The sequence below is a fragment of the Odocoileus virginianus genome, chromosome 26, assembly GCF_023699985.2.
Source record: "Odocoileus virginianus isolate 20LAN1187 ecotype Illinois chromosome 26, Ovbor_1.2, whole genome shotgun sequence".
Lineage (NCBI taxonomy): Eukaryota > Metazoa > Chordata > Mammalia > Artiodactyla > Cervidae > Odocoileus > Odocoileus virginianus.
Window position 1 is genome coordinate 25,834,653 of NC_069699.1, and position 123,997 is coordinate 25,958,649.

The window sequence follows — 123,997 nt, forward strand, 5'->3', positions numbered from 1 at the left end:
TATTAAGAATGTAAACCCGATATTAACTCATGCCCAACTTGGTAGCCTAACTTGGAGCTCCAAACATGTTACTTTATTTTTATAACCTTCCAAGGTTTAATTCCATCATATATCTTAACTGAAAAAAAACCTCCTCATCTGATCCAGAGGGTTTTTTCTCCCAAGTTTTCCTCTTATGAGTCAAGATTTGTCCATGTAAAATTCCTTTTATGTTGGTATTTTAATTGAACACTAAAAAATAATAGTTCATGGAATACAAGATTTAGTATAGCACATAAAAAAAATAAAATGACAATAATAAAAAAAAAATCCATCTCACTCACATAAATTAACACAAAGCCCTAAAAATTCAACCTATGAATATCATGTATTCTGCCGTTGATTTTCCATTTTCACCCCCAAAATGCCATAAATCACAAAGTATTAGCATGCAGCCGTGCAACCTGATACCGATTAGACACATAATTCTCCCCTAAAACATCTCAGCAATTTCTTATCCTATCTGCCTTTCCAAACCTTTATTAACTCCACCAAAACAGCTTATTGAAAGCCCACCTTCATTCTGACCTCCGGGGTTTCAGCCAGTAAAAACAAAACAAATTAGAACTCTGATATTCACATACATACAGGGGGAAATCAATAGTTTTAATTTTCACATTGGAGGCCCACAATTTTCAACTGACGGCCTCAGCAGGTTTTAATGGACACAAACAATTTACTTTTACTGTTTTAATTGTTTTTAGTCAATCACTTTTTATTGCTCCTCTACATCTGACTAAACAAATTAATCGAGCTATATTCATAAATGATGACTGGGTAAAACGGCCGGTTATGTATATTTTACTATTTGCGTCTCAATTACAGGCACCATTAGGAAATAGCTGGCCCCAAAGGTAGCCTCGTCATTAAAGCACAAGAGGGGACAGGTCAGGGGGAAATGACACAACGGGGCCCTCAGCTGGCTTAGGGCATCCGAGGGCAGCTGCTGGCAGGCCCCGTTCTCTGATCTTAGTGCAAAGCCGCCACCCAGTTGTTCCCCTGGGAGAAGGGGCCAAGTTTCAGGTTACTGGGATGGCAAAGGCCTTGAAAGCCTGAGGCAGGTGAGGGTTGCTTGTGTCAGTTAATTAGGAGACTCCGCTACACTACAGCGCAGGCAAGCCTGAGGTCAGATATGCAGATGACTGTGCACCCCACCCACTTTCTTCAGAAGCAAACCCTCTCCTCTCCCCCAAAACCTGTGATATCCTGGAGCTCCAATTTCTTTCCTCTGAACAGTTCATTTGGGGAAGCTCTATGCCTCTACAGGAGAGCATGAGAGAAACTCCCCTGCTCTCTGAAAAAGCTTCAACACAACTCAAATTTTCCTGTTTAAAAAATAACATGCCTGAAAGTTATCTGTAAGAACCTTATCAAAGACAAAAGTCTTTGCCACGAAGTATGTTGTTACATTTTAACTCCCATGTCTGCTTTGATCACATGGTCCAGCCCTGGGTTTGACTGGAATCATTAGTGAAAGTTAATCAATTCCAGCTGTCATCATGGCTTATAGGATGGAATTTTCCAGAACTGTCACTAAATTGCTTTCTAACTTTGAAGAGTCACAGCTTCTTGATATCTCACCAGGGCACGGCTATATGCTAGTGGGTTTGGCATTTGCAAATTCAATTACATGCGGTGGCCGAAAGAAAAAGGAAAGATAAAAAAAAAAGAGGGAGGGGTGGAAAGGGAAATAATTGAAATAGTGCAAATGACTTGGCCCTCCATCCACTTGATGAGCATATGCCCCAGAGAGAACATGAGACTGGAAATAGGACTCAGCTGTCCCCACAGTCACTCTAAGCCTGAGCCAACTCTTAATCACATCTGGTCTCAGCTGAAGAAACCACAGCGAGCTCCAGTTCAGAGAGAAGTTCACTGTTTTGGGACTATGAGATGGAACCGTGGTTTCCAAAATGGAGCCTTCCTACAGGATTTTCAAGGATAACATGGGCTGCTCTCCACGTGCTTCAGACACACTGCCTTTAGAGCCTTCCCTGGTGCAGGAATCAACTCCGACGAGCATCCATGGGCAACGAGACTGGAAGATTCTGCAGTGCCTGACAAATCTGGGAGACTTCTACTGCAGCCTGATTTATTTACATGTTACAGCAGTCACACCTTCGGAATCTCTGACTTGACCCAAAGGGCAAATAATTATTCCTTTTAATTGTGATAAATCACCCTGGAGTAGGCAAATATTTGATTCTCAATTAATTTCCAAAGCACTCGTGAGGGTGACAGCATCGTCACTCGGTCGCTCCTTCCCTTTCCCGTTAGGACTCAGTGCGGGTCAGAGCGAAGGACAGGAGGCTGACAGTGACTTATAGGGGACGGGCTATGCTCTGGGAGTGAGTGATAAAAACCAAAATTACGAGATTAACATGCAGCTTAGAATTGGCATTTGGATTTATCAGATAAATCAGAGGCCATCCTGATACTGCAAAACTACTAGAGAAGAAAAAGTGCTGATTGTGGGATCAGCATTTTGTACTTCCAGGGCCAAAAGAAGTGACCATTTCTCTGAGAATTTGGTTGCCTGTCTTCCTCCTCTCCAAAGACTGGGGTTATACAGAGGAGCAGGGGGTCAGGAGAGCATTTTTCCGGCTCCACTCCTCACTAAGAGACAGTATAAAAATTACATCGATTCCCTATGAATGAGTTTCTTCATCTGTAAAATGGGAAGTCAATGCCTACTTCTTAGGGTGGTTATTAGGACCTGATAAGTTTTTGTAAATATTTGTTGCATAAATGAATAAATAAATGTTAGTAATACTGTATAGGAGGTGGTGATCAAAACCATCCCCAAGAAGAAGAAATGCAAAAAGGCAAAATGGTTGTCTGAGGAGGCCTTACAAATAGCCAAGAAGAGAAGCAAAAGGCAAAGGAGAAAAGAAAAGATATATCCATTTGAATGCAGAGTTCCAAAGAATAGTAAGGAGAGATAAGAAAGTCTTCCTAAGGGATCAATATAAAAAAAAAAAAAATAGAGGAGAACAACAGAATGGGAAAGACTGGAGATGTCTTCAAGAAAATTAGAAATACCAAGGGAACATTTTATGCAAAAATGGGCACAATAAAGGACAGAAACAGTATGGACCTAACAGAAGAAGAAGATATTAAGAAGAGGTGGCAAGAATACACAGAAGAACTGTACAAAAAAGATCTTCATGAGCCAGATAACCACAATGGTGTAATCACTCACCTAGAGCCAGACATCCTGGAATACAAGTCAAGTGGGCCTTAGGAAGCATCACTATGAATGAAGCTAGTGGAGGTGATGGAATTCCAGTTGAGCTATTTCAAATTCTAAAAGATGATGCTGTGAAAGTGTTGCACTCAATACGCCAGCTAATTTGAAAAACTCAGCAGTGGCCAGAGGACTGGAAAAAGTCAATTTTCATCCCAATCCCAAAGAAAGGCAATGCCAAAGAATGTTCAAACTACCGCACAGTTGCACTCATCTCACATGCTAGTAAAGTAATGCTCAAAATTCTCCAAGCTAGGCTTCAACAGTACATGAACCAAAAACTTCCAGATGTTCTTTAAAAAACAATATCTTTAAACACCTTTAAAACACCTTTAAAGAACACCTTTAAAAAAGACAGAGGAACCAGAGATCAAATTGACAATATCTGCTGGGTCAGAGAAAAAGCAACAAAATTCCAGAAAAACATCTACCTCTGCTTCACTGAATATGCTAAGCCTTTGACTGTGTGGATCACAACAAAATTTTGAAAATTCTTCAAGAGAATGGAATACCATACCACCTTATCTGCCTCCTGAGAAACCTGTATGCAGGTCAAGAAGCAACAGTTAGAACTGGACAGGGAACAAGAGACTGGCTCTAAATTGGGAAAGGAGTACATCAAAGTTGTATACTGTCACCTTGATTATTTAACTTATATGCAGAGTACATCATGTGAAATGTCAGGTTGGATGAAGCACAAGCTGGAATCAAGACTGTCAGGAGAAATGTCAATAACCTCAGATATGCAGATGACATCACCCTAACTAGAAAATGAAGAGGAACTAAAGAGCCTCCTGATGAGAGTGAAAAAGGAGAGTGAAAAAGCAGGCTTAAAACTCAACATACAAAAAAAAAGAAAAACCCAACATACAGGAAACTAAGATCATGGCATTCCCATCACTTCATGGAAAATAGATGGGGAAACAATGGGAACAGTGACAGGCTTTATTTTCCTGGGCTCCCAAATCACTGCAGATGGTGACTGCAGCCGTTAAATTAAAAGATGCTGGCTCCTTGGGAGAAAAGCTATGATCAACCTAGACAGCATATTAAAAAGCAGAGACATTACTTTATTGACAAAGGTCCATATAATCAAAGCTATGGTTTTTCCAGGAGTTATGTATGGATGTGAGAGTTGGACTATAAAGAAAGCTGAGCACTGAAGAACTGGTGCTTTTGAACTGTGGTACTGGAGAAGACTCTCGAGAAACCCTTGGACTGCAAGGAGATCAAACCAGTCAATCATAAAGGAAATCTGTCCTAAATATTCATTGAAAGGACTGACGCTGAAGCAGAAGCTCCTATACTCTGGCCACCTGATGTGAAGAAATGACTCACTGGAAAAGACCCTGATGCTGGGAAAGACTGAAGGTGGGAGGAGAAGGGGAAGACAGAGGATGAGATGGTTGGATGGCATCAACAACTCAATGGACATGAGTTTGAGCAAGCTTCAGGAGTTGGTGATGGAGAGGGAAGCCTGGTGTGCTACAATCCATGAGGTCGCAAAGGGTTGGACACAACTGAGCAACTGAACTGACTGAACTGTTTATTATCACTCACAGCCTGTGTCACCTTCACTAATGTGGCAGTTTTAAAGGCAGAGAATAAAGAGTAACCAAAGGAGCTAATACAAAAGTGCTTCTGCGTGCTTTGCTTGGCATCATGGCAAAATTCCCTCCAAGCATATACCCTTTCTGCAGGCACAACCCCTTTCGGAAGGGTCAGTATGTTGGGAGGTTGGGACACAGCTCTTTCTTCTGTCTTCTTTCTACGCAGTTGCCTGGAGAGCTGTGAAATCCAAGTTTAGGGTAGTGGGGAGATCAAATAGAGTCTCATTATCTTCTTTGGTCTGGGTCCACATGACCTAAGGGGGACAGGAAACTCTACATGTGATTACTAGACTTCTCAGCTCTGAGATCTGGGGTCTGTGGTAGCCATTTTCACAGAAAGTTCAAGGGCAACACACTCAACCATATTACATAGTAGAGATGCACATATAAATCTAGATCAGTATTACTGCCTGGACTCTGAAATATGACTGCACAGGATACCTAGGTCCAAGTTTGGGCTTGGAGACCTACAGGGAAAAAGAACAAAGCAGCATCACGTTGACTATGCATCCTGAGAGAGCTGAGACATGCCACACCCCAGTGCTGTCCAATTCAACATATTTTGCTCAACTGACTTGTCCAGACACAGAGGATATAGAAACTGACTTGAGGATATGGTCCCGAGACTTCTGAGGCTTCACAATCCACAGTTGCATCAAGTTTTTACCTAAGGATGGGATACAAAATTGCATCATCTATATTCTTGGCTTCTAAGCAAGACTGACTTCAATCAAAAGAAAAGTGGAGTTAATCAGAAGGACAAATGTGACAGGCTGCAAAAATGGCCCTAATTTCTCACCCTTCCCAATCTCCATGCACTTTGCATGTAATCTTGCAGTATCCAGTCACCATTGCTGGGATGACCTGCTCCTCCCTCAGACAGTAAGTGCAACTGTGATTTGCTTTGGCCAAAGTTGCTGTTCTTCAGTTGCTAAGTCATGTCCGACTCTCTGCAACTTCCCTGTCCTTCACTATCTCCTGGAGTTTGCTCAAACTCACTTTCATTGAGTCCGTGATACCATCCAACCCGTTCTGTCGCCCCCTTCTCCTCCTGCCTTCAATCTTTCCTAGCATCAGGGTCTTTTCCAATGAGTCGGCTCTTCACATCAGGTGGCCAAAGTACTGAAGCTTCAACTTCAGCATCAGTCCTAGCCAGGGTTGATTAAAGTGTTGTTACCACATGTGACAAAGGCTAAAAATGGACTCAGGGGTAACAAGATAGTGTCTTTTCTCACACCTTCCCTCTAAGTATAACCAAATACCACAGCAGTAATTGAACAGATGACCATAAAAGGTGGAGAGGGGAAGGTGGGTCAGCTAGGGCCCTCAGGACTCAAGGAACAAAACCAGAGTAAGTTCCCTGGGTTTTCTTTTTATCTTCCACATATTCCAGACTGGGTACCAGACAATGCATAACACAAAACCATGAAAGGCATTCAAAAGTCTTAGTCACTCAGTCGTGTCCAACTCTCTGCGAACCCATTGACTACAGCCCACCAGGCTCTTCTATCCATGGGATTCTCCAGTCAAGGAAACTGCAGTGGGTGGCCATTACCTCCTCCGGGGGATCTTCCCAACCCAAGGATAAAACCTGGGTCTCCTGCACTACAGACAGATTTTTTACTGTCTGAGGCACCAGGGAAGCCCATTAAAAAAGGCATTTTAAAAAATAATAATAAAATAAAATCCATAAGAAAGTCTGCTGTCTTCTAGACAAAGTCCTCATCAGAGGATTACAAATGACACCCATGACCAGTAACAATGACAGCCTGATCTACCTACAACATGAGCAGCTGCAGAACTCCTGGGAATAGCCATTTTAATCTGCCCACAGCATCAGCACGAGAGAAACCTGGGCAAGTGGACCATCCCACATCCCACACTACTTACACCAGCAGTACCAGCATCTCTGGCACTCCACACAAAAAGCAACTCAGGCCTGGCCTTTGCAGCCCTTCACTCAGCAGCAGCAGGTGAGCCACGCCCAGAGCCTCCCACCCAGGGGCAGAGAATGATGAGGTTGTGTGACTCCAGGCCTTTCACCAAGCTACTGGAGGCCAAGGATGCACCAGCGGAGAGAGAGGGAGATGCCTACTGCACCAGGCAGCCAAACAACAGATCAGGACAAACACTCCAGAAGAAACCTTCAAGTCCCACCTAACAACACCTGGTGGCACAGGCAAGTGCCCACCCTCCAGTCCCCCAACCCTGGGCAGTATCAGCAGAGGCCAGCAGGTGGGATCAGCAAGGAGCCAGAGAACAAAGCAGAGCAGAATTAAATCCTCACTGAAAGTACAGCTCACAAAAGCAAAGTAGAATCGACACACTAAATCAAACTAAGTGACTTTCTGCTAAAATTACGAAGATTTAAGTAGGATTAAAAACCAAGAAAACCTCAACCTGAATGAGGAAAGACAGTCAACTGACAGAAGGACTGAGATGAACAAGACACTGGAATGATATGATGCAGATTTTCATCAGTTCTAAAATTGCTTCAACGAGTTAGTTAATTCTCTTAACCAACTTTAAAATATCTTGTAAAAAACTTTTATTTGGTTTTGCTGGGTCTCTGTTGCTGCAGATGGGCTTTCTCTAGTTGCAGCGAGCAGGGGCTACACTGCTTTGGAGCACAGACTCCAGAACACAAGGACTCAGCAGATGTCCCACGGTATGTGGAATCTTTCCAGATCAGGTATCGAATACACGTCCCCTATATTGGCAGGTGAATATTTAGCCACTGGACCACCAGGAAAGTCCTAAAATAGTCTTTAAAAAAAAAAAACTTAGTCTTTTATTTGCCCAAGGCCAGCTATCGCAGGCACTGAGGCCCCAAGACTTCCAGAAGGGATGGAGGGAGGAGTGGTGAGCCATCCTGCCTCCCAGATGCTGCCTGACCCATCTTGCGTCCTGCAGGAAGAGGGAGAGCAGATAAAGTGTACACTTGCGCCATCAAGTATCTCACTTTTTGTGTCAGTAGCTCAGTTATGTCCAACTCTGCGATCCCAGGGACTCATCTGTCCAAGGGATTCTCCAGGCAAGAGTACTATAGTGGGTTCCCATTTACTTCTCCCTCAGACAGTCTTAAAACTTCAGCAAAAAAACCTTTTTAATGTAAATTATAGAACTGGGAAATATAGTAACTGAAATTAAAAATTCAATGCATGAGCTCTAGAGTACTATGGAATAACAAAACATAGATTAACTTGAGGACAGATAAATAGAATGTGTTCAACCTGAGAAAAAGAGAAAAATAGGGGAAAAAATGAACAGCACCTCAAGGACCTACTTGATACTAACAGACATTCTTATCTTTGGAATCCTTAAAGGATAAGAAAACATATGACATGAAAAAAATGTTCAAAGAAATAATGGCTGATTGCTTCTGAATAACCAACAGATCACGGAAGAGATCAAAAAGGAAATCAAAACATGCATAGAAACAAATGAAAACACGACAACACAAAACCCATGGGATTCAGTAAAAGCAGTGCTAAGAGGGAGAGTCACAGCAATACAAGCCTACCTCAAGAAACAAGAGAAACATCAAATAAATTACCTAACTTTACACCAGAAACAACTAGAAAACAAAGAAAAGAAGAACCCCAAAGTTAGTAGAAGGAAATAAATTATAAAAATCAGAGCAGAAATAAATCAAAAATAAACAAAGGAGACGATAGCAAAAATCAACAAAACTAAAAGCTGGTTCTTTGAGAAGATAAATAAAATAGACAAACATTAGCCAGACTCATCAAGAAAAAAAGAGAAGAATCAAATCAGTAAAATTAGAAACGAAAATGGGGAAATCACAACAGACAACACAGAAATACAAAGGATTATAAGAGACTACTATCAGCAACTATATGCCAACAAAATGGGACAACTTGGAAGAAATGGATAAATTCTTAGAGAAGTATATATAACCTTTCAAAACTGAACCAGGAAGAAATAGAAAATCTTAAGAAACCCATCACAAGCATGGAAATCAAAACTATAATAAAAAAAAATCTTCCAACAAATAAAAGCTCAGGACCAGATGACTTCACAGGTGAATTCTACCAAAACTTTAGAGAGAGCTAACACCTATCACTTGGCTATCAAAGGTGGCTATCAAAACTCTGGTCACCTGATGTGAAGAACTGACTCACTGGAAAGTCCAATCTCTCACAGTGGACAGTGAGTCCAATCTTTCCCAGATTGGAAGCTGGGAAAGATTGAAGGCAGGAGGAGAAGAGGACAACAGAAGATGAGATGGTTGGATGGCATCACCGATTCGATGGACATGAGTTTGAGCAAACTCCAGGAGTTGGTGATGGACAGGGAAGCCTGGCGTGCTGCAATCCATGGGGCTGCAAAGAGTTGGACGTGACTGAGCGACTGAACTGAACTAAACTGAACACCTATTTTACTCAAACTTTTCCAGGAAACTGCAGAGGAAGGTAAACTCCCAAACTCATTCTATGAGGCCACCATCACTCTAATACCAAAACCAGAAAAAGATACCACACAAAAAAAGAAAACTACAGGCCAATATCACTGATTAACACAGATGCAAAATTCCTCAACAAAATTCTACCAAACAGAATCCAACAACATATTAAAAAGATCATACAAAAAAAAAATCATACATCATGACTAAGTGGGCTTTATTCTAGGGATGCAAGAATTCTTCAATATTCACAAATGAATCAATGTGATACACTAAATTAACAAATTGAAAGATAAAAATCATATGATTATCTCAATAAATGCAGAGAAAGCCTTTGACAAAATTCAACATCCATTTATGATAAAAAAAAAAAAACTCTCCAGAAATCAGGCATAGAAGGAACATACCTCAACATAATAAAAGCCATATACAACAAACCCACAGCAAACATTATTCTCAACGGTGAAAAAGTGAAAGCATTTCCTTTAAAATCATGAGCAAGACAAGGGTGCCCACTCTCACCACTACTATTCAACATAGTTTTGGAAGTCCCAACCACAGCAATCAAAGAAGAAAAAGAAATAAAAGGAAACTAGATTGGAAAAGACGAAGGAAAACTCTGTTTGCAGACGACATGATCCTCTACATAGAAAAACCCTAAAGATACCACCAGAAAATTACTAGAGCTAATCATTGAATATAGTAAAGTTGCAGGATATAAAATTAATACACATAAATCCCTTGCATTCCTATATACTAACAATGAAAAAAACAGAAAGAGAAGTTAAAGAAACAATATTCACCACTGCAATGAAAAGAGTAAAATACTTAGGAATAAATTTACCTAAAGAAACAAAAGACCTATATATAGAAAAGTATAAAACACTAATGAAAGAAATAAAAAATGACACAAATATAAGAGAAATATACCAAGTTTCTGGGTTGGAAGAATCAATATAGTGAAAATGAGTATACTATCCAAAGTAATCTATAGATTCAACACAATCCCTACCAAACTACCAACAGTATTTTTCACAGAACTAGAACAAATAATTTCAAAATTTGTATGGAAACACAAAATACCTCAAATAGCCAAAGCAATCTTGAGAAAGAACAATGCAACTGGAGGAATCAACCTTCCTAACTTCAGACTATACTACAAAGCTACAGTCATCAAGACAGTATGGTACTGGCACAAAGAAATATAGATCAATGGAACAAAAGAGAAAGCCCAAAGATAAATCCACACACCTATGGACATATCTTTGACAAAGGAGGCAAGAATATACAATGGAGAAAAGACAATCTCTTTAACAAGTGGTGCTGGCAAAACTGGTCAATCGCCTGCAAAAGAATGAAACTAGAACACTTTGTAATACCATACACAAAAATAAATTCAAAATGGATTAAAGATCTAAACTTAAGACCAGAAACTATAAAAATCTTAGAGGAAAACATAAGCAGAGCACTGTCTGACATAAATCACAGCAAGATCCTCTATGACCCACCACCCAGAGTAATGGAAATAAAAGCAAAAACAAACAAATGGGAGGGACCTAATTAAACTTTAAAGCTTCTGCACAATGAAGGAAACTATAAGCAAGGTGAAAAGACAGCCTTTTCAGAATGGTAGAAAATAACAGCAAATGAAACAAATGAGACAAAGAATTGATTTCCAAAATATACAAGCAGCTCATGGAGCTCAATACCAGAAAAACAAACAACCCAATCAAAAAATGGGAAAAAGACCTAAACAGACATTTCTCCAAAGAAGACATACACATGGCTAACAAACACATGAAAAGATGCTCAACATCACTCATTATCAGAGAAATGCAAATCAAAACCACAATGAGGTACCATCTCATGCCCATCGCATATGGCTGCCATCAAAAAGTCTACGAAAAATAAATGCTGGAGAGGGTGTGGAGAAAAGGGAAACCTCTTACACTGTTGGTGGGAATGCAAACTAGTACAGCCGCTATGGAGAACAGTGTGGAGATTCCTTTAAAAAATGGAGATAGAACTGTCATATGATCCACCAATTCCACTGCTGGGCATACACACCAAGGAAACAAGAATTAAGAGAGACACATGTACCCCAATATTCACTGCAGCATTGTTTACAATAGCTAGGGCATGGAAGCAACCTAGATGTTCCCTGGCAGACAAATGGATAAGAAAGCTGTGGTACATATACACAATGGAATATTACTCAGCTATAAAAAAAGAACACATTTGAGTCAATTCCAAAGAGGTGGATGAAATTTGAGCCTATTATACAAAGTGAAGTCAGGAAGAGAAATACCCATACAGTATATTAACACATATATATGGAATTTAGAAAGATGGTAATGATGACCCTGTATGCAAGGCAGCAAAAGAAACACACATATAAAGAACAGACTTTGGGCTATGTGAGAGAAGGTGAGGGTGGTATGATTTGAGAGAATAGCATTGAAACATGTATATTATCATATGTAAAATAGATAACCAGTGCAAGTTCGATGCATGAAGCAGGGCACTCAAAGTTGGTGATCTGGGACAACCCAGAGGGATGGGGTGGTGAGGGAGGGGGAGGGAGGCTCAGGATGGGAGGACACATGTACATCCTTGGCAGATTTCGTTTCAATGCATGGCCAAAACCACCGCAATACTGCAAAGTAATCAGCCTCCAATTAAAATAATGCTTAAAAAAAGACAGTGACTGAAAGCTTTCCAAATTTGATAAAAAATGTAAACCTATGGATTCAAGAAGTTGTGTAAACTACAAATATGATAAACCCAAACTAATCAACACAAAGACACTTGAAAATTAAAAACAAAGAAAAATCCTAAAAGCAACCAGAGAGAAACTGGTTACTTAACACTACTTATAAGGGAATGCCAATGTAAACAATTTATTTCTCATCTGAAACCACAGAAGCCAGAAGAAGAGTAACATTTTTCAACCTATAGAGGAAAACAGCTGTCAACCAGGAGTTCTAGACCTGGAGAAACTGCTATTCAAGAAGAGGGGTGAGGTGAGAGGAGACATTTCCAAAGGAAAAAAGAAGGAGACTTCGTTGCTAGCAGACCTACCCTTAAAAAACAGCTGAAGGAAGCTCTCAGGCCAGAATGAGAATTATTAAAGGAGGAGGATAAGAACTTCATAAAAAGGGGAAAAATAAGTAAAAGTGGTTTAAATGAGGGTGAGGGTTAAAAAAACAGACTATCCTCAATCTTCTGAATTTTTTAAATCATATTTTTATGGTTGAAGCAAATATGACAATATCATCTGCTATGATGCTTAAGTATGTACAGGAAATCCTTGAAACAACTTATATTTAGAAAGAAGGAAAGGTACAGAGATGTAAACAGAACTACAGTTTCAATACTTCATTCAAGGTGACAGGGCATCAATATCAGTAATAGTTATGGGCTGAGATGAACTCCATACATACACTGTACAACCTAGGGCAACCATTAAAATACATATATAAAGTGCAATAAAAAAAGATAATACAAACATAGTAAAAACCAACATAAGTAAAAGAATTCTTCAAAACATTTAAGTAATCAAAGGAAGGCAAGAAAAGAGGAGCAGAGAAATGAGAAGCAGAGGAAACAAACAAGAAAATGATAAAATGGCACAGTTAAGCTCTAATATATCAATGGTTATTATCAATGTTAAGTAGTCTAAATACACCAATTAAAAGACAGGGATTCACAGAATGGATGAAGACACATGACCTACCAATATACTGTCTACAAGAAACTCACTTCAAATACCATGACACAGTTTGAAAGTGAAAGAATGGAAAAGGATGTATCATGCTAACACAAGTAATAATCTTAAAAAACAGAAGGGGCTTTACTAATTTCAAGTAAAGTGGACTTTAGAGCAAACGAAATTACATGTGACAAAAAGGACATTACATAATGACAGAACAATCAGTTCATCAAGAAATCATAGTGATCCTAAATGTGGACACATTAAAAAACAGAGCTTCAAAGCCCATGAAGCAAAAATTAAAGAGAAATCGGTAAGTTTACAACTATCACTTGGGATGTCAACACCCTACTCTCAGTAACTGATATATCTAGAAAATTGGCAAAAATATCGAATGACTGAACAGTACCATCAACCAATAGGATCTGATTCACATTTATACAACATTCAGCATAGCAGGAGCTTCCGTAGTCCCTCTGACGGTAAAGAATCCACCTGCAATGCAGGAGACCCAGGTTCGATCCGTGGGTTGGGAAGATCCCCTGGAGAAGGGAATGGCTGCCCACTCCTTGCCTGGAGTATTTTTGCTTGGAGGATACCATAGACAGAGGAGCTGGCAAGTTACAGCCCATGGGGTCACATAAGAGCCAGACAATGAGTGACTAACACATAACAGCAGCAGAATAAATTTTTCAAGTACCCATGGAACATTGACCAAGACAAACCATATCCGGAAACATAATTTAAAAGAATTCAAATCATACAGTTTGTTTTTTATTAAAATGGAATCAAAGTATAAATCAATAACAGAATAACAAAAGAAAAATCTTCAAACACTTGGAGATTAAATAACATGTTTTCAAATAATTCATGGGTCAAAGGGAAAGCCTCAAAGGAAATATTTTAATGTACACAAGTACTGAATGAAACTTACAATGTAACACTTTAAAATATCTGAGGTGCAGTTAAAGCAATGCTGAGACAAAAATTTGTAACATCAACTGCTTATATTAGAAAAGAGAAAAAGTCTCAAAGTAATAATCTAGGTTACTACACCAAAAGATAAGGATAAGAAAAAAAACAAACCCAAGGTAAACAGAAAGAAGGAAATAATAATGAGACCAGAAATCAATGAAGCCAAAAATGAAGAAAACAGAGAAAGCCAATGAAACTGAAACGGGTGATCTGGAGGGGGAAAAAAAAAACAGCAAAATTAATATACCTCTAGCAAGATGGATTAAAAAAAGACACAAATCACCAATATCAGCAATGAAACAGGCAAGTCAGCACAGATCCCGAACCCATAAAAACAAAGATAATAAGGACACAATAAAACAATTTTACACATAAATCCAACAACTTAGAAAAAACAGATCAATTTCTTTCAAGTCGCAAACTATTAAAATTAACCAAGATAGATAACTTGAATACTCCTGTAATCATTAAAGAAACTGAATATATCATTTAAAAGCTGCCTGTAAAAGAAATGCTCTGGACTAGATAGCTTCACTAAAGAATATAACGAAGAATTAACACCAACTTCACACAATCACTTATTCAGGAAAAAAAAAAAAAAAAAAAAGGAAAAGGAAATGCTTCTCAACTCATTTCACGAAGCCAGTATTACCTTGACACCAAAACCAGAAAAAAAGAACTGAAAAAGGGAAATTACAGACTATCTCTCATGCTATATAGAAGCAAAACATTTTAATGATACATTACAGACAGAATCCAGTGATGTATAAAAAGAATTATACAATATAACCAAGTGGGAGTTATTCCAAGTATGCAAGGCTAGTTCAACATTTGAAAATCGATAAGTATAATCCACCACACAAAAAGGTTAAAGGAGAAAAAGTCATATGATCACATCAATGGATAAGGCTGAAGCATTTGACAAAATCCAACAATTATTTATGAAAAAAATTCTCAGCAAGCTGGAACTAGAGTGGAATGACCATTGATAAAATACATCTTAAAAAACCCTACAGCTAATTTCATACTTCATGATGAAAGGGTGACTGCATCCCCCAAATACTGGAAACAAAGTAAGATGTCCTCTGTCACAATTCCTTTTTAATACAGTACTGAAATTTCTAGCCACTACAATAAAGCAAGAAAAAAAAAAAAAAATAAAGGACAAGTTGATTGTAAAAAAGAAATAAAAGGGTCCCTATTTGCAGATGCTGTAACTGCCTACATAGAAAACCTCGAGGCATCTACCAAAAGAAAAAAGAAAACCTTCTACAACTAATAGGTGAGGTCAGCAAGGTATCAGGAAACAGAATAAACCAACACGCAAAAATAAATCACAATTTTACATTAAAAATGAACATGTGATAAATACTAAAAACATAATTTCTGGTGTATTTACAATTGCACCGAAGAAAATTAAATGCTTAAATATAAATACAGCAAAATAGACATAGGATCTATAAGCTGAAAGTCACAAAATTCTGATTAGAGAAACAAAGAAGATCTAAATAAATGGAAAGTTATACCACATTCAAGGGCTGTCAGGTTCAACACATTAATGATGTCTATCTTTTCCAAACTGATCTACAGGGTTTCATGTCATTTCTATCAAAATCATAACAAGACTTTTTATAGACACAAGCTTATTATAACATATACACAGAAAGGTGTTAAGGTCTTAGCTAAAGTAGCTAAAATAACCTTGAAAAAGTAGGAAGTGGGAGGATTCACTGTACCTGATATGAAAGTTTACTAAATGGCTACTACAATCATCAAGACAATGTGGTACTGGCTTAGAGAGAAACACTGGTAAAACAGAATAAAGAATCCAGAAACAGACAAATATGTTCAACTTAACTTTTCACAAAGGTGTAAAAGCATTTTAATGAAAGACGGACTCTTCAGTCATTGGTGCTGGAGCAAACGAACATCCAGAGGTAAAAAGGAACAATGAGTTAAACCTTACACGTTATGCAAAAAATCAACAGAAAATGAATCATGAACATAAATGTAAAACTATAAAACATTTAAAACAAATATAGGAGAAAATGCTTGAAACCCAGGGCTAGGCAAAGAGTACTCAGACATAAACAACACCAAAACCACCGTTCACACAAGGAAAAACTGATATATTGGATGGTATCAAAAGTAAACCTGTTCTTCAGAAGACCCCATTAAAATTATGGAAAGACAGCTACAGACTTGGAGACAATAAATCCATCAAGAGATATATAACATATATAGAGAACTGCTTGAAAAAAAAACCCAACAGTAAAAAAAAACCCAGCAATCCAATTTAAATAGGCAAAAGATATGAACATACATTATACTGAAGATAATATACAGTCACAAATAAAGACATCAAGAGATTTTCAAGTTTATTAACCATTAAGAAAATGCATATTAGTACTCCAGTGAGATATCGCTGCACATTTATCAAAATTGTGAAAAGAAAATACTTATTATTTTAAGTGAATAAGTATTTTTAAAACTAAAAAAAAGAAAAAAATACAGCAACAACCAAACACTGGCAAGGATGACAAAAAAATTAGGTCATTCATAAATTCCTAATGAGAATGGTAAGTAGTAAATCCACAGTGAGTTTGGCGTTTCTTATATAGTTGATCCTTGAACAATATGGCTTTGAATTACTTGAGTCCACTTATACATGGATTTTTTTTTTAATAGTAACTGTACCACCTGTGATTTGGAATCAGTAGATTCCAAAAACCACAGATATGGAAGGCTGACTGTAAGTTACAGGGAGATTTTTAACTTTAGGGAGGGTCGCGCTCCTAACCCCCAAGTTGTTTAAGGGTCAACTGTACAACTAAACATGCATCTACCACATACTCCCAGCACTTGCACTTTGGGGCATTTATGCAAAGAAATGGCAATTTATAATCACACAAAAACCTGGACACAACAAAAAGCAACTGGTAATTAGCAGCTTTGTTTGTAACAGCCAAAAACTGGAAACAAACCAGGTATTTTTCAGTCAGTAACTGGTTTTAAACTATGCCAACACTGTAAAATACTACACAGAAATAAAAAGGAACTAACTGGTGATATCTCAGCAGTCTGGATGAAAGTCCAAAGAATTATGCTGCAAAAAAAGTCAATCCCAAAAGATCATATACTGTGTGATTCCATTTAAATAACACTCCTGAAATGACAAAATTACAGAAATGGAAAAGAGTGGTTTCTAGGGGTTAAGGACCTGGGGTGGGGTGAATGGGAATATAGGAAAATGGTTATGGTTATAAAGAGATTTTTGTGGTGTTCAAACTATACTGTATCTTGACCATAACGGTAGCTATGAAAATCTTGCGATAAAATTGCAAAGAACTAAATATATACACACACTCATGAGTGCAAGTAAACTGGGAAAATCTGAACTTGATCAGCGGGTTACATCAATGTCAATCTCCTACAGTTGTGATACTATAGTTTTGTAAGACATCATCGAGGAAAACTGGGTAAAAGCTACATGGGATCTTGCTATATTTCTTAGCAACTTCATGTGACTCTATAATCATCTGTAAGGGAAAAAATGAAAAATTTTTTTAATGGACTGGTGTATTAGGACTTTCTCTCTCATGCCTCTACCATCACCATGAAAACAGTCCAGGAAAGCCTGCCAGAGGATGAAAGACATGACATTTATAGTCAGTCACCTTAGTGGCCCCAGCCAAGACCACTGCCAACAGTCAGCCATTCCCCAGTCACGTGAGTTACCCAGGCAAATCAGCAGAGGGAAATGCCAGCAGCCCCAGACACACACACAACTAAGGCTTACTGTTGAACGCCACTGAAGGGTTTGTAGCTGTTTGTCACGCAGTGACATTATTGCAATGGATAACTGATACCAACAGCCAGGTCTCAGAAAAGACAAACTCAGGGGTGGGGACAGACCAACTCCATCAAAGCTCCCCACACAGAGACACAGCTACTCCCACCAGTTTTTGTATTTAGGTCCTTCTGGCTCAATTACAAAAGATTCAAATTCCAAGGGGGCGGGGGGGGGGGGGGGGGGCTGTGCCTGTCCGCCTTAACCCGAATCCTATGTTCATTGTTTTGCAGAAAACAGAAGGACACCACATTCATGGACAGTGTGGGACCCCAAAGGAAAAGTGGGATATAGGAAAAAGAAAGAATGCTAGCTAACCAGACAAAAACGAGCGGAGTCCTCTGCCAGGACAGACAGGCTGTATTTATAGGCACTAGGATGATGATCAGCTTCTAAAAACAGATTCAGAATTCACAATTCTCTTTTTTGTCATTTTACGGGAAAACAGCCTTGAGAAACTAGGTCACTTTAAAAACAGTGTGACAGAACAGTTTAATAAATATTTGGACCCTGGAAACAGATTGTGTGGGTCTGATTTCAGCTCTTCTGCAAAATCACAAATGTCCTGACCTTGGGCCACCGACTGATTTGAAAAATGCCATATTCTATACCCAGATAATAGAGATTTATAGTGCTTATTACATTAAACGTTTGGAAAATCTTGAAGTACAGAAACCTCTTTATGAGGGATTAAGCCAGAACTTCACTCACTCAGTATAGCAGTGAAAAAAAGGTTACGTTTATATCCTGGCTCCATCACCCACAATCTGCGTGACCTTGGGTAATTCACTTAACCTCTCTGTACCCCAGTGTCTTCATCCATAAAAAGGGGTAATAACAGCACCTATCTCCTCAGATTGTTGTTCAGACTTAGTGACTGTATCTGTAAAACAGTCAGAATGGTGCCTAGTTCAAATTAGAGTGTTACTTGAAACATAATAAACTCTTTCAATCTTTGTTTGAATAGAGAAGCCCCTTGCTTTATCATTCCTCCTGGTGTGAGAAGACAATTTATAACATTTGATGTGTGCGTTTTAACAACAGGAAAGGCCATATGTCACATCTCATCCCTCTGCAATTGGGGGAAATAACAACAGAACCATCATAAATCCCTAAATCTTTATTTTAACGGCTACAGTGACTGATCCTTTGATACCCAACATCCCATTTCACTATTGTAAATGTCTCATTCCTTTCAAGGTTTCAAAAGGATGCTTTATGGCCCTTTCTTCATTGATCACATGGCTTATTGACAGGGCACAGCTGAGCCAACTGAGTCTTTTCAGCAGCACAGACCAGCTTTCTCTCCATTTGTGGGAATTTTGATAGATAGTCAATCGCCACAAGGGCTGTGTGGCCAGGACGCATCAGGCCCCAGTGGAATTAGATTAAGAGGCGGCTTCTGAGGAAGTGAGTTAAAGACCGTAATTTTTCATCTCTAGAGACCTGAGTTCAAACCTCACTGATGCCACAAGAGGAAACAGATTTTTCAGTCCATCCCACAATTTGTTAACATCTGGCAGGAGCAAAATCCTTCCTGAAAGCCATTAATCAAAGGAAATGGAGTCATCAGAGCTTAGGACTGATAGGATGTGAGGAAGCTAAGACACTACATGTAACAGTCACCCTAGATAGAAAGGAGTTCTAGGACACAAGCTCAAAGGTGAACAAAGGTACAGATGGGAACACTTTCACTTCCCCCTCCTCCAGCCTCTGGCAACCAGCCATCTACATTGGATCTCTAGAGATCTGCCCGTTCTGGAAACTTGACATAAATGGAATCACACAATGCACAGCCTTTTGGATCCAGCTTCTTGCACTGAGTGTGAAGTTGTTACAATGCATCCATGTACCCTTACCATATTCCTTTTTATAGCTGAGTGATAGTCCCTTGCGTGTGTATATTCCTTGTATGTGTATATGCTGGTCATGTTTTGTTTACCTGTTACTCTGACCTGGAGAATTCCATGGACTGTATAGACCATGGGGTCACAGAGAGTCAGACACGACTGAGCGACTTTGACTTCACTTACACCAACTGATGGCTGTTTGCACCTACAGGCAAGATGGAGAGTAGCCCCTTTAAACAGGGCTTCTCTGCCAAGCTGCATGCCCTTGGCACGCTCTCCTCACCCTTTCTGGACCTTGGTTTCCCTATCTGTAAATGGAGGTGACGGTAGTTGTGAGAATTAAATCACACAATCCATGTAAACTGCTGGGCACTGAACCTTTATCTTTACAATAAATCCTCTCTTTATGGTAAACTGAGTATATTGCTTATAGCTTACACACTGCAAATAAAACTCATGGGGGACTATTTTCTCTTGGTCAGTAGATCCTTAAAAAGAATATAACCCAAAGCGAAAGTGAAAGTCGCTCAGTCGTGTCCAACTCCTTGCAACCCCTGGACTATACAGTCCATGGAATTCTCCAGATCAGAATACTGAAGTAGGTAGCCTTTCCCTTCTCCAAGGGATGTTCCCAAACCAGGGATCAAACCCAGGTCTTCCACACTGAAGGCAGATTCTTTCCCAGCTGAGTCACAAGGGAAGCCCAAGAATACTGGGGTGGGTAGCCTATTCTTCTCCAGGGGATCTTCCCAACCCAGGAATCAAACCGGGGTCTCCTGCATTGCAGGCAGATTCTTTACCAGCTGAGCTATCAAGGAAGCCCGAATATAACCCAAGAAGAGAGAAAACCTCTGAGGTCCGAGGCCTATTCTTCCTTACTCGGGCACCTTCTGGAAGGGCTGTGTCTCCATTCTTTTCTGCCCTGCACTGGTGCACATGTGGCTTTCGGAAGGAGGCAGAAGCCACACCAGGGGCAGTGGGGTCAGGACTAAAGCCCTGTTCAGCCCTGCCTCAACAGCTATGCTCAACCCGGGAGCTGTATTTTTAAAAACAAGAGCCTGGCACCTTGGCCATTCTATCAGGCAGCACTTTCTTGGTTACGAATGACAGAAACCTTGACTCCCAACAGTTCAGGCTGTTTGGCCCCTGTTCCCCAAACACAGGGCCAGAGAATGGATACTGTGACTGGCCCACGTGGGTCAGGACCCACCCTTCAACTAGTGGCTCTGGTCGGGGCACCAGAGTTCTGTCCTTCAGACAAAATGGCTGCAAAGGGGTAGAGGGAAGAAAGCAGCCTAAATAACCTAATTTCTAAGAAATAATAAAAACTAGAGGATGATAAAGAAGTAAGAAAATAATGTTCATCTAACATTTACATTGTTTCAAATACTCAGTTCTGAATGGCTCTTGTGGTCTTGGGGGTTACTTTCTCTTGACATATGAGGAAATTAAACTATAGATAAATTAGTTAAATTCCCAAATTAACAAGTGGTTTTTCTTCCTCTAGGTAACTCCAGAGTTCCTGCTTGTCTTGCTCTTCCATCCTGAGCTTTCTGTTGTTGTTCTCTTGTTGGGGTGACAAAGGTCTGGAAACAGCAGGTGAACCCATCAAGGGTGATGCTAAGCCCCACTGCCCAGACACCTCGCTCCTCACGAGACAGGATCCCTACAGGCATGGGTTGCCAAAGAGATTCCATCTTGCTGGCCAACTCTGATGGACACAGGCAGGTCAGAAACAATACAGAGAACTTTTGAAGCTGCCTTAGGTTAAAAGGGAGAAGCATGCTGTCATCAACTGGCAATGTCCGCATGAGCAAAGGGCATAGAAGTTACCAAGGAGGTGCTAGCGCTCGTTAACTTGACCCCACAATTCAGAGGGAAAGGCGCACCAACACTAATTCTTTAGACTTCCAGCCTACTTTTGATTTTTTATCTTTATTTAACTTGCCTTTCAAACTACTTTGGAATAACCCAGCATTCTTTCCTAGCATCCACCTTCCTACATCCCCCAAAGTTCCTGGGACGTTGCCTTTATTGAAACATGATTTATTAACTTCTCGTTACTATGCAATGGTCTTTAGCATGTGGGTCTTGTGGCCACTCTGCCTCTCTTTTCCAAGCAGGGGTCTGACATTATGCTTTGCAGATCCAGCACTCGCATAGCTCAAAGCACAAATCTGCAGCCTAGAGTCTCTTTCTTATTTATCAAGGCTTTCGAGGAAGAACAGGATCTTCATCTTCACCAGCACAACTTTTTCATGGTCCATGCAATATACATACCCACATATAAGTAATTCATACACGAACAGATTCCATCGTCTCTGAACTCACACACAGGTATAAAGATGTTGCATGGATGTGTAAACATGCATGCACACACATCAACCTTGTTTCTCTCATCCTTCACCCTACAGAGACAAGCTATAAACTCCAACTGTCTATCTGTGTGTACGTGTAGAGACTGAGAGAGTTTCCAAATTTATACATTCTGCTCCAGTCCACTGGTGAGGAACAGATGAAAAAACAGTGATCTATCCATACAACGGTACACCATGCGGCCACAGACATTAAACAAAGACAGCAGTGAAGCCGTGCTTCAGTGAGTCCCAATACACAAAAATCTCCATGAGAGATTATTAAGCAAGAAAAGCAGATCAGCGTGTGAAAACTGTCAAAACGTCACGAGGGTGTCCAAAGATGGGGGCAGCCACATATACAAAGAACCACCAACAGTGAGGAAAGTGAAGACGAATGAATGGTGCCATGTCTGTTAAAACAATCAGACAGGTTCATTCTAACATCAAAAATAAACGCGGAATGATATACACCAAACCGTGCTAAGTCATTATCCTCAGGGAATAGGATCACGAGAGGCGTTTATTTTTGAGGTTAAGTATTTCTATAATGACTGCATTTTAATTACCTGGGTGTATTAAGGTTTTTTTTAATCTACTCCACAACGTTTGAGCTGTCATTTAGGTTTAAGAGCTCTACTGAAGACTTCTCTTAGAAAGTAAAGGAGAAAAGAGGAGAAAGAGGATGAGGGAGACGGAGAGAAACTCAGCTCCCCCTTTAAAGCATGATCTGAACCACTCTGATCCCTAGAAGGTTATTTTTCCACTGCTGCATAAACAGAACAATCAAAGGCTAACATTTTCAAGTTGGAAATGAAACATGGCAATGTCCCCAAAGATAAACAGCCCTGAAACCAGACACAGTCTCTTGCTCTAGAGGCCTGGGGGAATCGTGTTCCTGGATCAGCTTCTGACATCTACTCCGTGCGGACGGTCAAGCTCACCCACAGGCCGTCACAACCCTCTCTGCGGCACTGGAGCTCAGCCGTGCCCAGAGCAGAGCAGAGACTCCCTTCGACACGTTCACTTTCTGGAGAACGACAGCAAACTCTCTCCCGAGGACCCTGGCACTTCAACTGCTCCATGCTAAATGACACTATCTGGCCCCAACCCTGTTGCTCACATGGAAATGTGCTTCTTGACATCTTTTTTTTTTTCTCCAAACTGTTTCTCCTTTAACTGTTCTGTGCACCAGTGGATGCCATGCCCGTGGTGACACCCGGGCGTCATCCTGAACTTCCACAGGGGACTTCCCCAGCCATCTTCCTGTGGCCTGGCCAATGGTTGTATGTCCAGGCAGGGCAGCAAGTTATGGCTCCACCATGGACCATTCATTCCCTTCACAAATGAACTCCCCGCTCCTTTCATGCAGGTTCCCGCTGCGTTACTGCTGTGACACGCTCCCATCCTTCTGGTGTGAGGTGGCCTTTCATAGTTTTCTTTGAAACCTTGGTTTGCTACAATTTATGCCTTGATTAAAAATGTGCTGTCGGGTGAAACGCATCATTCAGGGGAGGGTTCTTTGTTAATTAGTAAAACAAATCAGGTCAAATGTTTCTCATAAAGATTTCTGCATGTCTGCAATTCCGAAATGGCTTAAATTTGGCTTCCTGTGCAATTTTGTTCCATGGAGAAGTGAGGCAGGAGGAAACCTACATTTTGGGGGGTGAGGGGGCAAGTGCTAGAAGCAATGGCAAGAGACATTATTTTTTTCTGTATTAACATCGTCACTCTCAGGGCTTCACTGGCAGTGCAGTGGTTAAGAATCCATGATTCCACTGCAGGGGCTGCGGGTTCTATCTGGGGACAGGGGGGACAAAGATTCCACATTCCACATGGCATGGCCAAATATATACATAAAATCACTCTGCAATAACATCATGAAAATAATTATATTTGAATCCTGACAGGTTTGAACCTCCATCCGTAGTTCATCAGGCACTCTATCAGATCTAGTCCCTTAAATCTATTTCTCACTTACACTGTATAATGGTAAGGGATTTGATTTAGGTCATACCTGAATGGTCTAGTGGTTTTTCCCTACTTTCTGCAATTTAAGTCTGAATTTGGCAATAAGGAGTTCATGATTTGAGCCACAGTCAGCTCCCGGTCTTGTTTTTGCTGACTGTATAGAGCTTCTCCACCTTTGCCTATAAAGAATATAATCAATCTGATTTCAGTGTTGACCATCTGGTGATGTCCATGTGTAGTATCTTTTCTTGGGTTGTTGGAAGAGGGTGTTTGCTATGACCAGTGTATAGTCTTGGCAAAACTCTATTAGCCTTTGCCCTGTGCTTCATTCTGTACTCCAAGGTGAAATTTGCCTGTTACTCCAGGTGTTTCTTGACTTCCTACTTTGGCATTCCAGTCCCCTATAATGAAAAGGACAACTTCTGGGGGTGTTAGTTCTAGAAGGTCTTTTAGGTCTTCATAGGACTGTTCAGCTTCTTTAGCATTACTGGTCAGGGCAAAGACTTGGATCACAGCAATACTGAATGGTTTGCCTTGGAAATGAACAGAGATCATTCCGTCATTTTTGAGATTGCAACCAAGCATTACATTTCATACTCTTTTGTTGACTATGAGGGTTATTCCATTTCTTCTAAGGGATTCTTGCCCACATTAGTAGATATAACGGTGATCTGAGTTAAATTCACCCATCCTAGTCCATTTTAGTTCACTGATTCCTAAAATGTCAACATTCACTCTTGCCATCTTCTGTTTGACCACTTCCAATTTGCCTTGATTCATGGACCTAACATTCCAGGTTCCTATGCAATATTGCTCTTTACAGCATTGGACCTTGCTTCTATCACCAGTCACATCCACAGCTGGGTGTTGTTTTTGCTTTGGCTCCATCTCTTCATTCTTTCTGGAGTTATTTCTCCACTGATCTCCAGTAGCATACTGGGCACCTACCGACCTGGGGAGTTCATCTTTCAGTGTCCTATCCTTTTGCATTTTCATACTGTTCACGGTTTTAGAAAAGGCAGAGGAACCAGAGATCAAATTGACAACATCTGCTGGATCATCAAAAAAGCAAGAGAGTTCCAGAAAAACATCTATTTCTGCTTTATTGACTATGCCAAAGCCTTTGACTGTGTGGATCACAATAAACTGTGAAAAATTCTGAAAGAGATGGGAATACCAGACCACCTGACCTGCCTCTTGAGAAACCTGTATGCAGGTCAGGAAGCAACAGTTAGAACTGGACACAGAACAACATAATGGTTCCAAATTGGAAAAGGAGTATGTCAAGGCTGTATATTGTCACCCTGCTTATTTAACTTACATGCATCATGAGAAATGCTGGGCTGGAGGAAGCACAAGCTGGAATCAAGATTGCCAGGAGAAATATCAATAACCTCTGATAAGCAGATGACACCACCCTTACGGCAGAAAGTGAAGAAGAACTAAAGAGCCTCTTGAAAGTGAAAGAGGAGAGTGAAAAAGTTGGTTTAAAGCTCAACATTCAGAAAATCATGGCATCTGGTCCCATCACTTCATGGCAAATAGATGGGGAACCAGTGGAAACAGTGACTGACTTTATTTTTCTGGGCTCCAAAATCACTGCAGAGGGTGACTGCAGCCATGAAATTAAAAGACGCTTACTTCTTAGAAAACAAGTTATGACCAATCTAGGCAGCAAATTAAAAAGCAGAGACATTACTTTGCCAACAAAGGTCTGTCTAGTCAAGGCTATGGTTTTTCCAGTAGGATATTGTCATGTACGGATATGAGAGTTGGACTATAAAGAAAGCTGAGCACTGAAGAATCGATGCTTCTGAACTGTGGTGTTGGAGAAGACTCTCGAGAGTCCGTCAGACTGCAAGATCAAACCAGGCCATCCTAAAGGAGATCAGTCCTGAATATTCATTGGAAGGAGTGATGTTGAAGCTGAAACTCTAATACTTTGGCCACCTGATGCAAAGAACTGACTCATCTGAAAAGACCCTCATGCTGGGAAAGATTGAAGGCAGGAGGAAAAGGTGATGACAGAGGGATGAGATGGTTGGATGGCATCACCGACTCAATGGACATGAGTTTGAGTAAATTCCAAGGTTGGCGATGAACAGGGAGACCTGGTGAGCTGTAGTTCAAGAAGTCACAGAGAGTCGGACACAAATCAGTGACTGAATTGAACTGAACTGACAAGTTCGATGCCACCTTTTGGAGTTTGAATATAAAAGCAGCAGCTATCAGTATAAGAGTGGTCATCTGACCTTGTGAATGCCTTACAACTGCTACATCATTTCATTCTCCCAACAAGCCTTTAGGGAGAGTTTTTATTCCCGTTTTACAATGACATGAGGCTCTGAGAAGGTAGAGAGTTCACCCTGGTTTTAACATGCTCAGCTAGGATGGAGCAGAGCAAGGATGCTAGTCCAATGGAATGAGGAAAACTAGATAAGACAGGGCAGTGGATGGCTCCACGCTAAGGACCAGAAGGACAGAACTGTGAATAAGAGCAACAGGGAGGGACAGCTACTGCGGAAACAAAACTCCTGCAGATACAAGGGCCAAAGATAGAAACAACTCCATCTGGCTCGCTAAATGGGAAAGTGTGGGGATGTGAACATGGTTACATCCCAGTGGCTCAAACGACATCAGGAAGGCGTGTCTCTAAGTGTAGACTCTGCTGATCCTGGGTGCACGGCCACGTGGGCCTCTGCACAGACGGTGCACAGACGTCATCTGCTCCAGGCAGACGTCCATAGGCTGACTAGCCCAGCCGAAAGACAGGGCACTGTTCCCAGGTGGAGGGGCCAGTGATGCCCTGAGCCCTCCACGTGTCCCTAAATCCACCTCTGCGTGTCAGCAGACGTCAACTCTGACCACAGTGTTTATCTGCTCCCCCAGCATGACACAGCAAAAATATCAAAACTCAACATAAAATTAGATTGCTAATAATAACTATCGTACAAGTTAAAGAGTGAAAGTAAGTCATTTAAAGTAGCACAAATGTAAATATTACATTAATACATCAATAAATTCTTTAAAAAACCAACAGGGCAGCACTACAGCTGGGAGGCCATGGGATGCAGACCAGAAAGGGCAAGTCCCCTGCAGCATCTCTCCTAGTCCATGTCACCAGGCGGGGAGCATGAATGAGTTCCCCCAAGTGCAGCAGAACCCCTCACAACTCACTCCGAAAAGCTGCTACTTCGTTCATCAAGACTGTTCAAGGGAGGCTATCATAGAACAGTAAATAGTGCATACATAGCATTTTAAGTGAATTTTTTATTTTAGAATGATTTAGATTTACAGGGGAAAATGTTTCAACAATACAACAAAGAATCCCATACAGCACTCATCCAACTTCCCCATAACAAACATCTTCTATTATCATGAGATATCTGTCAAAACTAAGTTGACAGGGATCCATTACCAGTAACTCAACTCCAGACTTGACTCGGATTTCACCTGTCCTCTTCATTAATGTTCTCTTTCTGTTCCAGAATCTTCTCTTGGCTCCACAATGCATTTTAGTTGTCATGCCTCCCATGTCATGTCTGTGAGAGTCCCCTAGTCTTTACTTACTTTCAAGACTGTAACAGTCTCGATGAGTTCTAGTCAGGGGTCCTGTAGAATGTTCCCCCTTGTGGGCTGGACCAATGTTTTCCTCTAGACTGAGGTTACATACATAATATTTTAACTTAAAATGTATATATGTATCACCATTAGCCAATGTTTTGATGAATGCTCAACACTTCTGAGGATACATTTCTTGCCTAGAGATGTGTACCAACTTTCTTGCAGAACCATACCCATAAAGTAAGCTTTGATTTCAAGTTCTTTGAAGAAGCTGCATCAGTTTTAGAAACACTTTGATTTGCAACTAACAATGGCTTAAGTATGCAGATAATTAATTAATATATCAAAAAGACTGAAAGTGGGCATTTTGGCATTGATGCTGTGGTTCCATACTTCTCTTTCCATTCTGCTACCTTTAGGTGTTGACTTATATAGCCTCATTATCACAAAATGGCTGCTGCACTTCCACATATCACATCTACATTCAAGGTGGGAAGAAGATGAAAAAATAGACCCTAACACATTTATTCCTTATATCAGAAAAGCCTAACTTCTCAGAATCACCCCCACCTCAGGACACTTTCACCTATTCTTGAGTCACAAGTGAATCACAGACATATCCAGTTTCAAAGAAAGCTTGGAATTTATGTTCTCAGTTTTCCTACATCTATGAAATAGGCAGACCAGGAAGAAAGAAGGTGGAAACAGACGTTGAGTTATCCAGTCAACAGTGTCGGCCAAAAGGGAGAACACCTACAGGCATTTCAAAGTCATCTGAATGCAAATTACTCCCACAATTTAATAAACTTTCTCAATATTTTAGTTTTCTTGTCCATATCTAATTCAATAGCATTCTTCCTGAAGATTATTTTTCCAAAGTATTCATCTTGGTTGTCATAGAAATGACAATTTTTGCACTTTTATCTACTTGGATTATAAAAAATTCAATTTAACTCATTTATTTATTAGTGAATCCATTAAATTAATTTATTCCAAATAACAATATAATCAACATAAACAGGTTTGGGAGCAACCTCAGACAGACAGGGGGTGAGGGGTGGAGGGACTCAGTCACTGAGATTCAGCTCAGTCATCTGAGAAATGCCCAGTAGGCAAGCCAAGGCCCTCACTAAGAACACTTTCCTGAGGCATGAACACCATCAGCTGACTGGATGTTAAGTCAGGTCACTTGTGAGACTTTCTACTGAGCAAGCTGTGTACTAGGCTCTATGAGAAATCCAGACAGAAGTGCAGTTGACATCTTCTAACAGCACAGTCTGTCTGTCTCCTCAGGGAGTGAGCCAACCTAAAAGGGCTTGAATAATACGAAAGGTGCAGAGAGAAGTACCAAGTGCTGGCATAGAAACAGAACTTTCCAGGTAGAAGAGGAAAAAAGGATGCTGCCTGTACCAGCCCACACCCTCTTGGCCCCTTCAGCACACAGAGGTCAACGCCTCCAATGACCAGTGCCTGCATCTCTACCTGGTGCTTTCTCTGAGCACCACAAATTTCTCTGGCCCAAGATGCTAGAGAATTCCCAGATGGCCCTCAGGAGCCGGTGCATAAATATCCCCGCCTCCTTGCCCCTTGGTAGGATCGTGCTGGGGAGCGTGTTCTGCACCACTTCTCAGAAATTCCAGCAGGATTAAACTCCAGGTGCCTGCAGTCGTTGCTGGTTTGGTGAGACAACTAGACAGACTCTTCCCCTGCCCTGTCTCTCTTCTCAACTCCCCGGAAGCTGTTTCCTGGGATAAGGTTCCAAATTAGCTAGTAGCTCCCGAATTCCTGTCACAGGATGAGAAGTAACAAATTCAGACAACAATATTGGTAACAGCTTCCCTTCATTGAGACTTTATGGGCCTAAGATTGTGCCAGGCAACTGATGTGAGTTCTCTCTCACTCATCTTCACAACAATTCAACAAAGTAGGAACTACCCTAACTGTGACCGGATAAAAAAGCTGAGGCTCAGATAGGTTAAGCAACTTGTTCAACAACACACAACTCGAAAATGGCAGACATCACAAATGGTGGTATATCCACACAATGGAACATTATTCAGCCATAAAAAGGAATGAAGTACCAATATATGCTACAACATGAGTGAACCTCAAAAACATCATGCTAAGTGAAAGAAGCCAGACAGAAAAGACCACATGTAGTACAGTTCCATTTCTATGAAATACTCAGAAGAAATGAACCCACAAAGACAGAACTCAAATACGTAGCTGCCTGGGGCTGCAGGGAGGAAGGAAATAGGGGGAAATTTCTTAATCAGTACAAGATTTACTTTGGAATGCTGGAAATGTGTTGAAACCAGATAGAGACAGTGATTGTAAACTAGTGTAAATATACTAAGTAAGTAAGTGTAGTCGCTCAGTCATGTCCGGCTCTTTGGACCCTGTGGACTGTAACCCACCAGACTCCTCTGTCCAGGGGATTCTCTAGGCAAGAACACTGGAGTGTGTTGCCGTACTAAATGCCACTGAATTTTAAATATCTTCATTTTATGACAACTGAGTTTCCTCCCAATATTTTGTTTAATGGCAGAGCTGGGAGTTTAAACCAGGGACTCAAATAAAAGGAAAAAATAAATTTAATGAAGCTAAGTAAAATAAAAATAAACCCAGGGCTTTGGCCAAGAGACTCTTCTTAATGGTGATTCTCCAAGTGTGGTCTCTGGGCTGACAGCAGCGGCAGCACCTGGCAGCCTGTTAAAAATGCACATTCCGAGGCCCCATTCCAGGCCTCCTAAATCAGCACCTCTGGGCCCGGCCCAGCAATCTGGGTGTTCACAAGCCCCACAATGGATTCAGATGTAACACAGATTGAGGACCACTGCTGTTTGCCCAGGAATCAAAACAGTTTGATCCTCAGCAGCACTCAGCCAACATCTACCCAAACACTTCACATGCAAATCAACTATTTGCTGGACTTACTGAAATTCGGGGGCTTCCCAGGTGGCAGAGTGGTAAAGAATCTGCCTATTAATACAGGAGAGGAACAGGAGGCCAGTCCAATCGCTCCCTGTGTCGTGAAGATCCCCTGGAGGAAATGGCAACCCACTCCAGTATTCTTGCCTGGAGAAGCCCATGGACAGCCTGGCTAGCTACAGTCCATGGAGTCACTGAGAGTCGGACACGAATAAGCCCACTGAAATTAGGACTTCAAGGGCTGGTTTGGGTGTGGCAACCCTCTCCAGTATTCCTGCCTGGAGAATCCCATGGACAGAGGAGCCTGGTAGGCTACAGTCCACGGGGTCGCAGAGAGTCGGACATGACTAAGTGACTTCACTTCACTTCACTTTAAGTCATCATGTGCATCCCTTACCAGCCAGGCGGGGGTCAGGGTGCACTACTTTCAAGGTATGTGGACTCTCCCCAAAGCACAGGCCGGAGCTGGGCATCGCTGCTCTGGCAGGGGGCGGCCTTGGCAGGCCTGGCACCTCCATCTTCATCTTATGGTCAAGAGGCCCAGGTAGGCTGGGGCGTGTGCTCACCAGACCAGCTGAGACCCAATCACAACTTGTTTCCTGAAAACAAAACAGGAGGAGATTCAAGGGTGGTGCCAGCACTGATGCTTGTAAATACCCCCGAGGCACCAATGAGTTCCAGCCCCTGTTCAAGACCCGGAAAGCAAACCCAGTGAATTTACTAAACAAAAGGAATTAGGTATCAAGTCAAAGTTATGTTCACCTTTATAGTAACGTTTGAGTTTCAGTTCAATTCCAGGGACAAACCACTTGAAGGCAGTAGTTTATTCTAAAAGCAAATACCTACTGAAACACTCAAAATGCCCCAATCTAACTCATAGGCCTCCCTGTGCAGTGCTGTTACCACGTGAGTTCCTGAAGATGTTAACAGGAATGTCAGACACAAAGTGTATGGCCAAGTGAATCTGAGAAACTGTGCTTTCTCCTCCCACTTACATCAGCATATTAAAGGCTCTGGGAAGCTGTACAGGATGAAATCCTGTTGCGTGACCCAGGCTGTCACAAAGCCCAGCTTACTGAAGAGGCAGCAGCGCAGAGTGGTTTAGTGCAAGCTCCAGAATCTGTCTGGGGACACATCCTGACTCGGCCCCCGGCTGCATGACCTCAGGGAAGTTAGTCACCCTCTCGTTGTTTCTTCACTGAGGAAAACTGATCGAGTTCCTAGAGGTGTTATGGGGATGAGCTGAGTTAATGAAGACAAAGCAAATACAACAGTGCCTTATGTCACTAAGGACAGACTCAACAAATGTTCACTGTGTATATACACACATTTTTTTACCTGTTGTTGTTGAGTAACCAAGTCGTGTCTGACTCTTCAAGACCCCACAGACTGCAGCACGCCAGGTTTCCCTGTTCCTCACCATCTCTCAGAGTTGGCCCAAGTTCATGACCATAGATGAGATGATTAGGTGGCATCACCAATGCAATGGACATATTTTTAATTACTTAATAATTTAATACAGCATACTGCAGAACCCAAGCTCCCCTGGGCACAAAGCAGAAAATTTAAGAGCTACGACTTTATCTTTGCCTAGAAAGCAAAGAAGAGGATTGAACTTTTCTGCATGAATAGGACAAACTTAGAACCAGTTGTGACATTAAGAGACAAATGGAGGACTTCCCTGGCAGCCCAGTGTCTAAGACTCAAGCTTTCTACAATACTGTAAAGTAATTAGCCTCCAACTAATAAAATTAAATGGAAAAAAATAAAATTAAAAAAAAATAAAAAGAACCATCAAACAAACAACAACAAAAAAAAGACTCACGCTTCCAATGCAGGAGGCACGGGTTCAAGCCCTGGTTGTTGGGGAACTAAGATCCCATACGCCTTGTGGTGTGGCCAAAAATTATAAATAAAAAAGTCAAACAGGATGCTGGCCACTGAGTGTATATTCAACATTCTGGTTGGAGCCCTTTACCTATGTGCCCATTCTTCCCATTTACCACTGAACATTCCTCTGTATACAGATTCCTTCTGGAACGACCTCTACATGCTCAAAGAGAAGCAAAAGAGAGGAAAGTAAGGAGGAAAACTTAAAGACTTTGAATCTAACTCATCAGAATGAGAGGATGAGGCAAGGAACGTCTTGGAGGTTTGCCAGAAGCCAGTGTGATCGGATTAACTTCCAGAGAGCTGGCCATGATGTGGATGCAAAGGTCTGTCCCTTGGCCTCGAACAACTGGGAAACAGCCCTCAGGAACACCAAACATCCGACAAATGAGACACGAGCTCAAGGGACCACAAGGAATGATATCTGAGGCCACCGATCTGGGGCTGTTTGCAAGTTACCACTGACCTCAAGTCCCAATGTTCACCTTCCACTTTTACTGTCTTTGACCTCTAAAAACTGCTACGTCCAAAATAAGCTCAGAAAAAGCAGCAATAGTCCTATTTACCACCTCTGCAGCCTAAGAAAACTGAGTAATGCTGACTAGCGGCTCATGAACTTATTTATTCAAGAAATATTTATTTCTTGATTGATAATATGAGGATAATAATAACAAATATAATATGTGTCAGGTTCCATCCTAGAACTGGGATTTTGGCAGAGAGCAAAACAGACCACATTCCTGTTTTTCTGGAGCTTCCAAAAACAGTCAACTCTGGGCTCTGCGTTAGCCAAGGAGAGACGGGTGGGTGTCCGGGGGGACATTCACTGCTGAATTTCCATACTAAGCACTTTACATCCATTATCTTATTTCATTTTCACAACATCCCTAGGCAGCCATGTCTACTTTCCCACTTTAACAGCTGTGAACTAAGACTCAGAGAGGTATAGCCACTTGTCCAAATGCACACAGCTTGTCAAGACTGGTACTGGACCGGTACTGATTTTAGGTAGTAAGATCCCAGAGGCCACATTCCACCCTACCATACCTTTCAAGAAAGAAAGATACGGAAAAGTCTTACCTTCACATCTTTCCTTTTTCCCCCAAATGAGAACTGTTTTAGTGATCAGATTCCCAAACTGATACAAGAGAGGTCATTTAACGTTCTCTGAAGTATTTTATACTTGCGATGATTATGAAATGTCAGAAAAAATTTTCATTTGTTATTTTTTCCCAAATGAAGCTGCACGGGGCACACTGCAGACAGGAGTGCGGCGGACACCCTGTCCGCCTCCCTGGAATTGATGCCCTGGCAGAAGAGAAGGGCAACAGGTACTTCACGGGGGACAGAGAGGCAGCCTGGCCTGGGGGCATCAGTGCGGGGCAGGGTCTCTACCAGAGGGAAGGGGAACCTGCTGAAGGCAGCAAGCGGGTGGGGTGCACCGTCACAAGGAAAGATCCCCACCAAACAGAGAGTCTGTGCAAAGGTCCTGAGACAGGCAGGGACAAAGCCTGTTGGAGGAAGGGAGCCGGGCATCACAAGGCTTTGTGAACAGGTCGGGTGAGAACTGGAAAGCTTCAACCTAAGAAGTGTGAGCACCACTGAAGAGTTTTATCAAGAGAATGCAAGTATAAAACCACCTGAATCCCACCATCCAGACTGACAACTGTTAACATTTTGCTGTGGAACCTTCGGAAAAAATTTTTGAGGCCCCTAAGGTGCTCACAAACACAGACCTCTAACCTGTTCAAATGTGGAATGAGACAACACAGTCTCTCTTCTAATCTGCTTTTCCCTCTCGACAATATGTGATGGTCACCATTTTAGGGTCAGTGAATATGGATCTGTGGCATTATGTCAATGGCAGCTTGGTAAACCACTTTATTAAGAGACCACAATTTAGCTGACAGTTTCTGCTGACAGCCAGCTAAGTTGTTTCCATTTTCCTCCTTTTGTGGACAAACCACAGTGACCACCCTGGCACTGCAGATTTTTCCTTCCAACTTAACAATGCTGAATTTTCCTTTCTTCACGTCTCTGGTTGTCCCAAAGGCCTGGCTTGCCCTTGATCTGAAGGTTTGCTGTCTGCATGCTAGTTAGGTTAAAAAAGACGTAGACCTTGTTTTGGCAGAGTCGAACATGGCAGTTTCCACCCTGATCCACAGCAGATGGTGGGGTCCAGGGAGATATTAGAAAAAAGAGGGAACTGGCATCTGGGTCTTCCTTTGGGAATTGGCAGGGCGGGTGGGAGCGGGGTGTGGTAAGGATGAATTAAATGTTAAACCCAAAAAAAAACCAGTGACATGAGCTGGAATCCAGCCACAAGCTCATCTTGCATCTGACAGCAGCACATATGTCCAGGAGCTGGACGCTAAGGGGGAGACTTTCGGGGGCACCACAGTGTCGTGGGGACACACAGCACAGCCTGCCCACCCTGACCCCCAAGTCTGTCCCCCCTGGCCCCCGTTCTACAGCCTCCCTGGCCTCCCAACTCTGACCTCACCCCGCCAAGTCCGCCCACGTCCAAGAGCTCTGCGCTGGCTGGCCCCCCTTCTAGAACGCTCCTCCCTGCACCTGCCCCAAGACGGCACCTCCCAGCCCCCAGATTTCATTCTACCACCCCCTCTCCACAAAGCCTCCACCGAACATCCTTAAAGTGGTCCTTCTGCCCTACACCACCCCCGTGACTGTCTATTCAATCTTCCTCCTTTTCTGGGCCCCCATTAAAGGCATCTTGTTTTTCAGCTGTACAGTCTACCATTCTTTACCAGAATATAAACTCTGTGAGGACAGAGATCTCATCTTCCTTATTCCTTTGAGAGACGGACTATTTCCTGCCATATCAGTAAACAAGAACATCACAGTCGTCAGCATTACAGCCCTCCAATGTGAGCTGGAAGGCCTGGGGAGTCTCAGGAAGGAAAGAATACCTGCCATCCAGCGGCCATCAGACTGCAGACATTCCCTATGGTGACCCCTGAGGAAACTCAGGATGTGAAAATCCAAGATACTGGCTCGAGATGGGTGAGGTGTATATCAGATGAATGATTTCAGTGAGCCCAGGCTCCTGTATCTTCCCATACATAGAAAAATGCTAAATTCCTTAACTCGAAGCAACAATCTTTTAACATTCAGTCTATCTGCCCCTTTGTTGAAAACTTCTATATAACCTGGCCTCCCCACTTCACCTCCTTGAAGCAGTTTCTCAGAGCTGCCCGAAATACTATCTCCCAGGCTGCAGGTCTCATTTGGGCTCAAATAAAACTTGACTCAAAACTCTCATATTGGGCACTTTTTTCCCCAACACCTTCTTGCATCCCTATCAGTTGGCATACTGCCTAGAACAAAGGGCACATGCTACATGTCTGATGAATAAGCAGAATCACACAGCCCTGGGTTCAAATCCTAAATCTACCATAACATAACCAGGGATAAATACACCAGTCAATCCTAAAGGAAACCAACCCTGAATATTCATTGGAAGGATTGATGCTGAAGCTCCAGCACTTTGGCCACCTGATACGAAGAGCTGACTCATTAGAAAAGACCCTGATGCTGGGGAAGACTTAAGACAGGAGGAGAAGGGGACGAAAGAGGGTGAGATGGTTGGACGGCATGGCCAACTCAATGGACACGAGCTGGAGCGAGCTCCAGGAGACGGTGAACGACAGGGAAGCCTGGCGTGCTGCAATCCAGGAGTCGCAGAGTCAGACATGCTGACTGAACTACAAAAAGCCAGTTTCTTATTTTTTTCCCCATGAGTATGATGAAAAGCTCCCACCCTGCCAGCGTCATGAAGATTAAGGGACACAAGACACTGCCCATGAAGCAGAGTCCAGTCCAGACACAGCAAGTGTCTAAGGGAAGGTAAGTGGAGAACAAAAGTCTTTCTAGAGCAAACCTAGGGACCTCACGTTCTTTTACTACCTTCACTTCTTTCCTGGGCTCCCAAGTCCATAACTTTACCCACAACGGGCACAGCACAGGCTTCTTTACGGCTGCCACAGACAGCTGGAAATAATTATCAAATGGGTTCTGGGGACCACAGTATTACTGTCACTTGTTTACAACTCTGCTCAAAGATCAATTTCTAAAAATTAACAGGGCCTCTGAGGCAGGTTCTGGCTTAACTAATTAAGGCAGGAAACAAGCTTCTATCCACCATTTACTCAGAGCTGTAAATGCCACTTGATTAAGCCAACCTGGTCCACACCTGAGATGCCCAGTAGTATGAATTATTTACAAAGCGTAATATTTGCATTACTGAATGTGTCTGTCCCTCCTTGAATTCTCCAACTCCCAGCAAGAAACCTCTCGCCTTATCTCATTAGCTGCTCCATGTGTGGAAAGGAGATGACAACTCCTCTCTTAAACACTGTTGGTAACCAATAAACCTCCCTCTTTACAGAATGTAAAGGAGGAACCGTGTAGTTTTCAAGGCACAGTGCTCCCTCTGGTGGTCATTATTCAAACTGCAACACCAGCATCCACACCACCTTCATCTCCCAGTGCCTAGGGGAATTGGCCAAACAATGCGAATTGGCTTTGGGGACATCAGTTCAGTTAAGTCGCTGTTGTGTCTGACTCTTTGCAACCCCATGGACTACAGCACGCCAGGCCTTCCTGTCCATCACCAACTCCCGCAGTTTACTCAAACTCATGTCCATTGAGTCCGTGATTCTATCCAACCATTTCACCCTCTGTCGTCCCCTTCTCCCACCTTCAATCTTTCCCAGCATCAGGGTCCTTTCAAATGAGTCAGTTCTTCGCATCAGGTGGCCAAAGCATTGGAGTTTCAGCTTCAGCATCAGTCCTTCCAATGAATATTCAGGACTGATTTCCTTTACGATGGACTGGTTGGATCTCCTTGCAGGCCCAGGGACTCTCGAGTCTTCTCCAACACCACAGTTCAAAAGCATCAATTCTTCGGCGCTCAGCTTTCTTTATAGTCCAACTCTCACATCCATACATGACTACTGGAAAAACAAAAGCCTTGACTAGACAGACCTTTGTTGGCAAAGTAATGTCTCTGCTTTTTGATATACTGTCTAGGTTGAGCATAACTTTGCTTCCAAGGACTAAGAGTCTTTTAATTTCATGGCTGCAATCACCATCTGCAGTGATTTTGGAGCCCAGAAAAATTAAGTCAGCCACTGTTTCCTCATCTATTTGCCATGAAGTGATGGAACCAGATGCCATGATCTTAGTTTTCTGAATGTTGAGCTTTAAGCCAACTCTTTCACTTTCAGCAAGAGGCTCTTTAGTTCTTCACTTTCTGCCATAAGGGTGGTGTCATCTGCTTATCTGAGGTTATTGATATTTCTCCTGGCAATCTTGATTCCAGCTTGTGCTTCATCCAGCCTGGCATTTCACATGATATACTCTGCATATAAGTTAAATAAGCAGGGTGACAATATACAGTCTTGACATACTCCTTTCCCGATTTGGAACCAGACTATTGTTCCATGTCCAGTACTAACTGTTGCTTCCTGACCTGCATACAGGTTTCTCAAGAGGCAAGTCAGGTGGTCTGGTATTCCCATCTCTTTCAAATTTTCCACAGTTTATTGTGATCCACACAGTCAAAGGCTTTGGCATAGTCAGTAAAGCAGAACTAGATGTTTTTCTGGAACTCTCTTGCTTTTTCAATGATCCAGCGGATGTTGGCAATTTGATCTCTAGTTCCTCTCCCTTTTCTAAAACCAACTTGAACATCTGGAAGTTCACAGTTCACATATTGTTGAAGTCTGGCTTGGAGAATTTTGAGAATTACTTTACTAGCATGTGAGCTGAGTCTAATTGTGCGGTAGCTTGAGCATTCTTTGGCATTGCCTTTCTTTGGGATTGGAATGAAAACTGACCTTTTCCAGTCCTGTGGCCACTGCTGAGTTTTCCAAATGTGCTGGCATATTGAGTACAGCACTTTCACAGCATCATCTTTCAGGATTTGAAATAGCTCAACTGGAATTCCATCACCTCCACTAGCTTTGTTCATAGTGATGCTTCCTAAGGCCCACTTGACTTCACATTCCAGGATGTCTGGCTCTAGGTGAGTGATCACACCATCGTGGTTATCTGGGTCATGAAGATCTTTTTCGTATAGTTCTTCTGTGTATTCTTGCCACCTCTTCTTCATATCTTCTGCTTCTCTTAGGCCCATACCATTTCTGTCCTTTATTGTGCCCATCTTTGCATGAAATGTTCCCTTGGTATCTCTAATTTTCTTGAAGAGATCTCTAGTCTTTCCCATTCTACTGCTCTCCTTTATTTCCTTGCACTGGTCACTGAGGAAGGCTTTCTTACGTCTCCTTGCTATTCTTTGGAACTCTGCATTCAAATGGGTATATCTTTCCTTTTCTCCTTTGCTTCTCACTTCTCTTCTTTTCACAGCTATTTGTAACGCGTCCTCAGACAGCCATTTTGCTTTTTTCCATTTCTTTTTCTTGGGGATGGTCTTGATTCCTGTCTCCTGTACAATGTCACAAACCTCCGTCCACAGTTCATCAGGCACTGTGTCTATCAGATCTAGTCCCTTAAATCTATTTCTCACTTTCTACTGTATAATTGTTAGGGATTTGATTTAGGTCATACCTGAATGGTCTAGTGGTTTTTCCCTACTTTCTTCAATTTAAGTCTGAATTTGGCAATAAGGAGTTCATGATCTGAGTCACAGTCAGCTCCCGGTCTTGTTTTTGCTGACTATATAGAGATGACTTTTTACTCCAGCTAACTGAAGGATAATCTTCTCTCACCTGTGGCTTTAAGTTAGATGTAAGTGGGTACAGACTCCTAAGGTAATGGAAATTAACAAGACTGATGCCAAAATGAGGCCATGCCTCCAATCAAATGTTTTGTTGTTAATTTCAAAGCAAACTTGAACCCTGAAGGGAAGGAGTGGTGGGGGGAATGTTTGGCTTTGTTTATGCTGAGCCAAAAAAAGGTTCCCTGTTACTAAAAAGACCAGATCTGAAGTGTTCAGAGCCTCCTTCAGCCGCCAACATTTCTTATGCAATTCCCTTTGATGACTGGTACAAATTTATGAAAATACATGGAGGTGATTTCCCTGGAAATCCACCCGGGCAGAGAATGAAGGGAAATCGAGGCTCAGGGCAGAAAGCTGGGGCTGGATCCTGCCAAGTCAGAGACAGAGGGCAGCTGTGTGCCGGCTGCCTCCAGCATCCACACAAACGCAGGTCCCAGATCATCCGAATCTGAGAATGGGGGGCAGTCGGGACCAGCCCTGCTGGAAATCAGATCGCTAGAAAAAGTCCCATCCAGTTCACTCCTCTCAACAATTTTGTAAGTGTGTAGGTATTTCCCAACTGGAAATCACTGTCTTCTACTTCTTTCTTGAGAACTACTTTCTTCTGGCAAAAGTTAGAAAATGCCCCATTTTCTTACCCTGTTCTGAACAAGAGTAAGCCGGACTCCTTTCAACTCCCCATCACACTTTTGAGAAATGGAGCATTTCTTGCCATGTCAGTAAACAAATAATGTCACAGTCGTTGGCAACTGCAGCCACCATCGATGGCGAGCCCTAAAGAATACCTGCCATCTAGAAGCCACTTCCTCTGGTGAGCCCTGAGGAAGCTCAGGAGGTGAAAAAAACAGGATACTGTCCCAGACAGCTAAGATGCATATCAAAAGAATTACTTCAGTGAATCCAGATTCTTGTATCTTTCCACATATAGAAAAGCACTAAATTTCTTAACCTGGGAGTATCTGGTTTTCTTTAATTAACAATCATCTCTTGACATTCAGACCACCTGTCCTCTGTTGCAAAACTTCTATATAACCTGGTTCCCAATTCCCAACCCGGAGTAGTTCTCTCAGGGTCACTTGCGATGCTGCCTCCTGGGCTCGAAGTGCTAAAAACCCCCACCAAATAAAATGTAACTCTCAACTTTTAGGTTGTGAACACTGTTTAAGTCCACACCTACCTACAGAAACACTGCCTTGTTCATCCTAAAACTAAACCAAAAACTAAACAGCAGGCTGAAAGCCATCAGTGAGAGAACACTTGAGTCAAGCAGGTATCCACACTCTGGAGAACTCTGCACTAGGAGGAGAAATGAGTATAAACTCTGTCCACTGACCCGAGGATAGCCGTGTTTATTGCTCAGAAGGAAGACTGTGGAGGTGTGTGCAGGACACCCAGAAGTAGCATCTATCTTCGTACAGTAATGTACTTGCAAGAACAAGAGCAGGAGACACACAGCTGACATGAAGCAGCTGCAGGGGGCTGCAGGAAGCATTTTCCTTCTACCCCAGATATCACTAGTTAAGATAACCCAGCCTCTTCCACGGACACTGTTCCCATGTCAGATGAATCCCACAGGCCCCTTCGCAAAGACTCCCCATGTATGGCACTATTCTCCTTCCTACTTCTATCTCCCCCATGTAGATGCCGTCAATTTTCTTCCGCTTACTTTAGCACTCCTATACAGGTCTCATTTACCCCGAGATTTTAAGCATTTGAGTCCCTCTATCTAGGCCAGGCCAGTATGCCATGGGTGATCAGTAAACGCTTTCCAAAGCTCAGGAATGGGAATCACCACTGAATCAGTCATTTGGAAATAAATTCCTAACAACTAGGGGAAAGGACTAGTCGAGAAAGGCACATAAACTAAACACCAGGCAAATTAAACAACTCGGTTTAAAGAAAGATATTCCGTCCCTCGCAGTGGTAACCGAACTCCAGGGGCATCAGCGCCACCTGGAGGGTTTGTTATAAGATGGGCTCTCAGGCTCCACCGCAGACCAGCAGGGCTGCAGCAAGACCTGAGTGTCTGCATTTTAAACAACTTCCCAGGTGATGCTGATGCTGCTCATTCAGGGACTGCAAAGCTCCACATCGAGAACAGCTGCTCTATCTTAGGGTAAGTTACTCCCTTGCAAGCAAAAGAAAAATACGACAAATAGTAAAGTTAGACTGGACCTAGGATTACCCATCAGAATTTCACCTCTGCCTTGAGCTTTTTGAAATACAGAGCCCAAGGCCTGTTATGGGCTTCCCTGGTGGTTCAGATAGTAAAGAATCTGTCTGCAATGCTGGAGACCCGGTTTCCATCTCTGAATCGGGAAGATCCTCTGGAGAAGGGAACAGCAACCCACACCAGTATTCTTGCCTGAAGAATCCCATAGTCAGAGGAGCCTGGCAGGCTACAGTCCATAGTCCAATTCGCAAAGAGTCAGACGCCACACACACACACACACACACACAGACACACACACACACACACCCCGCTACTACCCACTCGAGAGCCTGCATTTTTGGAAACAAATTCCTCCAGGAGAGCCTCAAGCAGAGCCAGATTTGGGAACTGCTGGATTTATCTGGACACAATTTAAAACCTTACCAGGATGAAAAACACTAAAATATAAAAGAAAAACAAAAGCAGAAAGGTAGGATTTCCATGGAACATGGTAGAAGAGTAAGTGACTCTGCTTATAAAAAGCTTGCTCAAATGTTTAAGAAAAATTTAGACATCCCAGTAGTTAAACAGAGAAAGACCTGAAAAAAAGGATTCAATTCATAGCCACCAAAGCAACCGCTCATTAGCCCTCTCTGAAACTCTGCAGGTGAGAGCTCTCATCAAGTTTCCCCATGCTTCCTCCTATGGACCCACAAGTGCTCAGAGAAAAGGTTTGAGAGCAAACGGACTTTCAGTAGCTTCCTCCCTTCCACCCCTCGGTCTGCCTCCAGAACCCTGCAGGGCTCCCGGGGCCACCCCAGCAGAGGTGACGGTGACCACAGAGGTCCTAAGAGCATCAGTCACAGCAAATTCCTGCTCTGAGTCAGGACAGCACCAGAAGCCTGGGGACGTTCTCACTGAATCCCTGGGAGGACGCAGTCTTTCCATTCATGAGCAAACTCAGGCCCCGAAAGGTTTAGGTCACACCAGCAGCAAAATCAAAAGGAAATCTAGGGCTCTCAAAATCATCCTAAGCATCTCCGCCATTCATTAAAAACGACATTTTCTAGCTTTTGTGAAATCCAACGTAAGTGCGGCCTCAAGACCCAACCCGCAGCAAGTCCCTGAAGACCGTCCAAGTCAGCAAGTAAATAAAACCAAAACACACGTCATTTCCCGGGGCCCCAAGACTGGGCCCCTCACTTAACTTCACAAGGAATCCATGAAATCGTGCAGTTATTCCCGTTTTACAAACAAGCAAACCAAAATCAGAAAAGTCAGGCGATTTACCTGGGGGCCAGGGGATGGGTTTTCGTTTGAAGCGTGCCAGCGGTGTTTTCTTTTGCTGGTTTTCCAAAATGAAAGGTGTGGCTTGAGGCCAGGTGAACACACTTGCAGATCTCAAGTGTCTCCTGCCCCACCAGGAGGACGCGAAGTCCCGAACTGTCCCCACAGTCTGGGCCCCGAATCGGCGGCGGCATCTCGCGGGAGTAGCAGCGAGAACACGCGGGCCCACGGGGCTGGACCGGAGTTGGGTGGGCGGTGCCGCACCGGCATGGAGCACGTGGGGCGGCCGGCTGCGCAGACTCCTGGGAGGACGAGATCCCTCCGCGGCCCACCTGTGCGTCCTGGGAGTCATGAAACGAGGCGAGGCGGTGGGGAAGCGGGAGGAAGGAAGGCCTGGAGGGTAAAGCCATCGATTCACAGACTGGGGGCTGCCTTGGGCAGAGAGGGCTCAGGCCCAGCCCTTCCTGCAGCACCCTGCTGGGGTTAAAACTCTGCACTACGCGCATCCTGCCCGACTCTCTGCGGGTACCCCACGGACTGTACCCGCCAGGCTCCCCGGTCCGTGGGATTCTCGGGTCAAGAATCCTGGAGTGGGTTGCCATTTCCTACTCCAGGGGATCTTCCCGACCCATGGATGGAACCCAGGTCTCCTGAGCCACCAGGAAACCATAAGTAGATTCCAAGTAACACATGAGACATGCTAAACTGTTCTGTGGCTCAAACTCAACTTGAATTGGCCTACTTTTCACGCGACAGCCCTATTTGCCCGCCTCCCCAGGCCTCCAGAGGGTAGAGCTCCGCTTTTATGTGGCCGGCTAAGGGCCCCTGTTCAGTTCAGTGCAGTCCCTCAGTCGTGTCCGACTCTTTGAGACCCCATGGACTGCAGCACGCCAGGCCTCCCTGTCCATCACCAACTCCTGGAGTTTGCTCAAACTCATGTCCATCGAGTCGGTGATGCCATCCAACCATCTCATCCTCTGTCGTCCCCTTCTCTTCCTGCCTTCGATCTTTCCCAGCCAGGGTCTTTTCAGATGAGTCAGTTCTTCGCATCAGGTGGCCAAAGTAGTGTAGTTTCAGCTTCAGCATCAGTCCTTCCAATAAATATTCAGGACTGATTTCCTTTAGACTGGCTGGATCTCCTTGCAGTCCAAGGGACAGAGGCCCCTGTAACAGCCCCAAACGTGGATCCCTAGTCAGTTTCTAAACAGATGACCTCGGGTCATGCCAAGCATGTAAATTTTGTGCTGAGCACTGAAATTATCATCATTTTTCTTCATTGATCGTTAAGTTACTTAGAAATAGTTTTCCCCCTCCAAGCATGTAAGGGCATTTTTTCGGTTTGTTCTCCTATTTATTAATGTCTAAGTGCGCAAGGCCCAGGGACCAGTTCCCTCCACTCCAGCCCCTCAGGAAGGGTTATTGTATTTGCTCTCCAGGTGGAAGTGATGGACTCGGGTCTGGGACAGGCCAAACGCATCCGCCTTTCTCCTCTCTCGCTTCTTCCCGCCTCCTCCCACATCTTGCCGGAGCAGAAACAAAACTCCTCCTCCCCATCCGGCAGGAACACGCCAAGTCCAGAGAGGTCACCTGACCAAGTGCCTTCTGGAGTGGTTTGCATTCATTTCCTAGAGCTGCCTCAGCTGCTGGGTAGGGGAGGTGGAGGGACTCTGGAGGCATCCTGATCCACTGTTTCTCTGGCTGTTTTGAGCATCTGAACCCCTCAGACCTTATTTTAAACTCTGATTCCCAGGAGACCCCACAGGCACCTCAGAACCCCCAGGGTTGGGCCCGGACTCTCTCAGTGAATCTGATGCTCAACCCAGGGTAAGAAAAACTGCTTTGATCCAGCCCATGTATCAGACCGCTGGGAATCCAATACCAGGGGACCAAGTCACCCTGCAGGTTAGTGACAGGGTTATGGCAGGAACTTAATGGTGGGACCCCCGAAACCCAGAAGCCCCCACCCCAGTAATTCCTTAAAGCAACTTTCTCTCCTTCATCATCATGTTCTCTGAGATAGCCAGTTTTCAGGCTGAGTGGTTTGAAATAAATAAACGGCAACAACACACTTCCAGGCTGCAATATTAAAGGTCACCAGAGCTTGGGGCAGGCAAGGCTGTTACAATAATATGCCTTGCCTCTTTTAATCCTCACAATGGGGCCAAGAGACAAAACTATGGCTGGGCCCATTTCTCAGATTGGGAAACAGGGACCTTGAGCAGACAGCTGAGCTCAGGGGAAACTCAGGCACGACATCGCTGCTGCCTTCAGGTCCTTAATACCGAAGCCACTTGTGAGATGCTAGGTTTAGCCCTTTGCAGAGAGTGAAGCCCGTAAGCATCAGGTCAACCCTGGGAGGCAGGAACTGTTGTTACTCACATTTAACTGATGCTGCTGCTGCTAAGTCGCTTCAGTCATGTCCAACTCTTCAAGACTCCGTGGACTGCAGCCTACCAGGCTCCTCCGTCCATGGGATTTTCCAGGCAAGAGTACTGGAGTGGGTTGCCATTGCCTTCTCCGATTTAACTGATGACTCATTGACAATAATGTGTATTGAGACTTACTATGTAGCAGTTGCCTTGCCAGCTGATTTTTTTCACACCTCTTGTAATTTAATCCTTTCAACAATAGGTTCTGTTTCTATACCCATCTTAGAGAATGGGAAACTGAGGCCTGGAGACCTGAGGAACGTCCCCAAGTGCACACAGCTGCTGATAGCACAGTAGCCTCCACTTTGATGCTCTTCAGCTTGAAAACATAGTCTCCCTGAGGGCAGGGCTCTGGCTTTGCACCCTATTTTCCCTCAGAACCACGCACGCCAGGAGGTACATAACACATCTTTAATTAATCCAATTCAATACAATTAAAAATGCAACTCCAGGCACTTGCCTGGTGGCCTAGTGATTAGGAATCTGCCTGCCACTGCAGGGGACGTGGGTTCAATGCCTGGCCCAGGAACTATGATCCCACGTTCCACGGGATGAACAGAGCCCGCATTCTAGAGCCCGCAAGCCACAACAAGAGAGGCCACCAAAACAAGAAGCCCATGCACCACAACAAAAAACAGGGCAACAAAGAATAGTCCCTTCTTGCTTCAGTTAGAGAAACCCATGTACCGCAACACAGAAACAGCATAGCCAAAAATAAATCAATCCAACTCGATACAACAGACTGAACTGTTAAGCCTCTCTTGAAATCCAATAGGACCTGCCATGCACACCTCGCCTCCCCAGGGCCCAGCATAGGGCGGCACTCAGAAGGTCTCCTGTGAACAAGTTCCAGGAGGAGGCGCTCTTCCCCGCTGTGTGTCCAAGCTGAAGTTCTGCAGAAAGGTCTCTGTGCCAGCTGCACCCCACCCCCAGCAGGCACGTGGCCCCTTGGAGAAGGCAGAACAAACTGCAGGAGCCTTGTTCTCGAACAGCACGGGTGGGGCCAGGCCTCCCCCCAGGTAACCCTCCCCCCTCCCCCATCACCCCTATTCCCCCCACACACAGTGCTCAGTACCCTGGGGACCACTCTCAGCCCCTCCTGCCAAGGCCTCCTGCCAAGCTCAGTCCCCTGAAGGGACTCACTCTAAACCTATGTGATGTTTCCTGGATGGTTAATGGGTTATTCTCTGTCACCTCCGCCCCTGGAGACCGGGCCCCTCTAGCCTTCACTGCACCAGGAAGAATTTACCTGTGTGCGTGTTTCCTTTATCTCATGCAGGGTGGACAGGTCAGCGAAAGGACAGGGAAGCCCAGGTAATCCTTGTATCTTGGCAGTGGCCAATCTACTTATGACCAAGCACCCTTTTCGTGGAAGATAGTTTCCCCACGGATTGGGGTAGGGTACAATTTGGGGATTCTTCAACATTACATTTCTGTACACTATATTTATTGCTATTACACTGTGATATATAATGGAATAATTACACACCTAACCACAATGCAGAATCAGGGGGCTCCCTGAGCTTGTTTTCTTGCCAATAGACAGTCTCATCTGGGCTTTAAAGGCCACCTGGACTCAAAGGACAGCCTGCAACCCAAGGTTCACTGTAGCAGTTTTATCATAACTAGAACTCCAGGAAGCAGCCAAAAGTACACAGACTGATGAATGGTGAGAGAAGACATGATATAGAGCTACAATAGGATATAACTCAGCCATAAAAAAAGATTGAAATCAGGCCATTACCAGCAACACCCATGACGGGGGATGATCATACGAACAGAGGGAAGTTACGCAGGGAATGACAGATAGCCTATGACACCACTTATGCGTGACATCTAAAAACTGATACACACTAACTCAATTCCTAAAGAGAAGAATTACAGAGTTAGAAGACACACAAGCCCCAAAGGCAAAGAGTTGGCGTGTACCGGAAAGGGAGGAATTAGAAGGTTGGGGTTAGCATACACACAGTGAAAGAGATGAAACACATAATCAAGAAGGACCTATTCCAGAGTCTAGGAAACACTCTTCAAAGCTCTGTAATAACATATTGGGGAAAAGAATAGAAAAAGGAACACATACATGCATCTGCACCAGTGAGTCAGGTGGTGGTACTGCCCAAAGGAACACAACATTCTAAATCAATATTTATTCATGTAAAATAGGAACTAACTCTCCAAAGAAAAGAAGGGACAAAGATACTTCTTTCCCTTAGCCTCGGCACCTGGACTGCTGTCACACCCTTGGAGCCTGAGAAGCCTTGGATCCAGAAGTCTCCCTGCTTTGGAAAGGAAAAAGCAGCGCAGGACACGCCTGCAAAACCGACCCGCTTTTATCTGATGCCCGCAACTCGGGGAACAAGACTGCAATATCCAGATCCAGGCGGGTCTCCCTATACCTGAACCAAGCCGCGTCTACTGAGAAAGCGCTAAACTTTCTGCCCGGAAAAGTTCAGAAATGGAGTCACCTGGGTCTCTACGTCTCCTGGAGCAGCCCCCTTCTTCAGAGCAGCGCCACTTTTCCAAAGACAGCAACGTCGGGCAATGATGGGGATTTGCCTGAGAGGGTGAATTCTTAGGGAAAAGAGTGGCTGAGAGAAATGCCCTGGGGTGTTTGTTCTGGCATATTCCACTGGAATCGGTAGGCGAGGAACACAGGTTCTCAGGGGTCTAGTTGCCAAGCAACCCAGAGAGGTCAGGGAGAAGTATCTGTCCTATGGATATTCTTTGAAAGTGCAACTTCCAATCTAGTGCTCAGGAGCCATTCACATTCTAATGGATTTGTTGTTGACCAGTCCCTCAGTCTTCCTCTAAACTTTGCAACCCCATGGACTAGAGCACAGCAGGCTTCCCTGTCCTACACTATCTCCGAGAGTTTGCTCAAACTCATGTCCATTGCGTCGGTGATGCCATCCAACCATCTCATCCTCTGTCATCCCCTCCTCCTCCTGCCTTTAATCTTTCCCAGGATCAGGGTCTTTCCCAAGAGTCGATTCTTCCCATCAGGAGGCCAAAGTATTGGAGCTTCACCATCAGCACCAGTTCTTCCAATGAATAATCAGGGTTGATTTCCTTTCGGATTGACTGGTTTGACCTCCTTGTTGTCCAAGGGACTCTCAAGAGTCTTCTCCAGCACCACAGTTCAAAAGCATCAACTTTTTGGTGCTCGGCCTTCTTTATGGTCAAACTCTCACATCCATACCTGATTACTGGACAAACCATAGCTTTGACTAGATGGACTTTTGTCTGGAAAATGATGTCTCTCCTTTTAAATATACTGTTTGTGTTTGTCATAGCTTTTGCTCCAAGGAGCAAGCATTTTTTTAATTTCAAGGCTGCAGTGATCATGTGCAGTTATTTTGAAACCCTAGAAAATTAAATCTGACAATGTTTCCACTTTTCGCCATCTGTTTGCTGCAAAGTGATGGGACCAGATGCCATAATCTTAGTTTATTTAAAGGTTGAGTTTTGTTGAGCCTCTATTTTTTTTTTTTTTTTTGGTGGGGGGATGGGGATGGGCAAGAATACCATTCCCTTCTCCAGGAGATCTTCCTGAGCCAGGGATCGAATCCAGATCTCCCACACTGTAGGTGGAAAGCTTTACTGCCTGAGCTACCAGAGAAGTCCCCAAGGTTGAGTTTTAAACCAGATTTTTCACTCTCCTCTTTCACCTTCATCAAGAAGCTCTTTAGTTCCTCTTCACCTCTGCCATTAAAGTGGAATCATCTGCATATCTCAGGTTGTTGATATTTCTCCCAGCAATCTTGATTTCAGCTTGGGAGTCATCCAGCCCCGTATTTCCTCTAATGTACTCTGCATAAGAGTTAAATAAGTGGGGTGAAATACACAGCCTTGATGTACTCCTTTCCCAGTTTTGAACCAGTCTATTGTTCCATATCCAGTTCTAACTGTTGCTTCCTGATCTGCATACAGGTTTCTCAGGAGGCAGGTAAGGTGGTCTGGTATTCCCATCCCTTTAAGAATATTCCACAGCTTGTTGTGATCCACATAGTCAAAGGCTTTAGTTTAGTCAATGAAGCAGAAGTAGATGTTTTTTGGAATTCCTTTGCTTTTTCTATGATCCAACAGATGTTGGTAATTTTTGCTTCTGGTTCCTCTGCCTTTTCTAAATCCAACTTTACATCTGGAAGTTCACAGTTCATGTATGGTTGAAGCCTAGCTTGAAGGATTTTGAGCATAATCTTGCTAGCATGTGAAATGAGCAAAATTGTGTGGTAATTTGAACATTCATTGACATTGCCTGTCTTTGGGATTAAAATGAAAACTGACCTTTTCCAGTCCTGTAGCCACTGCTGAGTTTTCCAAATTTGATGACATATTGAGTGCAGCACTTTCACAGTGTCATCTTTTAGGACTTGAAAAAGCTCAACTGGAATTCCATCACCTTCACTAACTTTGTTAGTAGGGATGCTTCCTAAGGCCCACTTGACTTCACAGTCCGGGATGTCTGGCTCTAGGTGACTGATCACATCGTAGTTATCGGGGCCATTAAGATCTTTCTCGTACAGTTCTGTGTATTCTTGCCACCTCTTCTTAATATCTTCCGCTTCTGTTAGGTCCACACTGTTTCTGTCCTTTATTGTGCCTACCTTTGCATGAAATGTTCCCTTTTATCTCCAGTTTTCTTAAGGAGATTGCTATTATGTCCCATTCTAAGATTTTCCTCTATTTTTTTGCATTGTTCACATAAGAAGGCTTTCTTATCTCTCCTTGCTATTCTCTGAAACTCTGTAATCAGGACAGTGACAAACATGCCTGCAAAACCAGCCCGTTTATACCTGATGTCCCACACGAAATTCAGATCCAGGCGGGTCACCCTACACCTCAGCCAAACCGTGGGTGCCCCAAAACCACTAAACTTTCATCCCACAAAAGCTCAGAAATGTCACCTGGTCTCCAAGTCTCCTGGGACAGCTGCCTTGTTCGCAGAGGCACCACTTTTTCCAAGGACAGCAACACCTGCACAGCAGTTATTGGCAGCGATGGGGATCTGCCTCAGGGGGTGAATTCGTAGAGAAAAGAGGAGCTGAGAGAAACACCCTGTGGTCTTTCTTCTGGCATAGTCTTCTGGAATCAATATGCAAGGAACACAAGGTTCTCAGGGGTCTGCTTGCCAAGCAACCCGGGAGGTCAAGGAGCAGTGTCTCCGCCTTGTGGGCAATTGTGGTAACTACAACTTCCCTGCCTGCGCTCAGGGGCCCTTTCTATTCAAAAGGCAAGCAGAGCCATAAATGACACCTGCCTTGCAGAAACTGCCTGGCGGCAGGCACTCGAGAAATAACTCTAAACGAGGAGGACCTCGAGCAAATCAACTTCAAAAGATACACATAACGCACACATTATCCTTTGACTTTTTTTTTTAAGAGCAAATGATTTAATAATTCGAGGGCTGCAAATGACAACAGCAACCAAGCATTGCCTCGGCACAGGAGAAGGGCCACCGGCACATGTTTGAACCTGTGAAAGGGCCAGAGTTCGCATGAAACCAAAGGAACGCCCCTTGGCCTCCTTGGGGAAGATTACGAGTTACCAGCCACAACGGCCAACACTGTGGGAGTCCCTAATAAAACTGACATGGAGCAAGCACATGATCCACATTCCCACTCAGGGGCCTGGTGCAATGAAAACCACCAATTTGAAAAGACACTGGTACCCCCAGCTTCACAACAGCCCTATTATAATAGCCAGACGGCAGGAAACAAACATCCAAGGACCAAAAGTGGTACAAGAAGATGTTGCGCAGAGCTGAGTAAAGGACTCACCCTAGAAAAGAATGAAATCAAGTCAGTGTCGCAATAACCAGTCATCTGGCGATGATCATTCTAAGCACGGGAAGTGAAACAGGGAACAGCAATTAGCCAATGATATCAGTTTGGTGACATCTAAAAATCAGTGCAGATTGACTTAATTCTTAAACTGAAAAAGGCTCGCAGTGTTAAAAGTATACTTACGGCCCACAGTTCCACCCCTTTTCTGCTTTGGGAAGATCAGTTGTTACCAGCCATGATGAAAGCAGTATGGGTATTCCTGAGAAAACTGAATTAGAGCAACAGCCTGATCTGCAAGCATTTTCTGGTCTCTATCTGAGATAACCACCAATTAGAAAAGGCAGTTGCATGCCTTCATACACTGCAGCTCCCTTTTAATAGGCAGGAGTCCAGGAGGCAACTAAAGGTCTATAAAACTGTGTATAGAGTTACAACAGAATATGATATAGTCATAGAAAATAATGATATCAGGCCATTTCTGAAAATGCGTGGACTTAGGGATGATCATACCAATTATGGAAGTCACACTGGAAAAAACATATAGCCTGTGATATCAGTTATGGGTGACATCTGAAAATTGATACACATTCACTCATTTGCCAAAGCGTGAAAGATTCAGAGTTAGAACACACAATTGTGGCTCCACAAAGGCCAACAGTTTGAGGGTAGGGGAAAGCAAGAATTAGGAGATTAGGATTGGCAGGCACACATACTCTGAGCAAAAGATATGATCACCAAGGATGTATGTGTAGCCAAAGAAACTTTCTTCAATGCTCTGGAATAACCTACCTGGGCAAAGAATCTGTAAATTAACAGCTATGTGTACCTGTGTAAGTGAATCCACGGCCCAGAGTTTGGGTGTCACTGCCATACCCCACACTCTGCTCCAGCGCTCAGGGAAATCTCACCGTCTTCCAGGCCTGACTTCCCAGGAGGCCCCTCCTGGACTCCCCTCATTCAGTGGATGGCAGTTGCTTAAGTCAAGTCGAAAATCTAGACATCACCCTGGCTCACTTTTCTTTGAGCCCCAGAATTCAACCATTTGTTTTATTTATTCCACCATTTGTTTTACTGTGTTTTGTTTTTCCCCTATCACACCCCCACAGTTTGTGAGATCTTAGTTGATCTTAGTCTCCCAACCAGAGACCTAACTCATGCTTCCTGCCATGCAAGCATGGAATCTTAACCACTGGATTGCCAGGGAATTCCCTCTTTAATACCTTTTCTGTCCTCTCTCTTCCCTATTTCTTTTCATCACTCTCCATTTCTGTTTCCATCTGACCATGTGGTTTTATTTCCTCCAAAGGACTTGCTTTCTGAAATCATCTTGTTGTTTTTACTTCCTTATGTGTTCATTTTGTGTCCCTCCCTCCCAAAAATGTAAGCTTCATGAAGCCAGGGGCACTGTCTTGTTCGTGCCTTGATAGTTGAATCAATAAAGGAAGCAGAGAACTTATATTCTTAAAAACTAGGCAGCAAGCTCGGCTTGTAGCACAGAAAACTGGAAACGGAAACTCTGGTTTGCTTTTCCCCTGATGCTCTCCCTCTGTGTCTCAGCGAGTGTTCTTTTGGGTCCCTGTCCTAGCTCTCACACACCTGAGTGCGCCTTACCTCACTCCCCTTTCGGATCTGACACGTCGTCCTTCAAAATTGTTTTGGCACATTTTGCTGCAAGACGCAGTCGCCAAGTCTCCATATGTGTCTGCATGTCTTCTGTTGTGGTTACTTTGAAGTTTGTTGAATTGTTTTGTTTTGACAGGACTGTCACATCTCAAAACTTATTGCTGACTAAAAACATATGCACGACCTTTTTTTTTTTTCTCTTTTTTTTTTTCAATTTTTAAGAATTACCATTACCTCTTACAACTAAGCATGTGACCACAAGAGGGCAGCCTGAGGCTGTGCTTTGCTCCGTGTTAAACAATGGAAAATTGAAGAGATGGTAGGGACGGGGCTAAACACCCGGGCTCTCTCTTCATTCCAAGATCCGCATGTCTCAGTGGTTAATACACCGTCTGGGGAGCAGGCTTGGGAAGCAACTCTAATAATAATAAAAATGACATTAAATAACAAACTTCAGAACTTCATCCAGTTAATAGGAACTTAATTTAAAAAGTACCATATTTACTCAAATATTCTTCTAAATTCTTTTACCAGGGTTGAGTGAAAAACTATAAAGCAACAACTATAAGCAAAAATCAAAAAAATCTGATACTCTTGTAAATTACAGCCTTCTGGAAAATTTCTTCCGTAAGAGAATATCCACACAAGACTGATAGAGTAGTTGAAAAGAAGAAAGGGAACTTGGCCACTCTTGTCACAAGACGGCTATTCCTACTCCATTAACTTCTGAGATAATAACACCCTCAGTGGTAAATCTGACCTTCAATAATATTGTAAAGGGGTTGGTTTGGTGGATTTGGAAGAAGTGAAGAGAGAGGGGATAGGAAAAGGTTTTAAACTTTCAAGTAGATGTTATCAGTTGCTCTGACCTAAGGCTGAGGAAAAGGGAAAACTGACCTCCCTCCAAGAACCCCTTTTGATATTTAACTGTGTGTCTTACAGAGATTAATTAACCTCTCTGAGTCAACGTTTTTAAAAAATTCTGCACTGGGATGATAAGAGTACCTACTTCCAGGTTGGGAGGGTCAGGAAAAGCAAATCATCTAAATGAAAAATAAAAAATCTAAATCATCCAATGCATAATGGATGCTTTGAAAGGGCTATGCTAAATTATCATTTATTTCACATTCTAAGTCTGGAAAGGGAAAATGACTTGAAAAATGCCCTCTATGTCTCCTTTTTTAATTCCACAAGAGATGCTAGGAAAGATTCAGTTTAAAATTCAAATAAATTCATGAAAATTATCACCCTTTGATAAATGCCATTTGCTTCAGACCTTCCTACGAAGGCAGATAGAGCAATATTTAAGGACCTACTTTTAGATCTTTTTGACATCAACATCTGGTCAATGGCTGAAATAAAAACATCTTCAAAATACTTCAGAAAGCATCTGAATGACACGGGTTTCACAGAACATCCAGAGCCTGCTTTGTTCAAAATTTGGAGAGTGGAGGGGAGGAGCGGGGGCCTCAGAAAGTCATGCCCTGCTGTCAAAAAAAAGTCTCCATAAAAATGTTGGGCGTTTCAGTAACAGATACCCCAAGAATTCACTCGAAGATCACATCAGCAAAGTGTAATTTCAGGTGTCTACTTGCCTGGAAAATCCCATGGACGGAGGAGCCTGGTAGGCTGCAGTCCATGGTGTCGCTAAGAGTCGGACACGACTGAGCGACTTCACTTTCTCTTTTTACTTTCATGCATTGGAGAAGGAAATGGCAACCCACTCCAGTGTTCTTGCCTGGAGAAGCCCAGGGACGGCGGAGCCTGGTGGGCTGCCGTCTATGGGGTCGCACAGAGTCGGACACGACTAAGCGACTTAGCAGCAGCCCAGCAGTGATCACACAAGTTTGTAAGCAAGGCTTGTGAGATGCTACTTGGCAGATTCATCGCTTACTACACCACGATGTTTTTCCCAAACTCTGGGGCTTTATTAACTAGGACACTTGATTCCTGCTCAGCCAAGCCTCATGTGTTATTTTTCACCTTCATGCTGGCCTCCTCAAAGGAGACGATGGCTGTTCCCTTCAAGACCTAGGTCTGAATTGCACTGTAGGAGCAGGAGCTCAGGAGAGGGAAGAGAAAAGGGCAGAAGGCAAAGGAAACAGAGGCAAAGAACAAAGCCCTTTTTCCTAGCGAGGAAACCCTCCCTGTGAGCTTCTGCCTTCGCGTCACTGGTCAGAGGTACACGATGCGCCTGCTTCTGGGAGCTGGGGGCCAGTTCACCTTTGCAGCTCTACGGGGAAGGCAGGGAAAGGGAAAGCGGGTGACCATGGCTTTGAGGGTGTCTGGTAATACTGTGCCACGGGCCCCGAGGCTTTTCATTGTTTTATTTTACCAGCGAAAGACACTAACAGAGCACCAACTTCCCCTGCTATCCCCATCATTTAATAAAAGAGAGATTTTAATGATTCAAAAGGAGCAAAGGCAATCTCAGAACCATGACTGGTTCTATCTATTGCCGCCATGTAGTCATGTGAGAAGTTCTCCACACAGTCCTTAGTTTCTGCATTTCTTCAAAACCCAGTGAAATGTTCAGCCCAGGATAGCACCCATCCTGGAAACGGTGTGAGGAAGGGCTACCCCTCTTGTCTGCAGGGTGACCTGGAAGCCACGGCACTGAGGAGTCTATGGTTTCTGAGTCACTACACAGAAAAAAAATTTTTTTCCCCCCCAGATTTGTTCATCCTTCATGGCCATGAAACAAATCCTAGAGGAATTAAGTCTGGTTACAAAGTTTTATGAGCTGTTGTAAATGAAGATGTAGGGCTTCCCTGGTGGTTCAGTGGTAAAGAATCCATCTGCCATGCAGGAGATGTGGGTTTGATCCCTGGGTCGGGAAGATCCCCTGGAGGAGGACATGGCAACCCACTGCAGTATTCTTCCCTGGAGGATCCCATGGACAGAGGAGCCTGGCAGGCTATAGTCCATGGGGTAGCAAAAGAGTCAGACATGACTTAGCGACTAAACAATAGCAACAAAGGGAAGTGTACATTATTGGGCCAAACTAACTCATCTGTTTCTGTTCCCGTGATGAATATGCTTTTATTAGAGATCAGCGGCTTCCCCACTGACTCAGTGGTAAAGAACCTGCCTGCCAATACAGGAGACACAGAATTCCATCCCTGGTCCAGAAAGATCCCACATGCTGTGGAGCAACTAAGCCGATGCACCACAACTATTGAGCCTGTGCTCTCAAGACGGGGAGTTGTAACTACTGATCCCACATCCTGCAACTACTGAAGCTCTCATGTCCTGGAGCCTGGACTCTGAAATAAGAGAGGCCCCTGCAATGAGAAACCTTCATACCACAACCAGAGACTTGACCCTGCTCTCCACAAGGAGAGAAAAGCCCTCACAGCAACAAAGACCCAGCACAGCCAAAAATAAATAAAACTTTTAAAAATATATTAAATATGAATTTCTTACCAGTTCAGTCCAGTCACTCAGTTGTATCCCAATCTGCAACTCCACGGACCGCGGCACGCCAGGCTTCCCTGTCCATCACCAACTCCTGGAGCTTGCTGAAACTCATGTCCATCAAGTCAGTGATGCCATCCAACCATCTCGTCCTCTGTCATCCCCTTCTCCTTCTGCCTTCAGTCTTTCCCAGCATCAGGCTCTTTTTCAATAAGTCAGTTCTTTGCATCAGGTGGCCAAAGTATTGGAGTTTCAGCTTCAGCATCAGTCTTTCCAATGAATATTCAGGACTGATCTCCTTGAGAATTGTCTGATTTGATCTCCTGGCAGTCTAAGGGACTCTCAAGAGTCTTCTCCAACATCACAGTTCAAAAGCATCAATTTTTCAGTGCTCAGCTTTCTTTCTAGTCCAACTCTCACATCCATACATGACTACTGGAAAAACCACAGCTTTGACTAGACAGATCTTTGTCGGCAAAGTAATGTCTCTGCTTTTTAATATGCTGTCTAGCTTGGTAATAGCTTTTCTTCCAAGAAGCAAGCGTCTTTTAATTTCATGGCTTCAGTCACCATCTGCAGTGATTTTGGAGCCCCCCCCCCCCAAAAGTCTCTCACTGTTTTTCTTTGTTTCCCCATCTATTTGCCATGAACTGATAAGACCAAATGCCATGATCTTCGTTTTCTGAATATTGAGTTTTAAGCCAACTTTTCACTCTCCTCTTTCACTTTCATCAAAACGTTCTTTAGTTCTTCTTCACTTTCTGCCATAAGGGTGGTGTCATCTGCATATCTGAGGTTATTGATATTTCTCCTGGCAATCGTGCTTCATCCAGCCCAGCATTTCTCATGATGTACTCTGCATATAAGTTAAATAAGTAGGGTGACAATATATAGCCTTGAGGTACTCCTTTGCCAGTTTGAACCAGCCTGTTGTTCCATGTCCAGTTCTAAGTGTTGCTTCCTTGACCTGCATACAGATTTCTCAAGGGGCAGGTCAGGTGGTCTGGTATTCCCATCTCTGTCAGAATTTTCCACAATTTGTTGTGATCCACACAATCAAAGGCTTTGGCATAATCAATAAAGCAGAAGGAAATGTTTTTCTGAAACTCTCCTGCTTTTTCGTTGATCCAATGGATATTGGCAATTTGATCTCTGGTTCCTCTGCCTTTTCTAAATCCAGCTTGAATATCTGGAAGTTCATGGTTCACACATTGTTGAAGTCTGGCTTGGAGAATTTTGAGAATTACTTCACTAGCATGTGAGATGAATGCAATTGTGTGGTAGTTTGAACATTCTTCAGCATTGCCTTTCTTTGGGATCGGAATGAAAACTGACCTTTTCCAGTCCTGTGACCACTGCTGAGTTTTCCAAATGTGCTGGCATATTAAGTGCAGCACTTTCACAGCATCACCTTCTAGGATTTGAAAAAGCTCAACTGGAATTCCATCACCTCCACTAGCTTTGTTTATAGTGATGCTTCCTAAGACCCAGTTGACTTCGCATTCCAAGATGTCTGGCTCTAGGTGAGTGATCACACCATCGTGGTTATCTGGGTCATGAAGATCTTTTTAGTATAGTTCTTCTGTGTATTCTTGCCACCTCTTCTTAATATCTTCTGCTTTTGTTAGGTCCATACCATTTCTGTCCTTTATTGTGCCCATCTTTGCATGACATGTTCCCTTGATATCTCTCATTTTCTTGAAGAGATCTCTAGTCTTTCCCATTCTATGTTTTCCTCTATTTCTCTGCATCGATCGCTGAGGAAGGCTTTCTTTTCTCTCCTTGCTTTTCTCTGGACTCTGCATTCAAATGGGTATGGTGGTGGTAGTGGTTTAGTCGCTAACTCGTCTCCGATTCTTGTGATGCTGTTGACTGTACCCCGTCAGGTTCCTCCGTTCATGGGATTCTCCAGGCAAGAATACTGGAGTGGGTTGCCATTTCCTTCTCCAGGGGACATTCCTGACCCAGGAATCGAACCCAGGTCTCCTGAATTGCAGGCAGATGATTTACCAAGTAAGTTATGAGCGAAGCCTCTCAAATGGGTTTAACTTTCCTTTCCTCATTTGCCTTTAGCTTCTCTTCTTTTCTCAGGTATTTGTAAGGCCTCCTCAGACAACCATTTTGCCTTTTTGCCTTTTTTTTTCTTGGGGAAGGTCTTGATCACTGCCTCCTGTACAATGTCACAAACCTCTGTCCATAGTTCTTCAGGCACTGTGTCTATCAGATCTAATCCCTTGAATCTGTCACTTCCACAGTATAATCATAAGGGCTTTGATGTAGATCATACCTGAATGGTCTAGTGGTTTTTCCTACTTTCTGCAATTTAAGTCTGAATTAGGCAATAATGAGTCCATGATCTGAGCCACAGTCAGCTCCTGGTCGGTCGTGTTTTTGCTGACTGTATAGAGCTTCTCCATCTTTGGCTGCAAAGAATATAATCAATCTGATTTCGGTGTTGATCATTTGGTGATGTCCATGTGTAGACTCTTCTCTTGTGTTGTTGGAAGCGGGTGTTTGCTAAAACCGGTGCATTCTCTTGACAAAACTCTGTTATCCTTTGTCCTGCTTCACTCTGTACTCCAAGGCCAAATTTGCCTGTTACTCCAGATATTTCCTGAATTCCTACTTTTGCATTCCAGTCCCCTATAATGAAAAGGACATCTTTTTTTTTGGTGTTAGTTCTAGAAGGTCTTGTAGGTCTTCATAGAACTCTTCAACTTCAACTTCTTCAGCATTATTGGTTGGGACATAGACTTGGATTACTGTGAATGAATTGTTTCCCTTGGAAACAAAAGAGATCACTCTGTCATTTTTGAGATTGCACCCAAGCACACCATTTCAGACTCTTGTTGACTATGAGGACTACTCCATTTCTTCTAAGGGATTCTTGCCCACACTAGTAGATATAATGGTCATCTGAATTAAATTTGCCCATTCCAGTCCATTTTAGCTCACTGATTCCTAAAATGTCAGTGTTCACTCTTGCCATCTCCTGTTTGACCACTTCCAATTTACCTTGATTCATGGACCTAACATTCCCTGTTCCTTTGCAATACTGTTCTTTACAGCCTCGGACTTTACTTCCATCACCAGTCACATTCACAGCTGGGTGTTGTTTGTGCTTTGCCTCTGTCTCTTCATTCTTTCTGGAGTTATTTCTCCACTGATCTCCAATAGCATATTGGGAAACTACTGACCTGGGGAGTTCATCTTTCAGTGTCCTATCTTTTTGCCTTCTCATACTGTTCATGGGGTTCTCAAGGCAAGAATGCTGAAGTGGTTTGCCATTCCCTTCTCCAATGGGCCACGGTTTGTCAGAACTCTCCACAATGAGTTCTGTTTGAGTTTATGAGAACTCTCCACCATGAGTATAAGAAAAGATGAATTTCTTATACTTTTAAAAAAAAGAGAGAGAGAGAAAGAAAGAAACCAGTCTGGACCTGTAGTTCCAACTTCTGAATGAGAAAAAGACACATGAGCGACCAGCCACCAGTCATCCAAATGCAAAGGCCTTCATGAAGGGGAGAGCAGGCTGGGCCAAGTCGACCAAGTGGGCACACAGAGCCGGTCCTCCCAGCGTGGGTGCCCCAGACTCGAGGTGTCTGATGCCACCTCAGCAGCTCGACCATCGCTGGGACCACAAGTGGCGATGACAGCGTTGTTGGGATGAAAGCTCCAGAGGGCTGTGCTGTCATTTCTCTTCTGTGAAGATGTAGTTTGACTCTTTCTCTCCTTTCCCCAAAGAAGACTCTGCCCCTCTCAGTTGCAGCATATAGGATCTAGTTCTCTGACCAGGGATTCAACCCAGGCCCCGTGCACTGGGAGTGTGGAGTCTAAGCCACTAGACCCCCACAGGGGAGTCCCCACGAAGTGTGTTTTTATGGCCCTTTATTGGGTTTCAAATAATTTTTCATGCATCACAAATTTTATTTTTCTTTCAAATTTTTTCCCAACCATTTGACATGTAAAAACTACTTTTTTCCTTACAGGCCATACAAAAGCAGGCAGTAGGCTGGTTGTCCACTCTTGAGCTAGAGAAATAAAACAGATAATGCATTCAGGAGCAAACTTAGCAAGAAAAACATGCAAAACCTACTTAGGGAAATTAAAAGATTTTTTGAAGTCACAGAAGTAAACTTGAACAGAAGGGTACCATGTACTTGTTTAGAAAGATTCAACATCATAAAGATGCCCATTCTTCTATAGTTAATTTTACAATGCATTATGATTGATAAACAACAGGGAACTATATTCAATATCCTGTGATAAACCATAATGGAAAAGAATATGAAAAAGAATATATGTGTATATATATATGTGTATATATATGTATATATATATACACATATATATATATGTGAAGTACAGTACAAGTCGTTCAGTCGTGTCCGATTCTTTGTGACCCCATGGACTATACAGTCCATGGAATTCTCTAGGCCAGAATACCGGGGTGGATAGCCATTCCCTTCTCTAGGGGATCGTCCCAACCCAGGGATTGAACCCAGGTCTCCCACATTGCAGCCAGATTCTTTACCAGCTGAGCAACCAGGAAAGCCCATGTGTGTGTGTGTGTGTGTGTGTGTGTGTATAGAACTGAATCACTTTGCTGTACAGTAGAAATTAGCACATTATAAATCAGCTATGCTAGAATAAAATAAAAATTTTAAAGATGTATTATGATCAAATTAAAGTACCAACAGATTATTTTTCTGGAATTGTACAAGCTGATTCTAAAATTCATGTGATATATCTAATATTAATAATATTGCATTACATTATGGAAAGTTGCTAAGAGAACAGATTTTATTTTTAATTGGAGTATGACGGCTTTACAATGTTGTGTCGGCTTCTGCTGTATAACAAAGTGAACCCCAGAGTTAAACCCACAGTAATTCACTTATGGTGAATCCATCTATGACAAAGGGGACAAGAACATACAATGGACAAAAGACAGTCTCTTTAATGAGCAGTGCTGGGAAAACCAGATAGCTCCTTGTGCAAGAATGAAATTAGAACAATCCCTAACATCATACACAGAAATAGAATCAAAATAAATTAAAGACCTAATGTAAGACTGGACACTAGAAAACTCTTAAAGGAAAATATGGGAACTCTGGACCGCAGCAATGAAGCCGACGATGTACTGGCCCTCAAGCTGACCGAGCAGCAGGACAAAGAGAAAGTCCGGAAATACACCCAAATGCACCTCCAAAATTTATGATGTGATAAAGGCAGCTTATCAAATCAGGGTGAGAAAGACGGGCTTTTTAATAAAAGATGTAGACCCTTAAAGACCCACTACACACCAGGGTAAACTCCAGGTGGACCAAACATTCCATTCAAGAAATGGAACCATATAACTTTAAATGGGGAAAGATTTTCTAAAAAAAAATTTTTAAATAATTTAAATCCAGAAAAGATGAAAAGAAAATGCTCATAAATTCAGCTACATAAAAATAATGTTAGCCTTGTGATTTTTATTTTTTTTCCAGGCAAAGACCAAAGGAAAAAGACCAACTTGGGGGGAAAAACTGATTGCAAGTCATATCAAAAAGTAAGAGTTAATTTTCACAATATACAAACAGTTCTTGGAAATTATAAGGAAAAAGACTAACAACCCACTAGTAAAATGGGCAAATGGGTGCAGGAGGAAAATAACGACAGCCCTTAACCAAGTGAGAGCCTCACAGGGTTGGTGATGGGGCTGTGGGAAGCAGGCACCAGACCTCACAGTTGGTCAGAGGACGAATGGCATCACTCCTGTGGAGGAGAACTTCCCAAATGACCGCAAAGTCACCTTCTGTCTCAAGATCCCACTTCTGGGATTCCACCCATCAGGCACTGCTGTGCATGAATCAGATGATGTATTAGCAAGGTTATTCACAGGGACATTAATTAGCAGCGAAGACTGGAGACAAGCGTCCATCACCTGCTCTATGGGATACAGTAGAAAGAATGAGGATGGTTTCTACGTCAGGTGTGGGGTGAGCACCGGGATCTATTACGTGAAAAGAGCAAGGAGCATGACTGGATTTAGCATGACAGCTTTGGGAAGGACAGGAGCATTATATATATATGTATATATATATATACATACATATATATATATATATATATATATATATACATATATTTGTGTTTGTATCTGGGGCTTCCAGGTGGTACCAGTGGTAAAGAATCTGCCTGCCAATGCAGGAGATGCAAGAAACTCAGGAGAAGTGGATTCGATTCCTGGGTTGGAAAGAGCCCTTGGAGTAGGAAGTGGCACCCCTCTCCAGGATTCTTGCCTGGGAAACCCCATGGACAGAGGAGCCTGGCGGGCTACAGTCCATGGGGCCACAAAGAGTCAGACATGACTGAGCAATTGAGCACACACATGCTTGTATTTACATCAGGAAACACAGAAAAGAAACAAAATATGGATAAAGAATGGTTACCTATAGAGAGTTAGGGGAAAGGGAGAGGGAGAAAAGGGTGGAAGAGAGTTTTATGTCATCTTGACATTTTAACTATTTAAAAAAATCTAATTTAAAAACCATTTCCACTTGTTTATTTTTATCATTATTTTTATTTTCGCAATGCTCTGCAACTTGCAGGATCTAGTTCACCAACCAGGGATTGAACCCAGGCCAAAGCTGGGAAAGCACCAAGTTCTAACTACTGGCCCACCAGGGTACTTCGCACTTGCTAATTTTTAAAAACTTTGGGCAATGGCCCAGGCTCAGATTAATACGTGAGTGAGGGTGAGGGGTGGGGAGGTAAGTGAAGAATGTGATGCATCGTCATATTTCATCTATTTCCACATATTCAAAAAGCAATCTCTTTGATGCAAATGGAAAACAATTAAGTCCCATTATTGAGAAGACAAACCTGGTTATTAATTGGAAGGGCATGAGTATGAGAAAGAACAAAGAATCCGAGAGATCTCACCGAACAGTGGCTGCCCTTTAGGAAGCAGAGCCCCTCTGTGGGGCATGACCACCACACTCAACACGAAATGTCATTTCAGAGCCACCCCAATATAAGACAGAATTACTGCTGCCCACCCCCATCTCCCCATCCTCCTCCCCTGTTTAACCTAAGTCCTTAGCGCTGATCCCTGCTCTTACATATATTTCTACTTATCTTGCTTATCTTCATTAACTGCTGTTCCCCAGGCCTAGGTTCATAAAGTGAAAGTGAAAGTCGCTCAGCTGTGTCCAACTCTTTGAGACCCCATGGACTATACAGTCCATGAAATTCTCCAGGCCAGATCACCGGAGTGGGTAGCCTTTCCCTTCTGCAGGGGATCTTCTTAACTCATGGATAGAACCCAGGTCTCCCGCATTGCAGGTGGATTCTTTACCAGCTGAGCCACAAGGGAAGCCCAGGAACACTGGAGTGCGTAGCCTATCCTTTCTCCAGTGGATCTTCCCGACCCAGGAATCGAACTGGGGTCTCCTGAATTGCAGGTGCGTAAGTACCCTTTTAATATTATGTTTGGATGAACAAAGGAGCAAGTCAGTGCCTGGATTGACTGATGGCTCTTTCAGAGATACTGGATTCCAGCATGCTGCTTTTAAATTCTCCCAAGTCTAGATGCATCTCAAATGCTGTGGGCCAACGAGGGAAGCGATAGCAGCAGCCACAGTGAGAGCATGTGCAAAGTGGCTGTCCTTCATACTCCAGTCGAGCAATGTGCATTGCTTGTGCACGATGTGTATTGAAATTAATTGCTACTGAAAATGTCTTTAAAAGGCTTTTGTACTGTAGTCCTCCATCAAAAGTTTTCATGTCCCCCAACTAAAAAAATAAAATTCTTTATTTTCTTGCCAAACCACCACCAAGACTTTGCTGAGTCTAAGAAAGAAAATATTATATACTCACAAAGAGGTGAAGCTGTGTTTTCTTTCATTGCAGGCCTATCACGAGCCCCCTCAGGGCAAACAACCAGCAAACTTCGCCAGGAGGCTGTTGTGACTGATGCAAGCTCCCAAGAATATCACTAAGCTTGTCCCACGCTTCAAGCTTGTCCCATGCTTCCACGGGCGACTTATTTCCTTACAACACAATTTAGATGGCTTGAAATAAGGTTTGCCTGACAGATAATTCCCCATCCTTCCACCACATCGCCAGGGGCAAGGATGTCTGTTTTACACATAATAATTCTTTAAAGATGATTGGGACCCAAATAGCTTGGTTACTTTTTGCCGTTTTCCGGAGAAGGGGGTTGGAGGGGCTGATTTTAATATTCCAGGGTCAAACTGCTCACATTGAGCAAACTGGCCACAAGACAAAGGTCATGTGAGGTCACCTGGTTAAATAAACTGTGGTTCATCTACCACTGAAATACTATGTCCCAGTTAAAATGACTGTGGTGGTTTTCCAGGCATTGATAGAGAAGAATTATCACACAAATGTATTAAACAGGGAAGGGGAAAAAAAGGCCAAGGATATCTCACTGTGTGTAATGTACGGCCACGATGAAAAGGGAAGCCGGGGAATAGGAAGGGACCAACACGGTGCCTGCAGTGGAATTGGGTTAACTTTGGAAAGATAAATTTCTTTGCAATGCAGTTTTTGAACTCATAGCCACCAGGGAATATGCATGCAGTGCTTATTACTACATGTCAAGCTCTTCTAACAGTTAAACCTCATTACAGCCTTGTGAGGTTGGGACCTCACCTTCCAGTCACACAGAGGTCACACAGCCAGCAGAGGCAGAGCTGGGGCTGAAACCCAGGGAATCAACCCCAGATCTTTGCTCTCCAGTCCTAAACTGGATGGTACTGGGCATCTCCCTTCCAGTTCAGGTGAGAATATAATGGAGGGATCTGGAAGCAACGGAAGTAGGACAGTAACTGTCTGATATATACTGTTCTATTTGAGTTTTTGCCAGGTGTGTGCGCACTAACTTTTAAAATGCATTAAAAAACCACCACTGATCATGTACTCAGAATGTCTAGCTGGAAAAACATGGGTGGTGATAGACAAAAACATGAATTAGATGGTGAAGTTCATGCAGTGTGAAACCAAGAGCTTGGGTTTGTGACTAATGAAGCCTTGGGTCTGTTCAGGTACATGGGCAAATCTGAGTGTCTCTGTGAATCTTCAGATATTCGGAATGGCATCCTCTCTGTTGCCCTCACCCTAAGTTTACAGGTCTCCCAAGACTAGGCATCGCCTAAGCATAATTGACAACAATCATTGGGCTTTGGACTTACCATCCACCTTCAAAGGGCTCCAGGGCCAATTGCCTGTAACTCAAATATCTCATCTGTAAAATGGGGATAATGTTAAGCATCTCATAGGGTTGTTGGGAAGGTTAAATGAGACAATGCATGACACAGCTAAGGACACACACAGACCATAAAGTCAGTGCTCAGTTGGAGCTTACTATTATTACCAGGTATTGACCAGGATTGAAACTTCGATTCCTGCAAAGTCGTATTCCCCAGGGACAATACCTGTCTCCCCATACATTACTCTCCTCTTTAAAAGAAACTTCAGGTCCTGAACTAGGTCTAGCTTTAAACCCATAATTACCTTGAATGCTCCCAATAACCCTACCAGGAAGATAGTTATTTTCCCCACTTTATGAGAAAATTCGAACTTTCCCAAGGAACCTCAGGAGGGGACGCAAAGGTTAAGACGCTGTGACTTAACCCACACCTCTGTACTCCTGACCATTTATACCACGCGGCCTCCCTGGTTCTCCTACTCACCCCTCAAGGCCAAACCAAACCCCACCCAGACCGAGAGGACTTCCCAGACTGCCACTACTGCACTCATGTCTGTCCTGTGCATCTCTTCAAGTCACAAGCTGCCCTTTGCTAAAAACTGGCACTTATTGTTCTCCCAACACAACTGAATGGACTGAGTCTACTCTTCTAGCTCTCCCAATATACAGCAATTCATACAAGTTGCCACCTAAAAATTTTAGGTGCCCAGATTGAAAGTGGGAGATTGTATACATCCTTGAATGCATATGGGAATTCTTAGTCACCATCAATTAAGCTTGCCTTCCTGTTCTGTAGCATCACAAGCAATGGAGAGAAAAACAATGACTCAAAATGAAGACAGCCAAATAATGACCATGTATTTATCCCTCAAAGTCTCAGCAAACACAGGCACCGTGAAGGCTTGCAAAACTACTCTAACAGTAAAGATTTCTTGAAGCAACGCATTCTTGACCAAATGTCAAGCCCCACCATAGATTAAAGCAGGACTTTGCTAATGACACAACCTGCCACTTGAATAAACACCTGACCCTACCAGGCAAGGGTGTGGTGTGATGACTTTCTATAGGTTGGACAGAGCTGGTCACACACTAACCTGTTTCTAGGAATCACGTTTCCTGGTGATTTGGTCTGACTGGCCCCACATTTCAAGAACATCAAATGGTGTATACTGATCCCAAACCTAACAGCAATGAAGGGCTTCAGGGATGAACCTAGAATTCTTTAAAAGCAGTGCCAGTACCCCGCAAAGCCCTTAATTTGAATTCTTACCACTTGCCAAGCACAGGACTAGCTTGCCAAGATTATACAAACGAATAAACCAGTGGAGTCTTTCTTCTAGGACACAGGGAATTCCTGGCAGCTTTTATTATTAAGAAAATGCACTGCCTTTTCTTTTTGAAGAAAAAGTTTTAAAGTGTACAAATAAATCCTAAGATCCCAAACTCAACTGATGAATTTTACACTGAAAGGAAGAAAAAAAAAAAAAAAAAAAACCCAGCCTGCTGCTCTAATACCATCAAAATATGACAGTAGCGCACTCTTCGTTCTAAGTGGGCAGGTGGGCCAGAGATCACGCATCTTATTCCTCGTCAGGAGAAGAGTAAGTTTTCCTACCAGTGACCCCAAAACTCTGTACTATCTAATACTGGAGTGGGTAGCCTACTCCTTCTCCAGCAGATCTTCTGACTGAGGAATTGACCTGTGGTCTCCTGCATTGTAGCAGGACTCTTTACCAGCTGAGCTACCAGAGAAGCCCAAATAATAATGTTGGCAGAAGTGAGAGATTAAATATGGATAAGCTGCAATATTTAAATTCAGAAACATGCAGATTTGTACTGTGTTCTGAGTTCAGAGCCACAGATGTCATTACTTCCTATCACCTACTATGCAGTACCAAGTATGAAGAAATGAGAACCCAGAACTGAAAATGGAATCTGTCTTTTCCCCTTAGGGCGACTCTACACTCCTAAGTAGATGTCTAAAACTGACCCTTCTAAAATGACTCTAATAAATATGTACATCTGTACATGCCAACGAGCACCAAATTATACCAAGAGAAATTTCTGCATGTTAAATCTGGGTTTTTCTAGGTATCAGGTTTGAGTTGCTCAGATGAACCATCTCTGCAGAAATACCGTTGTCACTTTAAGCAACAAGAGCTGTAATGAAGTCATGCATTAAGCTCTTCTCCCTATGGATCAAGAAATGCTTGTGAAACTTGAAAACCACCTAAGGTAAGAGAAGACAGGGGGCTGGAAGGAGGAGCAAAACAAATCTACACTAGCAAAACAAAATACTCTGAACCTCCTTGATTTAACAGGCCACTCCTTCTTACCCAGAATTTCTGGGATGCCTTTCCAAGCCAGAGGGTTTTATAGCTCTGACAGGCAATTCCAATGCTCCATCCACACGTTTCAAAAGCATTTAATAAACCATAAAGGGGATTAAATCTAATAATCAATATTCAAAATAGGACACTTCCCACTGCTCATTTCTGTTCATCCACATTTTCATAACTGAAAATGTACTTTTATTAATTTCACACAATTATGGCAAATAAAGTAACTCCACACATAGATTAATTCTTCTAATTTATATTTTATTGCATTATGAAAATAATACATTTATTTGGCAAAGTAATCTAGGCTCCAAGTTGAAATAAAAGAAAATTCTGAAGAAAGCGTACTAATTATTTTTAAAATGTGAAATATTAGATGTATTCTAACCAATACATACTAGCATTCTCATTAGGCCAATAATCCAATAAACCTAATTATAATAATTCCATATGAAATTACAAGGTATTTTTGCATTCAATCATTTTATGATTAGCACAAATCTCAAGAGAGAACTGAGATTTGATCATTTGATCAAAACCAATGTATTTAAGAAACTCCTGTTCAGAAGACATTTTGAAACACTATCCAGAATTTTTATTTCCTTTGGTTCTACAAGTTGCATTTTTGTCCTTACCACAAGTTACATTTCTCAAAATCAAACATGATAGCTTTAGATTCTGCCCCAAGTACCTTTATAAGTAAACTAGTATATTACATTATCTGAAAAATTGCTGATTTTACAAATGCAAAAATGCACAAGTACATGCCTATCTACACCAGCAAAACAAAATACTCTGAACCTCCATGTTTTAACAGGCCACAACTTCTTACCCAGAATTTCTGGGACGCCTTTCCAAGCCAGAGGGTTTTATAGCTCTGATAGGTAATTCTAATGCTCCATCCACTTTTCAAAGGCCTAGTTACAATAAACCCTAAGTGGATTAAATTTATCTAATAATCAACACTTAAAATAGGACACTTCCCATTGCTCATTTCTGTTCGCCAATATTTTCAGGACCAAAGATTTATTTTTTAAAATGTTCTAGGATGCTTTTACTTTTTTAAAAGAAAAGTGCTAAAAACATTACATGTATATTCTCACTCTCATCAGCATTTCAAATTATTTTACATGCTGGGTTCAGAGTCTAGAATCTAACAGGTAAACAATCTGCTCAAGACAAACAGAAAAAATATTTTTAACCAGACGTCTTATTTCTTCATTTAGATCTTTTAATGTGACTTTGCTGATGTGTGTTAAGAAAATGTTCCTAAAATTAGCCTTTTAAAAGTACACATCTGAGTCAGTTACTATCAGAACTGACATTTTCATGAAGCAAAGTCTATGTAAGTGCATCTATGCATACACCAGACATCAGTAACCAGCTGAACAAGGCTTCCCAGTTTAACTACAGAAGTATCCCATCTATCCTAAAGAAAATATTCCATGAGCATTCTACAATTATCTGTATAAACAGCAACAAGTTTGATCTATGATCAACATAAGAATATCTAATAAATATTAAAACTATTACACTATAGATTAAAATGCAGATCTCTCATAGAGTTGAGTGATGGCATTTTGGTACATTCACCATTATTGTACTTTATTTAATAAAGAAATACATTTGCCCTTGCAAAAATAGCAACTGCAAGTATACAAATAAAACCACAGACCTCAAAGTCATGATGCTAAATCTTCAACTTATATCCAACACAAGTAATTCAGTTTACAAGTGGTCCATGGCACAATTAAAATAAAAAATATCAAAAGGTCACAGGATCTTAAAGAATAGGTTTATTGACAATGATTTCATAAATATTCTAAAGAAAATTTCAAAATTTCTAAACTTAAAATGTTTAAAATCTATTCTCATTGGCAAAATATCCCTTAACAAAATAAAGGTCACTACAAATGAATGTCACATTTAAAATTTGTTTTAACATTTTTGCAAAGTTCTTAAAAAAATTTACAATGTGTGATTTTTCTTCTCTCTTGGATACAGTAAATAAATCAATACTCAGTCTTTATTTCAACTATGAGACATATTTCACAAATATATCATCTAGCTGCTGTGAATCTGACAGTCAAGTCAGTCAGTAGTATAATACCCTACAGACATAACAGAGCCAACTCGTTTTGGTGTTTTTAGTCCTAGCAACTGAAGTAGTCAAAATGCAAAACTTGTGGTGGCTGCCCAAGTCACCCAGAGCATATGATACAGTGTGAGAAAGTGTTTGCATCGGTTTCATAAGTTCATCTGTGTACTTCAGGTATCTGAAATTAAAAAAGGGATTCTTGTATATTTTGATAAAAATGTACTCGAGTATTTCATAACATTAATATTTATTGCTTTATATGAATACTGTATTGAAAGCCCAAGCATTCAGTTTACACACAGAAATTATACAATTATATACCGCTTCACAAAGGCAGTGAACACATTACATTCTACAAAATCTACTTTACAGAAATTTAAAAATTCTAAATATCAAAAGGTACAGCTGAAGAAACAGGTATAAATTTGGCAGCCAGTAATTTAGACAGGGAAATTCCAGCTTGCGCATGACTTTTAAATATGTGAATTTGAAAATATTGAGTTTAGAGTAACCATTGTGCTTTGTGTTGATCTGAAAAATATAACACTGGCTGTCGAAGAAGCATGTTCAAAAATATTTAATTCACTTCAAAATGTCATACAAATTATGGTGGCTTCTATGCACCCCTAAAGCTTCAGTCATTTAGCTCCGGTACATTACTAAAGTAATATATTAACTTTTCCAGTACAGCGGTGTTTCATACCATTGACATTTGTATACTCTAGAATAATTTAGAAAGAAATGTGTACTATTCACAATGTTCAGAAAAACAAGCAAAAAGTAAAGGAACCAGCCTGGTTCTTCTGAGATGGTCTCATGTCAGCTTTATAAGCATTCATTCTACAAAATAGTAAGCTAATGTTTGAACACAATTTCCAAGATAAAGCACATTTTCTCATAAATAATGAAGTCTTTTTCTCAGGCACCTCAGAAGTATACAAAAGAATTTAGTTTGAACAGATCTCTTGGAATGTGTTTAACCTGGTATTTCAACAGACTTAAGATTGCCAGGGTTTCACAGGGGCCAGATTTTATCTGAATTACTCAGAAGAGAAAGAAACTGTCTTCTGAAAGAGGTGAACTCAATCATTACCAATAGAAAAAGTATCCACTGTATTCATCTCTTATAGAAACAGAAAAATATAACATTTCCCCCTTAGATAATATATATATGTATATATGACTTAAAGTTCCATTGTACATAGTCAAACAATAAAATCTGGAAACCAGCATGAAACCCTATAGTTCACATGTTAAAATGCTGAAACTATGACCAAAATATGAAAACTACTAGAGCTGTCAGAAAGACAAGACAAAAGCTTTCTTGCATATGTAATAAACTAAATGTGATAATCTCCAAAAAAGTTTTCAAAATTATAATTATTTTCCAGTTTAAAATTTTTAATCCTAAAAAAAAAAAAAAAAAAAAAAAATCTATACACAAACCACTGATTTGACCAGACCAAAAAAAAGTCAGCGGTAAGCAGGACCCAGAGGAGCTGATATTCACAGTTCTTACATGAATAACTCTTTCAGGATTTATCCCATAAAGTATTTTATTTTACAACCTGCTTCTCTTGTAAAACTAAAGGTCCACTTTATTACATAAACATTTTATACAGTGTAAAACCAGAACTGTATGTAAAATACTGCATCTAAATATTTCTAAATAGTTAGTCTTGTTCCATTGGTTCATCTGTGACTTCTGTGGCTTCATCATTCTCCATGGGTGACTCTAAGAGAATCTCTCCAGTTTTACTGGAATTAGATCCTACTAACTCTTCTGTTTCATGGCAATCAGAACCACTACTTACAGGGCCTGCATTTTCACTACCTTCAGAATGTAAACCTCTCTCAACTTGAGTCAGATCAGATTCTTCCATTTGATTATTTTCCTCAGAAGTCTCTTCATTCACAGTTAAGGCATCATCAGATTCTTTTTCTTGATTTTTTCTTTCTGCGATCATTTCTCTTGATGTCATAAAAGACTCTAAAAATAAGCAAATGTTGTTGTAGTTAAATTTGATTTTCAAAATACCTCCACAGTTAAGTTTCATGAATTCTGATATTCTACAGTTCAAATCATATCCCCTGAAACTCAGCAGCAACTACATACAGGTGGGAGAAAAAACCCAACATCAGCATTATAAGGAGTTCCATTATGTTAAATTCTTTCACGCAAAAATGAAGTACAAGTATTTGAGGATCTCCTTACTCCACCCTTTTACAGATGGTCTCTAAATACCTTCTTCTTCCTCTTCATCCTCTTCTTCATCCTCTTCTGTACAGTGCTGCCTGGTACAACTACTTTCTTTGTCTTTATTCTGAGATGAAGATGGAGCTTCTGTTTCTTCTACCATAACTGAAGAAATTTCACTGGAAGATGTTTGACTGGCCATCTCTCTGACTTCACTTTCTTTGTCGAACCTGAGTCTTTTTACCTCATGCCCTTCTGCCTCCACAGTATCTTCATCTGGATGTTTATTTTTTATAGGGCTCACCGAGGAACCTTCTGATTCAGATATTGAAGAGTCACTGTAAATGTTTTTTAAAGTGTCATTAATAAAACTGTTTCTTCATCTTGTAAATTCTATTCTTAAGTTCTAATAATATATAACTTTCACTGTGCAAGTTAAATTATAATATCTGGGCAAAGAAAAACAAGAGAATAATTCCCAGGACACCTAAAATGTTAAACATTTCCCACTATGACTACTCAATAAATTACATGACTTTTGTGTTCAATGCTTCAGCAAGTTAAATGTCCTCTTAAAATAAAACTACAAGTTCCCCCTTGAGACATACTCTTAATTCCTCTCACTCACATCTTTCCCTTATTGTGATAAGAAAAAGATGGGATATCAATAAAAAGATTTCCTTTCATGATCTACAAAGAGAAATGATTCACAGAATTTGAACTCATTTACAAGTATCTTCTCCTTCTAAAAGAAAAAAATTTATCATGATCATTTTCTTAACACCCTATTACAAATAGAATCTTCCCGAACAAGCAATTAAGTTTTTTCTCTGCCCATTGTCAGCATATGCTAATGCCCTTTTTAAGTGCATTAAAATATTTTCTCCTCCTCAAAACAACAGTAAACTGTAAATCATAAATAAGGAGTGCTGAAAAACCATCGATAAATTAAGTTTTTTGGGAAAACATTTGTTTTCAAAAATAAATCACATACACACCTGTGATTTTTGTCTTCATTTTGCTTTGACTCTTTGCTGTCTGTGCTCTCAGGCAAGCCGTTTGTTGTCATGGGAACTGACAAAGGAACTTTTGGTCGATTAAGTGGCCTGGGTGTTCCAGGCCCATTTATATTAGACCTACGGTAAGAGAAATGAACATCATTTTTCCATTTTTGTAAAAAAGTCAACCCTTGCTAAGTTTATATGCACACATCACAGAAATACTTTCAGAACCAAGGTCACCAAATTAATTCTTTACGGTATGTCATCCTATACCTGCCATAAAATTCCCAATTTTTAAAAAGTACATTGAGTTTCCTATTCAAAATTAAGAAACTGCAGCTCTTTGAATAAGAAAAAGTCAATAATCTCACCTCTCAGTGTAACTTGGTGAATTTCCAGGAAACATAACACCATTCATTCGATTTAAACTATTGGAACTGCTCTTCCTATGAGAGGGAAAAAAATTTTTTTATGGATAATTCAGCTAACCTTGATAAGAATCAAGGGTCTAAAAGATCTTTTGTAAGACTTCAATGTCACAGAATCAAACAAAAGACTTCTCATAGAAATAACCATGAAATTATCTTAGTATCTCACTTAACAATACACAAATATATTCTTCAAGAGTTCTGAAACAAATTCACCATAGTCGTTCTATGAAATCAGGTATTTTAACCATTAAACCAATGCTTCTCAACAGGGGGCAATATTCTCCTACAATCCCTCTTCTCTCACTCCATATCCTTAGCGAACACATTTAGCAATGAATAAATACATTTCTGGTGGAAGTAGAGGGGACATTACTGACATTCAGTGGAAGCCATGGACACTGCGTTAAACTTTCCGCAATCCCAGGACATCCACTCCCAATAAGATACCAGCGCTAAACTTTCCGCAATCCCAGGACATCCACTCCCAATAAGATACCAGCGCTAAACTTTCCGCAGTCCCAGGACATCCACTCCTAATAAAATGCCAGCGCTAAACTTCCGGCAATCCCAGGACATCCACTCCTAATAAAATACCAGCGCTAAACTTCCCGCAATCTCAGGACATCCACTCCTAATAAGATACCAGCGCTAAACTTTCCGCAATCCCAGGACATCCACTCCTAATAAAATACCAGCGGTAAACTTCCCACAATCCCAGGACATCCACTCCTAGTAAAATACCAGCGGCACCAAGGGATGTGCCCTACACTGCTACCTAAATTTACTATGTAACTCGTGACAAGCAGAAATAGTAGTCCCTCATGAAGAGCAATGTCATCAAGATAGTACATAAATATAACAATGTTAAGATTGCAGTAAATCATGAATCTATAACACAAATCTTTTCACCGGAAAAACGTGTAACAGGTAACGTTTATTGGTAATAGTCTATCTACTCTGGGAACTGGTTGGTAGTTTTATTAAGTATTTACAAATGTTACCATGCTTAATTATATATAAAATAATTGCAACATATTTTTAAGACATATATTAAAAATTAAAGAACAGAATATAATATACTAGGAAAAAAGAAAAGCAGCTATACTTACTCTGAGGAAGGATAAACACAGCTAACAACCATCACATTCTGCAATAACAAAATTTACTAATATGAGGAAATGTACAACATAAAGTTTACCTGTTTTTAATTTCCCAAAATCACCCTGGTATCAAGTTTCCATGTATTACATTTTTACTAATAAAAGAAATGGCTAAAAACAAAAACGTTCAATAAAAAGGCAAAAACTGAAACAGTAGCAACAGACCAAACTCCAGTAACTTACTGAGCTGTTTCCTCAGTCTCCTCTCTTTCCCAGTTGCTTTGGACATTGTTTTGCTTTTGACAGTATGTATTTTATGTATTGTATGTAACAGAACAGAACCATGTTCTCTTATTTTAGACAGAATCACACCAAGATATTTAGAGCTTGAGGCATTTAGGCCCTATAATAATAAATTTCCCTGTAAAGCAGTACCCACGCAAAAGCTTGATGTGTAGCATGATACACCTCAGGGACAGAGATGCAAACCTTTTTATAACCTTCCTGATAATCATAACTTTATCAATAGTTTAATATTCACTGAAAGTTTGCTGAGCCAAAGTTAAGTGCTTTATAATTTAATCCTCCTCACAGACCTATTATGGTCCACATTTTACAGATGGGGAAACGGAGACCTGGATACGTAACTGGCCCACAGCCACACAATTATGACTACTGTGACACCACCTCTTCATCCAAAGATTGCCAAAATTTAAGTACTGAAGTCTTTGAACTGGTAAGTACTGAAGAACCACCTCAGTTTCCTGCCCTCAGAGCTCAACAAACACATTAATCCAGTTAGACCCTAAGATCTATTTTAAATCACAAGGTAATGATTTTGGATTCCTGATCCAAGGGTAAAATAAACAGATTTGAAAAGAACCTTACATTGTATACTATATTCTAGGATCAATCACTATAGGAATTAGCAAAACCAATGGTCCACAATCTCAGTTCACATGTAGCTCCTTCATTCATTCTTCACTCCACACAAGCCAATATCTTGCTTTTCATTCTCTCAACATTTTGATGTAGTTGTCTCTCGGATTATTGCCTTTGTTCAGAATGCTCTGCCCTCTAACATCTCCTCACCCACAAAAAACCTAACTCTTCTCGTATTCTTAAATGTGACATAATCCTTCTCAATACCTAACTTAAATGCTTTGTATTAGTGATTTTTCCAAGTTGTGTACCTCTGAATTCTAGAACTAAAGAAACGAATTCTGTGGTAAGTTTGCAAAACCCTCTATCTTTAAGATATCAATTAAAGAACTTCTCAGAACTATTAATATGTTAAGATTTATTAAGAATTTCCAAGAGACAATAATAAACTGCTTTTCCCAAGCATTCTTCTGCCTTCCTCCTATTAAATTTTTCTCTGAAACTTAGAACGTAATTTGGGGAAAACTTCAGGTAAGCTGAGAAACCTACTTTAAGACAAGATGCCTGAAGTAGAGCCTACTCAAAGAAAATCTATTATGCTACAGTTCAATATAATTTCATTATACAATACATACCTTTTCCACTCCTCTGAGAAATTTGTCTGTTCCCGTATAGTTTCTCCTTGGATCTGTTAGTAATTCACATAGTCGCTGAATAGTGAAAGGTATACTGCAATAGAATATAATTTTATAGTTTAAGATTATTAATTTTCAAGAAAATTAGGAACATTACTCTCGCTATTTCAAGCTTTATCTAGTCACCCATGTTAAGCTACAAAAGAAAATGCTACAAATGAATGGATGAATCACCTAGAATTAGGCAAGACAATAAGCACACCTGTTCTCTTTGAAAAATAAAACAATTTCCCCCTCCCTTCCCTTAAAAAGCAATAAAAAAGAACATCCAAAATGAACAGAAAGCTTCAAAACTGAGAAAAAATTTTAACACTCTTATTTCTGATAATTCAATTTTAAGTTTATAAGAGAGGCAACACAAATAAACAAGTGAGAGTTTAATACATAAACTTTCTCAAGCATTCTTTTGCACACCAATTTATTTTTACAGTGTTCAAATAAACTACAAGTGTTTTGTTATCAGACAGAACATGAAGTGATTCCAATGAAAAAGTATTATACAGTTCTGCTCCATAATAAAATTTTATATACAACCTACATGTTTCATCAAACTTAAAATACACACAAACACACACACTCTATAGATCTGCTAAGTACCTTACTGACAACTTTACCAAATACTCACAACCACAATCAAATTTTCACCTGATCATAGAAAATACCAATCTGAGACATAAATTGGACCTAAATTGATTTTATAAATCAGTGAGTTTTTATCTCACACACTATTAGCATTCCTCAGAATTACAACATGAATAGCAAAATCTCACCAGAGATAAAAAATGCAGCTAAAACATGTGTATGTAAACTTCAGGCTTCAGTATTTGCCATATAAAATCTACTTATTCTCCTTATAAAGATAATTACAAAGCCTCAAATTAATAGTTATTATTTACGAAGTTGTTTATTGTTTACAGGCAGTTCAACACAAAATTCTTCCTCTCCCACAACAGAAGGCAATTTAGTGGTTAATAGTGCGGAACTCAAACTCAGATTCTCGAACTTCAAATTCCATGTTCTCTCTTCCACTGTATCTCACACACACAAAATAATAAATGGACATTTTCTAGCTAGACCAACAAAGTTTAGCTCTTATATTCTTAGCATCAGTGCTATTCTTTTAGCAAAGTTCTTTGAGTTTCTGAGAAAGAGTAATATTTTTTTTTTTACATTTCAAAATCGGAGTAAAATACACTGTCAAAGTATCTTGTTTTTCCAAAATGTGTCTTTTTTTCATATTCGACTGAAAGCTTCTTAGGGGCAGGATCTCTTCACACACATGATATTCAATATATAATTTATATATATATATACACAAAACCATCATGGACTTCAGAATATCAGTGTCATACTAGTACGGTGCCCCTCGTTGAGCTCACTGCTTTCCAAATCCCAAACACCCACATACTCCCCCTCAACCCTATTCCCTCACTGAGGATCTCAGAGTGATACTGTAATTCAAAGTTTTTATACATTTTACAAAATAAGCAAAGTAGGATCCAGTATTAAGGACACTCAAATAGTATTTACCAAATACTTAAACAAATATTGTCTAGTTATGTCTATTCCTTCAGATAAATTTCCTTCACACAGACAGCAGTGCTTTCTCTTAAATTAAAATTAACCATAAAACATGAGAATCTTCCAACTTCCTGCTTAATCCTGGTTGTAGACAAAAATGTTTTGGCTAATTTTCTCTAGAAAAGTAGTTAAAATCGGTGGTCAATTATTAACACTGTATTTGTGGGTAAATGTTAATACTGCTTTAGAAAGAAAAATGTATTATGTTTGCATAACAATGTCAGCCTGTGACAAAATAAGTTTACAATTAAGACATTTTCAGAAGTTTTAAAAGTCATTTTACCAAGTGTCCAATAGATGGCACTAAGATGTTATACAACTCTCGCTCAAGTGAACAGTTTTAAAATACAAACACTTCTTGTAAATCAAAGTACCCACTGGAAACAATTAGCATAATTTTGACAACTGCATTGAAGATCTCTTCATAAAGTTTGTACTTTTTAATCTTTTATGTAAACGTGAGACTATAAAGCTAGTTTACTCAACAGCAGACTTGAAAGACACTTAAGGTAAACAATTATGACAGCAAATTCTAATAAAACTGTGTACACAGTGCTACAGAGAAAGAATAAATTGTATGCCAGGGAATCGAGCATAAGCATGGGAACATGTAATTTGAGGTGGGTCTTTAAAAGAAGGTATAAAAATAAACCAGGTAAATCCAAAATGAATGCTCAGTACGACTCTCTGAAAGGTCTGCTTTCTGTTATTCTTCCACTACACATAAGCACACAAAACAGTTTATTCTAACTCCTGAAAACATTAACAATTTTTCTAATAAAAAATTATCACTAGCTAAATTAAGACATGTGCTAAGAACAAAAAAAGAGCAAAAATGAACACTACTAACTCTCAATGAAAAATATGAACCAGAATCCCGAAATTGGGAGAATGGGGAAAGGTCTTTATTTATTAGTAAAGGTGCACTGTAAAAAAATTAAGTAGAAAAATATTTTTAGTTATTTAAAATGCATTCAGTTTATTCTGTATTACCTATATGTTACTTGTCTACATCATAAGATGAAAATTAAGATTACATAAGGAACTGGAAGAAAAAAACTTATTAAGGATATGATTAGTGTGCATTTTGTTAAGCAAACCCCCCAAAATCTATGTCTACAATATCCAATAAAACACTAGTTACATATAAGGTAGTAAGGCTTTAAAAAAAAACAAATACTGGCTAACCCTCTGGGACACTGTGCCCAGGTTGAATTTACCTCTTTAAAGTCTTCACCGCCTCTTCTGGCAAACAGGGATTCTGAAAACACACTTCTTAAGTAATTATCATGAGCGCTGATACATAATGCATATAAACCACTTGAAAGTGAAAGTCACTCAGTTGTGTCAAACTCTTTGCGAACCACGGACTATATAGAGTACACGGAATTCCCCAGGCCAGAATGCTGGAGTGGGTAGCCAGTCCCTTCTCCAGGGGATCTTCCCAACCCAGGGATGGAACCCAGGTCTCCCGCACTGCAGGGTGATTCTTACCAGCTGGGCCACCAGGCAGCCCAAGCATATGGGCATGGGGAGCCTGTCCCTTCTCCACGGGGTCTTTCTGACCCAGGAATCAAACTGGGGCATCCTGCATCGCAGGCAGTCTTCACCAGCTGAGCTATCAGGGAAGCCCATAAATCACTCAGGGCCTGAAATACTTTATGAAGTGTTCAATAAATCTTAGTTCCTATCATTATCCTCATTTCATCTGGTATTTACTGTAGATTTTGAGAAGGCACAAACTCTCCAGAGACCAACTATGGTGAAACAAAACAAAAAATGTTTTCAAAAATATTACTTTTAATTCCAAAAAGTAACTAAATCTGATGAAACACGATCACACGTTTTACATTACGTATACACCTTAATTTGCCTGCAATCTGTCTCCATCTACTGACTTAAAAAAAAATCAAATCTTATGTACCTAAAAGCTATGGGAATTCAAATATCAAGAATGCTGTTGGAATGGGGAACACATGTAAATCCATGGCTGATTCATGTCAATGTATGGCAAAAACTACTACAATATTGTAAAGTAATTAGCCTCCAACTAATAAAAATAAATGAAAAAGAATGCTGTTGAACAGAGAAAGACATCTAAGCATAAATTAGAAACTGTAAACACCAGGCTCTAAAGTTAGAATTTCCTGTCTTGTATTTTAACCTGAGAAAGATTCTAAGTGACTAAAATTAATATTTTTAAATTTATCTGTTTAGATGTTTGATCATCAAGATGTGCCAATATTCTGGATATACACCAAGATATTCAGCTGGAAAGAAAGCACCCATCAAAAAAAAAAAAAATCTTTCTTACTTCTACATAATTATATGTATGTTATATAGTTATATACTGGGCTTCCCTGGTCAAGAATCCGCCTGCAATGTGGGAGACCTGGGTTCATTCCCTGGATTGATCCCCTGGAGAAGGGAAAGGCTACCCATTCCAGTATTCTGGCCTAGAGAATTTCATGGACTGTATGGTCTGTGGGGTCACAAAGAGTCAGACACAACTGAGCGACTTTCACATGTTATATAAGCAATGTTCCTCATAAAAAAAAGATAAAGGAAATTAAAACACAGAGACCATTAAAGTAAAAGGCTAAAGAGCTAACCATAAAATCAGACATCTGATTTAAAAAATGCTAAAATAGCCAATAACTTTTATGCATAAAGGTACAGTTTTTACTACATCTTTATTTTCTATTAATGACCGTATTTATACTGTCTTAGTTAACAGAATTACTATCTAAGTGGAAATTAACAAGTATATCTTAGATAGCAAAGATTAAATGTACTGAGTTTTGTTTACTCTAAAGTCCTACCAAAGTTAGAAATCGCCAGTGGATTTTGGTGGGAATGCAAACTAGTACAGCCACTATGGACAACAGTGTGGAGATTCCTTAAAAAACTGGAAATAGAACTGCCATACGACCTAGCAATCCCACTGCTGGGCATACACACTGAGGAAACCAGAATTGAAAGAGACACGTGTACCCCAAAGTTCATCACAGCACTATTTATAATAACCAGGACATGGAAGCAACCTAGATGTCCATCGGCAGACAAATGGATAAGAAAGCTGTGATACATATACACAATGGAATATTACTCAGCCATTAAAAAGAATACATTTGAATCAGTTCTAATGAGGTGGATGAAACTGGAGCCTATTAGTAAGACAGAAAGCAAAAACACCAATATAGTATACTAACACATATATATGGAATTTAGAAGATGGTAACGATAACCATATATGCAAGACAAAAGAGACACAGATGTATAGAACAGACTTTTGGACTCTGTGGGAGAAGGCGAGGGTGGGAAGATCTGAGAGAATAGCATTGGAACATGTATAGTCTATTACCATATATGAAACAGATCGCCAGTCCAGGTTGGATGCATGAGACAAGTGCTCATGGCTGGTGCAATGGGATGGGGAGGGAGGCGGGAGGGGGGGCTCAGGATGGGGAACACAAGTGCACCCATGGCTGATTCATGTCAATGTATGGCAAAACCCACTACAATATTGTAAAGTAATTAGCCTCCAACTAAAATAAATAAATTTTAAAAAAACCAAAAACCACAAAATCACCAGTGGAATCTTGTGATACAATCTTACTTAAAGCAGTATGTTCTTTCTGGATCAGGCTTTAACATCTGTATAAATATATACATGTCATAAATATTCATGTGCATATATTTTATACCTCAAATGTTAGAAACTGGGATTTACTGAAAACAGCATTTAAGTTAAGAAAAAGAATTTGGCCCTTTCAATAATGATAAGCAACCATAAACTAGTATCTAGGTCATTCCCCACACTAAAAGAAATCGGCAGCAACTGACAACACTTTTAACCAGTTAGTCACCTTCTACAGTGCCTGACTTACTTTACTTGCTTCAAATAAAAATGTTAAGAAAAATTCATTAGGTTTCTGTTATTTCCTCTCTTTCAATTATAAGCTTTTATTAAAGACAGCATCACATCAAACCCTATCACCACCACACAAGCAAGGCAAGGCAGTCAGGGGAGTAAGGAGGGAAGGCTACTAAGCAATCCTGAGTCTCAACAAGTTATGCTAAAAAAGGTAATAAAGAAAAAATAAATTTCTTCCAATAGATTCAATATGCTCAACAAATACTGACAGAAATACTGAACATAAAATGCAATTCTATTTTCCCCAAGAGGAACAGGTACACCAGCAAGCAGTAACAGGTAAAAGGAGTAAAAGAATCAAGTAACAAAAGGCTAGAATCCATTCTCGCATCCTTGAATAACCTTAAGCTAACTATAAAGCAAACAATATAAAATCAGAAAAGCAGTAAATTTTCTACATCTACAATCCAGATTTTAAAGTATTGAAAATCTTGTACATAAACCTTTAAAAAAAGATGAAGAGGCAAACCCTCAGGTGCAGAAACTCACAAGGTACCCACACTGGTGCAGACAAGCACACAAACCGTCATCCGGGTGCGAGAGGGAGGGACACATGTGCACCCATGGCTGACTCACACTGATGGACAGCAGAGACCAGCAAGTCATGGTGAAGTGATCATCCTCCAATTAAAAAATAAATTTTAAAAAAGAAAAACAATCATTTCAAAGTTTTCAGGACTAAGTGAACTCTAATTATGTGCATTAAAATAATTAAAAAAAAAACTTCAGAGAAGAAATTTTATAGTCAGGCCATCATGCCAAAAGATAAGCACTCCTCAGTTACAACTGACACCTTAGCAGTGATATAACAAAGATTTCTAGGTATCAAATGGTTGTGCACTTTGCCTAGATGCCCTCATAAATAGACAGCCATGCCCTTTCATTCAACTACCCACAGCAAGAGACGCTTACTGCTAATTTAAGAGAGGTCTTAGGTCTAACAGATTGTCAAAAGCAGAGGAAGACAAGACTTAAGTAATTAATTTACATTCATTATTCTTCCACTTTAGTAATTAGGATATAAAATGATATTTTATAAACTACAAAAAATTTAAGTTATATTCTCTCGCCCTCTCAAAATCTCTCTTGTGTACCATTCATTATAGGAAAGAACTACTGGCTACAAACTGTTTCTAAAGTATATTCACAGTTATCTATGGTAGGAAGCAGATTTTCATAAATGGCCTGCTTTGAGTAATCCCAGATACTCTTGCTCATTATAATCCCAAACTTAAGGCATAAAATGTCTTGTAATTGACCATTCATCGACGTCTCCAATTTCAATAATTTTTAATTTTTGGTGTTTCTCATCTAAGAAACTTTAACTTCAGTTCTGTAGAATAGCTATAGTCCATCTTCTATAAAATGTTAAAGTTCAAAAGTAATTTTAAAAGGACAAGAAAATATGACTGAAATTTTTTTTAAAGTAACCTTGAGCATTCAACCATGTAAATTCTACCATGCCCCATTAAACAAAGTATAGATATAGAAACATGCTTTTTTTAATTCCTTTCGCTCATTCATTCATTATCTGTTTGTCTGATAACCTATTATATTCAGGCACTCACTCTTCTAGGCCTTGGATGGAAAAGATAGCCACCCTTGGTGTCCAGAATTTTACAGTTCAGAAAATCCGGCCAACAAGTAAATGGGTAATTTCCGCTTAAAAGAGGAAAAATTTATATACTGACAATACTAGTTTTAGAAAATAATCTTTTCATGTCAAAATAATTTGAAGCATTTACTATAGAGCTTTCACAATTAAAAACAAAAACAGCAAAATGAACTTACCATAAGAAAACCACTGAAAGATAAGAAAAACCAAAAAAGATATGAAAGAAACCAATTCATAAAAGAGTCATTAAAGACATGTATGCTCCATTTCACTTGCAATCAAAGAGGCACAAATTCATGGACATACCCACAAAAATACTGAAAAAATAAATGGCATTTACATATAACACAGAAGCATAAATGAAAATATTTTGTGAGGTCAATCTGGCAATATTAACAAAAATTTCAAGTGTGCATACATGATAACCTAGTAATTTTTTCTACAAAATAAAAAAAGGAACAACAAATTTATATATAAATTCAACATACACCATTCATCATACACAAAAATCTGTGTACAAAGAGGCACACTACAAGCACTTTTAACAGCCAAAAAAATAAATGCCCATCAAGGGAACAGAAAAAATGAACTATATAATCTGTTAATATAACAAAATAATGCAGCCATTTCAAATAAAGACAAACAACACACAGATGTAACTGTTCTGACATAAAAATTTCAAAGCTCTTCTAGAAGTAAAACACAGCCAGCATACAATATGATCCTACTGTCTTTTCTTTATATACTCCTAGGACAACTGAGGAATTCTTAAAATTATGAACACACTATTGTAACTTTTTTAATTTAAAAGATGATCTATTACAAAGAGCAGAAGAAGTATACTGGCAAAGACAAACCCTCTGACTAGGTGAAAAAGATGCTAGTTTTACTCAACACTGAGGAAAATGATTTTTAGAGCAACAACTAATCAATGTATATTCAAACACAAAAGTAAAACTGAAAAATATTACAAAGATGTCTCAATGCACCACATATCAATTTATTATGACATAGATAAAAATGGGTATTAAAAATGAAAAATACTAATGTATCACTGATTAAGACTTGGATTCTGCTTAAGAAAAATAATTTGTAAACTGCCATTTTGAAATATCAAAGTAAAAATTATATTTATGTATGCTTAGGCATTTAATGACTGTTCAAGTCATTTTCAGAGGTAGATCAATTACCTATTCAACAAATTATGGTGTGTGTGTGTGTATAAAATACCTTGGAGAAGGAAATGGGTACCCACTCCAGCACCTATTTAACAAATTAAGAAATGAGAAATATTTAATACCTACATAGCTGTGTTTCATCCAATTTCATGTGTAAGAATTGAAAATGGTATTACTAACTTAGAATCACAAGTAGCTTCACATTCACAAAGCAGCAGTATAATTTGACCTGTTTGACCATAACTCTTAATTTTAAATAAGCCATAACTTATTGAAATAAAAGATGAGTTACCATAATGTCTAAGTACTATCAACCTCTGCACTATTTATAAACATCCCCAAGACGTATTCTTAACCACATTCAATAGTAAGCCTTATGTAACATACTTCCAATACATAGCATGTGGCTTCATCTTGGTATATGCTTTAAAAAACCAGTAAGTAAATATATGCATACAGTTAAAAAATTTTCACTAATACAACACGGTACACAGTGAAAACAAGTCTCCCTCCAATCCCAAACCCCTAAAGCAGCTTTAATTCCTCCCAAAAGTATTTTAGCAGCATACCTAAAACCAAAGTTTAAGAATTTGATAACTGAAGTCAAACTGCTAAGCAGGGAAACATGATATAAAATAAAGGTTTAAGTGAATTACATTATCTTGTTGCAAATCCCATGTGACTAAATATCTGAAGAAAAAATTGAGACCATTCATGCTACCTAAAAATACAAATGAAATCCCGTCAAAAACCACCCCTAAGTATAAATTCATGGTTAACATACCCACAATTCACTAAATTAGGTATTGTCATTCCACACTCCAAATTATGCCAATTTAAACACGGAACAATTCAACGTCAAAAATATTTCTTGCCTTCACTAAAGGGAGCCCTAAAAATACAAAGTCCTGAAAAGGAAGCATTTAAAATAACAGACTATGACACACAATTTAAAAGTCAGCTTCATTTTTAGTGGAGAGTAACTTTTCAGTGCAATGTTTTATAAGAGGCTAAAATGGTTCCTTACTAGAGGGAAAAGAGGAACTCTTAAAAATATTTTTAATTAAAAAGTAGAATCTAAGTAGAATCCTTTCACAAATTACTTTTAATTTTAAAAGAAATGTTACTTACCTCAATGACAGACAGGTTCCAAGGTATAAAGATTTATAATATCAAATATAAAATGAATAGAAAAAATTTTAAATATCTGATGTTTCCACTGTCACACATATTTGAAGTCTAAATGCCACTGAACCATATAAAGGTGGTTCAAGTTTTAAAAAAAGCTGTCAAAATTTTAAATACTTGTAAAACGGAACTCAATAACATCTATCTATCTATATATCATGAGACATAGAGATCATTCGAATGAATTAACCAGTTATCAAACAACTAGACACTTCCAAAACTTACAGGAAAAAATGTTCAATGATCTGCTAAAAATTAAGCCTTTAAAGTAGAATTAAATGCATACCCATTAAATCCAGTGACAATTTTCAGTATTCTTTCCTTCATTTCATCAAAGGGAATATATTCAACATTAGGGTTGGGAGGACCTCTTGGTTCAGGAGCTGAAGTTCTGAAATCATCCATCACCTTCTCCAGTTTGAAAATAAAATAGCCTTTAAACTGTGACCACTGAATCCTATAAGTAAAAAATTAAAAAAATATATATAACACCAAGTAGAGTCACAATTCTTGGACAAAAAGCACACATACAGAATACATCACAACACTAATACTAACAAAATTAAGATCAGGAAAAGTAGTTGCGAGAATGACTTTGTTCAGCAGCCTTGCACCATGCCTGATCAATCTAATTCACAAGCTCCTCCTTGGTTCCATCCAATTCTCCCAAACTCCGTATCCAAACAAAACCTAAATCAGATTAAAATGTTGAAAATTAACTACTGGTATTTCTAGTTGAAAGCTTATTGTTTAAGTCCCACTTTCCACATTTTAAAAACATTACTTTGACTCCATCTCTTACAACAAACCAGGGAGGTGTTACTGTCCCCACTTAAAATAAGTTATTAGAAACTGTCCCAACCTTAAATTTACAATTTTAAGTGGACAAATCAGAATGACTCCCATACCCTAAGCTCTTAACATCCAGGGTATAAATAACGCTTATGTCTATGTGCTCAGTTGCTCAGCTGTGTCCAACTCTGTGACCCCATGGACTGTAGACTATCAGTATCTTCTGTCCATGGGATTATCCAGACAAGAATACTGGTGTGGGTTGCCATTTCTTCCTCTAGGGGATCTTTCCAACTCAGGGGTTGAACCCACATTTCCTGCACCGGCAGGTGGATTCTTTACCACTGAGTTACCTTGAAAGCCCCCTATAATGCTTATATAGACTAGTACATTTTCTTGTCTTGTTATCTGCTAAATAGTAAAATAAACTTCAATTTCTCCAAGTTCTTTTGCTTTCAACTAAAATTTTTTATCTTATCATTTAAAAGGCATATAACACATGTTCTCTACAAGACATATCTTTCAAAGTAAAAAGTTCATTAATATCTGTATGTAACTGTCACATCTGTTCATGAAAATATAAACATCTTTTTATTCCTGTCCCCTCACATTTTACCACTAATGTAAGGAAATTTTGTGACAAAATCTGTCTGAGTAACCTAAATTCTAAGAGATACAAGGGTCAGGAACACCAACCACTCCTCCAAACACTATACTCATTAGTGGCAGCAGATAGATCTCATACATAGGAGACTACCTAAGCAAGCTAAGACTGCTAGTCTGCAATCACTCTTACACCCGGTTCAGCAACCCTACAAACTAAGCCAGCAGCTCTCAAAGTGTGGCCCCAAGAGGCCAAAGCTGTTTTCGTTAAGAGCAGAGTTGACTTTTTCACCGAGTTGACATTTGCAATGACAGTAGGTGCAAAAGCAGCAGGGGTAAAACGGCCGCCACGTCACAAATCAAAGTGGCAGTACCAAACTACACTGGGAGGAGCCGTCACCTTCTTTATCAACACAAAATCACAGTTAAAAACAGTAAAAAACTATCTGACTGGAAAGGTCAGCAAAGCAAACTGACTAACTTAACTAAATCTCAATCTTTTGAGTACGCATAAGTCTTTTTAACATCCCAGAGGCACTAGAACCAGCCAGGCAGCACAATAGACACAGAGACGCAGCTTTGATCCCTGGGTTGGGAAGTTTCCCTGGAGGGCATGGCAACCCACTGCTGTATTCTTGCCTGCAGAATCCCATGGACAGAGGAGCCTGGTGGGCTACAGTCCACAGGGGTGCAAGAGCTGGAAAGGACTGAAGTGACTTAGCATAGCACAGACAACAACATGAAAAATATACATAAAGGACTTCTGTTGCCTAGCAAAATACTGCAGACATCTCAAGTAGCAAAAGGTTAAATACTGGTGCCAGGTGAGTGAGCTATTCTACATAGAAAGCCTTTTTTACTTGAAAGGAATGTCAAATAAATAATGCTTATTAAAAACCAAAAGAAACCAGTAGACATGTCCTCAAAAAAAAATCAAGAAAAATCAACTGAAATATTCGTGACCATTGATAAAATTTCAACTTCAAAATAAAAAATTTAAAGTCTAGAAAATGTGAGCTTCACTGTGGACTTGAAAGGTTCCTGATACATTCCCAACACATTTCAAAACCTACCACTGTCGATATGAAAGATATTGTGACACCCTCCCACAAAACTACAGGCAACAAAAGAAATAATCTGAACTATATTAAAATAAAAAACTTGTGTACCAAAGGACACTATCAGCAAAGAGTGAAGAGTCAACTCACAGAATGGGAGAAACTATATGCAAATCATCTTTCTGATAAGGTGTTAATATCCAGGGCATCACAATAAAGCAGAACTCCACATCCATTAGATGCCTATCCAACAAAAACCAAAACAAATCCAACGAGAACCCCCCCTCCACCCCACACACATAACAAAGATAACTACTGCCCAGCAAGTATGTAAAGAAACTGAAACCTACGTGGCACTGCCTGTGGGAATGTAGAAGAGTGGAGTCACTGTGGAAAAGATGCTTTAAAACAATTAAACAATTACTATATGACCCAGCAAATCCATTTTCAAAAGATATAAAAAGATACAAAAGATATAAAAACAGAAAGTCAGATGAAACTCACACACAATGGTAGAAACTACTTAAATGTATGTCAACAGATGAAGAGATAAACAAAATGTGGTGTATATACACACACACACATACATACAATGGGCTACAGCCTTAGAGAGGAAGAAAAATTTTGACATACTTAAACAATGATTAATCTTGAACACATCACACTAAGCAAAATAAGCCAGACACAAAAGTAGTAGTATTCTGATTCCACTTTTATGAGGTATCTAGAATAGTCAAAGTGACAGCAGAAAGGCATATGCCAGGGCCTTAGAAAAGGGATGGTCAACATGTTATTGTTTAAGGGGTACAGTTTCAGGAGACAGACTGCCAATAAGGGCATGAAAAGATGTGTATTAAGGAAATGCACATCAAAACCACAAGATGCCATTCCATACCCACTGAAACTGTTATATTAAAAATGATGTATTCAATAACAAGTGTTGGGAGGATGGAGGACAAGTGGACACCTACACACTGCTGATGGGAATGCAAAATGGTATACAGCCATTCTGAAAAGAGCTTGACTTGGCAGTTACTCAAAAAGTTGGAGAGCGCTGATGCGTGACCTCACAACTTCCTGTTAAATGGCTGGATTGGATTATTTGGTAGGTAAATTTTACTCACTATTAGCGTTTTTACTAGGCAATGCCAAAGAATGCTCAAACTACTACACAACTGCACTCATCTCACACACTAGCAAAGTAATGCTCAAAATTCTTCAAGCCAGGCTTCAGCAGTATGTGAACCGTGAAATTCCAGATGTTCAAGCTGGTTTCAGAAAAGGCAGAGGAACCAGAGATCAAACTGCCAACATCCGCTGGATCATCGAAAAAGCAAGAAAGTTCCAGAAAAACATCTATCTCTGCTTTACTGACTATGCCAAAGCCTTTGTGTGGATCACAATAAACTGGAAAATTCTGGAAGAGATGGGAATACCAGACCGCCTGACCTGCCTCCTAAGAAATCTGTATGCAGGTCAAGAAGCAACAGTTAGAACTGGACATGGAACAATAGACTGGTTCCAAATAGGAAAAGGAGTACATCAAGGCTGTATATTGTCACTTTGCTTATTTAACTTATATGCAGAGTACATCATGAGAAACGCTGGGCTGCAGGAAGCACAAGCTGGAATCAAGACTGCCGGGAGAAACATCAATAACCTCAGATATGCAGATGACACCACTCTTATGGCAGAAAGTGAAGAAGAACTAAAGAGCCTCTTGATGAAAGTCAAAGAGGAGAGTGAAAAAGTTGGCTTAAAGCTCAACATTCAAAAAATTAAGATCACAGCATCTGGCCCCATCACTTCATGGCAAACAGATTGGGAAACAGTGGCAGGCTTTATTTTTTTTTGGCCTCCAAAATCACTGCATATGGTGACTGAAGCTGTGAAATTAAGACACTTACTCCTTGGCAGGAAAGCTATGACCAACCTAGACAGCATATTAAAAAGCAGAGACATTACTTTGACAACAAAGGTCCGTCTAGTCAAAGCTATGGTTTTCCCAGTAGTCATGTATGGATGTGAGAGTTGGACTATGAAGAAAGCTGAACGCTGAAGAATTGATGCTTTTGAACTGTGGTGTTGGAGAAGACTCTTGAGAGTCTCTTGGACAGCAAGGAGATCCAACCAGTCCATCCCAAAGGAAATCAGTCCTGAATATTCACTGGAAGGACTGACGCTGAAGCTGAAACTCCAATACTTTGGCCACCTGATGCGAAGAACTGACTCACTAGAAAAGACCCTGATGCTGGGAAAGACTGAAGGTGGGAGGAGAAGGGGACAACAGAGGGTGAGATGGTTTGATGGCATCACTGACTCAATGGACATGACTTTGGGCAAACTCTGGGAGTTGGTGATGGACCGGGAGGCCTGGCAGTCCATGGGGTCAGAAAGAGTTGGACACAACTGAGCGACCGAATTGAACTGAACTGAGCGTTTTAAAAATTTGATCAGGGTGGTTATTTAAAGCTACATGCACAATTAAGTTTTCCCTCCTTTCCCCAGAATTTTTTGGGGAAGGGGAATTTGAGGTTTAATAGGCAGATGCAGCACATTTTAATTTCTGACATGCCTAATATTAACTTCTGAGTACTATCCAATTGTCAATGGTTACTAAAATTTATCTTTAAATTTCACTAGACTCCCTATAGTTATTTAACTAAAACTTAAACATACTATGGGAGGTTAGTGAAATGAGTTGTACACTTTTCATTTCTTAAGAATTCTTTTCATAGTTTTAATAATCATTCCCTAAGTCATAACCTGTTTCATGAATTAGAATTTCCACGTACACATTTGGAAAAACAAACAAAAAAAAAAACCTGCATCTTTCCATCTATGACATCTAAACAACAATAACACATTAATGGAAGAGCAAGACAAAAAGTGATGGGAGACCAGGTAAAGCAAACTATGGGGAGCTTTAACAACTCTAGGTCACTAGAGCAGACAGGAACTAAGTCCCATAAAATGAAATGAATGACTAAATTTGTATTCTAAGTTTCACATGTAACAAACAGAGTTACTCTATATATCATGTCCAACTAATACAACTCAAATTATGCCATATATAATTGAAAAAAAGAAAAACCTATAAAATGTGAAAGGTAACTTTTTAGATGCAATACAACAGATAAAAACAAAAGCAGAAACTGCCTCCCTGAAAATTATGTAATATGAGCACAAAAACAAGCCATGAGTAAGTCAACTAAAAATTTGGCAACAAAAATAATTTTCTTATGAATGTACTCATAGAACGAGAAACTAGAAAAACAAAAGAAAGTCCTTAGTTTTCAAATGAAAATAAAATTATTCTAAACAGATGGCTCATGAAACACAAACACGTTTTCAACTTTAGAATCAACTCCTCCACATAAAAATTTCCTCTGAAAATACATACTCAGAATTTTAATCTACTTTGCTCAAATTAACTCAAGAATCTACTGAAATACATTACCCATTAAGAAACTTCCCCTCTGCTTCCTTTGTTCTCATTCCCCTTCATTTTTCCCTTTATGTAGTTGCTTCTCTATGAAGGAAAATGCTTCATACCACTAAAAAATGTATTCTCCTTCCAAACACTGCACTGATCTTTTCCCTCTATAGGAACTCCTAAGTACTACAACAAATATGTTTCCCTCAATATTTTCAGGTTAAAGCTATTTTTCAGAGCCCAAGGGTAGAAAATCTATCTCTTTATTTCCCAGCTAATTCTGGAACATTTAGTGGCCAGTACCTACATCTTAATTCGTTGCCTCTTACAGTTCCAAATTCTATTAAGATTACGCAGTCTCACTGCTCTCCATGCAGAACCTGCATGGGAAGCTAGCACAGCGGGGCACAGGAGAGCCCGGCGCTGTCTCCGAGGGACAGCGGACGCTGTACAACTTGTAAACAGAGGGAAATGTGGAAAGAATGAATGAATGAAAACAAACAGAAGTTAATGAGACTTATCACTGACTCAAGATGACGGGGCTTTGAGTCGGGGGACTCAAAGTGGCATTAAGAATTCAGCTGTAACAATCTGACTGGAGCAAACAAAGACAAGTCAATTGAATCTGAATTTCATCAAGAGACAAAGTGTGATAAGAATTTAATCATAACTATCTGACAAACACAGGTAAATCTAATCCAAATACTGAATTACATGTGTGGAAGATGGGCAAAAATAACGTAACTGCTTACACAAAATCCTGACATTTTTAAGAGCTTTAAAATACAAATTACCAGCTCAGAAATCTCTACATGGAGCCCCAATCAAGAGAATATTCCTTTTGTATAATTATACTTTTATAATATATTTATCAACTAATTGAGCAAACATTAAAAATGTCAGTGGAACAGAGAGCCTAGAAATAGACCCAAACATAAATGTAAACTTAGCATATGGCAAAGGACAGATTTTTCAGTTAACAGTCCGAGAAATGTCTGAGAAATGACAGACCTACTACAAAACTGTACCAGAGATTAAAAATTAAAAAGATATCTGTCCCCACCCCCTTTCTGATTATATATATAGAATACATGCATGTACATGTTCAGTCATGTCTTGATTCTTTGTGACCCTATGGACTGTAGCCCACCAGACTCCTCTGTCCATGGGATTTCTTCACACAGGAATACTGAAGTGGGATGTCATTTCCTCCACCAGGGTATCTTCCTGACCCAGGGATTGAACCCATGTTTCCTGCATTGGCAGGTGGATACCACTGAGCCACATAGGAAGCCCCATATAGACATAGAATAGTCACTGGGAAAAAATTTACAAAACATAAATTGAATATTTGCATTAACATGCCCAGTGATCATTACTACAGAACATTTTTAGTGTATTTTTCTCTAATATATTTTTTAAAATCTAAGTTGGGCATCCTAAATTAGTCTTCCTTTGATCCCCCACCTCATTCATTGTGGTATAGTCACCACTCAAGCAGTCTCTGAAAGTAAGATTTTTAATATGTACCATATTTGACAGTACCATTATTCAATAACCACCTTAGAGAAAAAATTTAAGGTCTGCTTCCAGCCCATTACAATTAAAAGTAATTGCGTTTAATATCCCAATAGTAAACTTTGTATGGCATCTGTTTAATACCTTAGGATAGACTCCTGAAAGTGGAATCAACGAGTCAAATGTATGAAAGACAAAGAGAAAAAAAAAAAAAAGAAAAAAGAAAAAAAAAAAAGAAAGACAAAGAACTTTGATATTTTCAAAGGCCCCTTAGAAATGTTGTACCACCTTACAGTGATACCAGTATAGAAACACTTATTTCATTCCAGTATAACACACTTTCAGAACTCATATATTTAAGAGTAGAAAAACACTATACACTTTGCCTTTCATTCACTGCCAGTGAAGCAGTATGTTTACTGGCCACAAGACCTTCCTTTTGGGTTTGAATAAGTCCTTTCCAATCCCTTGTCCTATAGTTCCTCAATCTTGGCACCACTGACATTGTAAGCCTGATAATTCTTTGTCAAAGGGGTATGCCCTGTGAATGTAGAATGGTGAACAGCATCCTTGATCTCTACCCACAAGAAGATAGGAGCACCCAACCTTAAAATGACAATATCTATAAACATTGCCAAGTGCTCTCTGGGAGACAAAAAGTATCCTCAGTTAAAAACCACTACCCACTCCATCCCTTTAAAATTGCCTTTTTCTTATTCTCACAGTATTAATAGAAAAAGTAAAATCACTAAATATAATAATACAAGTATAAAAAACTACAGAAGTATAAAAGTAATATAACTTTTGCATTTCATTTTTTACCAAATGGTTCAAATATAAAAATTGCTGTTTTCATATAAACGTTAAAGTGACTCTAAAATATTTGTTTTCTATTCTGAAATTATCTCGGAAATGCTATACATTTCCTTGATCAGAAACTCATATCTGCATATGGAATGGTACCATGTCAAATAAAATTATGACACAAATTCTGAAGGTAAAGTTATTTGCCACTAAAAGTGAAGTTTTCAAATTAAGAGTGTTAAATACCAAATGATAACTGTACATATAAAGGACGCAATCAGATGGAAAAGAAAGCTTCAACAGTTAACACTAACGTTCAGATAATACTTCAGCGTAAACTTGGGTTCCTTCTTTGATCACTTGTATATTCGTAACGATTCTGACATATCTAAAGATTCAAGTTACTTTCCTCCACTCACCCATTTCTCCCTAACAATTAAAACAAAAAGTTCAAGAAATAGTCTATCTTGGTTACCCTGATTTATGCTTAACTCTTAGCTAACCTTATGTTATCCTTTTTTTTAAAATCTTCTCAAATTTATTAATGTATCAACATGGACCGTCCCTTCCATATAGACAGCTGAACTAAACAAATATGAACCCAAGATAGATCTCCAACAGTATCATTCAAGCTAAAGACAGCCAATTTAGAACTCAGAGGGTACTAGGTTTTTTTAAAAGTTGCACTAGTTTAATGGCTGGTGGATCTATTCTCCTCCTTGCTACCAGACAGTCACACTACTCACAACATTCATCACTTCCTCCATAATCCATTGATATCAAAGCCAATTTGTCATCAAGAGAGAGGAGTCTATTCTTTCCCCGCATTTCCCAGAGCCTAGGCAGGCCCTGAGCCCTTTTTTTATTCTACCAACTGAAAATGTAACATCAAGTTCAAAAGCAGTTAGAAAGCCCAGAAACAATGAAAGACAATGATCCTTAAAACAGTACGAAAAACAAGATATAAAGACAATAAACAAATAGAAATAAGACAGCATAAACTATAAGATGCAAAGAGTTTAAAGACGGTATAACAGAACCAACAAAAAGGAGATGAAATATATGTTTAGAGCCATCAAGAAAAGACTTCAGGACAAAGTGGGACTTTAAGGTGAACCCTGAAACCATAAGTATGGAAAAATGAAGTGGAAAAGTTTAGGACTTAAAGACAGAAGGAACTTAATATAGACAAATGAATTTTTCAGTCTCAGCACCACTGATATTTTAGGCTTCAGAGTTCTGCACTGTGGTAGACTGCCCTGTCCATTGTTAAGATGTTTGGCAACATCTACAGCCCGTACACCTTAATGCCAGCAGTCCTCAGCACAAATGGCGACAACCAAACATGTCTCTAAGAGACTGCCAAATGAACCTTGGGTTGGGGGGTAGGGGAGAGGAGAGGCTTGGTCCCAGCTGAAAACCACTGCAATACACAATCCCTTCTGTTGAGAATTATACTGGTTCCTCCTAAAAAACAGTAAGGTCAAGAAAATCAGAGGTGCAATACAAATTTCTCAAAAAATCTAAAGAATAAAAAGGCATGAACATGTGTCCAAACATAATTTAAGAGACAGAGGAGGAACTCTAAAATATACACGATTCATTAAAAAAACTCATTAGCATTAATATCTATCTCATGAATCACTTCTAATCATACAGGAAAATGTGCTATGGAGATATGATCTAGAGTATTTTTCCTCAAGTTCATTGAGAAAGCTAAGAGAAAAAAAAAACAACAGGAAAAAGCCCTTCTACCTCGAACCAGAGATCAGCTGATGCTGTGCAAGTCAAAGAAAGAAATATTCAGCTTTTGTAAGGAGACTGAAATGAACATACATAAATGGCTTTATAATTTGTTACTGAAATATAAAGTGAATTGACATGGCAGTGGTGGCAGATTACTGTTCACTTTAGTACACACGTTTCATCTCAGAGAATCCTTTTAGAATTTGAAGGCGAAGCTCAGTGTCTTAACAGTGTTTGCAACACTGGCTTTTTATAGTGTGGTATGTGTCTATTTTGTGCTATTCTGTTTAGAAATGGAATTAGCCATAAGCATACAGAAAAGTAAATGAAAAAAAATAGCAAGTTAACACTAATACAATGTATGTAACAAACATTGTTGGGCTAACCAAATTTCAATACACTTATACTAAAGAAATTGGGCAATGGAAGTCAGAAGTAGGTATGAACAGAGTAAGGGGGAGCAGGTAAAGAAACTAAATCCTGTTATTATTATGAAATCAGTAATTATTCTAAAAATTTAAAGAAAAAAGTAACACTCTAAAACTGTAACTTAGAAACAGGCAGGTCAACACCCTTCCTCCTAAAAAAGCAATGGTTTTAAAGTGGTTACCTCTACAGAATAGGAAATAAAGGAAAATCACATAGAAGATTTTTTGTTCCCTTTGTTGTACTAAATAAACTCCCTAAATCTTGTGCATGTAAAACTTCACTGAAAGTAAAAACAACAGTGTAAAAAAAACAAAAAATTAAAGTACTGGTGCTAGAATCTGAAAGCTTAGCTGGGTTCAAATTTTAGTTCAGCTACTTTTTCATTTGTACGACATAAGAGAGGTAACTCTAGCCTCCTTTTGTTTCCTATATCTAAAATGGAGATAAGTTATTTACTTCACAGAACTGCTGGAAGCATTACACTAGTGTATGCAGAGTGCTTATTTTAGCAAAGTGGCTGACTCCTACGAAACACTCAACGGCTGCTCATCCTCAAGAAACTCTGGATGTGGAGAACATCTGAGCAATACTGTCGAAATACAGAGAGGGCTTTCCAGGTATAAGACAGGACTGAGGCAACAAGAAAGGCTTCTATTAGATCCTAAGATAGTTGGGCTTATCTTATATATGCTCACCTAAAGGATATTTAATAGAGGCAATCTCTCCAGCTTAAGAGCACTTCTAGGGGCTCTTTAACCATTACCTTCTATTAGAGAAAGGAGAAAATTTACCCAATACTCCTTCTTTATCCATTCACAAAACTATTTCTTTTTAGAAGATAAATAAATGCAGTATTTTTGCTAACAAAAATATAAATAGGAAAAAACAACTACACATCACTCAGCTTCATCTACTAGAATTTAGCAAGAGTAGAAATTCTGACTCTACAAGACCTCCAATTCATTGATCTTACCACCTTTTTACTGTCCCTCACCACTTTATCAGATTAAATAATTAATCATTAAGCATTAGCCACCTGCCCCCCAGCATACAGTTGATTCTCTAGCCACTCTCTGGCTTCACTGTACTCACCAAATCAACTTTAAAAAATGCAAATCCCACCAAATCTGTGCCTATGCAGCAGCACACATGGGCACTAACACAAAATGAAAGAAAAATGCATCACCATACTAGCTGATTTCAAGTACAATATTAATGCTATCAGATTAGTATTTTATTTCCCTAGTTCATTCACTCCCAGACACTTCGAGGTAACTATTTCAATCTCCTCTAGTGGGTCAGACAGGAAAGAATGTGCCTGCAATGAGGGAGACCAGGGTTTGATCCCTGTGATAGGAAGATCCCCTGAAGAGAATGGCAATCCAGTCTAGAATTCTTGTCTGGAGAATTCCAAGGACAGAGGAGCCTGGCAGGCTACAGTCTATGGGATTACAAAGAGTCAGACACCACTGGGCGACCACACTTTTCACTTCTGTTTTCTCTCCTCAAACCCCCATGGAGTTCTCTCTCTCTCACACACATAACAACCTTGAATCTCCTGAGTCCCACCACACTGATCCACCTACTACTAGAAGGTTCACCCACAGCTGGAATTCCCACCTGTTATAAAAGTATCCCTGCTCTCATCTATGTACATGCCAGATTCTCTATTTGTGCACCTACTCAGAGCATCACCTATGTAATCCTCCTTTTAATCAACCATAACAACTTTTTAATCTCTGATGGATCATTTTCACTACCATACAAATATATTAACATTTCTCCCACTTCAGAATTTTTTTCTTCCTCTACTTACCCATCATTTATTTGCTCTCCTTTGAAGGAAAACTCCTTGAAAAGGTTGTCCCTCTCATTATCCCTCAAACGCACTTCAGACAAGCTACACCACTGAAACTAACCTGTGCTTATCAAGGTCATCAACTACCTCCATATCGCTAAAGCCAATGATCATTTCTCACATCTCATCCTAACTGACCTACCCAGAGTATTTCACATACTTGACCACTCTTCCTTAATTACTTTACGACACTGTCTTTTAGGACTTCCCTTATGGCCCAGCTGGTAAAGAATCCGCCTGCAATGCAGGAGACCTGGGTTCAATCCCTGAGTTGGGAAGATACCCTGGAGAAGGGAAAGGCTACCCACTCCATTATCCTGGCCTGGAGTATTCCATGAACTCTATAATTCATTGGGTCACTGAGAGTCTGACACAACTGAGTGACTTTCACTTCATTTCACTCCACTGTCTTTTAATTTGCTGATCTTTCCTACTCATTGGCCCTTTCTGGTTTTACAAACTGCTTCATGCTGGAGTGATCCAAAGCTCAGCTTATCACTTCTGTCTACACTTGGTAACCTTCTCCTGTCTGGAGATTTTAAATACTGTCTGTTAATGCATTCATGCATCCAACCACCTGCTACACAACAAAATAGAAACTGAACTTCTAGTCTTTCCCAAAAATTGCTCCTCCCAAAGCCTTTTCCATTTCAGGTGTGAGGAAATTCCACCCTTTCAGCTGCTAAGGCAAACCGGAGTCATTTTTTATTTCATTCTTTCCCTCACACACCACACCATATCTTCAGGAAATCCTCCCAGTTTTATCTTTAAAATGTATTAAAAGTGTGACTAATTCTCACAACCTCCTGCTATGACTTAATCCATCTCTTCAAAAATATCATCTTCAATAATCCCTGCTTCTATCTTACTGTGTGGCCAGTGAGCGCTCAGCTGTGTCTGACTCTTTGTGACCACATGGACAGTAGCCAGTCAGGCTCCTCTGTCCATGGAATTTTCCAGACAAGAATATGGGAGTGGGCTGCCATTTCCTTCTTCAGGGGATCTTCCTGACCCAGCAATCGAACCTGTGTCTCCTGCATTAGCAGACAGATTCTTTATCACTGAGACAGCTGGGTTTTACCTAAAACCTATTTTCAGCACTGTCGTTCATACAATTCTCTTAATGCTGACATTAAAGTCTGACAATGTCACTTCTCAACTCAAAAAACTCCACACTGGCTCCTGATTTCAGAGTGAAGGATAAAAACTCCTTGCCATGGTTCACAGTGCCTTAAATGATTTGACCCCAACCCCCTCTGAGCTCCTCTCCTTGATCAGCCTACTCCGGCCACAGTGGCCTCTGTTAAGTCTGTGACAAGGTGGGACACACACCTCCTTAAGGGCCTCTGCACCAAAGACTTCAGCCTGGAATGCTCTTCTGCTAAGTATATGCATGGCCAACTTCCTGTCTTGCCCAAATATCACCTTCAAAATGAGGCTGACTCTGACCACTTTATTTAAAATTACAACTGCCTCTCTACCCTTAAACTCTCATTTCCCTTGCCATTTTTCTTATTCTTCTACTGCCCTGACAATCTAATAACATAATACATAATGTTATTGTATCTATCTGCTCACATATTTGTTCACCAGCGCATATATCACAAGTACCAATAATACATACAGCAAAAACTAAGTGCTCGATAATTACTTGGTAAAAATATCCTGAAGTCTACTCTGAAGTAATGCTCACAACCACCTACAGTGGAAAAAAGAAATCAAGAAGAAAAATACCACTTTCCAAGCAGATTTGGGAAGTATTACAGGTGCAACTGTTTTAGCAATAGGAGCAGAGAATGATTTCTGAATTTCAATGCATAATAATAATAGCAGCAAACACATAATGACTAATTCAGACACTGTTCTAAGCACTTTGTAATCCTCACAACAACCCCATGAGTTAGGCAGTATTTCACCCATTTTATTATCAATAAAGCAACTAAGAAATAAAGTGACTAAACAACCTGCCCATGCTTGTATAGCTAGTTAACTAGTAGAGTCAAAATTTCAACCCAGGCATTTAGGCTTCAGAATCCATACTCTTGTTAATAAGTCAATACACCTAGTAATCGGAAAAGTATAAGCAAAACCAAAACACACACAGAAACCTATACAAACATGCATCTCTAAGCTACACTGTAGTGGGGAAAGATTATTTAAAAAAAAAAAAAGTGTACTTGCCTTCAGGGACTTCACAATGTAAACAAAAAATAGTAAAATAACCAAATACACAATGATAGAAGCAATCATGAAGTACTGTAATGGACAAAGACACACCTAACCCAGGGTCAGGGAAAACTTTCCAACCCCTTAAACGATGAGCAAAAAGGGAGAAAGGTCTTTATTCCAAAGAGAGGAAACAACATGGGCATAGGCACTAAGATGAGAAAGTGTGATCAACCACAGAACTGAGTAGTTAAGAAAGGGGGGAAAAAAGGAACAAACTGGGGACAAGTAGAGACATAATCACATACATTTTAAACATCACTGTAATATCCTGGGCTCCCCTGGTGACTCAGACAATAAAGGACCTGCCTGCAATGCAGGAGACCTGGGTTGAATCCCTGGGTTGGGAAGATCCCCTGGAGGAGGAAATAGCAAGTCAGTCCAGTATTCTTGCCTGGAAAATCCCAAAGACAGAAGAGCCTCGCAGGCTACAGGCCACCGGATTGCAAAGTCGGACATACTGAGCGACTAACACTAATAAAGATTTTAATTATGGGAAGAAGATATTTACACTGTAGCACAATCACTGCTATAAGCATAGACTAGACAGAAAGTGCAAACAAAAACTCCAGTTAGGGAATTCCCTGGTGGTCCAGTGGCTAAGACTCTGCGCTCCTGATACAGGGGGGCTGGGTTCAATCCCTGGTTAGGGAACTAGATCCCACATGCCACAACTAAGACTCTATGTAGCCAAATAAATAAAAATAAATGTTTAAAAAAAAAAAAAAAAAAAACCTCCAGTTAGAAAACTAAAAGCCTATACAGAAATTCAAACAAGACAGGAATAATCGATAGACAATATCTAAAAAAAAAAACACAAAATCATAACCTGATGTGATCTGTGAGTCCTCATGTCCATTCACACTAACACTACCCTATTTCAAGTTCTCATTTCCTCTAGCTTAAATTCCTATAATAGCCACCTAACTGACTGCCCTAACTTCCCTGAATTAAGACTTCAGCTCCACAAGGCAAAGCTCTCTCCCTTGCCCCCAAATCATCAATAACGTGTGAATTCTTTCTAAATGCAAAATTCTATGTAATAGTGAAACACACTCTGATCTATGGGCTTCCCTGATAGCTCAGTTGGTAAAGAATCCGCCTGCAATACAGGAGACTCTGGTTCGATTCCTGGGTTGGAGAAGGGACAGGCTACCCACTCCAGTATTCCTGGGCTTCCCTTGTGGCTCAGCTGGTAAAGAATCCACCTGCAACGTGGGAGACCTGAATTCGATCCCTGCATTGGGAACATCCCCTGGAGAAGAGAAAGGCTACCCACTCCAGTGGTAGAGAATTCCATGGACTGTATAGTCCACGGTGTCGCAAAGAGTTAAACACGACTTGAAAGTAAGCGTCTTTCATTTTCACCTTCTCTGACAGATCTCAAATCTTATCTTCATAGCCCTGCACTTTTCCTGACTACTCCTTCGTTCACTGTTCCTTTGAGCTAGACTAAGCCTGTCTCTCACACCATGAAGCCATTCCTAATTCTCCTTGCCAAAAGTCAAACTCTGACTCTACTGCTCCCAAAACATTGATTATTCCCTTAAAATAACTATTATATTTTGCCTCAGACCATGATCTCTAGTTTTATGTCCTTACAAGATCAGGTTAGGAATCTTAGGAAGCTAAGAAACATGTAACACAATTTCTCTTTTGGGAGGGAACTGTCTTTATCATGAAAACACTTTGATACTAACTTAGCTTAGCAAAAGCTACAGCTTTAAAGTATAATTATGCATTCCAGCAATTCAGATAGGTTGTTAAGAATGTTGAATTTGTCAATAATAGAACAGGGGTTAGTGCAAACTCTACCTAAATCCTTAAAAGTCAAAAATTTCCTGCTGACCAGTCAGTTATAAGCTCACAACAGTGAGATAATATTAAGTCATACACTTCAGCTGTATGATGAATTTGGGGGAACTGTAGATACGTATATGCTGGTTACAGCACATACCAACAGGGACATATACAGCATATACCAAGATACAAATACAAGGACGGACCTCCAGCTATATCCCTGACCACACCACCTGATCCCTTTCTAAAAGAGAATTTATCCTGGGGTAGGCCAACTGGATATTCTAGCACAGGAATGTAAAACAGGGAGGAACAGGAATTTACTGGAACTAAATCACCCCTTTAGCTGGAAACTAAAAAAAAAGTGCCCAGCAACTTCTAGTGCTGATACCCTGAAGCACCCTATCTATCACATTGGCTTGGAGATATAGCTTAAGCTTTGATTCCAAGCACTACCTCAATATTCTTCCAATAAATCTTCCCTTCTCTTCTTGTTTCCTTTTGGGCTTACATAAAACAAAATCACTCTGTGTTGCTGCCAAGCAGAAAGTTTAAAATAAATGTGATACTTTCAAAAAGCTAAAGATTCCTTCAAAATTAACTCTTTAATACTCCAGTTTTAAGCAGAAATCTGAGCAGTGGAAAAAAGCCTCTTCCAAATTTTCAAATTACAATTTTATTTAACATTTTGTTATTTAAATGGTGTGACACTAGTAAATTAATTTACGCCTGCTTGTGCGTTCCCAAATGAGCCATTAACATTCAGTCTAGCAGAATACCCATAGGATTCAGAGAATTTGGGTTTTAAATTTCTCTGTGTGTAACTCCAGAATGTCAAAGATCTGGCATGTCTTATACACACTAATACTCTTCTCATGACACATCACTTTACAGCTGTTTTCTTCTTTATTAGAACTTCAACACTGACTACAGTTTGGTGAATTTTTTCTTTTTTCAGTAAAGTATCACAGGACTTCAAAATATACAAATGCTCCTGTATCAGCTCTGAAGCTTCATTCTCCTACATAAGAAATTAGATCTGAACTTATAAATGTATGTATTTATGAATTTGAAAGACTAAAGATCATACATGTCAGCCAAATATATCTACAAAGCTTTTTTTCAATGTGAACTTTTCACCTTTTAAAAGTATAAAAAGTATAATTGCTTACAGTCAATGAAATTACAAATTTAGAAAAATTAAATGATGAATGGTGAAACTCATTCTGGGAATTCAGAAATAAAAACATTCAAACTGAAAACTAAAAAGCAATGTTGATCCATTTATATTTGTTAAAGGCTACTGGCATTTCTTTTTCAAGTATGCCTGAAAATTTTGATTTGAATTCCTCAGAATACAAAGGTCTGCTCAAGTATACTGTAGTTTTTTCTGATGACTATTTTTTCCTTTTTTTGGAAACTACTTATTAAATTCTTTCTCTTTTGTTTTACTGAGAGCATATAAATAGTAAGCATATTTAGGGGCATAGGATGAGGGTGACTTTCACTTCTTTTATCAAAGACTGTATTGTTCAAATTGTTTTAAATAAGGTACACTTCCCTCATTTTATAATACAAAAAACCACATTTTAAATATTCGGCCACATTTCTCAAAACCATGCCTCACATTAACACCAAATTCACTAATTTTAAAAATTAGCACATTTGGAAAACTTCATTCATGTGTTTCTATAATTTGAAGGTTTTTATACAGTTCAATTATAAATGTTTTAAAAACAATCACAAATAATTTTATCCACAAATCCTCATAGCAACCTGAACTTTAAAGACTACCAACCAAATAAAAAAAGCTACGCTTAAAATGTTTAAAACCTTTTCTTACTTGAAACATGCCAACACTTAAATCAATCTACTAACATGTAAACTTAGAAGCCTTTCTTTCAAAATAATTCTTCCAACTGTCTGTACTACTGGTCCAAAACATTTAAATATATGCTTTTTCTAAACCTTCAAAGAGCTAACAACACTGTATTATTCAGATATAAATCAGGAGCAACTGTAAGACTGTTGTTTTAAGAAATCTAGGACACTACTGATATTTGAAAGAATCAATTTCTGAGATATTTAAAATGTGGGAAAAAACATGCTGATGAGAAATATTTACAGAAATTTAATTTTAAGATGTCTTTCTAGGGAGCGAAGAGATTCTAGGATTAAACCTTTATTTTCAAAATTTTATAATTATGTCAAAATTTTGAGGACTATCTGGAATTAGTATGTTGATACATAGCAGAAAAAGTTAAAAAAGCAGAAACTTGAAGCAATTTCTATTTTATTCCCATCTAATCAAGCTCGTCAGCACTTCATACATTATGAAGCTAGTATTATTTGACCCTAAAGTTTTCACTTCTCCAAAATTTAAAAATAGAAATGTGTATCAAACATGATAATTATTTTTGGTTGAACTCTTTGGTATTAGATTAGTCTTAAGCTTATATATAGCATATGCTGACTTAAGGGTCAACTGAAAAAAAGTACTCTCTTAAAGGACTACATTTATAAGCTTCCCCAGTCCTAATTTTAAAGATGAAGTTAACATAGTTGATACGGGCAAATACAGATAGTATTGATAGTAGTGAGCAAAACATTAAATGAGGGACTTTCCTGGTGGTCCAGTGGCTGGGACTCCAAGCTTCCAATGCAGAGGGCCCAGGTTTGTCCTCTGGTCAGGGAACTAGATCGCATATGCCACAACTAAGACCCGGCACAGCCAAACTAAATGTTTTTAAAAAATATTAAATGAATATACGGGATGGGGAATACATGTAAATCCATGGCTAATTCATGTCAAAAACCACTATAATATTGTAAAGTAATTAGCCTCCAACTAATAAAAATAAATGAAAAAAAATATTAAATGAATTTAACACTAAGATAATAAATATTACAAGGGACTATGGTTTGTGTACTCACCAGTACAGTCTAAGGTACCCAGCACAGGTATATGCTCATTAATTATTTGCTGACATCTCGGTAAAGATGTGAAGGAACTTAAGCAAACCCGATACACAGAAATTACACAAACACTAACTTGGAGAATAGTACATAGCAAGGCAACCTATGCATTCAGAAAACTTCATACCATCATTTTTTACATAAAATGTCACATAAAATGCAGTTACTCTCACATAGTATGTATTCAATAAATCCCAACCCCTTTTCCTTCCCACTTCCTTATTAGCAGTGTACACCTAAAATATTTACTTCATAAAACTCAATTAACATAAAAACTTTAAGAATACAACTGCATAAAACAATCCACACCTGAATGTAATCAGTAAATATAAAAAGAAAGACATACAAAGCACTGACAAGTCTTATGGACTGTGTTTGTGTCCACCCATATTGTTATACTGAAGCCTCTAGTCCACAATGTGATGGTATTTGAGGATGAGATCTTTGGGAGACAATTAAGTATAAATGAGGTCCTGAGAATCAGACTCTCCTAATGAGACTACTACTTTTATTAGAAGACATGGTGGGGAGGGAGGTTATGGAGGGCAGGCAGGAGAGTAGCCCTCCCCAGGTCCCACCCCATCTCTGCGAGGACTCAGCAAGACAGGAAGAGAGGTTCTCACCAGAACCCAACCATGCTGGCACTGTGATCTCAAGCTTCCAGCCTCCGTAACTTTAAGAAAATAATTTCTCTTCTTTACACCAGTCTACGGTATTTTCTTACAGTAGCCCAAGCTAAAACAGCAAAGCTACTACTTTGAAGGAAACATGATACTGAAAGATATAATGATCAAAAAACAAATTATGGCCTCAAAGGGCCTAGCTTGGTAGAAAAAATAATATTTATATTAAAATTCCCATATAGAGTAGAAAATGGTACAACGGAGACTTTAGAAAAGCAAGATCACTATCTTGTTTAACATTTAGGGAGAGGTGGGATGGGGAGAGGGAGGGAGGCTCAAGATTGAGGGGATATATGTGTAATTATGACTGATTCACGCTGATGTATGGCAGAGAGGACCGTAACATTGTAAACCAATTGTCCTCCAACTAAAACCAAACCAAAACAAAACAAAACAACTAGGGAGGCTTAGAAACAAGCAAAACAGACAAAGGATAAACAGAATCTGGACACAGAAAAACTGAAAGGGAAGAAAGCAAGCAAGCAGTCTCAGAATTTCCCCACACCCAACACTCAAAATTCTGATACCAGTAATGTTTTCCAAATATTTTTAAAATATTTCTTTAATAGATGAAGACAAAGTTTAATTTTTCTATTCACATATTTAATCCAGCTCCTACACTGCACCACATTTTGAGCAAGGCAATTTCAGCCCCATCAAAGCCTAGAGAACCACAAACAGAAACAAACTAATAGAAAATATGATCAATGCATGTCAGAAATATGGTAGTTTCTATGGAGAAAAGGAGATCCAGACAGCTTTTCAGTAGATTCGTATGCACTTGGAATGAAGCTGGCTGAACAGTCTTAAAGGACAAGTTGAAGTTATCCCATGAAGAAAAATGTCAGAGGCAAAGATGATGACAGAAAAATGTCAGAATGTAATGCGAGCAAAATACAGCACTGCATACTTAGTGAGCTGCAAAGCACTTGGCAAAGTTATATACAGTGGCAAGAGACAAGACTGGGAAGGTAAATAGAGCTCAGATCAGGAAAACAATTTTAAAGACAAAAACAGTATCGGTCGAACCAACTGGACAAAAGTTTAAGAGAGAATGATACAAACTAGTAATACTATACAAGGGAGGCTTCAAATGAAACAGAAGAGAGTGACCATATATCCTCGTTAGAACAGTCCCGGTCTCCATCTGTACATCTGGTGTTCTGCCCAGTTTATCATGTACACATATTTATATTTATGTAATATGTACACATATTCACATTTAATGAAGTATTAATAATTACATAAAATCCAGTTTGGGTAGACCTCTCTAATTTGTACTTCCAACTTCTATGACCCTGTCAGACTGTGAAAACCATGTGTAATAAAGAATGCTTCCACTCAAACACAGTTAAATCTGAAAAATGACAGAAACAGCCAGTCTCTCTCAACTGTCTCAGGCTCCATTTAATCCTTCCGTTTCAAAGACAGTCAGCTAGGGCAGCTGACTCCTCTGGAGGGAGAGAAGTGGTCAACACTGTTATCACTAATGCTCCACTGGTGTACTGGCCGGCTGTGTAGTGGCCGGCGACTCTGTGAGATACACAACTGCAGCCACGCTACCAGTCAGCAGAGTTCACGGATAAACACAGATTAGGTACATACAGAGCAATTAATTAAGACACCAAGCTGTTACTCCATCCACAAAGTAGAAATTAAAGGTTCTTTCTCTTCCCTACACATGTAAGAACGGTCCAATGACGCTAGTTAACGGATGTATTTGTGAAGTAATAAGAGATATGCATACTGGTCTCTGCTCCTCGATCCTAAGAGCTCCTAAAACCCTTGAAAATAAAGGTTCTAGGAGAATCTTTTGTTCTAATATTTAGTCTCTGGTCCCAGTTCCTCACACAGAGCTACTAAATTCCTTGGAACTTCCTGGGTGATAAAAAAGTCTTCTATTCTCATGAGGTGACTCTGACTCTTGGTAGGTTCCTAGATGGGGGCTGGTCACCAGAAACATTGAGTCATGATTAGAAGCTTGAAACTTTCAGTCCCTCTTCCCACTGTCATTCTCTGGAGAGGGGCTAAAAGTGGAATTAATCATCAATCATACCCAGTTGATAAAACCTCAATAAACATCTACATGGGGTTCAGAGAGCTGAATTGGTGAATCTCGGTCTGGACTGGCGAACAAAATGTATCCACACACAGGGAGGGTGGTGCAACCCAAACTCCACAGGCATCTCATCTTCTGCTCAGAAGCTTTCTGGACCTCACCACATGTATCTCTTCATCTGGCTATTCACTCATAACCTTTAATATCCTGTGTAATATTAATAAACCAGTAACCTAGATAGTAAATGGTTTTCCTGAATTCTGTGAGCCACTTGAGCTAATTAACAGAATCCGAGGAATGGGTTGCAGAAACCTCTGAATTTTAGCCTGTTGTTCAGAAACACAGATATAACAACCTGGAGTTGTGACTGGTCTGAAGGTGGTGAGGGTAGGGGGCAGCACTGTGGGACTAAGACCTTAACATGTGAGATCTGAAGCTAACTCTGAGTACAATATGTAACAACTGAATTGTAGGAGACTTAGAATTGCTTGATGTGGGAAAACCCTCCCAACAAATCTAATGTCAAGACTGTTTTGAGTATAACCAGCAAGGAGAAAGAGTTCTAGACAATATTTGATTAGATAAAAGGCAAAGCATTTTGGACTTTCTTAACTGAAAATCAGGAAAGAGAACACTTTATAATTAAACTGTCAAATCTTGGATAAGTGTATTTCTTTCTCAAAATTAGACTTTTCTAAGTTTCTCAAGTATCAAGAGAATCCTGAAAGATAAAACTAAGAAGCCTTGGTTGATGATCTTGATGGTCTTATCATACACATCAATATTTTTATCTCACAGGTCAGAGAACAAAACTATCAAGAGACTTTTTAAAGCTTAACATATGCTTTTTCCTATGAAGCAAAATCTTTCAACCTCAGCACTACTGATATTTTGGGTTTGATAACCCTTTGTTGTTGGGTGTTATCCCGTGCACTGGAGCACTCTTGGCACATATATTTATAACAACCAAAAATGTCTCCAGATGTTGGTACCCCTGGCTGAGAACAGTTAGGAGGAATTGAAAAGCAAAGTGAAATAAATTACATCATAACCTGGAGATAAATCCCACATCACAAAAACCTCAGACATCTTCAGTTATTTTCACTTAAACACTGTAAGTATTTCACTTACATTTAAATAAAAGCATGTATTTACCGAAAACTAACTCTGAGAGAGTAGGAAGCAGCCTGTAAGATGTGGCCGCTTTGGCTTGGGAAGTGTTTTCAGTTCTGCTTGACCAGGACTCATGGCATCCTGAGGCCCCAGCAAGCGCTCAGTGTTCAGTCAGCCCAAGGGCACAATGTAGCTTTTTTTACCTGGTTGCTTAAGATTATTTACAAGTAAGTAAACAAGGACCACATGGGGCGGGGGGAGGTTAGGCTGCATTTACCGTGACAAAATTTCAAATACAGTCATAAAAATTAAAGACATTGCTCATACCTTTGTATTTGAAGTTTCTTTTACTGATAAATATGACTACCTATCTCAGGAATGAGAGAAAAAGACAGATACATGCCAGAAACAATTCCATCTACCCATTATAACAAAGACCACCTTTTCCATACAGTTTAGACCATCATGAGACTGTTTTAAACTCATATTATTACTAATACAATAGAAGCACACCTTATTTAAAAGCAACTTTATCAAGTTACTCTATTATTTTAAAAATAAATATCTAGCAAAAAAAACTGAAAACAAAGGGACAAATCACAGTTTAATAAATGAGGGAAACAGAAAACCACAAAAAGCAATAAACAAATGGAAAGAACCTGGAGTAAAACAAAAGAAAGCACATTAAAATGAGGTAACATTTCTCATCTCAGATTTTCAGACTTAAAAGTCTAATACCACTCAGGACTGACACTGGACGGGTAACTTTGATATATTGTTTGTATACAGTTGAGTTCAGCTGCTCAGTCGTATCCGACTCTGTGACCCCATGAATCGCAGCATGCCAGGCCTCCCTGTCCATCACCAATTCCCGGAGTCTACCCAAACCCAAGTCCATAGAGCTGGTGATGCCATCCAACCATCTCATCCTCTGTCGTCCCCTTCTCCTCTTTCCTTCAATCTTTCCCAGCATCACAGTCTTTTCAAATGCATCAGTTCTTTGCATCAGGTGGCCAAAGTATTGGAGTTTCAGCTTCAGCATCAGTCCTTCCAATGGATAGTCAGGACCGATTTCCATTAGGATGGACTGGTTGGATCTCCTTGCAGTTCAAGGGACTCTCAAGAGTCTTCTCCAACACCACAGTTCAAAAGCATCAATTCTTTGGCACTCAGCTTTCTTTACAGTCCAACTCTCACATCCATACACAACTACTGGAAAAACCATAGCTTTGACTAGACGGACCTTTGTTGGCAAAGTAATGCCTCTGCTTTTTAATATGCTGTCTAGGTTGTTCACAGCTTTTCTTCTAAGGAACAAGCAACTTTTAATTTCATGGCTGTAATCACCATCTGCAGTGATTTCGGAGCCCCCAAAAATAAAGCCTCTCACTGTTTCCACTGTTTCCCCATCTATTTGCCATGAACTGATGGGACTGGATGCCAGGATCTTCGGTTTCTGAATGTTGAGCTTTAAGCCAACTTTTTCACTTTCTTTCACTTTCATCAAGAGGCTCTTTAGTTCTTTGCTTTCTGCCACAAGGGTGGTGTCATCTGCCTATGTGAAGTTATTGGTATTTCTTCCGGCAATCTTGCATCCAGCCTGTGCTTCATCCAGCCCAGCATTTCTCATGATGTACTCTGCATATAAGTTAAATAAGCAGGGTGACAATATATAGCCTTGACAACATAGTACTCTTTTCCCAATTTGGAACCAATCTGTTGCTCCATGTCCAGTTCTAACTGTTGCTTCTTGACCTGCATACAATTTCTCAGGAGGCAGGTAAGGTGGTCTGGTATTCCCATCTCTTTCAGAATTTACCACAGTTTGTTGTGATCCACATAGTCAAAGGCTTTGGCATAGTCAATAAAGCAGAAGTAGATGTTTTTGTGGTATTCTCCTGCTTTTTTGATGATCCAACGGATGTTGGCAATTTGATCTCTGGTTCCTCTGCCTTTTCTAAATCCAGCTTGAACATCTGGAAGTTCACGGTTCACATTCTGTGGAAGCCTGGCTTGGAGAATTTTGAGCATTACTTTGCTAGCGTGTGAGATGAGTGCAATTATGCGGTAGTTAGAGCATTCTTTGGCAGTGCCTTTCTTTGGGATTGGAAAAAAAATTTTTTTTGAAGGCCAGCTGGCATTATCTATCAAGACAATAAGGCACATAAACTCCAACCCATAAACCCCATTCTTGCATCTGTGCCAATGTAATTATGCTCACTTAAGCATCATTTGAATTGTTTTAACTGTAAACAACCCTTTAAGACCATCAAAAAGGACGTTAAATAGGGTCAAAGAATGGAATACTATGCAACCCAAAAAAAGTCAGTGATGTGTTTTGATAAAAGATATACAAATATAGCAAGAAGGAGGAAGAAATGGCAACCACTCCAATATTCTTGCCTGAGAAACCCCATGGACAGAGGAGCCTGCAGGCCCTAGTCCCTGAGGTTCTAAGAGCTGGACACAACTTATGACCAAACCACCACCTTACCCATACTTGCCACAATCCCCTTCCCCAGGCAACTATCTGTAGTGTCCGTGCCTTAGGTGATCATATCACAATACAGCACAAGCAAAGGAGGGCTGGACAGGTATGTGGGGTCTAGCTTGGGTAAACAGCATAAAAGCCTCAGAAATTACAAAAATAACAGTGACAACAGATTCCTACCAAATGCGCAGCTTCAAATTCTAAGTAGTTCTGTAAGGCTTCTCAGATGTGAGAAGACTGCTGAAAAAGTGCCGAGTGGCATAAAGTAGAGGTTATGGGAGAATCTGGAGTCAGAATGTGCTGTGCTGCGCTCAGTCCCTCAGTCGTGTCTGACTCTGAGACCCCATGGACTGCAGGCCAGCAGGCTCCTCTGTCCATGGGGATTCTCCAGGCAAGACTACTGGAGTGAGTTGCCATGCTCTCCTCCAGGACATCTTCCCAACCCAGGGATCAAACCCAGGTCTCACACGTTGCAGGCAGATTCTTTACCATCTGAAATCAGAATGCCTGAGTTTAAATCCCAATTCCGTCACTCACCAGCTGCACTATCATACAACTATTTAAGTTCTGCAACCCTTTGTATCCTTATTTTAAAAAGGAGATACCTACTTCAGAGAGTAATAGTGAAGATTAAATTAGGGTAAGCATTTTAAACATTTGATAGTGTCTGGCACAAAATAAATGCTCATTAAAGGTACGCCTTTTAGGAGGCAAAAAAAAAAAAAAAAAAACCAAAACCTGAAATAGAAGTTCTTATGTGAAAATTCTAGTCCCTTAAAGATTTCTGACTCACCACCTCAAAATCAATGAAAGACTAACTAGGTAGGAGTACTAACCAGCACCACATACAACAAAAAATAACATTAGCAGAATCAGACTTAAAGAGTCAAAATACTATAAAGAGTCAAAATACTAAAAAGGCCTCACCTCCTGTAGGTAGCTCAGACAAATAAGGAGATGGTGCAAGTACAGGTATTCATATCTGAGAGAGTCTAAGTCAGATCTGGCTATAGGAAGGAAGAAAAATGTAATAGCTGAAGCTAAGTTCTGACAAGTAAAATGAACAGTTAGCTCAGTCACAAGTATAAAGAAGCTTAATGAGATTAGAGAACTGAGATCATATTACTAGTCAGTATGTTTTCATTCTTAGGATTTCATTTCAGTAAGCTACAAAAATTTTTAGGTATCAAAACTGGTATTAAATAACTGTCACTTTTTACTGCTCATTTTTTATTTTTTATATCACTATATAAACAATCTATGATTTGTTGAATGCCTCGTTTAGTTGCTAAGTCGTGTCTGACTCTTGCAACCCCACGGACAGAGAAGCCTGGCAGGCTACTGTCCATGGGATTCTCCAGGCAAGAATACTGGAGTGGGTTGCCATTTCCTTCTCCAGGGGATCTTCCCAACCCAGGAATCGAACCTGGGTCTCCTGCATTGTAGGCAGATTCTTTACCATCTGAGCTACAAGGGAAGCCCTAATTGTTCCTTATGTTGGTACTGGACCTCATGGTTGTTGAACGCCTGGTATTTCATAAAAACTGTGACCTAAGTGTTATTAATCATATTTTCATCTGAGGAACAGAGGAAAAGAGGGCTTAGGTGACTAATTTACTACATCACGGTCATTGAAACAGCTTATAATGAAACCAGAACAGCCTGCTAACCTACAATCAAGGAGATTTAAGCACAGAGACAAGAGAGATACCTTGACATAAACAGCTCCAAGTGTATCTTTTACTCTATAGTAGATCATCTCAATAAAGCTACCCACCCCCCCACCTTGCCATAGTCAAACTGCTAAGGTGTAGCAAAAAAAAGTCCAACTTGAACTACCACATATATGACATGTTATTTACTATATGGCACACTATTACTATTCTTTATATATATATAGATATATATATATTTTTAATTAGCTCTTATACACTTTACAATCAATGGCGTATGTTCTCAATAAATACTCAATCTATTTTGGTGTGAATAGTTAGGAGGGTGGTTATAACGACTGTCAAACCCAGACAGCCTGATATATAAAAAGGACTGCTTTTTATACAAATAGCATATATAAAATGGGTGAAACCAAAGAAAACAAAAATGAGCAACTGAACACATCTGAAGGCCTAGCAAAAATGAAGATCTAACAGTTCTCACATTCACCAAATATCTTAAAATATAAAGCTTTCACAGGCATAAGTATTAAATTAAATAACAGCTGACATTCTCCTCTTCAACTGTCTATACTCTGTTTTAGTAAGTGCTTTACATTTTTTTTCTGCTATTGATAATGAAAACTGATTTAGGTAGGCAGACACAAACATGAACACTCACTCACCCTTCCACCCCAATAAACTACCATATCAAAAAGGCAAGAGACCAATAGTCCACAAAACAGAGGGAAATTATTGTAGGCTGTGGACCATAAATTCCTTATCTTCTTACTAAGATGATGTTTTGAAACCACATGAAGTTGGTGACAGGCTTCCCAATAATCCATAAGCATTATGAATTCACGTTCACTGGCAGGCACAAAGATCTCTGGATGCAGACAAAAGGCACACGTGTAAGCCACACTAAGACAGACATCATGGGAACCCCTTGATGGCTCTCATGAGCTAGTGGTAACACTGACTGATGTCTCTCATCCAAGTTCAGACAAGTGATTCTCATTCTTTTTTTTTTAATTGTCTCCAAACTACTAACCTATGCAACATACCCCCAACAGTTAACATCTTCACCACTGGCAGACACTTAACAGCAACCACTATGATTATACCCCACCCTTAATCACTGTTACTGCAATACCCCCCCAGTAACCACTGCCATAATATAAACTGCTACAAGGCTGCTGAAATGGAAGCAAATTTGGAAATCACCTTTTCTAAGCTCCTCATTCAATGTCTGAGGGAAATGTGGCTCACTGTATTTAACTTATGGGCAACGAAAACAGTAGTGGAAGGGAAGAGAGGGTTGTCACACTGAGCACTAGGGACCATGTTAAACACTTATAAAGTATAAACCCAGTGATCACCACAACATCCCTGGAGGCAGATTTACTTCATTACCTATATTTACTATAAGGAAATTAAGGCATCAAGTAGTCGGCCTGCCTTGGTGACAGACTAAGTGATACAGCTGGGAATTCAAACCCAGGTCTGTCTGCTGCTCTCCAGAGCTCTTTCCACAAGATTAAGCACCTCAGACTTGTTTCATGAGCCAAATGCACTCTATTTAAGCTCAACACATAGACAATAGTAATTTTTATTCTTTCCCCAATTTTACTATCTCTAGCTACTTATTTTCATTTATTCACATCCTCACAATATCTGAGGCAACTACATGGTATAAACTCCATTTTTCAAGTGCAGAAACAGGTTCACAAATGATCAGTCCTAATTCACACAGACACGCTACTAACTTAAATTCAGAATCAAGCCAATGCTCCTTCCAAGAATGACATTACCACTTGCTAACTCTTGTGAAATTACGGGACTAGCCAACTACTAGTAAAAATTTGGACTAAACATGGAAAATATGAATTCATTGGTACACCCAAACGATTGAAGAGTTGAAGTTAATTCCAGTCAGAAAACAAAGTTGGCACATCTAGCTTCTAGGACATCATGCAGTAGATTCTGTGCAGTGCACACCACACACTGGGTTTACAGGTTTGATGTGATGAAACAAATGAGAACAACTATAATTTTCTTCATGTTCCTATCTTAATCACTGCAGTTACTAAAATATTTAAATGCAAAAAGGCATCCACTTTAACTTTATTTACTGAAAATCTACTGTGCTTCCTCTGTGTACCATTGTGATGATGGCACATGACGGGAATTTAGATGGCACATGGGTAATCAATACTAATCAACACTTTATTATTTATAGATTTTAAAAAGATGCAGAAAGATGTAACTAATTCAACAAACCACTGGTTTCAGACTTTATTCTCAGTAGATTAGTAGGAAGAAATTAACATATTGATTATACTTCTAGGGAGGGGCAAAATGAGGGCTTAACCTCTATCTGTAGTATTTTTCCATCTTAAAAAAATCTGAAGAAAAAAGTAACCTAACCTAAAAACAAACAATTATACAGTTGATAGGATGTGGCAAAAATCCCAAGGGTAGTATGTGAAACTGACATTTTAGAAATAACATTCAAGTGTCCAACGCTATGCTAGACAAAATTCCCTCCTAAAGAAAGCCAGAGAAGGATTTAGCAGTTTCATGGACTTAAGGAGATTTTATTTGTAATAATGTACATCTCAGTTATTGATTACTACTACTTTAAAGTAACTTAACTGCGATCTTCTTAGTGATATGTCAAAATTAATAAACACAAAGAGCCTGAAACTGCAAGGAGGGAAAAAAGCAGACTCAATATAAGCACTATCAACACAATTAACAACTACTATTTATCGAGTAAATAAATAATGTTAACACTTTACCAAGCAGTGTTCAGTTTTCTAAGTTTTCCATGTAAGATGTACTCATGCTATTCGGTACTATTATCATCCTCATCTTATAGATGAAGAAACTAACTTGACAGGGGCTGACTTACAAAGTTCTCCTAAATAGCGTAATTCTAAAAGGATGACAGAGGTGCTACAATTTTTCATCTCTCCAAAACCCCTTAGGTCAGACGTTAAGTAGACAGCAAAACCCAAAACCAATAAGCAAAAACATTTGCAACAAATCTACCTGAACAAGGTTATCTCACAACCCCCAAAAAATATGTTAATTAGGAAAAACTCACGGTCAGAAACCTGTACATTCTAAGAATCTACTGTACAAGAGGAAACTGAAGTCATAGCGTATCTGAAAGGGCTACAAATAGGAGAAACACAAAATAGACAACAGTTGTTCACAAGAAATCATGGCAGGTCAAACTGAGAACAGCTGAAACTGAGATACGTTTTGCCCACTCCAGTAATAAATAAATAGAAAAACCTCCAACAAGGGCTGAAAAGTCTTGTTCCCATGAGCTCTTGAAAGTGACCCACCAGAGGAGACCCCACACACAAGAGAAACAGACAAGATAAAGGACCCAAATAAAAGCAAAACAAAACCTAGAAATTTCAGAAAGCAAGCTCCATGCTCTAACACTTCACAAAAACAGTGAGAGAGCTCTGTGAAGTTACAACAGCTACTCTGAACCATGACTCCTACTCAAAGTTCAGGAAAACTACTTTTACATAAAAATGCAAGACAGAAAAATATCAAGGTCAAATCAGATATGAAACTGTTGTTAGAGAAAAGGAGAATAAGGAGCAGAATAACATCCCTTAATACAGTGAAGCAGAGCTAGACAGACTTGATCAAAACCTTATACTATTTCAAAAAGAGCTAAAAACAAGAGAAAAATGATGCAAGTCAGTCAGAGCAACTCAGAAAATGAAGCAACAGAATACGGCAAAGATCCAGAACAAACTACTTCAGGAAATGACGACTAAACTAGAAAGCACAGAATAAATGATCACAACAAATAATGCAGTAAGAATCCTTCGAGAGAGGAAATTTTTAAAAATCAAAATGGAATTAAATTTAAAATTTCACTTTGAAAGACACTGTTAAGAGAATAAAGACAAGCCACACAGTGAAGTATTTGCAAACCACATAGGACAAAGAATTTGTATCCATACATATAAAAAACTCTCAAAATCCAGTAAGAAGTCTAAGAACTCCGTTTTTAAAATGGGCAAAGACGTGAAGAATCAACTTACAATTTACTAAAGACACACAAACAGCAAATAAACACTTGAAAAGACACTCAACATCATTAGTCATTAGGCAAATACAAATTACAACCACTATACAATAGGCACCTATTAGAATACATGACCTGAGAAAGACTGATCATAGTAAGTATTGGAAAGGATGTGGAGAAGCTGATCTGAACTCCCGTAATGCTAGCAGAAAGTAAACTGGTACAATCACTCTAGGAAACAGTTTGGCAGTTTCTAAAGTTAAATATACACATACCATATGACCCAACCATTCCACTCGAGGATGGATTGTTATCCAAGAGGAAAGAATGCATACAAAGACACATACACAAATGTTCATAGCTTTTTTTTTTTTAAATAAAAAACCTGGAAATACTGCGAATGTCCATCAACAAGTGAATGAACCAACATCTGTAGGATATCCATGTAAAGACTGCTACTCAAAAATAAAAAGGAATGAATTATTAATTTCTGGACATGGAGTAATTTTAAGTTACTCTGAGTAAAAAAAAGCAGACATAAAGCAATTATCCTCCAATGAAAAAAAAAATTGTTAAAAGGCAAAGAATACACTGTATGATTCTATTTACATACAATTTCAGAATATGCTAACTAATCTACCTGAGGGGATAAGCGCACACACAAGGAAGACAGGTGACAAAGGGCAAGGGGAAACTTCTGGGAGTAATGTTTATATAGTCTCCATCTGGAGTGCAGTGATAAGTTTCTTAAGTGCAGATGTAAAAATTGACCAAAATACATAGTTCAATAAATGAAGCTGTTTTCAATAAATGAAGAGTTTAAAAAAAAACCAAAAAGGCATTATTGAATAAACTTATTTTCTAAAATCAGAAATGAGGGGGAAAAAAACCCAGGCATTCTTAAGAAATCCACCTATACTAAACATCAAAAAGATTTGAACTGCTATCCTTTAGATTTTCATTCTCCTATTTACGATCTTAGAAGTTAGACAAAGCTCAGTTTAACCATAAATGATGACAGAAAACTGCAAATTTCCATATCAAAAGTTAAGGCATGCTCAAATTGATTAAAAAACCAAAGGCTAAATAAAACTAAATGTAAAAACACTGTCTGAATCATAAATTTAAAAATATCTTCCAATATCCATAAAGAATCTACCACCACCAGTCATTTTAATATAAAAATAGTAAGACCTATAGTAAGACCTCGAGATTGTGGGCAAGGGGGGAGGAGTGTGGACTCGGATGGACAACTGATGATCTTCTAAAGTCCTCTACTAGATAAATAATTGCCCAGAAAAATCAGGTTAAATTTGTCTAGCAACTTGGTGATCCAGTCAAACAGGATATTAAAAAGCTTCCTTGAAGAAACTTTCAACTACTTATACATTTATGGCCAATGCACTGTATCAAAAAGGGAAGGCAATCTGCACAGACCTAGAAAGAGGTTTTAAGTATGTAACTCCAAACAATCTTGTTTATTAAAACTCTAAAGTAAAATGCTTCTCCTCCTGATATTGTAGAAGTATAAGTTAGGACCAACTAACAATACAAATTAGTTATTCAGCATCAATTTTTTAAAAATCAAGATGATTAAGACTATAATTCAGAAGCAAAAATTATTTTTTTTTATTCTGAAGGGTTCCACTTTTTTAAGGCAGTAAGTATAAACTTAAGATTGACCGCATCAGTCAAATTCCTAAGGTGACTGGTAATTTTAATAAGCACCAAGGAGTTTCAGTTGTTGGCATGACCATTAGAGGTTCCCCCTTCCCCTTTTATTATTTTTTTTTCCATTTATTTTTATTAGTTGGAGGCTAATTACTTTACATCATTGCAGTGGTTTTTGTCATACATTGAAATGAATTAGCCATGGATTTACATGTATTCCCCATTCCGGTCCCCCCTCCCACCACCCCCCCCTTCCCCTTTTAAAAGCAGGCTAGTTATCAGGAGACTATGCTACAACCATAAGCAAATCTTTTAAGAAATGAACATTTGCTAATAAAGCCATAAAGGATACATTACATAATTGCTGAAGCTTACACTCTTTTTATTAGGCCTCAAAAATAATTTTTAAAAAGCCCACTTTTTAACACTACACCTTCCAAAACCTCTCCCCTTTCTGCTCCCTACCCCTACATAAAGACAAGACTACAAGTCAGTCACCAAATCTGCACTGCTCTCTACAAATAAACAGCCGGAGAGTGAAAACAACTCCTGCAAAACACACTATACACAATGAAATGATATGTTCCTTTGAAAACAGTCTTAACTTCACAGTGTAAGTTTCAGATTCATAAATGTTCCTTTGAAAACAGTCTTAACTTCACAGTATAAGTTTCAGATTCACAACATTTGGAATCAAGCCTAATAAAATGCTGAGCATATGCTAACAAGTTAGCTATCCTAGAAAGTTTACAGGACAGTCAAGACTGTAGCATCTGGAATTTGTCAGATAATCACCCTGAGTGGCCAAGAGAATAAATAGAAGTGATACTTCCAGCACCCACATATATAAATGACAACAAAAGGTTGGATACAGGACAATATGAGAAAATACCACCCCCCCAAAAAAAGAATCTGAAATAGAATCAAAACCACAAAATTCTGGAAATAAGCCCACTTGTTATGGCCAAAAAGAGTCACAATGGAACATGCATTCTTCCTTTCTCTGGCTGTTCTAGACTAATACATTCTAAACGTGCAAAAGCATAAAGGAAAATTTTAATGAAGTTTAAAAATTCATTACAGAGCACGGTGTGAAGTGAATGAAGCATATATACTGAGTAAATGCTTTAAATATGGGGCTTGTATTTAGACAGATGGATTATTCAATGCTTCTGAATACACTTCTGTCCCTTTCCTAAGCGATTCTGAAGGACACACAGGTTTATGAATACGACTACATGTTTTCAACTCACATTGTTTCTCCAGTCTTGGCTACATGACAAAGAAACTGATCCAGGACCGGACAAACTTCCTTTTTCCCCCTCTTCTCAAAATCTAGATAAGGGAAGAAACAAAAGTTATTAGTATTTTTTTCAAAGTACATCAACCATAGCCAATGCCCTTTAAAAACAAACTTTCCTCTCCAGTCATTCCTCATATTAAGAAACTAATTTTTTAATTCAAAAAGCCTCTCAAACAAATTCCACCTGACTCTCCAACTTCAAATGTCACTCTTCGCAGACAACGAGACCCTTCCTAAAGGGGGCACTTAACTTCACCAACCATCCTTAATGCAGCCCTGGGGATTCATCTCAAAGACCTGTTAAAACACAAACCCCAGATCGCAACTCCCCCAAAACTGTTTACGTGAGGTTCATAAATCTGCGTTATATGAAACACGAGCTCCCTTTTGCAGTAATCAACCAATGATCCTGGGTATCAAAGTCTAATTCTCAAAACGCTGAAATCACGGTATTCTAAGTTCTCAAGCCTGTTGCTCGGATGGCGAGCAATTCGGAGCGGGGAAGGCGACCACTTCAGAACTGGGGCGCGTGGAAGATGACTCCAGAAGCCCTGAAAAGAGGGCCTCCAGAGACACTTGAAAGTTGCTTTGCCGCCCCCTCTACCCCCCCCCCCCCGAAACCTTTCACTTTTTCTCTCCCCTCGATGTCCGGTGTGCAGGGGGCTGATAGAGAACGAAGCCTGCCTGCGAGGGGGCTGCGGGCCCACGAAACGTTCACGGGGAGTGGGAGAGGGGCCGGGGCCCCCTCGAGAGCTTCCCGACTCCCCTCCCCCAGCCCAGACGCCGGCGGCCGACACAAAGCCCAGAGCGGGGCGGGAGGGAGCTGCCCACGGGGCTCCCCGCCCCCGGGAAAGCGGGAGGGGGGAGGGGAGCCGGGGAAGCGCCCTCCCCCCAGCCTGGCCCCGCGGAGTCACTCGCCCAGAAGGGAGCGGAGAAGCGGCCACGGAGGGTGAGCAGGAAGGGAGAGGGGGCAGCTATCCCCACCTTTCAGCGCCTCCTGCAGCCTCTCGACGTCCATGGCTTCCCGGAGTCCCTCGCAGCCTCCGCCTCCTTCCGCGGGTCTCCCGGGGACCGGAAGGCCTCCCCCCACCCCCCCGACGCCCTCCCCCTCCCTCGCACACACTCCGGCACGCAGGCGATTCGGGGGGGGCACCGAAGGGAGCTGGGGGAAGCCAGCGAGAGAGCGAGACCGACAGAGCGAGCACCTCCCCGAGCCGCTACCACCAGCCCTCCAACATGGCGCCCGGCACGTCACCGCGCGCACGCTCCTCGCCGCCGTCCTCGCGCCCGCGGCGCGTCCGGACCCGGAGCCCGAGAGCGCGTGCGCGGCGGAGGCGTGCGGCCGCGGCCAGCCCGCAGACTTGGCAGGGCCGCCCCGCCTATCCCTTGGGTTGGCCGGAGCTGCCTGCACCTAGCTGGAGATGGAGTGGTCTAGGCGGCGGGGTGGGCGCACACAGTATGACTGTGGATCCCTGCTCTTTGCTAGCTGTGTGACCTTGAGCAATTTGATGAGTCCCTCTGAGCCTCCCTTTCCCCATCTGTACTATGATGGGAGTAGTATGAACCACTCTTTACGGTTGCTGTGAAAATTGAGACTGTATACACACAGAACACGCATTAAAAAAAAAACCAAAAAACTCAGTATTACTAATAATCATGACAAGATTAACTCCCTGCCTGAACCCAAAGCACCTCAATGGCCCAGCCTTGAAAAGAGGAATGAACACAGCAAAAGCGTGAGAAGTTTAAGCAATGGAACCAGCTGAATTTAAAGTCCAACGCAACTATTTATTAATACCACTTGTGTGGCTAGTTGCTTAAACTCACATAGCTTCTGTATTCTCATCCACAAAATGGAAGTTTGTGAAACTGCGACGATAAAGCATTGTTCGCATGTGGCGCCTGGAACATAAGCACTCAAGTTCATGCGGCTCCTGTTTTTATTATCATTATGGTTTTGATTACATTACATAAGCACCCAGGAAGTTAGGGCGGAGACCTCAGAAGTCCTCCCCCAGCCCTGACATCTTACAAATGGGATAACTAAGGCGTAGAGAGGTAGTCTAGCAAAACAGTAGAACCTAGAACCTCTGGCAACCAGCTAGTGTGTGAACATCTTTATTACTCTCCCTTGTCTGTGAGCTTTTCAAGAAACGTTACTGAATTGTTCCACCATCGCTTCTCAAAGCCTAACACCAACCCAAGGAAGGAAGGGAGAGAGGGAGGCAGGAAGGACAGAAAGCTAATTCTTGACTGGTGTTAGAAAGTGCAAATTTGGACACAGCCATCACAAGTGCTGACCCTCTTAAAAGATGGCAGCTCTGACCCTGACCCTAGGTGGGGAAAAGCCCCACTACAAAAAAATAATTTCTTCAATTTTTCCATCAGAGAACTAGTCCCTAGTGTCTTTAGACCCTTTCACTGTTCTAAGCATCCTGCTCAGTTACAAAGAGCCTTGTAGGAGATGTCTTAGGTTGCTGTCCTCACAGTGGGCCATGCTTGTGTTGGTCGCTTCAGTCTTGTCTGACTCTGTGACACTCTGAACTAAAGCCCGCCAGGCTCCTCTGTCCATGGGATTTTCCCAGCAAAAATATTGGAATAGGTCGCCATGCCCTCCTCCACAGGACCTTCCCCACCCAGGGATCGAACTCACATCTCCTGCATTGCAGGCAGATCGTTTATGGCTGAACCACCAGGGAAGCCCATTAAATACACTGAATTTAGTTTATTGTCCCCTGGAGAAGGAAATGGCAACCCACTCCAGTATTCTTGCCAGCAGAATTCCAAGGACAGAGGAGCCCTTCCAGTCTGAAGGGGCTTGTCCTCTACACAGCAAAGCTGAGCCGCCCTCTCTGCCGCCCTGAACTGTCTTTAAGCAGGGGTCCTCTGGTAAGACCTGTGTGGAACAATACAGTCACCACTAGCCACGTGTAGGTATTTAAATTTAAATTAAATAAAATTTAAATTCAACTCCTGAGTTTCTCAATACAATTCAATTCCTCAGTCACGCCAGCCACATTTCCTGTGTTCAGAAGCCCCATGAGGCTAGTGACTTTTGCATTGTACAGCAGAGAAAGAAAATTCCATGATCACCTAAAGTTCTTCTGGAACTTTCTGTTAGAGAACATACCATGCTAATTTCTTACACCTTGCTTTGTCTCTTTTCATCATCTGTTCCCCTCAGTTGGAGATGTCTCCAAACTGACTTCCAAAAACTGGATAAGGTCCATGAAAGGAGATAAAGTACACACAGCAGCAACAACCTAAGGGAATCAGGGAAAACTTTCCCTAGAGGAAGTAGTTGTGTTTAAGCTGAGAGCTGAATTCTGAAAGGAAAGTAGCCAAAGTGAAGCCGAGAGAAGTTTTCAAAGGGAAAAACTATAGATGTGCACGGGCCTTGAAATGAGATTAGGAGTGAGGTGGTTTCAGTCTGGCTTAAGCTAAGAGTGCAAGGGAGGAAGAGGCAGGGATAAGGTTGAAGAAATATTTTATTTGTTTCCTTCCTTCCTTCTTCCTGGGAACTTTTCTCTAGCCAGTGTTCATCTCACTGTCTGCGATTGCTAGAACCTCCTATTGGTACTCACCCACTTAGAGCAAAACAAAATGTGATGTCCAGCCTCTACGATTGCCCCCAAGATGCTTGCCTCCTGGGGTTCATGCCCCAGTGTAGTCCCCTCCCAGGTGAATCAGAGCAAGTCTGTGTGAACAACAAGCGTGGTGGGAGGGATGGTATTTGACTTCTGAGGCTAGGTCATAAACAATGCCGAAGCTTCTGCTCTGGGCACTTGTATTGTTCTCTCTAGAGGAAGCCAGCTGCCATGTCACCAGAACAGCAGAGCAGCCTGTGGAAATGCCCAAATGGAGAAGACTGATGCCTTTAACTTGAGTCTTCCCACCCCCGGTAATCTGCAGCCCCAGCTGGGGTCTGGGCCACAGCCTTGTGAAAGATCCCAAGCCAGAACCCTCCATCTAAGCTGTGCCTCAAGTCCTGATCCACAGAAACTATGAACGATGAAAAATGTTTATAATTGTTCTCAGCTTCTAAATTCTGAGATAATCTAATTACATAGCACTTAAAGGTCCGTCTAGTCAAGGCTATGGTTTTTCCAGTGATCATGTATGGATGTGAGAGTTGGACTGTAAAGAAAGCTGAGCGCCGAAAAATTGATGCTTTTGAACTGTGGTGTTGGAGAAGACTCTTGAGAGTCCCTTGGACTGCAAGTAGATCCAACCAGTCCATCCTAAAGATCAGTTGTGGGTGTTCATTGGAAGGACTGATGCTGAAGCTGAAGCTCCAATACTTTGGCCACCTCATGCGAAGAGTTGACTCATTGGAAAAGACCCTGATGCTGGGAGGGATTGGGGGCAGGAGGAG

General features: G+C 40.4%; 1 protein-coding gene across 3 annotated transcripts; it reads right to left on the reverse strand.

The window, feature by feature from the left end:
* Positions 1-67,678: 67,678 nt before the first annotated feature.
* On the reverse strand, positions 67,679-120,872 carry PPP4R2 (protein phosphatase 4 regulatory subunit 2). Of its 3 annotated transcripts, XM_020903662.2 has the most exons (10): positions 120,607-120,725; positions 119,573-119,654; positions 85,628-85,798; positions 75,783-75,876; positions 74,275-74,312; positions 73,106-73,180; positions 72,732-72,869; positions 71,782-72,071; positions 71,351-71,526; positions 67,679-69,714 (listed from the first exon to the last, which is right to left on the reverse strand). In XM_020903662.2, exons 1-10 carry the CDS (start codon positions 120,638-120,640, stop codon positions 69,694-69,696), a joined length of 1,119 nt encoding a protein of 372 aa, XP_020759321.1. In that variant the 5' UTR covers positions 120,641-120,725; the 3' UTR covers positions 67,679-69,693. The 3 variants fall into 3 exon arrangements, with proteins under 3 accessions (XP_020759321.1, XP_020759318.1, XP_020759322.1); XM_020903659.2 differs by lacking the exon at positions 67,679-69,714 and having other exon boundaries at positions 69,767-71,526; positions 120,607-120,872; XM_020903663.2 differs by lacking the exons at positions 67,679-69,714; positions 119,573-119,654; positions 120,607-120,725 and adding an exon at positions 85,900-85,988 and having other exon boundaries at positions 69,767-71,526.
* Positions 120,873-123,997: the final 3,125 nt, after the last annotated feature.

What these genes read in the sequence shown, in the direction of transcription:
- PPP4R2 (XM_020903659.2), bottom strand. Translation starts at nt 120,640, where the DNA reads ATGGACGTCGAGAGGCTGCAGGAGGCGCTGAAAG. An exon ending in TCACCAAGTTACACTGAGAG is followed by an intron (nt 72,870 to 73,105) that starts GTGAGATTATTG and finishes CTCTTACCGTAG; the next exon opens with GTCTAATATAAATGGGCCTG. An exon ending in AATGAAGACAAAAATCACAG is followed by an intron (nt 72,072 to 72,731) that starts GTGTGTATGTGA and finishes AAACATTTACAG; the next exon opens with TGACTCTTCAATATCTGAAT.